This window comes from Rissa tridactyla, chromosome 4 (genome assembly GCF_028500815.1).
Source record: "Rissa tridactyla isolate bRisTri1 chromosome 4, bRisTri1.patW.cur.20221130, whole genome shotgun sequence".
In the NCBI taxonomy this organism is placed as follows: Eukaryota; Metazoa; Chordata; class Aves; order Charadriiformes; family Laridae; genus Rissa; species Rissa tridactyla.
Genome location: NC_071469.1, coordinates 58,221,882 through 58,364,594, shown reverse-complemented (window position 1 = coordinate 58,364,594; position 142,713 = coordinate 58,221,882). Strand labels below are relative to the sequence as shown.

General features: G+C 46.8%; 4 protein-coding genes and 1 long non-coding RNA gene across 8 annotated transcripts in view; 1 reads left to right on the top strand and 4 right to left on the bottom strand.

Moving 5' to 3' along the window:
• The window catches only part of EML1 (EMAP like 1), a 131,779-nt gene extending 96,666 nt beyond the window's left edge, over positions 1-35,113 (bottom strand). For 2 of the 4 annotated variants that reach the window (XM_054198290.1, XM_054198291.1), the window contains exons 1-2: positions 34,977-35,073; positions 11,293-11,592 (exon numbers count right to left, since the gene is read on the bottom strand). In XM_054198290.1, coding sequence (XP_054054265.1) covers positions 11,293-11,419 — 127 coding nt within the window. In that variant the 5' untranslated portion in view covers positions 11,420-11,592; positions 34,977-35,073. Of the gene's footprint in view, positions 1-11,292; positions 11,593-34,976 lie in introns of all 4 variants that reach the window. The other 2 variants (XM_054198287.1, XM_054198292.1) reach the window with 2 other exon arrangements.
• Positions 34,528-35,733, top strand: LOC128908333 (uncharacterized). Its single transcript, XR_008465907.1, has 2 exons — positions 34,528-34,953; positions 35,550-35,733. It is a non-coding gene; the product is annotated as an uncharacterized LOC128908333 (long non-coding RNA).
• Positions 35,734-72,190: 36,457 nt separating this feature from the next.
• On the bottom strand, positions 72,191-83,506 carry LOC128908627 (extracellular tyrosine-protein kinase PKDCC-like). The gene is made up of 9 exons (XM_054199278.1): positions 83,488-83,506; positions 82,235-82,407; positions 79,678-80,049; positions 79,355-79,477; positions 76,961-77,232; positions 75,747-75,826; positions 75,548-75,652; positions 73,675-73,851; positions 72,191-72,294 (listed from the first exon to the last, which is right to left on the bottom strand). Exons 1-9 carry the CDS (start codon positions 83,504-83,506, stop codon positions 72,191-72,193), a joined length of 1,425 nt encoding a protein of 474 aa, XP_054055253.1.
• A 3,096-nt stretch (positions 83,507-86,602) lies between these two features.
• On the bottom strand, positions 86,603-102,188 carry LOC128909490 (cholesterol 24-hydroxylase). Its single transcript, XM_054201223.1, has 15 exons — positions 102,006-102,188; positions 98,526-98,603; positions 98,151-98,232; positions 97,531-97,604; positions 96,762-96,848; positions 95,952-96,090; positions 95,251-95,361; positions 94,311-94,467; positions 93,898-93,960; positions 92,714-92,786; positions 92,195-92,279; positions 90,237-90,347; positions 89,897-89,985; positions 89,031-89,097; positions 86,603-88,164 (listed from the first exon to the last, which is right to left on the bottom strand). Exons 1-15 carry the CDS (start codon positions 102,179-102,181, stop codon positions 88,003-88,005), a joined length of 1,554 nt encoding a protein of 517 aa, XP_054057198.1. The 5' UTR covers positions 102,182-102,188; the 3' UTR covers positions 86,603-88,002.
• Positions 102,189-113,812: 11,624 nt separating this feature from the next.
• Positions 113,813-135,767, bottom strand: HHIPL1 (HHIP like 1). The gene is made up of 9 exons (XM_054199790.1): positions 135,492-135,767; positions 129,420-130,066; positions 127,028-127,171; positions 125,939-126,267; positions 124,024-124,150; positions 123,175-123,320; positions 120,121-120,202; positions 117,782-117,864; positions 113,813-115,287 (listed from the first exon to the last, which is right to left on the bottom strand). Exons 1-9 carry the CDS (start codon positions 135,765-135,767, stop codon positions 114,683-114,685), a joined length of 2,439 nt encoding a protein of 812 aa, XP_054055765.1. The 3' UTR covers positions 113,813-114,682.
• Positions 135,768-142,713: the final 6,946 nt, after the last annotated feature.

Below are 142,713 nucleotides of genomic sequence, written 5' to 3'. Positions count from 1 at the left end.
CTGACCCCGTTATACCTGTTCCAACAGGTGTAAGACTGCTCAGGTAATTATACCTAAAAAGTGACTCAAAATGAAAAGATGTATGAAATACAATTCTGCATAGTTTTGTCCTTACTCCCATTATAGTCCACATTTTCATTAGTGGCTGGAAAAGGGAGCAGAAGACATACTTAGTAAATGTGCAGGTCACGTCTTGGGAGCTCTGCAAGTTGATAAACAGATTAAAATTTAAAAAAAAAATATCTTGGCAGCTGGAAGGAACTTTCTGCAAGAGAAAATGAGGACCAGTATAAGGGACTACATTTAGATAGGAATTACCTGCCGGAAGGTGGGTAATAACTGGTTAGGAAATAGCTCGGCCAAGGGTAGCACACGAACCAAACATTGAGTCAGCTTTGTCATGCAGAGTGGAAAAGGCAGGCAGCATACTGGGATGGATAAATAATCCTGAAAATGTATGAAGAAATCCTTCGGCCCTATTCAGCATCGATAACACCTCAGTTGGAGCACTAAGTCCAGTTTAAATGGCGTTTAAATTGTATCAAGGAAGACTCTCATTGAGACACTAAAATAAGACAGTAAAATAAGTAATCCTTCCAACTTTCAGGGCAGTAAAGCACTGGAATATGTTGCCTGGGGAAGTTGCAGAGCATCCATGGAACGGCTCTAAAATCGTTTTAGACAAATATATATTGATGTGATATAGCTGGTCCTGCCTTGGGGCAGACTGACTAGATGAACTCTTAAGGTCTTTTCCAGCCTAGGTTTCCTGAGATCCACCTCACTGAGTTATTGTCCAGCTTTCTGGGGAAAGTAGCTGCAGGCCCACTTCCATGGTGTTTTGTTGTTGTTCTTCTCACGTGAGGTTCACGCGTAATTGGCTGGAGTGCCTCAAATAATCCCACTTTACTTACAAAATCTCTCTCAGTTGCTATCAAGCTGAAATAATATAAATTAGGCTATTGCTCTGTTTTTCTGTTTTGAAGAGATCAAATCTTTCCACCATTTAATTCATTGGCAATATATTCCTACCACCCCCAAGAGCAGCTGGTGAAAAAAAACAGTTTAGTTAATTTTACTAGAAAATAAAGTTGATATACAAAAAAATCAAGTCACTTTTCTGAGCACTCATGTGTACGGTGCTACTATTCTGGGGTCTAGTGATGGAGAATCGGGCTTTCTTCTCACTGTCACTAGTGTGTGTCGGGTCAGGTGAACACCAAGCAATCACACTCCACTACTGCTCGTTAGAAAATGAGCTGACGCCGCTTTCCCTCTTAGGAGAGGACACAAAGCAGAGCCAAAACTTGGCAAAACACCACTATCACTGTTGCAGTAGTGAAATGCTGAAAGCCTGAGCAGGCATTTGGACTGAGGTGTCCTCACCGTCTGCTTCCAAAACAATACGTGGGATGTCTGGGATTTCATTTTTCTACTCTGTTCCCTTCTTTGGATTCCCTCCTATAACGCTCATATGGGTGAGATGATGAAGTAAAAAGGCTGTTCACACTGACTGCAGTATTTTCTTTCAGCTGAAAGCGTGTAATTGCAGTTTGGCAGGCAGACACGCACACCTACGGGAAGGAGAGCGCTCTCTGGGTTTGGTGCTCCTGAGCATCTGTAACCGGCACATCTGAAAATATTTTAAAGTGAGCTCAGCCTGTATTTGTCTTCATAACACAAAGTACTGCTAGGGACAGAATCGAATGTTTGGGTGTGTTTATATTATTCCCTTTTATAAGATGAATGGCATTTACGCCTCTTTTCTCTGCATTCACAGACACCTCCACATAAAGGCATTCTGTACAAACCTTCCTCCCTTTCCCTCATAAAAGAATGACAACCTAATATGATTTATTTCTTTGCGGCACAGTCTCCTAAACAGGCTTTGAAAATGATCATTAACCTTGAAGGCTGGACCATCTATTTTCTGGACTTGCCCTTCACAGTGCTAACAAAAGTAATTTCTACAAAAGAAATTTGACTTCTACGTTATCTAAGATACACATTTAAATTCATAAAATACATTAGTCTTTTCTATATTCCAGAGCCTAAACTGCAAAGTTTAAAATGTTATCTTCACACTTACGAAACTCAGGTTTGCCATTCTGCTGAAGTGTAACAGTGTGACATTTGAGAAAGCTGTGACATTTGGCTCTGTGTCCAACAGAGGGAGGTGTTCGGAGACACGGATTTGGTCCAAACTCTTTCGAAGTTTAAGGAATTCAGCTGAAGGGGAGGGTGTGTGGGGGGAGCACACATAAATGCAAGTGGGCAACACGTATTTTACTATTGCAATTCAATTCATTTAACTGCTCTGTGAGAATTCCAGTGTGGAGTCACTGCTTACTTAACGAGCCAGACCGACTCAGAGGATTTTGGATTAGAACAACCGGGATGATTTGGTGGGAGGACTTTTAGATCAGACAGGTGACGATATCGTCTCTGTGTCAAAAAGGAACTATGATTCTCTTAAAAATAAAAAAGCACTGTTCTGTTCATACCACCTGATTGATGTAAGACAAACTCAAGCAGAGGTCCAGTCTCGTTGGCAATTTGGGTTCAGTTTGAAGTTACTCGGCTGTGCCTTCCTCGCAGGCAGTCACTATGGCGATGGGAAAATATTGTGAGGTATAGGAATGATGGGAATATGACTCAGTGAGTACAGAAAAAGGAATGTTCAAAAACATAACTCCCAGGAGGCACGGAGTACACTTTTCAAAAAGGCACATGAATCGAGGATGAGAATCATAGAATCATAGAATGGTTTGGGTTAGAAGGGACCCTAAAGATGATCTAGTTCCAGCCCCCCTGCCATGGGGTACAATCTGGTACTGCTTTGCACCAGTATGTTCATTGGGGGACACGGTTAATAAACAATGAGCCATAGTGCTGCATATTTTCAGTCTCTCTATTATCAGCGGGAAACAGAAGCCGGCAGTGAAGGAAACAGCAGCACTCTGCCCTGCTCATTCCAGCCCCCACAGGACCGCCATGGGGCTGGAGCTGGGTTTATCAGTAAGGGGCATGTTTGGACAGACTCGGTCAAGTCGGTGTGTGACTTCCATGGCCTTTCCAAGTGGAAAGGCTTCTCCTTTCACTTGCAAAGCCACAGAGGCTTGTGGAAACCTCTGTATGAAGATGCCCTTCTCTGCTGACCCTCGTCCTGTTGAATTGGGATTTGGCCCAAATACAAAGGAAGTAGCCCAAGGCAAGAGCCAGCCCACAGGGAGACTCTATAGATCCCTATAGAAGATCACACGAAGAAGAACTACCAGGATAACCCAGACCTGTGCTCTGCCTGGCCCAGTATTAGATGGGCCTCAGCGTGCCACAAAAAAGGAGTTTCTAAAATAGCTTGCCCTCAAGAGAATTTTTTCCACAGTTTTGCTATTTAGTCCCAGAAAGCATGAAAATATATATATATATATATTTCATAAAATCATGGAATCATAGAATGGTTCGGGTTGGAAGGAACATTAAAGATCATCCAGTTCCAACCCCCTGCCGTGGGCAGGGACACCTCCCACCAGACCAGGCTGCTCAAAGCCCCGTCCAGCCTGGCCTTGAACACTTCCAAGGATGGGGCAGCCACAACCTCCCTGGGCAACCTGTGCCAGTGTGTCATCACGCTCAGAGTAAAGAATTTCTTCCTAATAGCTAATCTAAATCTCCCCTCATTCAGTTTAAAACCATTGCCCCTCGTCCTGTTGCTACGCTCCCTGATAAAAAGTCCCTCCCCATCTCTCCTATAGGGCCCCTTTAAGTACTGGTAGGTTACTATAACATCTCCCTGGAGCCTTCTCTTCTCCAGGCTGAATAACCCCAACTCTCTCTATATATAATATATATATATATATAAATATATATATATTCCTTGTTTAAAAAATTAAAATCTACCTCATGCAGCTAATGATGGTTGCATGGCCTGTGTCAGTGCTAGTCATTCTCTGAACCATTTATGCTTTTGGCCTCAGTGGTACTCTGACGTAGTGAGTTCCCCAGATTGATTATGCATTGTGCAAAGGCTTTTCTTTTAATAAAATTTATGTTCTACCTTTTACTTTGCTTAATGTCTCTTTATCCTTGAACTCTGAGAAGTGCCAGGTCAACTACTCTAGCTTGCTTTTTTTTTTCTGTATCCCTCTCAAGCTTCCCCTTCAATTTACTCAGATTCTTCAATCGTTTCTGCCCTGAAGGAGGAGAGAGCTTCGTTCCCTGTGGGTTTCTGGGACCTGTGGAGTTTGAGGGCTGTTGCCAAGCTTCCCCTCCTGACCTGCAAGCCGCTGCTTCTTCAGGAGAAATTCCGTGAGCTGAAGCAGTCTGCTGCGCCCTTTGATCCTGCTCCCCTGAGCTTTATTCTAGGAGGTACAACTGAGCCCTGAGGCATCAACATGATTATACTGCCTTCTTTTACCTTAAAAATACTGGCCACCAGTATTGTTGCTCAGCAACGTGAAACTGTGTATCACTGCTGGCTTCATTAAACTTTAAAAATATTTTTCCTCGCCAACTCAAATAAATAATTGACGATGATTTCAGTGTATATTTAGCATGTCCATTGGAATTCCAGTAAGTAGGTAAAACAGCTTTTATATATCTAGAATTAAGAAGAAATACCTAATACTGGGTGTAAAATAAAATGAATAGCTGAAAAAATACTTGCACTTACAAAGCAATTTGTAAATCGCTGAAAGAAGCTGTACCAAATAAATGTCAAAATGCTATATTATTCCTTTACTGAACACACTGCACCTTCTTTTTTGCAAAGATCGTTAAATCTTAATGTATGGTTTCCTACTAGAAAAGACTACAACGACTGATCCTTTAACTTCTTTATTATACATATATTTGCTAATATAGGCAATTGAAGACATTACATATGCATAAATGGAGGAGAACAGATTTCAACATACATATTTTCTGGTTGAGTAATAATGCCTGGGGTTATTAAAAATAATGGGTTGTAAAACTCAAGTGTACTTTTCGTCAACTAACTGATGGATTGCTTGTTATTCACCTCTAGCATGGGTCCCAGCTAAAATAAATTGCTGCAATCCTTATCAGCAGATTCTTTTCTATTATCCGCGTGAAGTCCCAGTTTTATCTAATTGGTGGCATTACCAGAACATTTTTCTGCAAATATAGAAGCCTCTTGGTAAATGCAATTGCTACTTTAATCCATGAGAGGCGCATTTAGATGCGTATCTGTGAGCAGGACAGAGAGAACCTGAGCTAGGGGGCTCTGGCGGTCTCCGGTCTAAATGACTGCCAAAATAAACATGAGTGGAGATAGAGGGATTAATCCCGTAATCCTTACTTAAGCAAAATTCCTGCTATCTTCAGCGAGATTCTCGCTGGGCAACAGCTGTAGAAATTGGCCTAAACTAAGCAGAAATGGGAAAGGCCAAATTCTGCCTCTGGGTGTGCACATGTGACTTGTGTAAAACCTACAGTGTGACACCCCGGGCCTGGGATAATCAGCACATAAATTCCCATCAAGCTCTACAGTGCCAAGACGTTAACGGGTATAAATACCAGGCACGTCCATACCCCCATAGGGAAATACTTCTATCCAAGAAGAATTATCCAAGAAGAACTGAGAAGAGGGAAAACAAGTGCAAACTGAAACTAATACTCAGAAATAAAAAGCTCATTTTATTAAAAAGTGTCTTCCATTTTAACCAGCCTGAGGGGTGTTTGCTGTATTTGCCTCCACTGAACTCAGAGTTATTGCCCCCATTTTCCAGCTGGGATGGAAAACCAACATGCAAAGTTAAGTGATTTTCCACAGACCACACAGCAAGTGATTAGTATCATGGGGACAAATTAATCTTGGGTGTAAATCCATAAAGATTAATGGAGCTCTAACAGGGATTAATTTGGCCCATCATCTCTAAGGATAGCAAAACCAATTAGGTGATGTCATTAATCTTCTGGATAGCACAGGACTGTTTCTTAAACAATATGCAAAGAAAGGCAATAGAAAAGGAATGACCAAAGGATCCACTAAAACAGATTAACTGGCCATTCTTTGGCAGAGGATTCACAGCAGGAGCCTCAAATAGTGACAACAGCCCCGATGTGCCCTCGGGCTCCCACCCCAACTAAGGCACTCTACTGCAATCATTTATTTGAGGATTGAAGCTTCGGCCCAGGTTTCAGTCACTGATTAGGTTTAAGTCTTTTCTTAAGGCAAAAAATCAAATGGAATCAGATGTATTTATTATGGCCCTGGGATCTTCAAATCTTTGGAAAACGCGAAGTGGTTAATGTCGTATGGAAAGTAGCACTTGGACGATTCATAAATTTCAAAACTTCCACTTTTGGCCTGGCAAAATGTGAACTATCCCATTAGAAATAAGTCTATGAGAAGGAAGTATTGCAAAATCTGTATAACTGACATGTTCTGAGATTTGCAAAAAAACATTTCCTTATTCATTGGTTGGGACAATATGAAATTTCCCGTTTTAAATATTGAAGATGTTCCTGATGCTTACAAAACTGTCCCACAGCAGAAGATGATCTTTCTTCCATTTGCCTCAGAAATTTTATTTTAAAGAGAAGTTAAATTAGACAGAAAGTTTTTTGTTAAAGGGTAATGACCAGCTATAACAAATTCATACAAAGCAGAGATGAACAGAACGATGAAAACTATGGCTTCCAGACCATGGTTGACAGAATTTATGGAAAAAGAACATCTGTGTCATTGGCAAGGACTAGTGTGAGGACATTCAATAGGAGATAGTGAATTTGTGCCCCAAAATTGTGTGCATTACCTAATAGGCCTGGTAAAAATGTTCCACTGGGATTTTGAAAGCAAAACTTGGCAACAGTGAGATCATTAAAACCCTGCTGCATAGAAGCCCTCATTCAAAATGCTATAATATGTAGCGAGGTTTTCATAGTTATTAGGAGAGAAAATATTCTAGCTGTAATAGGGATCTTCCCATCAATAGTTCTGCCAGAATAAGAGTTTCATGGCTAAGATTTCATAATCGGTGAAATGACTTAAAACTCCTTTCATGAGGATGTTTTTGGACAAATTAAAACCTCTTTCCTCGTTTTATATAATGTAGGAGTTCAAATAAGGTGACATGCTCAGGCTGAGAGTACGGCTCCATTCAGGAGGGAGGACGTCATGATGCTCCCTTGTACTGCGGTAGGGAAGCAAGGCTTTGCGGGACAGGGCTTTCCGGCTTCTTTCCCACCCCAGTTCACCGGGCACTTTTGAGGAATGTAATGACACACTCTCAAGTCCATCTACGAACAAAGGATGCTAAAAAAAGACATGGAGTAAGCACCTAATCAGAATATGAAAGAAACTTGAATTCTGGCAGGGTGAGTTGAGTATAGAAGATGGCTGGGATGGACACGTTTCTGAGTCAGTGACGATCCTATGTCAGCAGTTCGGAGTAGTAGGTACTTCTAAATGCCGATGCTCATAAGCCTAGAAATTGCAATGTGGAAATTTCATCATCCGAAAATAGTAAATAAATGTACCAGGGAGTGTTCCTACATAGTATCATCTATATTTTAGAAGGGCAATGAAAACAACAGGAAATGTGCTTAAGGAAAAGCTGTCAAAGTAGGCCCATAATATGTAAAAAGATAAAAGAACGTCCACTTTAATGTCTTCCTTTGACAGATGGATCTAAGGAAATATTCTGAAAAATGCCTCAACACAAGCTTATGTTTCCAGAAGGCCTTTCAGACTGTAAAATGAAAATGCTTCTGTCTCACTGTTTGTTTCTGACAGCCATATTCAGTGATTATTAGAAGAAAAAGCAATGAAAATATACTTTTTTTCATAAATTGCTATTATATTGAACATTATAATTTCTAGGCAAAAAGAAAATTCTGACTATAGTGTTTCAGTAGACTAGCTCGCTTAATACTAGTTTTCCTTTTAAAAACCAGACCAGCTTTGTCATTAGTGATAGGGGAGATGGGTAATGACCATGTCACCATTTATCCAGCCTTTCTAATGCGCAAGTACACCTGCAGCACAGCATTGCAAGCGCAAGGCTATGTAACACCAGACAGTAAATGTCAAACTGTGCAAAAGCTATGCAAAACAAGTGCAGTAAATGGAAACCAGTTCCTGCTTTCAGCTCAGGCACGACCAAGGTAGGAACTGGGTGCAGGTACCTTATCTCATCTTCTGCAGCTAACGTTTGTTGTAGAAACCATATAGCAACCAACACAGCATCACAGATATTAGCTCCATGCAAATAAACTTATATTAAAAGTGGCATTTAGTGTTCAGGAGGAAAAATCAATCCTTTAGTGCTCTAATGAACACCACAGTAAAAATACCTGACATTCAAATCCCAGTCGTTTCATAAAAAATAACTCCCCACAAACAATTACAACCTGTCTAGTTCATATTTCTTTGTTGCCCTACTTAAAACACGTGTGTCAGAAATAATTTATGAAGGGTGATAGATGCATATTCATAGTAATTACTGCTTCACAAGTCCAGCTGCAGTAAAGCTGAAAGATCTTGGAGAATAACTGTAAGAAAAGTAGTGATGGCATCTGCTTCAAGGCGCTGTGGAGCACAGCGAAGCCCAGACTTTGTCCTGTAAACACTCTATTAACTGTTTTCTGATCATCTGATTGGTACAGTGACTCCTGATTTTGTTAGCAATTAGCACAGGTTCTGTTTTAAGAACAGAGTAACGAGCATCTCAAAATGCATGTATTTATGGAAGAACCTTTTATGTTCTAGTTTGGATATATTTGATGCTATTCAGAGGTTTACTGGGTTCTTTTTTCCAGACTGCAAACACAATAATGGAAACATTTATTCATTGGCTTGCATACACATTTAGTGCTATGTATGGATTGTGGACACAAGCGAAAAAGTTGGCTTTCATCACCAGAGATATGTCATCTTACACTCGGAGTAAGAGAACAGACTCCATGTAATTACGTGAAATCTTCACAGTCATTTTCACATATCCATTTTACTTCATATTTACACCAAATTAGCAGCAAATTAACTCCTCGCCATGTCCTTGCTGAGAAGCGAGAGCTTCAGCTGTGGTGGCAGCTTGCCCTCTTCAGAGCTACCAACTCAATCACTTGCTGCCATCCCACAGTGCTCAGCGACACCCCGAAGAACATAAAAAACTCATTTCTACCAGCAAGCACCCCTTAAAATGTTTTGGAAGACGATACCAGTCTGCAGCAGATGCTACAGGTGCCATCTCCCTGGGAAAAGTACCACCTTGAGCCCTGTTTCAGAGGGAACACAGGTGCAGCATGGCATGTCCAAGGGGACTAAAAGGGTCCCTCTCCCAGACAACAGAATATAGGTGCCCCGGCAAGGCAAGCCGGACACAGTCCCCTTTGCCCCGACCGCACAGCTGTCAAGGGGTTAAATACGAAGGCGAGACAGACCAAGGTCTGACGTACATCCCACAGAGTGTCCTGAGAGCATGAGCAGCTGGTTAATCTGATTAAAGGAGATGGAAAAACATCTTGAGGATGTCATGGCCGGAGGGAGAAGATCAGCACGCAGTAAAAGCCGGAGAAGTACCCGGGCGCATGCGTGGTTCAGTGTCAATGCCAGAACACGTGCAGGAGGCAACCCAGCATGATTATTCCCTGCACAACTTCATGGTACCCACCAAAAGCCACCGTCCCCGCCTCCCCCGAGTCCCCGGCACTCTGGGCATACCCTTCCTGCACCTGCTGGGCAATGTGAACTCCAATGGTATGATTAAAAGTAGCAGCATTTATCCACATCTACCTATCTTATCTCTTTATTTTGAACAAAGAAGAACCCATGAGGATGGATTTTGAGAATGAATGAGGATGGATTCCGCATTCAATCTATTATAGACTGCAGACAATACATGACCTAGGATCTTCCCAAAGATTTTTGTTTGAAAGAAAAAATATCTGCTCTTCCCCAAACCCTGGCATTCAACCTCCCAGCGGATAGTTTCAGATAGCTTCAGAGATCTCACTGGACTTCTGTCTTTCAATAGCTCCTGGATGTCTGACACAGCCCTACGCCTGCCTTGTGCCGGGATGAAGTGCCTTGGCTCCTCAATGGATCTCCTCCATCATCCGTGTCCACGAGCCTATTCCACAAAAGCAAGCATTACTCTGAACAAAGCAGCCGGCTCCAAAAGCATCTTTCTACCCGGGCTGTCTCAGCTGCTCACCGTTAATGAGTCACAAGCTATGGAATACAGCCATGGGGCTGTCGGAAGGGTTCTTGAGCCTGCTCTCGCTGTGCAGAGCCCAGGATTGACACACGCACAATTCAGATAAAGCCATTGGGTGCTGTGATGCTAATTGCCGGACTTGGGCAGCTTTGTGGGATGGAGGGCTGGGGAGGAAGGGCTGTTCGCGTTGGGGGCGTACAGCAATCCCCAACAGCAACCCCCAGGCTGACACCTGCAGCCCACAAGGGCACCGCCATCTGCAAACTGCACTCCCCGCACCCTGCTACGGGAGAGATGGTACTCCTGGGGCTGGGGAGAAATGCAACACATTCTTCTCTTTTTAATCTGGTTTTGGGGTGCGCTGCCAAGCTGTACAATGCAGGGGAAAAAGACTATACAGCTAGTTAATCTACATAGATTAGACTCCACATGAATTCCAATCCCGGATTTTCTTGGCCAGGTCTCAAGATGGGGATTACTTTTGTTAGCTAATGAGTAACATAAAAAGATCTACAAGTCTACTACTTAAGAAAACTAAATATATTTAAAATCAGTTGTTTTGATTGCTTGTTTTTTTCCTTGGAGACTGAAGGTACAGTTATGTATAATCTCAAACTAGTAAGTAACAAATCCTTTCTCATTAATGTAATTTAAATGATTAATGGCATTACAGCTTGCTTTAGATGTGTAGTCCTTTTTTTACTGCCACCTGTTTACTTTCCAGACTGCACTGAAGGAAAAGGAAAGCTATTTTCTGTTCTAAACTCACACTAAAGCACCCACCATGAACAGGTAATACTTAAAAAGAAACAACTCTATGAGGTCTTCAGAGCTCAGCACTGAGTCAGAAGGATTTTTCTTGCTGTAGTAAGGTATTTAAAATCAAACAAATCAGACAAAACAGACGCTACCAACAGTTTCATATCCAGACCACAGAAAACATCATTGCAGTAACGCTCTCTACTTACTACTTAACATCGAGCCACCGTCACACTTAAGGAAAATTAATTGCTTTGTAGATGGAGTTAAAATCCCAGCTGTTATGAAATGCATGGTAATCCTTATGTCCACGGCAATGTGGAATTAAGTAATGGAAGAAAGGAGTGACCTGCACAGAACTCTGGTGCTCCACTGTGGTCTGCCTGGGATGGTTCCTCAGGGATGGACTTCATGTTCCTCAGTGATGCCCCCGGAGCAGCTGGTGGGTTATGTCCGGGACTCAGAGGGCTCTGCATGAGAGGCAGCTGGGTGCCTTTTCTTCTTTTTGTTTATGTGAAGGTTACAATGGCAGCAGACAGCAATGCATAGACACTAAATTAATTAAGCTGTTTTTAAGCCACAGCATTAAGGTGATGTCATAAGAACCCGCTTAGGATGGCAAGGTCGCTGGAAAGGGAGAGTACACCTCCTACAAGAAAAGAATTTGTAATTTGAAGGGCTTCTGTTGGATGCCTTGTGTGGACTTGTCAAACTGCTTGTTTTTCACACCTGGCACCACCTGGTGAAGTGCTTTTTCTGTCTGTTGAAATATCCAAGATCATCTCTGATTTAAACAGGAGAGCTGATCCACCTGCCCCAGCTGTGAGCAACACATATTACGTACTTAGGAATGCATAAATTAGATATATTTGGAAACACACAGCACTGGGAAAATATTTTGATGCAAGAGAGCACGGTTGATATAATTTATGCCAGACTGAATTTGTGTTTGCATACAAGCGTGCTCAGATAGGCACATGTTGGCAACCAGAAATCTGTTCAGCTTTCCACTTGCATTGCCATGGTACTGCATTGCCATTTTGCATTGACAGCTTATGCTGTACAACTGAGCCTAAGATTTTTTTTCTCTATTTCCCAAGTAACTAGTTTCATAAAAATCCAGAACAGCAACGATTGGGTTTAAGTCTTTTCACAGCCTTACACACACACAAGTAAATTAGGGTGACTCTAACAGAAGAAATAAAGCAGGTGCTGATGCATTGCAAGCTCTTAATGATGCTATTGCTTCACCCTGAAATATTTCTACCAGGAAATGTTGAGCATCTGAACTGTAGCCATAATCCTCTCACACAGAAGCCTTTTCTACAGCTCCTAGAGAGTAAGTACAAGCCTGTGTCTTCAGCATTAATGGAATCAGCTGAAGTGAGTAATGCTTTGTGTATCCTAAGGCTGTGATCCTATAAACGTGGTAAAAAGATGGCAGTGTTGTTTTTTCTAAGCAGTCAGTCCCACACGAGGTGAAGTGAGTCAGAGCATCCGAGATGGATGGGCAGCTCTCAGAAAGGAGCTTTTGTTCCTCGTCTCCAGTCTCTGACAGTCACAGGGAAATCGCCTCTACCACCTACCTACTAGCATCAGCATCACTAGGGCTGTTTGTGTGAGAAACACTTATGAATATAAGCAAAGGTCACACAAGGAGACTCTTAAATCAGGTTTGTTTTTTTAAAAAAAAAGCTTAAAATGACCACACTGATGACCCACCACTGCCTCCCATAAGGAAAAGTTAGAGGACTGCTAGAGACACAGATGGGGATGAATTTGTCACCGAGAGCTTTACAGTAGCAGCTATTTATCCTTGTCCGCAGTATTCATACAAATGTCTGAAGAGAAACATTTCTATTCACTACGTGGCAGTCTCCTACCCTTTCTTTTCCTGATAGCTGTTACTTGTAATTGCAGCAAGAATAATATCCTGAGGGCTTTATGCTGATCTGCTGGATTTGAACATCAGCCTCTCAATTTACAGCATCCATAGCCCCCACCGCCAGAGGAGTACACACCGCTCCTGCCGCCCAATCAACCCTTATGAAACAAGCTTAGACCTGCGTCAATTTTACCACCGATTTCAGACAAGGAATTGAATGTAAAATCCACCCAGTAATCCTGCAAACCCAGAAGGCAGATGAAATAGCTCCGTTCACTCTCGATGCCACAGGGGCATGTTTTGCCCTGATTTGCGGGTGATCCAGGCAGCGAGCCGTATGGGCTCTGAATCTGGGCAGCCCGTGCCAAAGAGCAGATGCGCACCCTTTAAGCATTCCGTCGTGTAGCATCGCAGTGTTTCTGCAGGCTCGGAGGTTGTGTACTAGCTTTGCTTCAACAGTGCGGAAAAGCACTTTCCATTCAAAGTGAATAGCCATCAAAGTAATAGAGAAAAATGTTTAGTGCTGTCAATGGAGACATCTTTGCTTTTTTTTTAAAGATGCGTTAATGGAATGCCCTGCCACAAATCATAAGGGTTTTGCAGCCCGTTACTTCCAAATGGTGAATATAATGATAAAAACAAACATTTTGTTACCGCCTGGTTTCCATTATTGGGCTAAATTATTGGATTAAATCATGATCCCCAGAGCTGAAGTCAAAGGATTTTGCCCAGAGCAACAATTAAGATATCAGAAGACGCGATCGATCTCCCTGATCCCTGCAGGGGGGCTGAAGGGAAGCATGAGAGCAGGGGGTGGCAGCACAAAGGGTGCCTGAGCACCCTTGTTCTACCCATCACATGAGGACCTATGTCGGGAGAATGAACTACTTCCACATGGACACACACACCCACCCCTACATATACATATATATATGTCTGCGGGCCCTGCTGGTGCACAGCCAAGCCGAGATGAGCATTGCACATCCATACAAGGAAGCCCAGCATTGCTCCGTATGGATTTTTAGTGGCTCCTATGCAGTGCTTCGCAGTTTTCTCGAGGTAAAAGGCAAAAGAATTGTAGGCACTGCTGCTAAAAATAGCCAGTTATGCCCTCGATGATTCATTTGTTGGTGGGGAGTACCCATAAGTGCCTCTATCTAAACAGTCTGTTCTCTAGCTCAGTATCTCCTGTGCCAGCTTGTATATGTCTCTCCAGTCTTGCTGAGTCTGTTTTCCTATGGGTTATATCTTCCTTGGCTAAATATATTAGGACAGTCTATTTATCTCCCTCCATGGCAGCAAGACCCAAGCACGACTTCCTCCCGCTCTAGGAATTTCATAAATAAATCACTGTCTATTATTTCCCCGGGAGCATATAGCCTGACAAAAAAACCCAAAACCAAACACACAAAAAAACCCCAACAAACAAAACCAAGGAATCATCCCTTTCTCAGGTTAGAAACACTGTAACAATCACAGAAACAGGAATATGCCATTAAACTTCAGTGGCTGACCTCTTTGCATTCCTCTGATTTATGCAAGTAATAAATAATTGTGCCGAATGGCTTCTCGAGGTACAGCTAATTCTGTGAGAGAAAGAAGGCGTCCTGTGATTTAACTCCCCATCCCCCAAACATACACTCTTGGGGTGATGGCCAGGATTTAAATCACAGTCCTATAAATTGTTGTGGATTGGGAGAAAATGAAATTGGGCCCTTTGGTGACATCCTTATAGTGCAAGTGACTTTATGAATGTATAACTGAGCTTATTGATAGGCATTTTGAACCTGAAATGGGCTCTGTTTGGGGCTGTGAGATTTTTTATTACCTGTTACAATATCACCATATTTCTGGAACGATGTTTTTTGTAAGCAAGCTCCACCCATCACTAACAACCCTTAGGAAGAATGAAGGAACAAGATGCTTCTTCAGTTGCACTATGGGCTTCTTTATGCCTGCCCCCATGCGAAGGACAGGCGAATCAGAGGTGGTTTAGCTGAGGGAGCAGAGCAACGAGTGTATATGGATGTTACCGACCTGAGTCCCAAATACAGAAGAGCCAAAACCTGCTTTTCCTCCAGAGCATCCCTCCAGCTGGGCACGGCTGAGCCAGGCCTTTCCTGGGATTGAAACCACCACTCGCTACTTGGTGTGCCCATGAATGCCGCCTCCAGAGGGAACAGATGTGGCATGCCATGATCAATGTCTCTTTCCTTCTTTTTTTCTTCTATCTTTCTTTATTTCTTCTAATGGGATCTCATGTTTGATATCTTTTATCTTTTGGTGTGGAGAGTCACTGCTAACTAATAAAATATAGATGGTCATTTTGTGAGGTATTTAAGTTGTAGTAGGATAAGTGGGGAATAATAAATAAATCCTTTGGGTAGTAATACTTAGTTACCCAATATTTAATCTCCTCAGTTTAGACAAGTCATGTAACCAGATTTTAATGTCTTTTTTTATTATTTTTTTTGGTAACAAAATATTATTTTCTTCATACATTCACTGATATTATTTGGCAGTCACCTTTCTTATTTTTCTCTGTAGACACAATCTCTCTTTGTTATGAAATGTCATTACCACTGACGAAGGCAGTGATTTCTTTAGCCAGTCTGCACATAATTCTACATGTCCTTATTGGAGCACAAGAGACACCAGCATATTTGTCTTCCCATTTGTGAAAGTTTCCCCAAGCCCCCAAACACTTTCCCTTCCAAGTGCACTTTCCTGATCCATACTGCACATGCTTAGACTACACACATCACGTTAGCAAGGCGACATCCACAAACTTGTAATTTATCCCTGTTTTTCCTCAAGAGCCAGGCATGCACAGTTCTGCACTCAAAAAGGAAAGCTGCTGTCTCCCAGCAGCCAAAAAGCCCAGCAAGACTCGTGTGCTGTGGCTCCCTCTGAATGAGTAAGCAGCTGAAAATAATACCGCTTACATTTTCTTTGGCAATGGAGGTTATAGATGGTATTTATCCTCCTTTTCAAATTTTCTAACGTTAACTGGAATACAGACTGTAGTTTGTAGTCCTGTAGCTGGCTTCCTTTACGATGGACCAGTTTGGAATAGTGATAAATTAATGAGATATTCTGCTCTCTTCTGCGAAGTAGTGGATTTGCAGCTAGCGTTTCTCTTTTTGTGTAACCTGACCCTGACTTGGTCCCACTCTCAATGCTCCTCACTACCAGGCAAAGCATTAATCTCTAGTCTGTGTCCTAAATCCATTCCGGGAAAGGCAATGGAAGTAGGTACCAATGATATTTTTCAGTTCAACCAGTACACGCCATAGAGATTACATTTTTGCAAGACACAACAGGACAAAGATAGATTTTTCAGTTGGTGATGTTTGGATCAAACGATTTAAAAGCAAAATAATAGATGAGATCTTGAGATTTTAGGAACCTAAGGTCAGTCTTAACAGTAAGTCCAAGATGAACTCCCTCAAACCAATGAAAAGATTTAACAAAGAATGAGACAGACTCAGAGTGACTATTTCCAGATGGGACTGTAAACTACCTCCAGGGATCTTGCAACGGATAATTTCTGCTTGTAGCAATGACACATAGGGCTATTTAATGGCCTTCGGGGGTTCATGCTTATTCAGTGGTGAGCACTTGGAGTACATCTCCTGCAAGAGACACGCTGGGACTGGTTTCCAAGTGGCGGAGTAGCAGGCTGTCCCACAGGAGGGCATTAGGAGAAAGGGGCATCAGCTGGGAGAAGAAACAGAGACCCAAGCACTCCAATAGAAAAGAAGAGAGCTAGAAAACAACTGTGAATTGGGCCCCTAAATCTGGATTATTAATAGCTGGAGAATGGGTCTCCTTTAAACAGGGGCCTTTATTGCCCAACTCCCCAAAATGAACTCCCTAAACTCTGATCTCTGAACCTCATGTGACAGTTTTGATGTTTACAGTAAATGAAAAATCGTTTTTTCTGATTGCTGCTCCACATGTCTGGCACTTCTGCAGTAAGCTCTTTGCAAATAAAGAAGATAATGATTGGATGCATTTTTATATAATTTTTAGTGAATAAGTGAGCTTCCTGGGCACCTTTGTTTCCAGAAAAAGAAAAAAAAAACAACTCTAACAGCCTCGTAAAAGTTGGACTTTTTTCCAGCTGTCCTCAAACAGTGCAGGCTAGCAGGCAGGGCAGAAGGAGCATTAACGCCCAGCACAACCAAGAAGCCAAGTAGGGCTGGAGCTTGGCAGAGGACCGGCAGTCTTTCCCCTGCGCAGCCACACGGCACCGCTAGGGAAAAGTTTCAGGTCTGTCCTGGAGGGTCTTGTACCATTTTCTACGCCACTTCCTAAATGCTTCTCCACACCATCTGGTCACAGCATCCCACCTGGGTTAGTGAGGATGCCCTCTGTTAGAGGATTTGCATCCTCTCAGGAAGCTGTAGGATAAGCATCGGTGCTTATCTGCTCAGCAATGTCAGCACTTGGGCATTGGTGGGTACACACAGAAGTGACAAGTTGGGTTGAAAAGTCTTAGCTGACACTTCTGTTGTTGGAGCTCCAGCGCTCACAACAGGATTTGAGACTCAGGTAACCTAAACCTTTGCTCCTTCCTAGGAACCCAAGCTCTCTGTGAGCCTGGAGTGGTTTAGCAGCCTGTGATTCACTCAAGAACCATGAAAGACCTCAGAGGCTAAATTCCAGCCATCCTGTGAGATCCAGGTTGGGACACGGGCCAGCTGGGCCACCCTGTGCAGGTCTAAGTATCTCTAAAAATGGGGCTCTGTCCTTACTCAGGGATACCTCCCTTCCATTTCACATATTTTCTAGCAGAGTGAGGGCTCAAAAAGGCCCAAACAAAACCAAAGTAAGGATTGGATTCATTAACTATTAATATTATTCATTACTGGTATTTCTACAGTAGCCTTTGCATGCATGAAACTTCAGTACAAATGAAAATATCTCCCTCCTTCATGTATCTCACAAGTTCATTTATATGCAATGTAGCTTGTCAAGAGATGGCAAACAAAAGACCTGGGAGGAAGAGGATTTACTCTGAATAAGCCGATAGCTACAAATGATTCTGAATCATATCAGAATTAAGTGACTTAGTGCCACTAATGCCACTGGCACTGCTGCTAGCCTTGACTCTGGTGAGGGGCTTAATCTAAGAGGCTCTTTTGATTTCTCAGAGGCTCCTAATGGTTAATTTTCTATTCCTTTTCCTTTTTTTTTATTTCTCCTTCTTTAGGACTTGTCAGACAGAAAGCCTGATGTGTGAAAGGATCTAATCTAGGCTATGCTTAGGTTAAGACAGGCAGGAGATGGAGGAACAAAAGAGGAGCAGGACAGAAAAAATATCTTGCCGTTTGGTTGATCCACTAATATTTGCTAATTGCAATAAATATGATAGAGCACAGAACCTTCTAATGAGCTTATATAAAGCATTTTAATGGAACGCTGTCAGGTTAAACATTGTGTTTAAAAATATAAATGTCCTTAATAATTCCAGATTAAACAAGAATGAAGTTTGAATACCCAATTAATTTTTTCCCCCTTTGTGCCAGGGTCTGAACTGTATTTCACACACCTCAGCCACCGAAAACAGATGGGGCTTTATTCTGCTGCTTTCAGGCCGGAGCACACCTACACCATCAGAGGGAGGAGATGAAATGGGGCCACATCATGCCCTGGCTTGCCAGGCTGTTGGGCAGCTCTTGTTAGCTTTGGCCCAGCCTTGGGCTCCTCAGATGGTAGTGCTGAGGCTTGCACAAGGATTTCCCCCAAGGATGGCAACTCTGGGGCTTGCATGATGGTTTACTCCCCCAGCATGGCAGCTCTGGGGATGGCAGGTGGGTTTTCATCCAAGCACAGCAGCTCTGGGGCTTGCAAGAGGTTTCCCCCCAAGGACGGCAGCTCTGGGGCTTGTATGGTGGTTTTCTCCCCCAGCATGACAGCTCTGGGGCTGGCAGGAGGGTTTCCCCCCAGGGATGGATGCTCTGGGGCTTGCACGATGGTTTTCTCCCCCAGCGTGACAGCTCCGGGGCTGGCAGGAGGGTTTCCCCCCAGCTTGGCAACTCTGGGGTTTGCATGATGGTTTTCTCCCCTTGCATGACAGCTCTGGGGATGACAAGAGGGTTTTCATCCAAGGACAGCAGCTCTGGGGCTTGCAGGAGAGTTTCCCCCCAAGGACGGCAGCTCTGGGGCTTGCAGGAGGTTTTCCCTCCAGCATGTCAGCTCTGGGGCTTGCGTGATGGTTTTCTCCCCCAGCATGACAGCTCTGGAGCTTGCAGGAGAGCTTCCCCCTAAGGATGGCAGCTCTGGGGCTTGCAGGAGGTTTTTCCCTGGGTGCTGCTCTATGAAATGGGGCCATTGCAGCTCCACCAGGACCAGCCTGGGGGTCCTCACACGGCACCAAATCACACTGTACAGCTTCATTTTCTTGTTTTAGCGCATGACTTAAAAGTTTCCATGTTTAGATTACAGGCCTTTCAGAGCAGAGTTTAAATCCAGAGCAGTGACTATGTTGAGTTTAACCGAAACTGAAGGAAAGAGCCTGTGGAAACTTCTTCACAAAGAAGTTTTGTAAATAGTGGTTTGATACTATGGTGATGGGTCCTTAGAACTGTCGACTCCATTTTTCTTTCTATTCAATCCCTTAGTTCTCTTCCAAACATGCAGATCTTAGTCCTGTCCTACACGGCAGGGTTGATTGTGCACTTTTATGCACTGAACAAGTGCCAAGGAAATCATAGTTGGAGAATAGCGATGCTGGATCTACTTCCCAGCCGAGCCTCTCACAGAAACTGTGGGAAGGGGCCAAATGCATCTGCCCGCCTTGGTATCTCCAGGGGCTTCTGGATGTACCCATTTGCCCTGGGTCTTGGTAAACCACAAAGGATGGTCCAAATCTGAGAAGGATGAGAGTGCACCAGGTCTTGCCCAAACAAGAAACTCCATTCACAGACTGAAGGGCTCGGGTATGTTGCCACGTGGAAGCAACGCCAAGGACGTGCTTGAGGTCATGTCCTCTGCTGTTCACATCATCTGCCTGCTGGAGTCCGCCTTGGTGCTGGCCCTGGAACCCTGCAGCCCACCTCCCCATGGGGGCAAGCCCTAGGATGTCCCCGCTGCTGCCTGATGGAAGAGGAGCTGGACCACGCTGGCAGCCTGCACTTGGTCTGTGGATTACAGGGTGTCTGATCTTAAAATCCCCTGGGCTTCAGGCCACGATCACCACGAGTCTCTTCTGGGAGGTGCAGCCTCTCTCTAGCATTTGAAGCATCCGAGTGTATCTATTCCCGCTTAACCGCAAAGACACTGCAGAAAATTTAGTGGCGTTCTGCATTCTCTATCTAGCAAATTCTCTTCTCCCAGGTGGAAAGATCCTCTGCTTCTTTTATACTGAAGAAGGAGAGAAAATAAATGCTTCCGAATAACCCACAATCTGGGTGACTTCAACAGAAGCAGGAACAAGCACTTAAGAGTGTGATAGAAGGATTACTGTCGCCACATATCATTATCTGGGGGAGGACAAGCTTGACGCGCTGGAAGCTTTGTAAACATCTCAGGCTACTTAGGGAATCTGCAACACAAGCCGAGATGTTTGAAAATGTATTTTTCCTAAATCATGCATTTCCCAGCTGAGTATGGACAAATTCGGGTCTGGAACAAGTCCAGTGAGCATGATGAACTACCACTAGGGAAGAGCAGAGGTAATTTTGTGTAACCCCCTCCCTCCCAGAATGATGCAATACCTCTTAAATTTGGTGGGAGAAAAACAAAAAAACAAGCCTGTGCAATATAATAAGGACAAAAGTTTGTTCTGATTCCCTCAGCCTTGAAGCCAGCTGGGCGCAAGTCTGTGTTCGTTATATGCTGCAGTCTCGTGGCCCAGCAGATTGAGCGATTGTGTTTTCTGTTTACTTCTTTTTCCAATCTCTTCCGTAAGCCAAAGATAAAGCCAGTACAGCTCCGGCTGTACTTTTGAACCCATGTTTAAATGGGGTAGAAATAAATCTTAATGAGATTGTCCAGCCCTATTACCTTAAGTAGTATACCTCAAATGAACCCTGCTAAAGGCTGTAATTCCCTTCTGAGAGTTCAGGGACATGAGGAAGTGGCTCGTATTTCACTATTGTGGTTTGGGTGATTACCAGATACTTGGTAAAATTCCACCTTTATTGCATAAGAATTGGAGAAACCCGCCTTGATTTAAGACGTGAAAAGAGTAGAAGATGCATTCCTCTAATAAGCACAAAGAAATTTCTCCTAATCTTCACACCAAGCAGAAAACTACTTTTTACTTCACCAGTGTTCACATGCAAAAACTTTAGTCCCATAAATTCTTATTATTGATATTTTGATGATTTCTATTCCACTTCTGGATAAAACCAAGGTGTTTTCACAGGACTTGCTGCTGGGCAGAGCGAGGAAGGCAGCAGCAGATGGGTAGGACTGCAAGGAGAAAGGAAGGGCCGGAGAGATCTCAGACGGGTGTCTCCGGGGAGCACCGCACTGCGGCAGGGACACCACTTATTTAGCATCTCTTGAGAACCACAAATGCAGTTGAAGAGAGGTGCTTTTTTAGAAGTACTTGCCTAAGGTACTGTATTGTTGGGGGATATGGCGGGCCCGTAGACCCCTTGACAGAAGAGATAGAGCAGTGTATCCATAAGAAGGCCACAAGTTGCGTCATATAAGGACAATGTAACAAAAAGGAGGAGGAAGAAGATCGCTTCAGAGAACAAGGAGAGTTAGGCTGTGAGAAAGCCAGATTTTGAGCGATGCAAACAGGATTTCAATAACCAGTCGTATTGTAGCTATGAGCGTGTGTGCTATGTAACCTAACCAATTGAAAGCGTAGAAAGAACGCGTGAACACAGCGTGAACAAAAGATTAGATATATAAGAAAGCCAAGTTTGTAATAAAGAGAGAGCTTAACTTAACTCTTCAAGGAAAGTCTTGTCGTTTGCCCGTCCCGACTGAAACGACACTATATAAGAAAGGAAGGGGTGGCCCTAAGTCTTTGGACACCTGCAGCAGCGTCCTTCAGAGCACAGGGCACATGCCCTTCACACTAAGGAGCAAGAAGAAATCCATCTTCCTAGCCCCAGCCCACTTGACTGTGCAGTAAATGGGTTTTTTAGATCACATTGTGCCCACAGCAGTCAACGGGTAACCCACAAAATGAAGGTGCAGAGGACAAATCTCTCCTCCTTGTCTAAATTTAGCGGAAAAGCCTTGGAAATACAGAGAAGGCAGCCAAGCAGCAGCAGCAGCCAGAGAATTTAGACAAGGAAGATAACTCAGTTCTGCTAAGTGGCTTTTGGGAAATAATAGAAGCATAAATAAGAATCTAATAACCTTTTACTGAACTAGAGTTAACCTCCAGCTCTGGGCAGAAACCTAGGACTATCCATGACCATAAACCGAGCTCAGTGAAGAATTAGGCTTCCTACTAATTTTTTGCCCCTTTTATAGATGTCTGATACCTGATCAGCACACAGAAATCTGGGCACTTAAGGATCTCCGCAGGCCCATCAGATGCTATTAACTGTTGAGAGGAGAGGTCTGGGACTTATTGCTAGTAATTAATGAGTGATTTGTCACAGAGGAACAAGACCAAACCTGGAGAACCTGTACCAGAGGATTCCTGCCCAGCTTTGTTCACTCCTTGGTGTTCTCCAGGCAGCCGACTAGTGAACAGGCTGGCCTGTGGCAAGGCCGTGCATCGAGTAGTGGAAAGTAAGTTTGATCTCCCTGTGCTGGCTCCTCACTCCAAACAACTCCTTTCGCATTCTTTCCTGAGAAGGCAGGCGCTCCGGGTGGCAAAGACACAGCTGTTTGTGTGGGCTCTGCATGGACTCACGCTCCTTGTCTTGCCCTTCACGTCAGCTCATTAAGTTGTCCAGTTGCTTCCAGTTCTCCTCTCTCCTTGAAGGCAGCTTAATTAACGAGGCAGATAGATTGTCAATTGAGCAATTGCCTCGGAACAAGGAAATCTTTAGAGATTTGGCACCATTATCTAGGATAACCCAGCTGCTGAACTTCATTAGGAAAAGGAAGCAACTGCTAAATGTGCACTCAGCTTTGAGGCACGTTTCTGCAGGAGAATGCAAAAGCGATGTAGGAAAACTGAGTATTTTCTAAGCCTGTATCTCCCCCTTGGACAGAACGGAGATGTTTGGCTCCTGGCTACACCTGGCTACCATGGTGTCTCAAGCCATGGAGTAGCGAGTTTTCTCGTGCACCTTGGGGTGCTCCTCTGATTCCTCTCCCCTGCAGGGACACCTGACCTCAGAAGCAAGGGACATGGCACCGGAGCACACGTGCTGCTCCGGGAACTGTCTCCATCCTGCTGAGGTCCAAATGGCAGCATGAAGCAGGGAGATGATCATGCTCAGGGTCTGATGGTCCTTCTGTATCCCCAGGGCCCAAAACCGTGCTGAAGCCTCATGTGGGTGGGTTATGTTTGGATTGATCTGAGCAGTGAGGCTCCTGCAGTAGGGAGGGGAGACTCATCATGCCTCAACAAAAATGTGCCATCTGGACACTTTTCAGTGGACATCTCCTTCCAGGGTAGTGGGAGAACAGTGAAGACCTGTTTCCTTACTCCCCCCACTTTATAGGAACACCAGAGTAGGCAGGGAGTAGTAAAGGACTGCAAAAATGCTCTTTAGCTACTTTGTGTGCATGGAGGCTCCCCAAAGATCTGAAGAAACCAAACAATTGTAGGAGAGGAGCTTGCTGAGAAAACAAACACTCCTCCTGTGAAAAACTGCGAGCAGATTGAATGCGTTCCCTGGAGTTTTCCAATTTTTTCATTAAGTGACTCAAAATAAAAACACACAAAAATGTGGTTGGTGTTTAAAAAGGCAGTTTTTGTTAGAGAAATATTATTCTCCAGCCTACACATGTGAGTACTGTGTGTCTCAGCCTGCTGTATCTGTTCCAGTCACTGCACGTTCTCTCGCACTTTCCCACATGATGCTTCTCCCTATGCCTTAGATGTTTAAATATCTGACCAAAACATCTTTGAAAAAAAATCTTCACTCTCCAGTGACATAAGACTCCCCATATGTTGCTGACTGGGTGAAAACAGACAGTGCATAGACATTTTGACAACCCCCAGAAACTCATGACCCGAGAAACCTGGCTTTAGAAAAAAAATATTAAATCTTATGAGGGTCATGATAAACATCAAAGAGTTGGCAACACTAAGACATATCAAACAGTTTAGGTGAAATTTCCCAGAGAAATTGCTTCCATTTCATCAATGTGCTGTCTGTTTTCAAACAGTCATGCCTGAATATACCATTTGGAATTTATGATAGATGCAGAAAAGAATAGTTTCCTTCTCAACGGCAACCACATGCGGTCCATATGCCTGCAGCACAAACGGGTTGCAATCTCATGCCTAAGTCAGATGGGTGTGAGAAGGACAGCTAACTGTAGTGACAGGATGAACCTAGGGTAGCCTCTGGTCTGGGGTAGAAGATCTGTAGAAAATGACAAATTTAGTGTCCAGCTGTAGAAAATGACAGATTTAGTGTCCCAGGGACAAGAGCTGCCTGTATCAGAGGTGCTCGTGTGCGAGGGTGTCGATGCTGCAGAGTATCTCCAAACAATTGGTAGAGTATCAAGTTGTTATTATTATAACAAGTATACTTATTGCTAGAGGTCTAGTTATGAGGTTTCAGAGATTTTGTATTTTATGACATGTGTTTCCAATAAGCTCTTTATCATAACATTCAGCTTCACCTGTTGGAGATATTGAACATGGTAAAGAACGCAATTCCAGGAAGATCAAGGATGATTTCAGGACAAGTCAGCTTGGAAAGTATTACCAGGACCTGGACTACACCTATGCCTCAGCTGCAAAGCAGCTCTCAAAGGGAGAAGAGTTGGTCCACAGAGCAACTGTGGAAACCAAGCTTTTCACAAACGGTCACTGATGGCACATTCCTCATCCCTTTGTACTGGACCAGAGACCATGGATCTGATTTACAGACATGCCCAAGGCTCACAGCTGCCAACAAAGCTTGAACATACGAAATACAGTGCTGTGCTGGTGCTCTGAAAGAAGAGCTCCTCAGCATCTCCGATTAGACACCCATATTGGTGGGAACTGGTTTTGGCTTAATCTCAATGTGCCTCGGTCCCTCATATACAAACTCTGAATAATACCACACACATGGCTGTGACTTATTGCTAAGTCATATCTAGCAACGTTTCAGCAGGGGAAATACGAAACATTCACTGAGTTTTAATTAGGTACAAATATAAATACGTTTCTCTGAGCAATCGTGCTGGGATGAAGTATGACTAATGCACAGTGCTTCCCACGCACCACGAGAGTGCTTGCTAGTGAGGGCTCACCCAGCAAACCTCACCGGCCACACAGCACAGGGCTCAGGCTGTCTGTCTGAAGAAGAAGAACCGGGCTGACCCAGCCGCAGTCTGCACCTATGGGTCAGGTGGATAAAGGTATTTCTGAGATTTTAGGAGTCATGATCCAAGTTCATTGGAGTGAATGGAAACCCTCCTCTTGACTCCAAGGGGTCTGGATCAGGCTCCTAAAGCTCTTCCATCCGAGATACACCAATTACAAGTTTAAAATGAAGTTAGGTCCTTCTTAATCCCTCTGATACAATCAAGCACAACCTGAGACCCTCAGTTTGCCGCCACCTGTGTAGATTTTTGAGTAGCTGTGGAAAACACTTAGGTGTTCAGATGTTGCACACAGGTGTTTTTGTGTGCTTTTACTTCTCCATTGCATCAGCAAGGCCTCTTTAGGCAAGTTGTCTTGCTACAGGAGTTTTGACCCAACCCTGGCTTCAGGCTGGAGACCCCTTGCCAGGGTAGCTGGCTGCCTGCTGGGGTTTAACACATTTTACGACACATGGAGCTGCTGAAGTGCAGGGTCATTCTCTCATCAGAGCTTCTGGGGAGAAGCAGGAGTGACAATGCCCATCAGAGTAAACTTAAAGAGCTGGTACTCACACAAACACGCCCCAGCCAACAGCCCTGGATCTCCTCTCCCACTGCTGGTTGCTGTATCCCACTGCACAGCAAGGATTTTACCAGTTTCACAGTAGTTTTATTAGTCACTGGGAAGTGTTCTGGATGCGCTGTGTCATTGAGGTGTACTGGCAAAGCCATAGCATATCCTGCAGCTCCACAAAGAGCACATCACAAAGGACAAGCGTGCATGCATGCTGTGTAGGCAGACAGTAAGTATATTTATCTACAAAATAGGTGAAAAGCACACGAAATGCCAAGTTTGGCAAGAAGTGCCTATGGATTGGTGAGGGGATTTTGGACCTAAACCTTTCAAATAACTCTCCAAAACTCCTCATTTCATGCCCTCACACTAGCTGGTGGGGGTAAAAGCCTTTGCTCTCCCAAGGAGCACTGAGGTGATGGAAACACGAGCCACGCAAACGGTGCTGAGAGCGGTGATGGGGTGCTGGGGCGTTCCTGCCCGGGCGGTGGGGAGGAGCTGTCTGAGATGAACGAGCCATTGGCACCTCTCTGAAAACGCTCGCTGTTATCTGCGATGGAGACAACATTGGATGTTCCTAAATCTTCTTGGAATTTGTTGTGACTCCTTGAGGATCACAGCCAATTTACTGAGCCCAGTTCAGAGTCATCAGATCAAGGGCTTCCAGAGACAGGCTTTTCCTCCAAAAACAATTTCTGTGATTGACAGACTGTGTGCAGAACCAAAGCACAGCTCTGACCAGCCCCCACGTGCCACGCTGGCTCAACGGTGACTCCAGCTGCTCCATGAAACCCAGGACTCCTTTGGGGAACTGATCCTGGGCACTATCAACAGGTCCATGCCCAGTGGTTGGCCTTTTTCAGGAGCCCATTTGTCTGCCCCACAGTCCCTATCCCACAAGGAAGAAAGCATCTGGGGGATCTTGCCAGTCTTTTAGGTGAAATTTAGAGGTTTGAGATCTAAGGGAATCCTAAATGCTACGAATTTAGCTGTGGAAACCATTAGTGCGTGGTGAGGGAGCTGATCACAGACAGCAGGGAAAGAAATGACAGGGAGAGAGAAGCAGGTCAGTGAGAGACTGGGCACTCACCAGGTTAGCGGGAGGGCAAACTGGGCATTTAGTTTGGAGTCTGAATGGCAAAATAAGGGAAGGGTGCCCCACCCTCCAAATTACTGCCTGTAAAACAGGTCTGTAGCAAGAGAGGGCTCCAGACAGCAAGAAGTAAATGTTAAATGCAATTATGGCTTCTAAATGCCGATGGCTTAACACAGACTATGTTGGAGATGCTGCAGATGTTGTGAGGCATGGAGGAGAGGAGGAGAAAAAAAACACATCAGTTGTTTTTTGCATGCCTTAAGGTACTGTAAACATCATGCAATAAGACTGTTCAGAAATGTGCTGTAGAGCCCGCGCAAGCGCCCTTGGGACAAACTAGAGTTTTCAAGTATTTCTACAGATCAGATTTCTACAGATTTCTAGAGATTTCTACAGCAAAATCCTCCTGGAGGGAGGAGGAGCACTTGGGAACTATGTAGCATCTTCTGCATTTCCTTAACTAGACCCTTAACCAATATCCCACCTGCAAACTTTTGTGCCAACTTCAAATGCCTCTAACGACCGCCTGAAAGCCCTCTGCTTCAACACTCCCCGTCAAAAAGAAAAAAAAAAAAGAAAAGGGAAAAAAAAAAAGAAAATATATCATCTCTTATACCCCCAGGTATGATTTCAGCACATTTCTGCAAACTTAGATTTCTGAAAAAAGGGTGTTAATGTCTCTGCTAGCTCAAATATTCCCAACTTGGAGCCCCAGTAGCACACACACACACATTTTCCTCTAGAAAGGCAGGGCACAGGCGCAGCCCCTGCCTGCCAGCCAAGTATTTAGCCCGGTCCACAGAAGGACACCTCACCTGCTACACCTCAAATGCAGAGGCTGAAAATGGAGCCCAATCCTGTACCTTTGCTCAGGACACTCCAGGAACACAGTCAGCTCCCACCTAACTACCACCGAGCCCCAGGGACAGGACACCCATGTCCTGTTGCTCCCACGCTGCCTGCAGTAAATCCCCAAAATGAAGCCTGTGGACTCTCACAGGACACACATCACTCAACGGCACCAAGCCTAGCCCACCCAAATCACGCGTTGTCCCCTGCCATGCTGCTGCAGCCAGCAGAGGAGCGGCCGGCTGGGCTTACTCCTAAGCAAAGCGTCGGAGGTGAAAAGGGTAATTGACAGCAGAGTTTGTATTTTTCTTATTTCCAGAGGTTGCAAACTTTGAACCTAGTTTTAAGAAATAACTTTATGAGTAGCAGATGGGGGTTGTACTACACTGGAACAGGTTGCCCAGGGAAGCTGTGAATGCCCCATCCCTGGAAGTGTTCAGGGCCAGGCTGGATGGGGCTTTGAGCAACCTGATCTAGTGGGAGGTGTCCCTGCCCATGGCAGGGGGCTTGGAACTGGATAATCTTTAAGGTCCCTTTTAACCTAAACCATTCTATGGTTCTATGATGCTGTGTACGGGTACGCTACATTTGGCTGAGCTGGGATAAACTCCTGTTGAGAACAAGCTTGGCTGCAAGAGGGAGCAGCTTCTTTCCTCTTTGCTTCTGATGACAAAGAACCAGCTTTGCCATCTGTGGCATTTTACACAAGTGCAAATGCAGAGTTGCTCCAAGCCCTCCAGCTCTCTCCCTTTCCCAGCACTGAAGCTGCGTGGATTTGGGAGGCCTCAGATGTTTCCCAAACGGAAAAGCACTTTTTCCCCCAGGGTGGATGAGACGAGACTACAGAGTTTCTGTGAGTTGTTCATTAGTTACAAACCCTGTTAAATAACATAGAGTTCTCATTGCTGTGCAAAAATTAGCTATTAGTGCTTAATACTACTGTGATGGTGATCGTCCCCCCGTCCTCAGCACTGGTGAGGCCCCACCTCGAATGCTGTGTTCAGTTTTGGGCCTCTCACTACAAGAAAGACATTGAGGTGCTGGAGCATGTCTGGAGAAGGGCAACGAAGCTGGTGAGGGGTCTGGAGCACAAGTCTTATGAGGAGCGGCTGAGGGAGCTGGGGGTGTTGATCCTGGAGAAAAGGAGGCTGAGGGGAGACCTTATCGCTCTCTACACCTGAAAGGGTGTAGAGAGGTGGAGGTCTGTCTCTTCTCCCAAGTAATAGGCAATAGAACAAGAGGAAATGGCCTCAAGTTGCACCAGGGAAGGTTTAGGATGGATATTAGGAAAAATTTCTTCACTGAAAGGGTTGTCAAGCATTGGAAAAGGGTGCCCAGGGAAGTGGCTGAGTTACAATGCCTAGAGGTATTTAAAAGATGGGTAGATATGGTGCTCAGGGACATGGCTCAGTGCTGGACTTGGCATTGCTAGGTTAGTGGTTGGACTCAATGATCTTAAAGGTCTTTTCCAACCCAAATGATTCTATGATTCTGTATAGATCTTGAGAAGCCAGGGAGCCTGGAGGGAAAGGGCAGAAGCCAGTGAGGATTTTCTCCCCATTCCCTCACGCCCGAGGAGCAGAGGACGGGCTTCCAGCCTGGGTGAGCATGGCAAAGAGCTCCTGGGAAAAGAGGGGAGAGCAGGAGGGAGCCACGCAGGCTGCAGGAAATCCCCTGGGCTTTCAGCCAAACCAGATGACACAGCTTCATGGACAGGATGCGCTGCTACGGAAAGTCGCGTGCAGAGAGATGATGTCTTCCCCAGTGAGCCTGGATCGATCCGTGGCTGAAGCAAAAGAACAACCTACTAAATGGGGTAAATGCTGGCATTTGGAAATGCTTCTTTCTTGAGGATTTACACTGATCGTCAGACATTTTTACCTTCTCTCTTTAAAATGTTTGTCTCAGCCATGTCCATTGCAGCTGCAGAGCATCTTTAAATGACTTGGCTGTGGAACGTAGCAAGTTAGCCAAGAGCAAGGCTGGACTTGTAGACCTTCGGATGAAGTCCCTAGACAGGCTTCAGGCATTCCACAGTGGCACCTAGCTCCAGAGACCTGAGTGCGGCTGCACCGCTTCAGTGACGGTGCTGTAGCGATACCCATTCACAGTCTCTCCTCATTGGGGATTCACCCCTTTCTTTCCCAAAGCTGAAAGATTTATATGTGAGGTTTTCTTGTCTCTAAGGGCACTGCCTGCAAGATTGCTCATGCTTCAGTGTGCAAAGTTAGGTCTGCAGGTGTGGGAGCCCCAGCACCCCACCTCACCTTCCCCCGGCCAGGGGATATTCCTGGGGAGCTCTGAGTGTGCAAACCATTGCTGGTGGGTTTAGTGGGCTCGGGAGCTGTTGTTCATCCTGCAGACTGCTCTCTTGAGGTGCTTAAGACATGCCATTGCCTTTCTAACCTCCAGCAGATAGCTGGGTTGCTATGCTGAAAAAAACCTTGCCACTTCCCTGCTTACCCCAGAGCACTAAAGGCAGTCTGTCCAGCAATTCTGCCACGTGATTTCAACACGTTCCCTTTTCCTTAGGGTCTCCCCCTGCAAACAGTAGTGTTCAGTGGGACCACTCACATGGCAACATCAATGTCTGAGTCAAGACCTTTTATCTAAGGTTTAGACTGCAAAGCAGAACTGGTCCTCCAGCCCTCAGGGGGCCACAGATTTATCTGCAAGAATCTAGACGTTATTTACCAAATAGAATAGAATCACAGAATAGTTTGGATTGGAAAGGACCTTTAAAGGACATCCAGTCTAACTCCCCTGCAATGAGCAGGGACATCTTCAGCTAGAGCAGGTTGCTCAGAGCCCCGTCCAACCTGACCTGGAATGTTTCCAGGGATGGGGCATCTCCCACCTCTCTGGGCAACCTGGGCCAGTGTTTCACCACCCTCAGTGTAGAAAGTTTCTTCCTTCTATCTAGTCTAAATCTGCCTTCTTTCAGTTTAAAGCTGTTACCCCTTGTCCTATCGCAACAGGGCCTGCTAAAAAGTCTGTCCCCATCTTTCCTGTAGGCCCTCTTCAGGTACTGGAAGGCTGCAATAAGGTCTCCCTGGAGCCTTCTGTTCTCCAGGCTGAACAACCCCAACTCTCTCAGCCTGTCCTCACAGCAGAGGTGCTCCAACCCTCTCATCATTTTGAGGCCCTCCTCTGGACCCACTCCAACAGGTCCGTGTCCTTCTTATGTTGGGGACTCCACAGCTGGACACAGCACTCCAGGAGGGGTCTCACCAGAGGGGAGCAGAGGGGCAGAATCACCTCCCTCGTCCTGCTGGCCACGAAGGTCTGATAAAGGGTTAATTTAAAGCATAGTCCTATTCTAAGTACGTGCGAGTGGGGCAATTTTATTTGACAGGAGTTCTGCTCGTGCATGTGCTGAGTCATTTCCAATGATTTTTTGTTACAAAAATGTATTTTTGCCGTATTTTATTCCCAGCAGCTGTTTAGAGCCAGCCCAGCGTGGGAGATGGAGGTCTCGCTCCCTGTCAGCCTCCCTGGCTGAGCTAAGCAGGCTCCCCATGACAGTGCAGAATTTGTGTTGCATTTCAGGAAATCTAAATTCCTGTAGGTTTCTGGGGTATCCTGATTCGGAAAACACCAATTTAAGCAAATTGGCTCCAGTCTGTCTTAAAGACATGTTTGAAATGTGTAATTTTAGCTTTGAAAGGAAGTATTTAGCTAAAGAGTCAGGAACGTATTTCAGATGAAAGGTCTTGTTTCCTCCTCAATTGAAATGAGGCCAATAAAAGTTTGGGAGGAATTTTAAGGAAATTCAGTTAGATTCGCTTGCCGCCTGCTGCAGAACAAGCTACATCAATTCTGTTTCTTCCCTTCTTAGCCCTGTTGTAGTAAATAACAGAGAAAATATGTACTTATGAGATTCCCAGCGTCTGAATAGCTACTCCCTCTTCAGCAATATAATCTTCATTTATTATGGCTGAACACCTTGTATGATTGCCGCAGTGATGTTATCCACAAAAAGTCACCCGTGCTGTTCAAAGTCAGTCTGTGGCTGAGATAAGCAATAAGAAAATAAGGAAACAGGCACTTTAAGAACCTTTGCGTGACTTCAGAGGTTTTTCTGAAGTCAAAAGGATTGTGTTAAGAACCAGAAGCATCGTGACTCATATATTCCTAGTCAAAATGCTGGGTGCATGAAAAGCTGTCCAGTCGTAGGGAGACCGAACTGCATCTGCTTACAACAGAAAAATAATACACACAAGAGGAAGCACTTAAATAATTGATGTGCTTTCCTTTTATCTGCATGTAGGAATGACAGGAAATCTATGTAGCTGGCGCTAATGGACAGCATCGGTACATCAATAATTGCTAATGAGAAAGAAATAGTAGTGCATTTGTCCTGAAGTGACTGCTCTTTCTTTCTTCTCAATCTCCCCGTGTTACAACAGGAAATTAATAGTGTAAATTTTAGAATTCCGTTCACTAACAGATGATTTTGATAGCGACGCTTTCAAGTGCCTTTTTTGGTATGAATTCAGTCCAAAATGACTGTCCACTCACTTACATTTAATCTGCAGCCTGACATCTTGGATCCTTTTTTTAATGTCGTCTGTGCTACATTCAAACAACAAAATAAAACTTTGTTTGCATCACATGTTTAATTTTCCATTCCACGCCAGCAAAAGGGAGCAGCCACACTGGCGCTGGACATAAAACAGACATTTAAAAACACACAATGCTTTCATCCTGAAAAATTGCATAACCGTTTCCAGCGTAGAAGCAGGATACCCTTCACTGAATAAAGCTTCTTGATGAAAAATTATTGGTATATCAACCCATTCATACGCAGCTATTTAATTCAAAGATGGTATTCAGCCGTTCCCTCCGAGTTGCTTGTCCGAGCAAACAATTACGCAGCTGTTCTTGCTACATTCCTGCGTAGGCTGAAAGCAGGCTAAAAATCCTGGCATTAATTTGCTGGAACTACAAACTGCAGTCCTCCAGGTTGTTCAGGAGGTGGTTTGCAAAAAAAGGTTGGTGAAGCAATACATGCGCTTGACGCTACTATTGTGCTTTGGCTAAACTTATTTATAGCTGCGTGCGTGCGTATGGACGGCCGCATGCAGACGTCTGCAGGGTTTGGGTTCTAAGCAGGGCCCTGGCTTCTAGCCACATTGCGGTGCTAATGATACCTGTCACCGCAACAACTTTTTGCAGCTTTAGTATCCGGCCACATTCAAAACAAAGGATTTTAAAAAGGCGATGCCAGCCTTACTGTCCTCATTGGACTCATCAAAGGGGCACTTCTGCTCTGGTGGACACTAATGATCATTTTAGAAAGTTTGATGCAGATGTTTTGCAACCCTGTGCATGGAGTTTTTCCTGCTTAAGTTTTAAAGTCTGAACTAGGTACTAAAAGAGCAATAACTGCAAAGAGAATTATTTGATTTCCAAACACCTTGGCGCGAAGAGCAAGCTGCCAGCAACCAGTTCACTAAAATTGCTTAATAACTGCGCAGGAGTCCCACGATTTCTATCTCCAGCACTGGCTTTGAGTGTATTTATATATGTGTACGTGCAGGCACACATCCACACATATGTGAAGCAGTGGCTGGAGGGGTTGTTTGTGGCCGGTGTGGGGCAGAGCCAGGGGAGGCAGGGAGAGCCCTCCTGCCCGGGAGCTGGGCTGGAAGCAGGGCCAGCTCCGGCTGGGGGACACGGGAGGATTATTGAGGGGAACAGAGAGAAACGACCCTTTCCTCTGCGTGTGCTGGCACATTTCCCATCCACGGCCACATCTACACATCACTTTATCTTTACTTTTCATCCCTGCCCGTAACAAACTGCTTCCTTCCCTCAAATCACGCATCTCCGGACGCTTTTCTGGAGGCAACCTCCTAGGTCCTCTCAGCAGCGAAGGTAATTGAGATATCAGTAACTCCTGCACACAACATGCCATGCACACTCAATATCAGTTTCACCATTCATATCAGATGCCAGCTAAATACTGCCACTGTCACCCTGAAATATCCCACCCTCAACTCAGAGTGCTTAACAAGCAAACTGAGGTCGGGCCCTTCGAACCAAAGCCTGAAAAAGGGGAGCTTTGCTGGTGATCAGAGCAGCCCTTTGGGAAGGGAAGCAGGGAATATTCCTCTTCGTCTCTCCTCTCTTTAGACAAGGACAGCAATGGCACAGGGGATTGCGCATAGTGCAGTTTGCTCTGCACCATATACATAATTTATGTTTTTCCACTCTGGTTTTGAGTGTGCGTTTTTGGGCTTGGGGTTGTTTTTGTAAAATGGAAGCAGATAGAGGAGGGGGAAAAAAAAAAAAGGCACTGCAGCAGCAGCTTTCTCCTTCTCCAGCCCCACTTTTTAGCTCAGATCCTCACCGCTGACACATGGCCTTTGTAGGCCGGTGAAACAGGAGTGCTACACAATATGTGTATGTATATATATGTATATACACATATGTGAAAAGATAAATGCTTGCCATGACGAAAGGAAAAAAGAAAAAAAAAAGGTGTTTTCAACGGTCCATCTCTTTATTAGTAAAATGCCTTGGCAGGGAATTACTCTAACATTTTGACAAGAGTTTCCTTTTGTGCAGACAATCTAGTGAGTGTTTACGGTTCCTATAGAAGTTAAAAAAAAACAGCTGAGCAACATGCTTCTTGCTGGCGTGCTCTCCTGCTCGGTGAAGTTTGACATATACAGCCATAAGCGCTAGCAAAGGACCCCTTTCCAGATATAGGCAAAACATGTGAGGCACTTACTTTGAAAATAAAGTACATTTCTATTTCCTTTCAGCAAACAAACCTTCCGCATTACATTTATCTGCCCTTGCTGCGTCCGTTACCGTCTGGGAAGGTTTATCAAGGCATGAGCAGGACACGTACACAGCGCGCCGGGTCCTGGAGGACCCATCCCCAGAAACTCTCCTTCGTGAGCTCAAGAGGATGCACATCGATACCATCACCTCTCTGGCCACAGATGCTTCAGACCATCTGCCTGAATTACCGAACCCTTCCTCCTATCCAGCCCCTGGTGCCTTTAGAGAAAATCCAGGCGTTACCACCCGCGCCAGCCCTCCACCACGGACTCGCGAGGAACCGCACCAGGATCCGCAGCACACGCAGGGAGTTTCTCCTCTCCCTGCGGCGGCTCCGGCTCCCTTCGAAAGCAAGCAGCTTCGCGTGTGACTTTGCAATCTGAGAATGTGAACTAGCCGGCAGGACAGCGGGGTAAATATAAATCTGGCTCTTACCCACAGGCAGTCCCTCGCAGTCTGACATCGTGCGAGAAGTCCTCCTCACCGGGGGGCTTAAGGAAAACCACAGCGGGAAGGCAAACACGGGTCCTTCTGCTTGCAAAAGCACGGGGTGGGGGGGTGGGGGGGGAAATATCTAACAATTTACAGCCACCCTGCTCTTACACTGTACATCTACCCACCCAGGGAGCTGTAGCAACAGTCCCGTCCCTGCCTTCTCATTATGGGATGTAAAGATAAGAATGTGCTTTTGTGCCAAAAGAGTGTGCTATTGGTGGATAAATTTGTTGTCATCCCTCCCCTTCGCAGAGTTTCCTCTTTAATGTCACAGAGGCACATTACCCTGTCGGAAAGGCCATCGAATATTTATGAAACGGCTTTTAAGAGCTAAGCTGCAAATCCGCGCTGGAGAACTGGGCTAATTGCCGTGCGGTGGGGTTGGTGGTGGGAGCTGCGCTGCTGGGGTGCTCCTGCTGCCCTGGGTCGGGGGGGGGCGGGGGGCAATGGGGGGCAGGTGGTGGGCTGGGGGACACGCTCTGACATCTTGCTCTGTGCCTTCTCCGTCTGCAGGTTAAATAAGTGTCCGAGCAGAAATACTCGCTGCTGAAGAGAGGGCAGGAGCCAGGATGTATCTATTTAAGGGGGAAAGAGAAGAAAACCAGCTCTTCTGTTTATACTACAATATCTGAGAAATAGTTTCTGTGACACTGTTACGAAAGGCTGTTTCATGGTATATAATATTACTGTGAGTGCAGATTTCTCTGTAACTTCATGACTTTTACTTGCTTAGAATACGCCTTTTTAACGCTGCTTTAGTGAAGCATTTTGTGGCTGCTCCTACCACTTATTTTTTTAATCCTTGGAAATGTTTATGTGGGATTTGCTTGGTATGAGCTTTCCAGACCGGTCTAGTCAGTAGACAGTACCCCTGTACACTCGTGTGTTCGTTAGGCACCTTAACGAAGTGCAAGGGAAGGCTCTGGCAGCATTTGTGCCATGGTAGGCTGGGCAGGGAGGTGTGCGGGACATGGTGGGTGCCCTCAGCACGCGGGGGGGTTGGTTTGCTGCCCCTTTTTCTCCCAGGAACAGTCAGGGACAGTCTGGGCTTTATCTGACACAGATCTTTAGTGTCTGAGCCCTTCACAAATGTCCGGGTTTTGGACCTGGAGCTGGTGCGAGGGCTGGGAGGAGAGGGAGGCTCCACTGCGGGGCTCTGGGAAGTGCTTCTAGACCCTGTGGCCCAACACGGCCCTTTGGGAAAACGAGCTGCCGGAGCCCCAGGGACACCTTTTTTCAAAATGTCTTGAAAAAAGCCTTCGTTTACATGAAGTATACCAGGAACCCAGTGAAAAATTCAGTCTGGTTTTACTTAGGCACTTCAGCCTAAGGACCCCAAGGCTGACTCTGCTGGTGCTACCTGCTTGCTCTCTGAAGAGAAGCCTTTTAATACCCTGCTGGTTACCCAGCAGCGTAGCTAGTCGTGGATTTGATTCAAGATGTCAGGCCAGTGACTAAGAAGCTAAAATAGCTGCAGATGTAGAGAGTTACATGTTCCTGAAGCCATCCTTCAAGTCACCGGCACGGGGTCGGATGAGCGGGGCTGGGGGTGTCCCAGGGCTGCTGGGGTCTGCCGGCACGAATATCTGTTGGCATCACTGTGGCAGGGACAGCCTTTGTCAGTGGCTGTCTCTAGGTCTGCTTGTGCAGCAGCATGGGGATATTCACTGGTGTAAGGCTCACCTGGGTGGTGGCTCTGGGGACAAACAGAGCTCAGGCCGTGCTCTTCATCAAAGCGGCTGTACAAGGAGAAGAAGCGCAGGGCACTGTGCTCACGCCCTCCATCCCACTACCACCCACAGTCTCGAGGCGTGGTCTCTAGCTATTCTAGAAGATAGGGAAGATGTGGAGATGTCTGCTTTTAATCTCACTACACCTCTGGGAAGGGAAGAAGGCCTAAATCAGACCGGAGGACTTTTCTTCCAGTGCTATTTCACTGCAGAAACATATTGCTCCAACATGTGTGAACCGAAGCTTTCTTAGCTCAACCCTGTGCAAACGCAGGCTCCCGGTGCTGCAAGCATTTACGTGCCAATTTAACTTCAAGCCCCGCTGAAGTTCCTGGAACTACTCGCAGTTATAAAGTTAAACAGATGCGTAAGTATTTGCAGGATCAAGGGCTCACCGTTCTTACTTGTATTCATGGGGCAAACAGCTGCAGACGATTTTGAAGTTACCTCTCACAGCTGTGTGCCGGTGCTCTTCTGCTGAAGGTTAGAGCCCTCCAGCAGAGCTGGACAAGTGCCTGCAGTGAAGGCACGCCAAATCACAGCCTGGTGTCTTAGTTCTAACTCATCTTCAAGAGCTATTTAAGAAATCTATGCCTCAGTCAGCACCGTCACATCGTCCTTGGCCAAGTCAAGGGGTCAACATCTTCTGGAAGAGGGACAGAGAAGCCAGCGCAGAAGATTGAGGGTGGAGGATAAATGCGTCTTAAACTACTGCAGCAAAGTTGGCAATAGCTTGTCTGCCAGAGCCATTATTAGGATTTGGCCTTGAGAGAGCTCTTCAGTGAAACACTAAAGCATGAAGTTATCCACGGGGTCAAAAGTTGGACAAATCAAACCTAATTCTTACAATGATAATCACAAACATCTCCCTTTGACGAGGACTGCTCCAATTTAAAAATTAACTTTGATCCCTGGATACTTTAGTTATAGTTTTTGAGAGGTTATAACACTTTTTTTTCTTTTTTTCTGAGTAAAACTGAGCATTTCTTTTAACTTCCCCTGTTTCTCAGCCTGAAGAGAGCCATGCTTGCTCATGGAGAAAGGCCAAGCCTGGAAAATTTAAGTCTGAAAGGAGAAAGTTTGGGGAATTTATGAATAAGCCTGGTGTCTGTCACGGCAAAAGCCAAACATTGAACTAAACAATAAAAGGTGAGAAGTAAAGCACATATTATTTTAGGAGGTATTAAGCGAATGTGGGAAGTGTGCTAAATATCTGTCAATAAATCCTCTTGCTTGGGCTTTCCAAGAAACCTGAAGGATGCAACACACAGTGAAAACCGGTCATGAATCCATCTGCTTCGGACTACTACTGACAGATAGTCCTCTGCATAAAATCCATGGCAAATACCAGGAGTGGGATGGTAAATGTAATTCATGGAAGGGAGTCACTGAAGTATTTCCTAAAGAAGGTTTGCTCAAACTGATTTGGTCTCCTGTGGGAGACAGTTGCATTGCCCTGATGCATCTTGAAATACTTAAGCCCTTGCTAGAGTGGCCGTGCCCCTCTCTGGAACTTTCCAGGAAGAAATATAACTGTCTTGTTTGCTGTTTATGCCACAAATCCTGCAGATAACCCAGAGTCTGGACTGTGCAAAGGGCTTTTGAGATACTAAGAACCTGGAGCTGAGCTGATCTGCCTGGGGAAAGATGACACAGTTGGGGAAACCTGGGTTTCACCTACAACAGTCCGAGCACACAGACACCTTAGTGCCTGAATACTGTCACCTACGTGAGTGAGACATGTAGCAGGACTTAGTTTCTAACCTAGATGTTTACACATCCCATTATGCTCCTGACCTAAGTGCCTAAACCCCTTGGAAAATCTGGTCTTTAAGATTTTGAGTCCCATGGCCGGGGCGGGGGGGGATGGTTGTGGTGGTGTCGTAATTTTCCCCACAACCTGACGGGCTCAGCCATCTGACCGTGCAAAGAGCCAGATCCTCCCGACAGCTCCCATCTGGGCCAGGGCTTTTGCTGTTGCTGGCTCACCTCTCACTCAGCCACGGATGCAGCCAGTCTCCTCCAAACCTGGTAGGAAAAGCAGGGAGCTGCGCTCCTCACCGTGGGATCACGGGCCCTGGTGGACGTTACTGATGGAAGGGCTTTGCTAAGCTCATCACTGCCATAGGAGCGCGGACAAATTGTTTCCCTTCCCTCTGCCTTTCTCTCTCCTGGCAGAGGGAAATCATGAGAAGCGAGAATGATTTCTTTAGCTAGCCGAGTCAGATCTGATGATTAAATCTGCAATTTTCCGTGAGATGATTGAAGCAAGCGCCTTACTGCCCGCTTCGGCAGGCATTTATATCATCTCCCATCAGCACGATTTCCACGCAGTTTAAATAGAGAATGGCTGAAATGCGCTTCTCCCTTCTAATTTATGCAAATTCCCTTGGGATTTTTCCTGCCGCGTGAAGAGATTTCTGCCTGTTGGGTACGGGAGGATTCGCAGCCTGGGCAGGGGGAGGGGAGGGATAGGGAGGGCGAGGAGAGAAACTGCAGGCTGATATAAGCAGGCTGGCATCAGGATGTGGGTGACCTTCTCTCAGAGCACTGAGGAGCCCAAAACACAGTCCTGCAGGCTGGGACAGTCCTGGGCCAGACCCCATGCTTGGATGAGTGAAATATTCCCGCCAGCACAGACAGATAAGCTGAATATATTGAGAAGTTGCTTTAGGTATTTTGCTCCCACTGCTGCGTTTCCCTAGGAGTCAGGGTTAGGGGTTTGTTATCAAAGACTGTTTTTCCTCCTTTGAATTGCCCTGCGGCTGGCAGGGAGAGCATGGCCCTTTCTGTCCTGTAGTGTAAGGGGTAAAATTAATTGAATTGTACCCAGATAAGACCAGAACAGGGCCATGAAGATGATGAGAGGGCTGGAGCACCTCTGCTGTGAGGACAGGCTGAGAGAGTTGGGGTTGTTCAGCCTGGAGAAGAGAAGGCTCCAGGGAGACCTTATTGCGGCCTTCCAGTACTTAAAGGGGAACTACAGGAAAGATGGGGAGAGACTCTTTATCAGGAATTGTAGTGATAGGATGAGGGGTAACAGTTTTAGACTGAAAGAGTGGAGATTTAGATGAGATATTAGGAAGAAATTCTTTACTGTGAGGCTGCTGAGACACTGGCACAGGTTGCACAGGGAAGTTGTGGATGTCCCATCCCTGGAAGTGTTCAAGGCCAGGCTGGATGGGGCTTTGAGCAGCCTGGTCTAGTGGGAGGTGTCCCTGCCCATGGCAGGGGGGTTGGAACTAGATGATCTTTAAGGTCCCTTCCAACCCGAACCATTCTATGATTCTATAATAAAGTGCAGAGGTACAAGAGGGGATCACGCTGGCCAGCCACCACCCACCCCACTGCTGGCCCCGCATCTCCTGAAACACTGGCACGGCCTCGGTGCGGTCGTGGCCATACCTATGGGACCAGCGGGCCAAATCCAGGGTCTGTGGGATGCTGTGCCATGTGCACATGTGCCAGAGAAATGACTCCAGATGGGCCTGAACCTCCGCAAGGCAATCCGCAGTTTCCTCAGGTTCCCCTGGGGAAAGCAACCAGGCTTGGACTAGAAGTCAAGCACCCAGCAAGTCCCAATAATTGGGGTTTTATTTCGTTATTGTTTTCCGGCACATTCTGCTCACATTTTGACTTGATGGATGGGGTGAGCAATAACGCAATCGCAAGAGAAGCTGATGCACTGACAGGATCTCACGCGGGTGCATCCAGTGAAGGGAAAGCGAAAAGGCAAGATGCAGCTGACAGCGAAAGCAGTCCTCTGGAAACGACAAATGCAAAAGTGATAGCAACTCCCCAGAATAACTAGGTATATCATCATTTTGCATGAATCTGTATTTTTTAAAATTTTATTAAGATTTTCACTAGTAACAACTGAATCTGAGCTTCGTATTCGAGAAAGGAAACGTCTCCATCATGTCCTCTGGTGTCACACCAGAGAGAAGATTAGAAGATTAACTATGTCAGGTGACACCAGTCCAACGGCAGGGAAAATAATTTTGCACATTCAAAGAGAAAATGGAGGAGAAATTCCAGCTATCTCCAAGAAATGTGAACCTTACCAGTGATAATTGCTGGCTTGCAGAGAAAACATTTTATGCAAATGTGCAGATATACAGTAAATAAAATAAGAAGATCAAAGACTTGGAAGGGGGTTTGTCTTAAAGAAGAAATGAGTGGATAGTCTGAATCTCGGTGGCATTTTAGTCTCATCTAATTTATACGTGCCTACATTCTCTGGGGAGGTGTTATGAAAGGCCGTTGAAATTATGATGTAGGAAATCAAAAAACTACATCCGAAAGACAAATTGGCATCTGAGCTGTCGCAGTCATTGCTGGCAATGTCTCCTGACCCATAGGGTACCAAAACGAGCCTGCCCTAGAGCTCAAGTGAAATGCCTCTACGCAAGGATGGAGAGAAGATGAGCACGACAGTGTCAGCCCAGCTTTCGACATCTGCTGATAAACTCAGATGGCCCTTTGCTGGCAGGAATCACCCAGTACAAGGGCACTGGGGCTGAAGCTGTTTTCCCATCAATAAGTGGTAGATTCTCATGCACAGCTGCAATTAGTGTTAACGTGAGTTCCCTCTGCAAATGTTCCAGGTGTTACTGACTAGTCTCCCAGTGAACACAAAAAGCCTGGAAAAATTATGTGATTCAATCAGATCTTGCCGCTTCTGGTTTTAATGTTTTTATTCCTGTTTATTTCAGTGGGGTTAAGACTGAGTCTTGCACAGCTGAGTGTAGCTGCATTTGCTCTGCACAGATCTGGTGGAAAAAAAGTGTGTCGAGCCCTGAGTGTAAATATTACGGTATCAAGTGGTGGGTTTGAGGAGAAGGTGAGAGTTTTGCAAACCTGATTTGACAGCTGCAAAAATAACACTGAGGCAAACAGATGGTCTCCGCAATGAAGGAAGTCTTGAAAAGATTCACAAATTAATGAGCTCTGCCAGGTTTTTAGTGGTTCCTACCAAAATTCCTATAAATCAGCCTAACTGGGCAGGGAGGTGGAGATGAGAGGAATCAATAACTTCCCTAGACAGCTTGTATACCCAAGGTTAGCTGACAAAGGCTTCAGAGCTGGAAAATCCCAAGAGGAATTATGTAGGCTCAGTATTGTCCTTTTGGAAGGCAAAAGCCACAGCGTCTGTCATGTACTATCAGTGCTCTGGGGACTAATTGCAGCCCTCCGTGATCAAGGATATTGGTTTGGTGATAAAGGAAGGTGAGGTGTCAGTCACTCTGAATTATTGGCTCATCCTGGGAACACTGAAATGTGTTTTGAGGGAGTGAAAGCGTCTTCCTTCCACAACAGGTCAGAGGGAGACCACACCTTCACCTACCTTCAGTCTTTATTAAAACCCGGCCCAGATAGCAAATCGCCATCGCAGAATATTTACAACAGCCAAACCTTCAAATAAATGACATCTCATTTCCATTCTCATTTCCAAGGCTTTCTCCCTGCTCAGTGCTATGTCAAGCATAGCAAGATGCTTTCACCAAGCTGAAAATATAACATTAAAATTTTTACTGGCCAAGGTTAGCCATAACAGGTAACCAAAAGATCAGGGTTTCATACCAAACTTGGAACAGGAGCAAACTCTGCTTTTGGGAATGACCAGCAGCAGAAAGAGAGCACCAGAGAGATCTGATAATCCTCCAGCTGATCTTCTCTACCAAAGCAACTGCTGTCTCCACAACGCTGAGTGAAGGTCTGCCGTGCTTGGAGACAGAATTAATTAAGGAATTGCTAATGGAATCAGAGCTGAACAGCGGGGGAAATTATTCATCAGGGTATCTGTGAAGTTTGTAACGTGGTGCACTTTACAATCCACTTTCATTTGCTTCTTTGCAAACATTCGTCACTGGTGTTTGACAGCGGGAATGATCTGGGAGGAGTTTTCATTCTTAGTCGTTTGGAGCCGCCTCCGTTTTACAATAAACACGGTCACAATTAACGGAAGCGGTGACCTTGTTGGCAATTTCTGCAAAGAGGACAAGACTCCTTGGGAATAGCAAATAAAGCAGATTATTACCACGTACGTGACCTCTGTAAGTCACAATGGGGGTGAGGCATGTCACTGGGGAAAAAGTAAAGCTCGCTTGTGACCACTTTCATAGCACATAAGTAGTATTTCCAAGCAGTTTTCATTGAAAATACGGTTGGATTTGGTTTAGGTTCTCGGATATTGATGTTTTTCACTACACGTGCCTCCAGCTGCCTCAAGGAGAAATTCAAGACCGCCTTGGTGTGGTTAGAGTCTCAGCTGCAGGGGTGGGAAGCCTGGGCACAGCGGGGACCACAGCACCTCGGTGCCGAGCCAGGCAGTGCGGGGTGATGGGCACTCGGAGCCCCGGGGGGATCGAAGTCCCCCCCTGCCAGCACAGAGAGCAGGAAATCCTGGAAGGGGGAGAAGTCACTTTCCTAGGGTCACCCTGTGAGTCCTGGGCAGGGGAGCCTGGTCCCTGCTCCACAGCGGGCAAGGGGCAAACACAATTCCCTAAATCAGGCTGTCAAATTGGAGTGCTGCTCGCAAACAGGAAAGTCTCAATAAAGCTGATTTGCTTATTGTTATAAAAAAAAAGGAAGAGAGGAAAATAAAAGTCTGTGTTTCCATTCAATGATCATGAAAAACCTGAGAAACTTTATTTTTCTTTCTTATTAAAAGTCTCAATGAATGGAAAAAATATTTTTGTGTCGCAGGCTGATGGTGCTCCTGGCACTGATGGGCTTTTGGTTAGGAAGAGCTGCTGCAGGAGTGCTGGAAAAGGGGCTTTAAGTCTGTGACACCCTTTCACTTGAGCAAAACCGCTGCCTCAGTGTACTGAAGTGATGGAGCTGGTCCAGGAGAGCCCTTTGTACACTCACCAGCCTGCCTGCGCTGGCTGCATTGCCACAGACCTTTGTGACTTCCTTGGTGTCCACCTGGCCAGGGTTGTTCTCTGGTGAGCTGCGGTCACTTCTGCCACTGAAACATCTTACAACCATTCTCAAGATACTCAATAGTCGGGCAGCAAATGCTCCTTTCAATAGAGGAGCAAGCGTCCCAGCCTGCCTGCGCAGCTGGAGGCATTCAGGAAGCACAAATAAAAAGTTTCATGCTTTGAAATTGTAGGGATAAGCTTCCTCACAATTTCCTAATTTGATGCGTGAAGCTGCTTCTTCCTTTTCACTCTCCAGTTCTCGCCCAGGGTAATGTGGGGAATGGGTTTCTCCTGCTGCCGTTTCTGCACCCAGGCATCGAACCCTCACTGGAGCGGAGCATTTCGGGAAATCCCGGCATTTTCACATGCAGTTTAACACACACAAAAGGTCCCATCTCAGGGCAGAGCCAGGGTTGCTGCTGCCTCTCGACATCCCCCAGGGCTGCCTCTTGCAGTTCTCAGGGATGCCTTGTCCACACTGTGCCTTCCCTCTCCTTCGGCACAAACCCAAGGCAGTGGTCCTGCCATATCCTGCACCCGTTCCTCAGCTATCGCTTTATTAATCCGCAGAAATGACGTGAATTAGTCGTTGCAGGTGAACGCTTGCCTCTGAAACTCCGGGATACAGCTAAACAACAGGGCCTGCAGGTAAAAGCATCGTGCAGAGCAGAGTCAGGTGTGCTGAAGTGCCATCCCTGGGCCACTACTGCAGCAGCTAATGTGAACTCATCAGGGACCCTGCCATTCTTCAAGTACAGTATCAGTGTATAGTTAGTCACATTTTATCACAAAATTATACTTAAAAGTTACAAAACCTTATTAACGAGGAGATGTTAAACTTGCATGGAACAGACGAGAGAAGCCCAAAGGCTGAAGAGCTCAAAATTAAACCACCATTGATTTTTTTTTTCTTTTAATTTAGAAAGCAGTAGAAGCCAAAGAGAAATCTGTCTCGCAGCGGGGCCCACATCTAAGGAAATTCCACGTATGGTCAAATGTCAAGTTGTTTCTTTTGCAAAGGGCAATGAGGCAATTGTATTTCCATTTGGAGAGAAGTTTTTTCCTTCGAGACGAGTTTTTCAGTGGGGGAAGGGGCGGGAGAGAAAGCAAAGTACTTTCGTTTCAGCATACATGTGTTCAGAAACCCGTCTGCTCTTTTTTAAAAGGTTATGGCTCCTTTCCCCACTCCTCCCCGTGGGCACAGCCTGGCCAGCCACCCTGTCACTGCCCATCCTCCCTTCCTAAGGTCTCCCTCCTTCTTCTGGGAGGCTCCTTGGATTAAAGGGAGCCCTTGGAAAGGCACACACTGTTCACACTGAAATAACTGAGGCTGCCATCCACCTATCTACAGGCAGAATTTGGCCTGCCGCTTTCTTGCCAAGTTAATGTTCCTTTTCATAGAATCATAGAATTGTTTAGGTTGGAAGGGACCTTTCAGATCATGGAGTCCAACCATCAGCTTAACACTGACAAAACCCACCACTAAACCATCTCCCTAAGCACCACGTCTACCCATCTTTTACAAGTGACTATACCACCACTTTCCTTGGCAAGCTATTCCAATGTTTGATAACCCTTTCAGTGTAGAAATTTTTCCTAATATCCAGCCTAAACCTCCCCTGGTGCAACTTGAGGCCATTTCCTCTTGTCCTATCACTTGTTACTTGGGAGAAGAGACTGATCCCCACCTCGCTACAACCTCCTTTCAGGGAGTTGCGGAGAGCGATAGGGTCTCCCCTCTGCCTCTTTTTATTGCTGTTTCCTCATGAAAATTTATTACCACACTCCCTTAGGTAATAAATCCTCAACCCACTGGCTAGTCCCAAGCAATGGTGAGGTCTGAAAGGCGTTGAAGTTCCTGCAGTTCCCAGAAAATATGTAGGACTTGGCCAAAGGGGAGAGGTAGGATTAGTTTAACGCTGCCTGACTAGAGACAGAGACTAGGCAGCCGGTGTGCATAGCGAGGCCGGACATGAGCACACACAGAGCCCCAAAGCTGGCCCACGTGTGCCACCTCAATCCCTGCCAGTGACACGATCGGGGTTACGGGGACGTAGGATGAAGGTGGGGATCCGAAAGGGAAAGCCGGGGTGTCAGGCAGTACCGCAGCAGGGGCTGCTGGAGCGGCGGAGGGAGGCTGCTGTAGTGTGGTGGGGATGCTATAGATAACTTGGGGGGAAAATGGGCATCGCTGCAGCTAGAAAAAGAAGGAGAACAAAACATTCACATCAAGCCAGCGTTGGGCAGCGTGGGTCTGGTGCTCTCCCCGCAGGCAGCCTGCCCAGGGCCTGCTGCCCACCCGCTCCCTGCACCCAGCAGGGCTGTGCTCGGCCTCAAACCCTCCCTATAGGGCTCAGCCCTTCCAGGAGGAAGCTGAAAACACACCTCTCTGTTTCTGGAAGTCACCTTTGTTGCCTTCACCTTCCTCCCTGACCTTCCTGCCTCCACCACCCACCCCACCACGCTGCTCAGAGGCGGGAGGTGCAGCTTTCCCAGCTGCAAATCCTCCTCCCTGGCCATTTCATGGCTTTGCCAGGTCCCCACCGGCCTCACTGGAGAGCCCCCAGCTCTCCTGGGTCTCCTTTCCATTTCCCCCGCTCGCTGCTATTTTTTGCTCGGCGGTATTCAGGGGAGGAATGCAGCCTGTCCCGGGGAAAGGGCTGCTGCCGCCGGGACTCGGCGGGCTAAGTTTAGTTCCTGGCCCTGCCAGGGATCGCCTCCGTGACACCAATCGAAAGATTAAATTTCTCCCTGCCTCAGTTTCCCTCTGCGGATAGCAAAGTTTCCCTTTGTAAGCCGTCTGGGGCAGGAGCTGCTTTATGCCGCTTGTTCGCACTGTGCTAATGGCTGGAGCTCCTGTCCCGGCCGAGGTCTCAGTGAACTTCTATAATTAGTACACTCGCATTGTGTTTTCATTAAAGGTCTTGTTATGCTTTTGATATGAAACACAAAAATACTAGTTGGTGCTGAATTATAATTCTTCACGTTAAGCCTTTTTATTTCACATGGAGCTCCATTTAAATTGTCATTCCCCAACAAATAAAATGAGTCTGGGATTGCTTTCGCAGTTCTAGCTACTGATGTGAGTGCCGATGTGGCCACAGACAGTCTGTTGGTCTTCCTTCCCGCAGGTTCCCCAGGAAGAAGTCAACTTTTGGAGATGTAACCAGAGCTACCATCAGTGTTTTGGGAATGAAATGACAACAGTCTATGAGCAACAAGAAAATAAAACTTGCTACGCACAAGCTGAAGATTTGGCTTGATGCTGTCTCTTTAAAAAATTGCTCCAACAATACATGAAAAAGCAAACCCCTTCTACCACATACATATTTCATCTGCACCTTGGAACTGTAATTAATGGCACAGGAGGCTTCGTTTGACAAGCTGTCCTCAGGGCAGACTTTTTACTTCTATCTACATCAACAGCACTCGTTGCTACTGTTTCCCCTTGGCAAAACTCCTCCTCCACTTCACCCCGCTCCTTAGCAGGGAGGCCAGCAGATGTGGGGCTGATCCACGTTTCTCTCGCCGTTGATGAATACTTCCCTTAGATACAATGGGACTAAAGAGAATAATTTTTCAAAGATGGAAGGAGATGCACTGGGACACGCACAGCGGGAGGTGAAGAGAAAACTCCTGTTTGTAAAGCCTGCCTGCTGTGTGAAATCGCCAACGCTAATTCAAACTGAATGCGATCGAAATTAAACACCATGGGCCAAATTAGTCCCCGGTGCGGCACCAGTAACCCAAAAGCAGGTGATGTGATTTCACTGAACTTAGGCCAGGAGTGAATTTGACCCACAGCATTACGTGGCATCTAACAGTATGGCCAGGAAACCCGAAATACATCACACACACCTGAACGCGGGTGTTCTGGTTGCGGCTGCAGCTCGTTGTTAGCTCTTGAGCCCTTGGCATCCCCCATAAATAATTCTGGTGGTCTTTTACCTCCATCCTTTTCATAAGATGATGGTCATTTACCTTCAACTTTATGAAAAGGTTACAGAGGCTCTCCGAAAATGCGAGGAGCAATGAAGCAATTGAGTTTAGGTACCTACTAAATGTTGGATAAGCTGTATTTTTTTCTAACCAATTGGGAAAAAAAAACAAAAAGCAAAAAAACCAACCAACCAAACAAACAACAAAAACCAAAGAAAACCCAAAACCAAAAGAAAACAAAACAAAAACCAAAGCCAAAAGAAAATAACACAAAAACCAAAACAACAAAAAAAAGAAAAAAAGTGGTAACCTTTATGCAAGGTCTGCCTGATGTAACACACGCTCATACGATGTGTAGTGAATCCATCACAAAACAAATCACCTTGCAGCAGGGAGGAGATGCACAGACATCAGTGCCGGGAAGAAGCGAAGTGATGTGAACCATAGGATCCCAAAGGCTTTCAGACATCGCGTTATGGATATTAAGCTACGAGCAAGAAAAGAATTTAGGTTTCGCTCCTTCCTTGGGCTTTGTAGCATGTAAAAGCTGAGGCTGCCGAGCCCCTTTTCTCTGTCCAAGGGTTTCTCTGTGCCAGCAGCCCTCAGCAGGGACACGTGCCGTGGTGGCAGGGACCGTTCCCAGCCTGTTTGCAGGCTCTGCTCCAGCTCATCCAGGGGCCAGGCAGCCCCTGCGCCAGCAGCTCTGAAGTCTGTGGGAGCTTTGCCATCAGCTCTCAGGGCACCAGGGCAATACCCAGTAGCAGGTAATACGTACAGCTTCGTTATAGACCTTGCACATGCCCCTGCGCCCTTTTAATGCCCAAAAGTAGAATTGCGTGGTTGGTGTTCTGGCTCTAAGGTTTACCCTGCTGATCATCTGCGTTTGCTCTGTGTTGAACCATTTCATCTGGAATCCGGCAATAGCTGACACCGCTAGCTCTTCTTAGCAGTGATCCAGATGTATAAAATCTCAGAGGTGGGATGGCTCTGCAAACTCAATCTATTGGGTGAGGTTTTATAAAACCACAGCCAAAACCTTGGCTTTTTGTCTGGCTCTGCTTCTAGATTGCATCTGGATTTAATTTGGCTTTTGGATCTTCCAAACAAGGATTTCATTCATTTGGGTAATTTATCTACAGCTTGTTATCCACTACCTACATCTCTCTTGCTATATAACATAATACTGCAAAATACTGCTTCATGCTTCTATTTACAGCCCTAGAAATAGTCCTTTTATGAGTAGCATCATTGAATTGATCAGTATTAGGTGTTGCAAGATTGGCAATACACAAGAATGAGGGAAAACCATCAAAACCTTGAGACTCTTATAGACACTTGATGTTTCCAAAATGTCTCCCAAAACACAGGCACTAATACAACTCTATGGTGAGGTGGCACGGCTTATTAAATCGGTGGTGAAGAACACCTAATGGAGACAGACACATCAATATTGCACATGGAGGTCTTAGGGGACAGAGAAACAAGACAACAGAAACCCATGATTTCAGGACAGAAGCTGCAAGGACTAACAGAATCGTCATTCTCCTGGTTGATCACATGCTGGCGAGAAGGGAAGATGTAGGAAAATAATGAACTGGAGGCAGCTGCAAGCTATAAATGTATAAAACCAGTGGGTGCTGGCTCTGGTGAGCCCAGAGATGCTGGCCTTGCAGCTGGAGAGGCATGCGTGTCCCTTGCATGGTGCACAGAGGGAAAGAGGCCCCTTGGACTGGGCTGGAGCCTGGAGCGAGCCCAGGTGCTGCCATGGCCTTCCCAGGGTTGGCACCATGGAGTGATTTAGGTGCTGCATTTGCTTCTGGGCAGACTGGAGGTGCTCATACCCTGAAGCATGCTGCCTGCTGGAGGGAGCTGGAAAGGAGACCCAGCCGAACCAGGTCCTTTTGTTGGGACTGGCCTGTCGGAAGGCGAGTTATTCCTTTGCAACCATGCAGTAGGATCTGAGCATCTCTGTGAATGCAGTGTCACACGTGAAGTTGCCACAGCCTTGCGAGGATGAAGTGGGAGAGGGAGGGCAAGGACGCACCTTCCTGCCCTGTGCGACCTTCTGGAGGACATTCACTGTTCAGCCCAACAGTGCTGCAACATGGGCTGCCAAAATGGCAGGACAAGAGCTGGATCCGCTCTTCTGGTGGGTGCCGGTGGATCTGGTGACAGGGCTCAGTTGTCTCCATGTGGGGACTGGGTTCCTCCCCCTGTCCCCCTCCTCCTCACTGCGCTCACCCCACCTGCAGCACATGCCACCACGCACTCCTGCTCCGTCCCTCTGTCACAGCACTGGAAAAGAAGAACAGCAATGTCGGTGTGATTAAAGCTAATGAGCTGCTGATTAGCACTGGAGAACACAACGGAAAACATTTCATTTCAATTGCCTTTCTTGTTGAGTTAATTAAAATAAAACACAAAGCTTCTCAGCTGTATTACCATGCCTGCTTGGCTCAAAGCACTTCCACTGAACAGGTTTGCAATTAATATTTGTGTTGGCTTCCACCTGGCATTAGCATAACAAAAGAGACTAATAGCACCTTTCAGATGATTCCCAGTGAGGCAGCTGCTGTTTGGACCAGCACGGATGGTGCTTGGGCTGTAGGGAAGGTGCAACTCAGCCCTTCTGCCAAAGCCCAAGACTTGAAGCAATGCTAAGGGGAAATGTCCACTGGCCACCTGCTCTATGGTATTTATGCTGAGCTTTATACAGTGCTTTAATATCTGTCAGCTGCTTAACGAGATTTTGTTCAGGAGGTCAGTGAAAACTTTGGCTGTGGCATTAGGGAGAGCATTTTTGACGCCAGACTGATGCTTCGGGAAGTTCAGGGTCATGTTTTAGCCTGAGAGCAGCACCGCAATCAGCAAGGCCGTGAAAGCAGAAACAAATACTCGTATTTTTTAGATGTGCCGTTTCCCCGTGTATGCTCCGGGTTTCTAAAGCGCTCCTAAAGCCCGTGGATGTATATGACTGCCCTCTCCTGGGAGATGATGGAGTTGCTAGTGCATTCTTCCAGCCAGCTGGACCTTAGACCTACAGAAATTACCCTTTTCACTATTTTAGCGTTATACCACGTATATCATACATATATAACACACATATATAATGTATATACTATTTATATAACACATAAATATAATCTATATGCTATGTTTATAATATACACAGGCATACATATATATGAGCCAAGGGCACGTAGACCTGAATTTCCTTCAATTCTAAGTGCATCGTTATAATTGATTTACCTCTTCTTCATGCAGTAGTTTATAAATATACCTGCTTTTTTTTTTGGCTACCAGTATTATCCTCTTACTGGACTTACTGAAAAGCATTTTAGGAACCGGTGCAGGTACACCCATCGCTAAGCTACATTCCCTCTCTCCCCTGTATGTTAAGCGTAGCAATGACTGTACTGAGTTTAAATGAAGGATACACATTGATTTCTTGTGCTTTTGCAAACCGCCACCTATTTTTTTTAGCAGTTTCAGCACAGAGCATAAATAAAATTTGACTGTCTGTAAAGAATTAAGTGATTAATACGGGGGGGGGTTAACCAAAACCAAATTTAATGTTTTGGTAAATGCAAATTGAGTGGAGAAAATTGTATTACTTTCTGTATAAATTCACTTTTGAAGGATTCCTTACAGCCAGGTGGTAACAGATCACCAAGAGCAGCAAAGTTTCATACTGTTATTACAAAGTGTTATTGATTTGTGTGGATATGAGCTTTTCTTCTGGGCAACTCAGAAAGCTCCCATCCAGAATTTTCTATCTACCAAGGCAGATTTCAAGTGCAGCCTGTAGCACAGAGCTCCATCCTGGCTGAAGTGGCTGCCTGGGCTGTAGGAACCTCCCCCAGCAGAGACTCAGTGGGGGCTGCCGCAGCTCAGCATCCCGCTCGCCGGTCACCGATGCTGCACTGGCCGCCGCGACCATTGCTGGGGTCTGCAATACAGTGTCAAGGAATAGATGTAACCACTTCCCACCTTCGAACAGGCCTGGAATCGAGTGATGGAGGAGCCAGAGTAAAGCACCGCTTGCTTACCCATAGCCGCCGAGCAGAAAGGTCGGGTTTATGCCTCAGCTCACAATGTCTGGCCTCATTTTGCCTACCCCACGAAAACGTCTGCCGTCGCTAATTAGTCTCCTGTGTGGGAAAGAGGATGTGTAGTTAATCATTTAAGAAGCTCATTAGGTTTGCCCCATATTCACTATTACATTTTCTGAGGTCTTTATGCGTCTGTGAGTGTCTTACAACACGCCTTGCAAACAGGTTGGCATCTCTCAATAACGCTGGGGGAAGTAATAAAACTAATCAAATTCATTATCCCTCCTTTACATTGGTATTATTTCATTAATTTTAACAGCCTCCCTTGACATATGCAGGTATAAAGGAATTCCAGACACCTGCTTTGCTATTTCTGGAAGCTGATTTCAATCCAGAAAGGTCAAAAAAGCATCCGTGCGTTTATTCAAATATTCTTTTTTTTTTTCCACCCTTCCAAAATTATTTTACAGTAATTAATTTTAAGACATTTTTACTGAAGGAAGAACCTAAAGAACCTTAAAGGTTTGCTTTAATAGAACAGGAGTGGCATGTTTTAAAATTCATACCAGCGAGCATTTAATTCAATGAGAATTAGGGGCCTGGCTGCGTCTTAGGTTTACGCATGGTTATAAAAAATTGGCGTCGATACTAGGGGGACTACCACAAGGTCAAATTCACTAGAAAAGGCAGGGAGGAGCTGCGATGCTGGCATCAGTCATTCCCTGTTAATGGAGGAAGGGATGCTGCAACCCATGGGATGAAACAGGGGATGCAGCCCTTTCCCCTGCTTCCACGCACTCCGTGGCTGTGCCGGCAAAGTGTGGGTTGATGGTGTGAACATCGGTGAGTCAGGCCACCACGGTCGCGCTCTGAGAGCCTGGTGGATGTGTTACTTAGGCCTTCTCCCTATTTTAGTCATCCTCACAGAAAAAAACCCAAAACAACTCCCCACTGTATGGAAATGTTCTAAGTGGAATATTTTAAGCAAAGGAGCCTGTGTAATGGTGTCGGCTCGTGGGGTCACATCAGGGATGGCTGGTCAGGGTAACAGGGGAGCAATTGCCATAGTCACCCATGCTGATGGCCAGCTTTTCCCCCTGCAGGCCCAGAAAGACTGAAAAACAACCCATGCCCTACCAAACTGGTGAAAAGCCAGTGCTAAGTGACAAACACGCTGGGTCATTCAAGTCCCTTGCCAAATCAGGCTGATCTTCTATGCAGATGCAGATGGTCATCAAAAAACCAGCATTCTGCTGTGGGTGTGAGGAGCTGCTCTCCAAAGAGATGCTGGAGCGAGAAGGAAATGGAGCAGTCGCCTCTTCTGGGCAATATCACCGGAATCAGCAGGGAAAAAAGTGAACAACAGGTAGAAATGCACAGCAAGAGCGAAACAGGAGAGCAGACAGATGTAAGCTCCGTTAGCTCATTAAGGGTGGAGATGTTGGCCTGCTGGGAAATTATTGTCCACTTTGTGTCTTGATATTGGAAAGAAATTAACTAAAAGAGCCAAGGCAGTTTTAGCACTTGAGCTACTTAATTATGCCTTTTAAAGTTGTCTTTGAAGCCACAGAGCAAAGGATGAATGAAATGCTCTCTGAAGGTCCTTATTAGTCATTCCCTTCTCTGATGGCAATAATAATTACATCTTCCTACATCGGAAGGAGTGTTCCTAGCGAATCCCTGTACTCCTTGATAGCATTTCCAGCAGGGCAGGCTGAGATAATGATGTTGGTAATTAGAGCTCCGGCTGCAGGGCACAGGAGCCCCTGAGGTCAGCCATGAACCTCCCTCCTGGCCAGAGCATCCCAGCCTCATCTCTAGAGGCTTAAGCCAGATGTGAAAATCCTGGGATTGAGAAAAAGTCCAGCTCAAATGGTTTGACTCCTGCTCCTCTGTGTGTGGACTCCAAGGGAATTTCCTTCCTTATTGGTGGCCGCAGGCAGAAGAGCAAATGAGACCTTTGTTAAATTTTAACCACTAGAAAACGTCATTATCATCCTTCAGTCTATCCTCCTGCGTAACATGCTGCGTGACCTACAACACGCTAATTCTGAATATCCTGACTCTGTTAAACCTTGAAACCTCTCTAGTCATGGCCCACAGCTGAAAAAAAAAAAACCACAGACCCATAAAAAGGCAGTGGTGTCTCAGCGGCACTTTTGTGCCACTGACGTTTCATCTAGCATTTGGCAAAGCAAAGCTGCCCGGAACCTGCATCCCGCGAGCACCTGCAGATGTGGCAGCAGCAGCTCTGGCGAGGCAGCGCGCAGGCAGTGGCAGACTGCAATGGGATTTTCCCTGGCAGCACCTGACACGGGCATGAATAATGAAGGGGACTCATTAATCGTTTCCAGAACTGCTGTTCCTGTGGATTCATCGGTATTGGAGACTCACGCTGAAGTCTTTCTCTTTTGATCCCACTGAGCACTTGTCTTTCGTGCTCGGCAAGGTCACGCTGTCCCTAGGATGGGGAAAGTCTCATCGGGAAGAGGGAGGAGGTTTTGCAGCCCACACTTCAGGCACTTTGCCATCCCTGCCCTAGCCCGCAAATCACAGCTTTGGTCTGAGTACAGACTGGCCGTGAACACAAAGGGATGCACACTTTTCAAATAACAGAAGGAAATGTGAAAGGAAGTAAAAAAAAAACCAATACAAACAAACAAACAAAAAAACCCAGCCAAAAAATAAAACATGTTTAAAGCATGTTTAAAAATGCAAAAAATGCCACTGTCCCTCCATCCATCACCTCTCAGTGATCTGTTTCCTCAGTGCACCCCTCTCTACTGCCCTCGCAGCACCCCATCTCCCTTCCTCTCTCCATCACCCACCCATCTTCTCCACCCCCAGGGCAGGACAGAACTCCCCAGGCCCCGCAGGACCCCCCAGCTCTGCCTCAGCCCTCTTTCACGCTGCCCTGGCCTGTCCTGGGGCCCAGACCGGCTGCCTGTGCTACCCCAGCAACCCTTCCTGCTCTGCCTGCCTCCCCTGCCTGCTCTGCCTGTGCTGCCCTGCTTGCCTGCCCTGCCGTCTCTGATGGTACTTGTGGATGAAAAGCTGGACATGACCCAGCAATGTGCTCTCGCAGCCCTGAAAGCCAACCATGTCCTGGGCTACATGAAAAGAAGTGTGGCCAGCCAGTCAAGGGAGGTGATTCTCCCCTCTACTCCGCTCTGGTGAGACCCCACCTGGAGTACTGTGTCCAGTTCTGGAGCCTCCAGTACAAGAAGGACGTGGACTTGTTGGACCAAGTCCAGAGGAGGACCATGAAGATGATGAGAGGGCTGGAGCACCTCTGCTGTGAGGACAGGCTGAGAGAGTTGGGGTTGTTCAGCCTGGAGAACAGAAGGCTCTGGGGTGACCTTATAGCACCTTCCAGCACCTAAAGGGGACCTTCAGGAAAGATGGGGACAAATTTTTTAGCAGGGCCTGTTGCAAGAGGACAAGGGGTAACGGTTTTAAACTAAAAGAGGGAATATTTAGACTAGATAGAAGGAAGAAATTCTTTACACTGAGGGTGGTGAAACACTGGCCCAGGTTGCCCAGACAGGTGGGAGATGCCCCATCCCCGGAAACATTCCAGGTCAGGTTGGAGGGGGCTCTGAGCAACCTGCTCTAGCTGAAGATGTCCCTGCTCATGGCAGGGGGGTTCGACTACATGGCCTTTAAAGGTCCCTTCCCACCCAAACCACCCCGCGATGCTGCGCTGAGGGCTGTGCTCCGCCTGCACCGGCCGCTGCCGGCCACAGGAGGGGATCGCTGCCGCACGCAGCTCCTCGGCACGGCGGGGACGGCGCCCAAAGCCCTTCGCCGCCGTGGGGACACGGCCGGAGGCTGCGGCTGCGCCCCCCGGACCCCCCCGGGAAGGGCGATGCAGCGGAGAGGGGGATGCGGACCCCCCCTCCCCGAACCGTGATAGCACATCGGTAAGGGTCCTAACAGCTTAATCATGTGTAAATGATTTTAATAAATGCAGGGAACCCGCCGCTATTATTCCGAGCAAGAGGAGTGTGTGTAATCAGATCAGCGGTGTGTGTCATACATAGCATGAGACTATTAGCGAGTTAAATGTTTCAGATGCCCAAACACACAGCAAAGTCAATCACAGCGTCTAGAGCTTGCTGTGTTCGTGATAACTCATGCAGGACAGGGGAAGGGAAAATGTGCTGTGATTTCATGCTCCCGGAGCACTTAGCCAGCTAAGACTCCTCCGTAGTATCTAAAAACAAAAAAAAATGTTTCATCATTATGTAAATAAAGATGTTTGTCCTTTTTTTGGTAGGCATTTCTAGATGCTTGACTTCCATCTATGGTTTTCCATCCATAGTTCATGCTCAGGCGTAGTGTTTCTGCTCTGATTACTGCCCGATTGTAGGCACACGTTTTTCAGTAGCCTAAACAAAGGTTGGGAACCACCGCTTCAAGGCAAATATTGGGCTGGATCCGAAGCTTACTGAAGTCAACGAGACCCCCAGTGGGGTTTTCAATCAGACCTATCATTAATTCCCTAATGAAGTTAGCCATTTATCTTTATTAGATGGACTCTTCAATGAATTGATTTAATCTGGAAGACTTCTCCTCCGTGGCAGATTTTCAGAGCCCCACACAATCCTACCTCCGCAAGGAGCCCAGCCTGCCCTCTGCCAAGCGTGCTCCGCTTCCCAAGGAGCTAATCAGCTGGCCCATCTCCTCTCAATCAATAAGCATTTATTCTAATTGAAACCGACATCGACTGGATACCGACCAGGAATGGGAAATGCTCTACAAATAACGTCTATGAACCGGAGCCCGAGCGCAGGCGGTGGCAGGACTGTCAATGGGAGCGTTAATGGCGGGGGGGGGGGGGGGCATGCCACCCAGCACTCTGTCACTCTCCCGATGCCCTATTTACAGCTCTCACCAGGGAGCTCCCTGTCTCACTTTGATGATGAATTAATTTCCTCTGACGGATCAACCTCCCAGTCCCCCATTGCAACACCTTGCAGAACGCATTGCCTAACGAGAATCACTCATTAACATATAAATCATGATGTACTGCTTTTTGGCACTCCAGGCAAAACAATGGGCTGAGCGCTCCCCCCTCATCTCGCTTTTCCCTGGAGGGAAAACTTTCATTGATTGCTAAATGGAAGGTGGAAATCATTTAATTGTATGACTCCTCTGATGTGCTACTGCTTAGATTTTAAGTAAGCATATGACTTCCCCAGCGTGTATGTTGTCTTCTTATTTTATTGCAGGATGAGATATGATTCTCCTCTACCATAACCAGTTACGTTACATGTTCAAGTGTTATAATTTACCAACAATACCAGGGTCTTCTGAATATCCCACCTGCATTGAGGATAAAGCCTAAATTAACAGATAAGGTGCAAGACCAGAAATCTGTCATATCTGTCCAATCTTTTGTAGATGGATCTGTTTTCCCTGTGCCACAGGGGATATGCCCAAGCTGCCCAGATACGAGATGGCTCCGAGTCAGGAGCTGAGCAGCCACCGCTAGCACTGCTCTGTGCTGAAGTTAATAAACACTTTTTATAGTCAGTCTGGGAAACACCAGCAAAAACATCTTCAGGCATTTAGTGCTTTTTATCTAGCTCTGCAACAAACTTGGTGGGTGACGGTAGGTGGCTGCCTCAGTTTTTCTGCCTGGGTAGACAAGTTAGGATCACATGAACTAGTAAATTTTCGGTTCCTAGTACTTCACTCACTATAGTGATTAAAAAAAGTGCCACAAACTTCCCCCTTTTCTCCTTGGTTGGGCTACGCGACAACTCATTTCTGATTCCGGATATTTATATGGGTATGCCATGGCCTGCTAGTGATGTGGCAGCTGTGTCTGCCAAATCTGAATTGAAAACAAGGATAGGAAGCACCACTTTGTCCAATGAATCAGATGAGGCTAATCTTGGTGAGAGAAACACGTTGTAGTTCCACCTCAGGCCTTAATAACACGGCCAGGCAATGGGCCATGCTGGCGTTGGTCCAGCCATTGAGCACTGGGAGCCTGTGGTGCAGTCCCCTTGGAGCATCCCCTTCCTCCACTGGAGCTGCAGCAGAGACACGGTGTGCAGGAGCCTGCAAACCCAGCATCAGCATACCTGAAGAAGTAATGAGCACTAAGAGTTAGTTCACTTTGGTGAACAGCAAGGAAATGTGTTGACCAAACAGGCTTAACCCATCGCACATGCTCCTCTGACTTCCACACCAGTGGCACAGCCCACGTAATCTGTCCTTCCCAGCACTCACAGGGAAGCCTGTCCTGTGGCCTCTCCCGTTCCCCGGCACGTCTGGTCGATGAATCAAACTTCCATATGGTGCATTTGGCATGCGGACCCTGTCTGGAGAGCACAGCAGATGGTCTTTGAGGAAGAAGATGTGGTTGCTTCCCACAATACCTCATCCCAGACAGGGCAGCAGAAAGTCTGTGAGTGTCCGCTTTCCATTTCTGCGTACACTTTTGACTGGAGTCTCCGTGGTTTCAGGGAAGCTGCAGAGAGGGACCTCACATACCTGAAATATTCACCTAACCCAGTGCCTGAGGCCAAGACGAGAAGCATTTCCGAGAGTCTGACCAGCCTGGGGTGGATCTACGACAGCAATTCCCATCACGTGCATTTGGCCAGCAACAGGCCACCCCCTGAGCCCAGCTTCTCCCCAGAGCATCACCAGCGCTGCCCTCTCCCTGCCTCTCCTGCCTCCTCCCACCCCAGCTCCTGCTCCACAGCAGCTCTTCCTCCACACGCAGCCTTCCTCCAACACCGTCCTACCTGTGCTCCTCAGGCTGAGGATAAATGCAGTTAAACCAGCACAGGTAACATCTTCTTTTCTTCTCCCTGTTCCAGGTAACTTTCTAATTTCACAGTAAAATCTGCTGAGAATTTATTTTTTTTGCCAGTTTTAACAAGGATAATAAGAACAGTTTCGCTGTTGCAAATCTTTTTGCTGTCCTACCTTCTGTCAACGCCAGGCAGCAGCTTACTTTGCCTGCCTTTAAATTAAACGCTAAATGCAGCCTCTGAAGTTAAACATGCACAAACCGGCCAACCCTCCCTTCCACCTTCTGTTTACCATCCATTTGTTATGGAAGGCAGGACTTAAAGCAGGGATACACTTTTTTTTTCCTTGTTTTGTGTTTACATTAGCCAGATTGGTATCAGTTTAATTAAATCAGCTTTAGATCAGTTCGTAGCCAGCGCTGTTTTCCTTGTGTAGACACCAGCAGAGCACGGAGCCAGAGTAGCTCCATCCAGCTCTGCCGTGGTGGGGCTGAGCTAGCGGGCAAGGAGGGACCCCGCAGCGATGCACCGGGGTCATTGCCTCGCCAACCCTGCCGGAAGAAGCCTTTGGAAATTCCAGCAAGTCTTCTTGGAAGTTGTCCTAAGAGTTGTCTTTTGTTAACATGAAGGAAATGTTAAGATCTTTCGTCACCACTGAAAGGAAGCCTGGTGCCATTACTGCAAGGTGGGCAGTAAAATCGGAATAGCTTGTTTGCTGAGGCATACACGGCAAGTTCTTCCTAAACCCTGGAGCTTTTTTGCAATACCTGCATCAACAACACCCATTTCTCTCACTTGTTTTCAGTTTTACAGCTTTTTTTGCGGTGCTGTACACTTACTAGCTGGGTCTTAGCTGGTGCACCAGCATTAGTCCGCAGCTGTCCTGGCATCACCCGGAGACTTAGTCCTCCCTTTTTTTTGTTCCTTTTGTTTTTCAGAAAATACTAGAAGGACCTGGAATACTGCCTGTTTTAACTGCTGAATATTTCCTTCACGATTTTTAGCTGTGGGCTTGAATCATGGCCATGGATTCTCTTCCGCTGACTCAAATGAGGGGAAGAATTCATCTCTGGGTGATCAAAATGATTTATACCCGTCACGCATTTATCCCTTTAAAATTTACTGCGTGTCACACAGACCCAAATTGCAAATGTCTTGCGAGGAAATTAATTCCATTGTGGGTGACTTTGAGCACGCCAGGTCTCCGGGGAGCCTTAGCTGCCCTCAGCCCTGGGACCAGCTTTCAGAAGAAGCCTCATGGTGACAAAGCTGCCCACAAGCCACCACCAGCAGAGGTGACCAAGGCGGGGAACAAGTCGAAAGGAGTCTTATAATCGTGGAAGACGTATGCCTGGCTCTTTCCACCAAGCACAAGGACTTGCAGAGAACACAGTTCTTCTCAGAAGAAAGCTCTCGGCAACACGGAGCAATGCAGTAGCTGGTGCAGGAAGCCTCCAAGGCCACGTGGGACCTCCTCCGGGTCCTCACCGAGGACATTGCGTGACAGCCCCTTCCCCAACAGCCATCACTTCAGCCTGGCAGAGCCCCTGCACAGCTGGGGAAGCTGAGGAAGAGCGTGTCTGACTTTGCTGCTGCTCTGAGAGAGCAGATTGTTGCCATCAGTAACCAGGCCGTGAGTCAATACAGAAAAGATGCACGCAACCTCTTAGAGCTGGGGTCACGCAAAATATTTAGCACTTCCATCATCCTGGCTTTCCTCACCATGCTTTCAAAATACAAGTTAATGGGTCTGCGCAATCCCTTTGTGCAGTATTCTATCTAGTGATTCGGGGTTTTCTGAGGCTGAGCGCTTTACTAGCACTCACCTGGATAGCGCAAGCTGCGGTTACACAATAGTTACGCATCCCCAACCGGGTGTTTCATCCACTGTGCTTTCCCAGTCCCTCCTGCAAGCCTGGTTGCTGGCATTGATGCTTATCTGACCACGGGGTAAGTCAGCTTAGGAAACTAAACTGGAAGAAAACTGACCTGGCAAAAAAAGAGAATTGTTTTCTGCTAGGTAAGCTCCAGCGCTGGCTCGTTGCAGGGTCAGGGAGACAGGAGTGCCCCTCAGGGCTTGGAGGAGGTTTCTTCATTTGGGGAGAGGGGGACTGTGCCAGCGCTGACCGAAGTCATTTTAAAATGATGTGGCAGAGCAGGCTCTGTTGCCCCACCGTATAAAGGCACAACTAGACACAGGAGTCCAGGCATGGATGACGAAATGGAGCATCCCACATGTTAAATTTGACATCTTCCCTGAAATCCCTTGTAGAAGAGAGCTTGTGTGTGCACTTGTGTTCTTCACATTGTGTTTGCAAATAGGTTGTCTGGGAAGGTTGTGGAGTCTCTCTCCTTGGAGGTATTCAAAAACCATCTAGACACAGTCCTTTACAACCAGCTGTAGCTGGCCCTGGTTGAGCAGGGAGGGTGGAGAAGATGACTGCCAGAGGTCCCTTCCAACCACAGCCATTCTGTGACTCTCTGATTCTGTGTTCAAGTCCCATCAAACATAGTTCAGAAGGAGCTGTAAGCACAGGAGCCTCAGGCTGGAAGGCCCCAGCCACCGGGATGGAGAGCCAGAGTGCACTTTCTTAATTAACGTGAGTCAGCCTCAGCCTGCCCTGGTGATGGATGGAAAAGCAGGTTTTGTGGAGCTCCCTCGTTCTCAGCCATGTTCTCACTGCCTGCCTGGCCTCCTGACCACACTCATGCAACCACATGTTCCACTTCAGGCAGGTCCCCTGACTTAACACTAATATATTTTTCAGGTTAGTGTCTGGCTCTCCAATGCCTGTTGATCTGGCTGGCTGTGAAGCAGCTCTGCTGTCAGGGATGGGGCAAGGAAAGCGGTGGGAAAGCTCTTCCAGAAACACAGATTCGCGTTTGCTTTAGTAGATCATGAAACCACATGGGCAACGGTGCTGGACCATGGTGCCCTGAGCCACCCCTGCCACAGCTCTGCCCTTCTTCCTGTCCTTGCCATGTCCTCCTGCCCCTTCTCTGGCCTTTCTTTGCTAATAAATGCTAACTCCTCAGCAACCTCCCCCCTCCTCTGACACTTTTCTGGCCGTTTTTTTTTCTCGCAAACCTTGCATACTTATTTTCATTTCTTTCTTTGGGAAGTTTGCTGCCATTTTAGTGGGTAAAATTGGTTTTCCAGGTAGCGGGAGCTCAAGGAACCTGGCAGAAGCATGGCAGCGGGGGCAGGGAGGGAGATGGTGAGACCTTCTGGCAGGGTGAGATGCTGCTTTGGCTTGGCAGAGCCAGAGTCAGACACTCCTGTTTGTTCTCACTCTCTGATTTAATTATTTGTGTTCTTTCCTGAATTTTCCTGATAAAAATGGAGGGTTTTAAAAGGGTACTGCACTTGTAAATGAAATCATATATATTTTTTTCCCAGTCACTGGACCAATCCATTTAACAGCTCACTAGCCTAAACGGAAAGCTATGATATGGCTGGAGCGTGGGTAAACAGTGAGTTGACAGCAGGGCTGAGATGCAAATCTATAGATAACGTTTGACTTCAGGGGAGCCGGTTGCAGGGGAGAAGCTCTCAGAAGTCCTAACACCCGGCTGTACCTCAGGAGCAACCCTGGAGGAGTGGAGAGAAGAGCCGGAGGGCTGAAAGGCATCCCCTTTCCATCCCTGTCCTCCTGTTTAAATGCAAACAAATGCCAAGAACAGAAAACAGAGAATTATTAAAATATATATATATATACACACATTTATATTCCTGCCGTTTCCCGCATGCGATTCATCCTCTTTTCCACTACCAGAGAATATATTAGTGAGAGTGGGCTCATAATACAGAGGCATCTGGCTGGGACTAGAAAGAGCAGCATGCTTATGCATTATTAATGCTTTAAAAAAAAACAGGCTTCCGTGGCCTGACTGTATATATTGGATCAGCGTGGAATGGCCTTTATAGGGTAATTAGCACTGATAACTGGCCCATTTTGCTTATCTTTTGCAATAGAGTAATCTCCAGGAAGAAGCATGTTTATTTGTCCGACAGCAAAAGAGATTATGATTTGAAAGAGGTTTTAATGAGCAGTTAGTGCCCAGCGCTACTTTATTCTTAAATGAGAGAACGTGATCTGGGAAGCAGTGCAGGGCAAGCATAATAGGGAAAATGCAAATCTCCACCTTAGCAAACCTGTAATCATGTACCGGGTCTTTAGAGATCCGTGGTTATCCAGGAAAAAAAGCAGTGCTGCAGCAGCATTGCCAGTGAAAGAGGAGACATCTGAGGGGAATACAAAATTATAGGGGGGCTTCCTATGGCATAACTTTAGCTTTTTTTTAACTGGTTTGTGTTTTGACAAATATAATATGACATAAGAAGGCTAAAACCCCAAAACCAGCACAGTAAGGCAGGGGACCGTGGGGGCTGCCCAGGTATGAGACATAATAATCAGGTTTATCTTCCCGATTCATCTCCCATTGATTTATCCATTGGAAGGTGGTTAAATCAGCAAGAAACTGGAGGAGGCCCTAATCTTGGGAAGACAGAGCTACACTCATTCCTGCGCTGCTCCTTTTCAAAGGATGAAGTGACTCCGTGAGTATCTAGCTCATAAATCAGGGGGGTGAGGAGACAGCCCGGCTCCCCTCTGCTGAGCCTCTGACATGAAGACCTCAGCTCAGCCAAAGGCTCGAGTCACGTTTCCCGCAGCACACGGAGCGCACCAGCCGTATCTCTTAGATTACACCGCTGAGGATTGGCAGCAGGCTCCTGGAGCAGGATTCATTTCGCATGTCTGTGTCGGAACTGGTCACCCTGGGCGGCTTCTATAATCAATAGGTGCTCTGAGGGTGTAATACATCCTGCGCAGCAGCAGGTACTAACAGAGGTCAAACGCATTGCCCTGTCGATTACAAAGGGAGCCCAGACTGCTGCCTCTGCTGTAGCCGCCCATGAAGCCCTGGCTGGGACCTCATCCCTGTGGCCGAGGTGGCCGGGTACGGCGTCCCACATGCAGGTGGCTTGGCACACTGCCACATGGGGCTATGGCTGGTTTGCTGCCGAGAACTGTGGAGAACTCCATAACAGAGGTGGCAGTGCCCTGGGGCACGGCGTGGTGGCACCAGAGCAAATGTCCCTGGCCAAGCAGGCTCATGGGATCACCACGGTGGGCTGCTCCAGAGCCCAGGCACACGCGGTGCCTTGAGGCAGGGTGTTTCTTTAGGGAACTTGCTATCTGGGTGTACAGGTAGTCAATCTGTATTCCGAGGCCTCTTGAAATCCCAGCTGAAACCGGGGCCCTGCTGAAACAATAGGAGAACATGCGTGAAGTAGGATTTCTTGACCAGGTTGCAGTAAGGTGCACCCTTCCAGTGCAAATTGCCACCTGGCCTGGTTAAGAAACAGCCTCCTCCGGAGGTGACAAATGCATGAGCTCCCATCTGCCATGCACAGTCGAGGTGGCAGGGAGCTGCTGTGCTCCTCCGAGGGATGTTCAGGAGTGTGGTGACTCCAGCCTGGCTGGGTCTGGGCTGGGATGGCTGTGCAGACACCCACTCCCTCCCAGGAACATCTTGGGTAGCCATGCCACCCTCTGCGGTGGTGCTAAAAAACAGCCAAAAATTTGCCTTTTGGAGAGACATGTCTTTCTGGAAAGCCACAAAACGGCAATAAAACAAGTTAGGCAGAAGCCTGCCACTTTTCAAGCCCCTGGGCATGGTGCAGCTTGGCAGTGGCTGCCAGGCAGAGCCAGGCAGCAGCAGCCACCGCGTGGAGCCCCGGGACAGTGGAGAGGCTCAGGGAGGGCACAAGACCCTGCCGTAGCTGCGGGAAGCGTTGAGGCAAAACACCCCACGGCGCGAGATTCACACCCAGTGTGTGAGACTTGACAGGTCTGTCACTTTGCAGAGCCAGGCTCTGTCCTCTGGCGAACGCGGGTGACAAAAGGACAGATGCTGCCAGGCTGCTTGGGCTTGCTGTGGCTGCAACAGCAACAACACTCGGCTCAAAACCCAGCAGCTCTGGAAGAGGAATCCCATTTCTTTGTCCTGCCTGCAGGACCTGCAGCTGTCCCCCAAAACGCACGGGAACATCTGTGTTTCTCAACGATACTTCCCGTCCCAAGGGAAAGGAGAAGGCCCAGAGATGCTGTTTTTGCCACACAGTTTTTAAACAAGTTAGCACGTCTCTGGTTGGGGGAGTCTGAATATTTAGGGCCACGCTTCTGAAGAGTTTGAGTCCCCCTCTCACCTGGTCCCACCTGCCTCCTCCCCCCCTCTTCAGAGCCCTCTTTTTCCCAGAGCGGGGAGGGAAAGCAGTTTGCTTTGGCAAACAGCTCGCTATGAAAACGATGAATTCAAGAGCACGTGGAGCTTGTGGTTGAAAAGAAACCGTCTGATCAGCAGAACTCTTCTCCCTCAGCTTGTAAGGGCAGATTCAGTCTCCAGGCCAAGCTGCCATGTGGTTATAAAATAGAAGCAGGCCTTGTAAGAAGCGATCTAACTTTCTTCAATTGTCTGTGCATCTTTAATCATGCTCACCACTTAAAAAGCAGCAGAGCTGGCAGCTGATAATTAGGCTGAGCCTGCAGCAGCATGGCCAGTGGCCAGATCACATGGCTCCTTTCATCTGCATATTTATGCATTTAAAGGAGAGGAAAACTTTCATAACATTTTAATAACTGAGTTCTTCTGAATCCATAAATCCAGTCCTCCGGGCTTAGCCTACACTCTCCTTCTGATCTTACAGAAGTGGAAGAGGGTGGGGTGTTTTGTTTTTCTCCCCATTCTTTCCCTGTGCATGAACGTGCAAAGCCCATACTCTCAAGTTCAAGGTCCTCTGGAGGATGGGAGGGTCAGGTGAGGTAAAACTGCACTTCTAAGGATGAAGGTACAACTTTGATTTGGTTCCTGGCATGGGAACAATTCCCTTTTCCCAAGATAGCTCATCTACAGACTGGCAGGGGCTGAAGCTCCTTTGCTAAACAATGGCTCCAGACAAAGAATCTGTGATATCTGTGTTTGAAACAGAAGCTACAATGCATGTTGGCCGTTGCACTTAGCAAATCACTGTCAGCTCTAGGACGGCAATGCTTCAGACCATGGGCTGGAAGATGTCAAAACGCGGGAAGCTGGTCCCTGTCTGGGTCTGTGGCTGCTGGAGCTCTGCCTCCATGCACGCTGCCAGAGGCTGCGAGGGGTGGGCAGCCTCCCTCCACACAGAGCCTCCAACCTCCTCCCGTGGGCAGATGCAGCCTGGCAGTGCCCACACGGCTCTGCACCAACCACCGGCCACCAGCCACCACCTTATCTCCTGATGGGGCAGTGTCAGGGTGATGCTGTGAGGGGCTGTGACAAGGGGGATGCCACCTCCATCTCCCCATCTCCCCTGCCTATGGATGGCAGCTTCTTTGACAGTCTTGGTGACATCCTTTGCAGTGAGGCTTTGCAGACCATCCTCCCTCTCCCTGGCAGCATCCCCCGGCATGTGCACGGGGGCTTTTCCATTAGCGCTGAATGACATCCGCTATCAGCAGGGGAACAGAGAAGGTGAGGATGAGAGCCTAATCCTCACGCTCCCGTGTTATCTTAGGAAGATGGAGGAAGCACTGGTCAAATAACACGTCCCTGATTTCTTTCAAAGATGAAGCCCTTGGTTAAAATAAAATAAAAAACACTTAATGAATACAGTCCTTAAACGCTATTACTTTTTTTTAAAAAAAAAAAAAAAAAAGAAAAGTTAACTATTCTGTGCTGGAAGAAGTTTCCACCTAAGATTCCCTGAGTGGAGCAAAGAATATTTTGATGATTTATAAAGGTCTCGGTAGCGGCTTTAATCATTGTTACCATATAGCAAGCGAACAAACAAGCCAATAGCAATGATTAGGCCATTTCCAGAGCATGTCTTGAACTGGTCTTTAGCTGTGCCAGTAAAACTTCGGGGTTTGACATTGCTGTAGAGTAGGAGTGAGTTCAGGCTGGCGCAGCTGCTTTGTTTCAGAGGTAAGGTTAGTGATCGCAGCCATGTAACAATAGTTCTGCTAGACAAAATGAAATAGTCAAGCCCTGAAAAATGCAAACCATGGTATTAACTTCACTGGGAGGGACAGTGAATTGTTTCTTGTGTGTTTAAAGAACCAGAAGAAACAAACAAGGGTAAGATTAATTAGGAGGAGGAGGAGTTCACAACTCCCTCTCCAAACGAATGAGGAAAGGCACTGGGTGAGACACAGCAGCAACGCTGCGATGTTTCTTGGCATTTTCCACCTGAGATCTGAGAGAATTTCCTTTGCGCCCAAGTGTCCCCAAGACATTCATAAGCTGCTCTGGCTTCCCAATGTGCTGATTAACTTGTGTCCCCAGGTTTCATTATCAAGCTTTTAATCTAAGCCCAAACTCTCTGATCTGTCATCTGAAGCAGCAAGGGAATTCGCAGCAGGGTTTTTCCCAGCAGAGGAAAACAATTCACTTGCTGAAGACATTATGTGGGAGATATAACTTACAGATACAGGAATTTGGAAATTTGTGTGTTTATTTTGTATCTTTGGGGGGTGGCTGATGTTTTGCTTCATTTTGAGGCTGGATCTTACATTTCCAGTACTGTAAGTAGGGCAACCGACTTCAGCCAAAAACTCCAGGAGAGACTCCCATTGATTTTGACGGGGTTTGGGGATAAATACTGATAAACATAACATAATGTAGGAATTTGCATTTTCTTAAGCCTCGTCTAGACTCGGATTTGGAAGGTGAGATGCACCATGTGAACAGCACAGTGGAGTTAAGGCGCCGTGGTTTTACAGCACAGCTTTACCCCTCGTTGTTTGCGGGAGGAGATTCTGACATTGCATTTAGCGTTTGCTAATCTAGAAATCATGGGTGGTAAATGGCAAGAGAGGTTACGCATCAAAAGCAGGCTGATCTTGAGGTTACACCTTTCAGACGTGGCCTCCTGCTACAGGCAGGACTATTTTGCCTCTGACGGTGTAGAATTTAGGGCTCCCCGGTCCCACCAGTGTGTCGGCTGAGAGGGTGAGAGGCTGTGGGGACGTGTGTGATGGTTGAGGGGATGGGTCTACAAGGAGTAGGTGGGCTGGGATGGCGCCTGGGGAGTGTGTGTGGGGGGGGTGAGTAAATGACAGGAGGGCGAGACCCGAGCACGCAGCAGTCAGGTATAGATTTGGGGGTGAGGGGGAATAGTGGTTGTGGTGGTCGGGAGTGGGTGCGGATAGGGCAGTTGTGGGAGTGGGTGCAGCGCAGGGACAGAACTTAGTGCCTAGAAAGGCCAAGCGTATATTTCTTAAAAAGCCTTCAGCATCTCGGTCTCCTCCAAATCTGTGTTGAGAAGTCTTCCCTACCGGTAAACCCAGTACTTTTGTCACCTGGGCTGGCCAGCCGGGAGGGCTGAGGGTCCAAAGGCCCCAGAGCACAAGCCGTTGCCTGGAGCTCTCACACAGAGCCAGGAGCTGAATTACAAGCAGAGGAGTTTGGTGCCGTTCCCTCCGGCTATCCCCGCTCCTTGCTGCACCCAGACCTGTTTGGTGTAGTTTGATACATTACCCAAAAGCTATCATTCAGGGCAAATCCACCATCCTGGGCTAAGCACATGCTATGGAGGAGGCAAAGGGGCTCATGGTTACCTCTCACCACCATCATCTCCACACCATTGGTGGTGGTACATTTTTGGTGGTACACTGGGACAATGGAACCAAGGAGAAAGATTGCCGCAGCTGCTCTAGTCAGGGAGGAAGATTCACTCTGAAGTCCTACCCAAGCCATCGTGCTGGGATGATCGTGATTCTGGATACTGGACTTACACTTCACTAATTCCTCAAACTGGACCCCAAACCAGCTCTTTTCAACACAGTAGGACCAAAGTGCTCTGACTTCTAGCCACAAACACCAGTGCTTGGCACAGAAATTTATAGGAGACCTTGCAGAAATTAATGTTAACTCAGACGTGCGATTTGGGCCTACGCTGCCTCTGATCAACTTTTTTATCAAATTTTTATCAAGTGTTCCAAACCAACTTGAAAGTTTGTCTTTGAATGCTGCTTAGAGTGTGACTGAAGTTTGCAAAATATGTCATGTAAGAATAGAGGCATGACTTTCCTTGTTATTTCAGCCTTGTCGGATGCACCAGGAGTTGCTTTTTCTTTACTGGGCTCTGTCCCCCTCGCTCCGCTCCACAATCCGTCATGAAGTCACCAGTCACGTAACGCTTGCGCAAACATACCCAACGTGAGTCATGCGGCATCTGTTGCTATTTATTAAACTGTGGTTTATATCTTTGGAGTACACGGTATTATCCTTTGTGGATGTGGCTTCATCTCTGTTATTACAATATGGAATTAATTAAGAATATTAAAGTTTGTGTTTAAAAAAAAATGATGTTCCGAACTTTTATCTATGGAGGCAACGTTTTCATATCCATTCTCTCCTAATGGCAGCATCCTTTGGGAAGATGTGATAGACACATTTAGGTAAATATTATTCCTCCAGCACACATGGTTTCCATTGCAATCTATCCCCTGCTGTTTCCTTCCAAGCACTTTCCTCTGTTACATATTCCACAATGGTGGCTGAAATACTGATCAGTGATAGCAGAGACAAATTGACTCCAGCAACTGGGAGTTTTAAGGGCAACAAATGTTTATATCTGAGTTTTGCGTGTACCGTAGTTACTGAAATACAGTTTTTAGGTGTGCGCTGAAATTTTCTCTGGCATTGAAAGTCTCAGGCTGCTTGAGGCAGTTATAATTTAATAAAAGGACAGAACGAATAAAGGCTGAACAAGTGAGATGGGACGTAAAGATAGTGCACTACAAACCAGGCGCATGGGCCCAAAAGCTGTAGAGAAGATGCCTGCTCCCGTAGGCTCACCTCCAGGTTGTGGGCAGCCTGGATGCTCCACACAGAAGCTGCACCTGAACCGCTCTGAGCTGTCTGAGGCTTAGGGGTCCCAAGCTGCCCGCCGCAGGCTAGCAGAGAATTAATTCTACATGCTTTCAAAGTGGCACGGGCATTGGAAAAGGATTCTTAGCAGATGGCAACAGCAAGAAGCTGGGAAAAAGCAGGGTGGTAACCACTTTTTCCGGTGACTGCGTTTCTTCAAACGCATGTCAAACCATAACTCTAGATGCAGCGGGGTGATAAAACTTTTTCTCTCACTCAGCGTTTGCAGGTGTCACCCCAGATCAGACGGCAGCCAGCAGGCCCACCAGGTGTTACATGCTGTGGGGAGCTGCGCTGAGGTGTGAGGAGAATCAGGGCGTACACTTTTACCAGCATATTTGCAGCATCTTCTGAGTCTCTGGCACATGAACAGAATGGGACACGAATGTGTGCCTGTGCCCTCACTATTTATCCATGCCGGCGTGCTGAATGTGCTCATGGGCTCTAACAGCGCCCCTTCTCATTTGCAGGGGGTGGACTAAATGTCCTACAAAAGCCACTCGCTGTGGCAACACCAGGTGGAGCGTTGGGATTCTTTGAAGCCTGACTTCCCTTTTTATTGATTTATTTTTTTTTAATATTATTATTTGTTAAGCACCATGTGCTCAAAACTTTCCAGGCTGGATGATACGATCCCTGCTCCCAGGCTCTAACCGCAGGTTTGATGCTGGAACCTACCTCTATAGAAGCGACACCTCTGTACCCTGCACCATCTGCTGAGGGGCTGGACCTGGCTGCCTGGCAGGCAATCATACCATGAAAGCTTCACGGAAAAATCGGCAAGGTGGAAGGAGCGTCGCATGATTTTTTTTTTTACCTGGAGAGATTTTTAGGATGGGAAGATTTTTCTCACGCAAACTGGAATCGCTTCAACTTTTGCATCTTCTCGCTGTTTCTTCCTTTCTGCAGTGACCCCGGGCTGGCCCTTGCCCTTGGTCTCGGGAGTGTACTTCTGATTTGTATCTCAGGAGGCCGAGAGATATGGAATAAACTCTCATTACCTCTCACCAATGTAAAGCCCCACACAGCGGATGCCTGAAGCCCTGCTCAGTGGGGTCGATGTAAAACAACAGCGGACCCCTGGCAGGACCTTTCCTTCAACTTCCACAGGACCCACTGTAATGGAGAGAATGGTCTGTGGCTGTCCATTTAAAAAGCCTTGCCTTCACAAAGCCCGCAGCGATGTGGCCATCACTAAGAAGAGCTTTCTTGTTGTGCTAACTAGGAATTCTCATTAATTGATATCACTATCGGAGTCCCTGAGCCTCAGCACGAGCAGCAGGGGTTATAGTGCATGAGAAAGCCCTCATGCAAGGGCATTGCTGTGGGTTAACGGAGTACTAATGAGCTGAAAGGTGAGATCCTGCACTAGGAAACACAGGACCAGACCGTGAAAAACACAGCACAACGCCAGGCCAGAGCTCAGGCACCTTTACTCAGGGGGGTACCCAGGTCCACATGGAAATAGCCACACCATGGTAGGCTACAAGGAGTCAATGGCAACATCCTGAGAGCCATCGTTTCCACCCAGCAGAGTGGGCAATGTGGAAAACTCAAAGCGGCATCGCACAGAGGCTGCAGCCATCGCGGCTCCCCTACACAAGGCCAGGGACCTTCCCTTGTGGGACGGGAGGTCAGCGGTTGTTTGGGCTTTCCCCAACCGTGCTACAGAAGAAGAGGTACCGTATGGTCAGTGCTTCCAGGCACTCTCAGGAGTGATACATCACGTTGACATCTTTTACAGCCTGCAATGTTACTAACCCCTACCTCTTTTCCAGAGGCCACAGCTACATTTTTGCAAAGGGCAGATGCAGGAGGCTCTTGAGACCAGACTGTGTCTTCCAAGCCTGTGAGCCTGCAAGTGCAGCCACAAAGCATCCTCCAAGATCTAAGTGTCCAAGAGACCTGGGTGCATTCGTACGCTGCTGAGCACACTCACAGGTTGTGCTCAGGAATGGGTGATGATACTAGGTGAGCTGAAGGTGGGGAACACTCGCATTTGTTCTTTTGGTTGTAGTAAAGACTTAAGACAAAGAGAAAAACTTTTCACAGCATGCTTAGAATAAACATATTCTTTATCATACAGAGTAACGCCTTATATATAAATAATTTGAACGACTCGCTCTTTCATGGAAAGTAACAGAGAAAAACCTTCAAGGTTGATACATGGGAGCTGGCATTACAAATCACATAGCATCAAACCCAAATCCTGCATCCAAACATCCAGACATTTGGTTCCAGAGTTGACCTATACACCACCTCCCTCCCCTGCCCTGGAAAGACCTGAATCAGGACCCTCCTTGGAAGAACACCCCCATCATCAACCTCTGATTATGGACTCCAACCCTGCAACCTTGATCCACCGCTGAAATCCAGTCCTTTAGATTTGGAGTGGTATGAAATCCTGGTCGGCAGCTGCAGAAGGAGCCATTGCCTTCTCCAAGGTGCGTTATCCATAGATTTTTGGAGGTGACTGAACTAACGAAGCCTACCCAAGCCAGATCCCTTGCAGCTATTTCTATTTCTTGGCTGACAAGCTGGTTACCGAAGCAGCAAGGCTAGGCATTGCACAGTCTAGCGACATTTGACTAAAACTGGGAGCATTTATGCAGAACAGCAGTGTGGGAACAGATAAAGAAGCTAGCGGGGCTGCAATGAGAAATCTGAGCTTTGATCAAGGAGACAGCAGCACTTGACTCCGAGCTGGCAGAGAGAACCCATCCCAAAGCAAAATAAAATATGTAATTCTTTTCAGCAGACGAAATTCTCCCCAGTGGTTTGTTCCTCCCAGGACCATACTATGTGATCTCATTGTCTTTAAAGTCTTTTCCCTGAGGAAGCCGATCGTTTAATATAGACTACGGCATTAGCATCCGGTATTAAATCAGTCAGGCTACTCTGAAATGAGGCGAGCGGGCGTCCTGGAAAGGAAATAAAAATACAAGTTTAATAGAGGAGACGGGTTCACCTTGACCCATGCTATTTATTGCAAAAGACTAGGGACATACTGCTCGCTCACCAGAGGGTCACTCCGCCCTGCCATAGATGTGTTTTACACTCCCAGTAAATTCCAGATGCTCACTGAGTGCACACAAGGAACGCACAACTGGGCCCCGGAGGCTTTTACGTCTTGCTTTGCTTTACAGGGTTGCCCTAAGAGAGAATAGCACGTTCCCACAGCTCTCATTAATCCAAACGGCAAAGTTAGGCACTGGCATTTAGCAACTTTGGCTGCAAAAATGCGTTGTAAAAACGCGAGGAAGAAAAACGTCAGGAAGGGAAACATTACGAGACCACAGGCACGGTGCAGGATGGCAGGAATCCGCATCCGACCTGCAGAAAGGGTCTTCTGTCCCGAGCGCTGCTGCTTCTGCATCCCCACCGCTGTTTTAAGCGGGGTTCCTTCCAGCCAGGAACTAAGAGCCGCCCAGCGAGGAAGCCAGATGTGATGCATTAGGCATCACACAATCCACGGCTGGTGTGGAACCGGCTCCAAGAGATTTATGTTGCATCAAGTGTAAGCGCTCTTATGTCACTAGTTAGCCACATGCCAATGGCACACGAACCCATGGAAAAGCTGCGGGTTTGGTAGTTTGGGGCTTTTTTTTTTTAAATGTCATGCGAGCCAGGAAGACATGATTCTTCAGCACCATTGTGAATGAAAACACTCATTTACCTCATTTAGTGTTGCACTTTATAAGTAACAATTTAGCCCACGATTGAAGTGTCAGCTGAATGAGGTAATTTATAATAATTCTGAAAACACGCTAACTGTAAGAGGCTATAATCAGAGCTAATTATAGGGACATTTTGGAAATCCATTGGTTTGGGGCTTTAGTTTTGATAAAGGGGATAACAACTTGTGAGCTGTGATTCTTTTAATTATAGCAATAGTAACCACCTTCTTTTACATAGCTTCTTTCATCTCTAAAAGCCCCATGGCTTTTTGCAAACCATACGTACCACAGGAACTGTCTAGCCTAACACCAAAGCAAAGCCATCTCTGCATGAAACAAAGTAACTGTTTAACAATATACACCTAGCAGTCCTGTGCTAAATTTGTAGAGGAAAGGAACTTGCAGAAGGAGAATATAATTTCCCTTGCGTGTCTTAGCAAATATTCAGGGGATCCTTGGATATCCACTGCAGCAGCCATCTGATCTTGAGAATAGGGAAGGCGGCTTTTATATGCGCCCGTAGACTCAAGACACTATGGAGGAGGGCAGCAGCATCATCCCCGCTCGTGACCAAGGAAGCAGGGACCACGTGGCAGCATCCTGTTGCATGTGCCCAGGGCTCACCTGTCCATGTCCTCTGCTGGGTGATGATAAAACTCTGACACTGGGATTGGGAGTTACAAATTGCGGCAGCTTCCTCGGCGCTGTGGACGGAGAGCAGGCATCCCAGGTGGCTGTAGGAGGGCCAGCACTTGTAGTCTTCTCCTTCCACTGTTCGGAAGCCCTTTAGGGAGATGTAGTCTGGGAACAGAAAGAGGGTGTTTAGGGAAACTCTTTAAGTGCACTTTCAGAGACTAGTCACATTATACACTTAGCATGTTGCACTTCAGTGAAACTCATAGAATGGTTTAGGTTGGAAAGGACCTTAAAGATCATCTAGTTCCAAGCCCCCTGCCATGAGCAGGGACACCTCCCACCAGGTAAGGGTGCTCAAAGCCCCATCCAGCCTGGCCTTGAACATCTCCAGGGATGGGGCATCCACGACCCTGGGAAACCTGTTCCAGTGTCTCAGCACTGGAAAGGAAATGTGATAGTGACAGATTGAACTGACCTGCTTAGATGGAGTGGGTGGAGCTGCAAAGTTAAAAGAAAGACAAATTCTTTTGGTTGTGCTATGGAGCACAGGACAGCAATTCACCCATGGATACAAGAGCTCTCAAGGGTGAAGGCACAGGGGAGTGACTGCAGGGGCAGGTGAGAAGGGGAGGCTGCAGCGCAGACCCACTGACCCTTCGCTTCTTCTCTGGAGAAGCCAACCTCACAACGGCCTCTCCTACACCTCAGCCCCAACAGCAGAACCAGCTCTTCACAGATCCTGTGATCTGTGACACACCGATGACCTGCGAGCACTGAGCTACGTTGGGCACACACTGACCCACCCACCATGGTGCCACCCAGAGGTACAGGAGATTTAGGAACGCCAGTGGGCAAAAGGAAGGCCAGATCCTGCTCCACTTGGATACAAAAGACCTGACAAACCTGAGCAGGTGATGTTCAGGCTATTCTTCATTGACTGCTAAGAGTCCCTCCCCACCTTCCCACACCACTAGGATGGTGATCATTTTGGCACATTGCTACTGGGACAGTTGCAAAGCCATCAGGTAGGTGGTGTTGGAAAACACCAGTAATTCCTGTTAAAGCTGCTGGTCCTTCAGTGCAAATGACTGAATATTTTTGTTCTTTCACAAGTTCCAGTTCTTTCATAAGTAAAGAGATTTCCTTCTGCAAGCCACCATGACCACACCACCATCTCAAGTGAAGGCTCAGGAAAATGTAAGCCTCAGTGACCACTCGACTTTTGAAGCCTTCTTTTTGATTAGCCTCATCTCTACCATCAAACGGGTCCTTTTCAGAGGAGTGCACCTCACAAAGGCTCATTTATCCATCCACAGGTCCAATAGGATGGTCTTCAGAAAAAAGAAATTTAGAGGGCACCAAGGCCCCAACTACTGTGTCTCATTCATGCTGGTGTAGTCACCTCCCCGCAGTATGTTCCCACAACAACCTGTGCTCAGCAGGCAGAAGCCACCAAGTGAAACAAGAATTTCAGCATCAGCTTGGAAAACTGACCTATTGGTCCACAGGAGAAGACAACCCCGAAGAGAGAGAGGAGACGCTCAGTTTGCTACTCTGGTCTGGTTGCTTAAGCTATCCCAAATATACTCACTTGAAACACTGATGCACGTTATGAGAAGAGTATTTAGAAGCAGCATGAACATATGTCCATATGTAGGCCAGATTGTCGGCTTTGCAAAACAATGCCATCATGCATAGCTCCCATGAAAAAACAACAAAAGGCTGCTCAAAAAAAGATACTTTTGGTGCTTTTCCTAGTGACTATACACTGCCTGAATGTATGTGAGATCAGAATTTGACCAGTTACCAAGTTTCTTGCTCCCTCCAGTAGTTGTTACTTAAAGCATTCAAAATCATGTACCTTTTAAAAGAAGAGGCCTTTTCTGCAGATAGAGCCCAGACTTGTACAGGTGTAAAACCTTTTCAAAAGCTTTCAGGGTTTCATTTATTCCATATCGTAAATCACCTACATTTAAAGAAAAAGATGACAAAGACGAGTAATTCCATGAAATACCATTTAGAGACTCCTAATAAAGAAGTTTATGAATATTAGCTGGTACCTGTTGCATTCAGAATATCGCTTAAAAAGGGCTGCAAAGCTGGTGGCGCAGAGTGTGGCAAAAGATAAGTGAAAAAATACCTGCAAAAAATCCCACAGGCTGATTAGAATACAGTTGCTTAATTTCCCTAGTGATTAAGTTGTCTACATTTTTCCATGACTCGAATATCCATACACAACTAGTAAGTCTGCTTTGGTTATGAAGCCACATTTGAGCACTTCGTTGGCATCTCTCAGTCCGCTCTTGTGAGCTGGGCTGAAAGCCTGGTCCTTCAGCGCAGCACGTGGCCAGGCGCTGGGTGAAATCTGCCTTGGAAAGGCTCATGCAACGGAGCTTTCCCTCGTTCCCTGGGGCCGTTTTTGGGCACTAAGCAATGCATTTCCCATCAAAAGAAAAAAAAAAAAAGACCTATATGAAAGACTCATGCAAGACCTCTCCCTTGCCCTGAGAAGGTCTGGCATTCTTGTTACCCCTGGAAAGGCAGGACCGCTCATTCCCTGAACCTTCTAGAAAACTCCTGTTCTACAAGAGAAAAGTGCGTTACTGCGAGGCTACAATAATCTGTGCAGAGGTTTGCTCTTTAACACCAAGTCCTGCAAATTCAGGCTCTGTTACGAAGTCCTTCTGCGCAAAAGTCCAGCTGCCAAGATTTCCACCAGTTCATGACCCACCAAGCATCAACGGTGAGTGGAAGTCATCGTTTTCAGCTGCTGGCCCACACAAAGTGCCGCAGGAGTCTCAGCCCCTGGCCCCTTACCTGTTTCATCGCTCTTCCATGGGTGCCCATAGGGAGACTCGGAGTTCAAGGGAAGAGTGAGCTAGCCTGTTCCCAACAACGGGGCTCGAAGCTGGTGGGCTCTGGCGGGGAGCCTGCGCTGCCACATGGCTTGCAGCAAACACAGCCCGTGGATGTCAGGTGCCAGGGCTTGTTTGGCAAACACTAAATTCGCAGGTGCAACCTTTGGGGCAAGTTTCTAGAGGGCGTTGGGGAAAGGGAGCAGCAGAAGAAAGATGCCTTCACTCCCACCACACAACAACTACATTTTCCTGCCTTATAAGGAAAATAAACGTGCTTCAAAGTGATCCTTAACTATCCTTCAACAGAGGTGAGGAGGGAATCACTGCATGGAAGAAATGCGGGATGCTAGAGGATATGTGGCAGTGTGTGAGCTCAACCACACCAGATTTCTGCCCCCCCATCTCGCTGGACGTACCGATACGCATTGAAAAGATTCTTCTTTTCATTTATTCCTTTGCATTTCCCAACTGCAGAGCATTGGAGAGGGAAGCTTTTCGTAGGGAAGTCGAGTGTGCAGTCATTATCTTCCTTGCATGACAGTTCCTCAGTGCTGGCATCATCCATGTCTGTCACTTTTAGGTTTCCATCCACCATAACAAACTGCCTCGGCTGGAAATCCAAGAGGGCTATTGAACCCAGGGGGGAATGTGCCAAGTAAAACAGCAGTTTCACAAGGCTCAGGCAAATCTGAGAAAGAGAAGATGAATATGCATGGGGAAAAATAGATGAAAAACAGCTATTAAATTGGAAGGAGAACAAAGGGGAGGGCATTCAGTGACATTAAAGGCAAAAAAAAAAGCATATAATGCTTAAAAGGTAATTATATGTATGCTACAAAATTTATTATCAACATTGCCACAGGATTTGCCTGGTAAGTAGTTTAGCAACATTTTTTAAAAACGTTCATACACAAAAAGAGACATTTGCAATTAGAGGAACTAGAGGAGAAAGCTGGAAAGAAAACAATAGCAGCCTTCATGTTTCAGGAGCTATATTGATTTGCTAGCTGAAATCAGAAGGGTTTTTTCCCACTCTGGCATAGAATTAATACATTCCCCTCCCTTCCCCCATGCTGCTCCCTACAGACTGGGGCTCCATGGTCATTAATACCAGATTCATGCCTTGCTGCATCACTCAGCAGTATGAATTTGGGCACACAATCGTGCTTCTGAAGAATTAGCCCAAGCATGCAACGCACTTATTGCCAGCTTCTTTTGCTTTTTATGTCAACTTTCTGGCCACAGGGAAAGGTCAGACAATACCTGCCCCAGCAGAAGGCTCCGTAAATGACTTTCAAACAAACCAGAGCTAGAAGAGTGCATTTATACTGCACCCATCACTTTATTCCAGTAGCTTTTTGCAGCAGTTTGCATTCAGTATCGGGAGCCCTGGCATCAGCCGAACTGTATTGCCCGGTAGCTGTGCCAGGCAGACCCACGCCAGCCCTCGCTGCCTCCGATAGCGATCTGTGCAGGCGCGAGGGTTTGTTCGCTTGGAACAGCTCACACAATTGCTCCTATCTGATGTGGCTCATCAGAGGGGAATCCCATCCGTTTAGACGCCCTAATTAGGAAACAGGACTAGGCAGTGCCGGTGTAAGTTCCGCCTGTATCAGTGTCTTCAACAGTCAAAAGATTATTAAAATCTTAATACCATCGTACCAGACCTCACCACCAGCTAATCCAGCATCATGGGTTTCTAGCACTACAGGGACTTGGGCACATTCGAGAAGATGAGGTGCTGGGAAAGGTATGTCGAAGGCAGTATGGAACAGTTTGTAAGCAAAAGTGGAACTCCACAGGCCAAAAGAAATTACTCTGGAAGCTCTGACGCTATTTTAACTTCATTAGTGAAGCAATCATAAGAATCCCAGCTTCACATCCCGCAGCTGAGCGAGCACAGTTGCCACACTGGCTTGGATGGCAAGGATCCTTTTCAACATTGCGGACTGCATGCAGGCAGGGATTTTATTTTGGGACTTTCGTCGTGTTTCTATTTTGCCCAAAGCATTTCTTATTGACATTAAGGTACCCACGCTTCTACTTGATCCTCTCTTTCCTCCTGGGAACCAAACAACTAGTAGTGAACGCCCAGCTGAGACCTTAAGGCAAACTGTAATACAAGCTATAACCAAAATACGTGCCATGTCATAAGTCATTTGTGTTCCTGGGGAGCTGAAGAGTCCCTGCGCGGGGCATGCTTAGGAGACAAGGCAGCTCTCACTAACAGGGATGCGATCCTAGCACCTACAGTGGGAGGGAAGTAATTTAGTAGCATTTGTAGTACAGCAATACCTAAAGGGCTAAGATCAGAAACATTCATACAAGCACATGGTGAGAGACAGGCTGCTCAGCTTGCTGCCTAAAATAGATAATGCACTGAAAACAACAGACTTGCAGCGCGGCAGGGTGGCTTTCCCCAGTCAGACCCAGCCTGCTGAGGGGCCTCGCTAGGAAAACCCCTCCGTGGAGTGGAACAATACAGAGGGAGAACTAGAAATATACTGTAATGACGGGTATTAAACACCACTCCAGCCCTGAGCAAGATTTTGTGGCCATTTCCTCCCAGAAGTAGCTCTCTTAACACCGCTTTAAAGAGAAGGGATAGAACGGCAAGACACCAGGCTCGGGCTATTTTAATGGGACTTAAAAGGAGTAAAAGCAAACTGATTTAAGCACAATTTGCGGGACCAAACAGAGTGTCAGCACGACAATCCCGTTTGCCTCAGCAGTCACCACCGGCTCTTTGCATTTACCCAGTTTGCGGTCTAAAAGCGACTGATAAAACTCCCTTTGTTTTGTTTTCTTACTTTAAATCTCTCCTCCCAGGGGGTCTGCAGAAGCTGAATCATCTCCAGGGGGGATCCCAGCTCCAGCATAGCTGTGACCCGTATTTCAGCATCTCCGCTATTATCATAGCATTGACCGTGCAGCTGCCGGGGAGGGAAGGAGCGATTGTCAGAGCGATGCCAGCAGGTCCGGGACGCCCGGGGACAGCGAGGGGCAACACCGGGGGGGATCCGCGGAAGATCCACACAGCGCCGGTACGGAGGAAAACCCGCACAACCCCCTTCCCCCCGAAAGCTCTCCGCACCGAGGGACCGCATCCCGCCGCCCCCGCTCCCCGCCGTACCTGCACGATGCCGGGATGCTGCAGGCGCTGCAGCAGCCTCACCTCCTTCAGCAGCTTGTAGGCGGCCAGGCGGCGGCACCCCGCCGGCTCCCGGTACCGCTCCACGCACTGCCGCACCTCCCGCCCCGACCCGTGCACCGACTTGAGGGCCACCGCCCCGCCGCCCGCCAGCGCCGCCCGGGCCACCACCTTGGTGAAGCCCCAGCCCAGCAGGCTGACGCCGGTCGCCAGCCTCAGGTCGCCGCAGCCCAGCCCGCCCGTCGCCTCCCCGCCGCCGCCCGCCGCCAAGCGCCGCAGGTCGCGCCGCCTCTGCCGCAGCTCCTCCCGCAAACCCGGCGGCAGCGGGAGCGGCGGCGGCGGCGGGGAGCCCGGCTGCCCCTCACCGCCGCGACCGGCCAGCAGGGCCAGCAGGGCCAGCAGCAGGGCCAGCAGGGCCACCGCGCTCAGCCGGGCGCCCCGCCGCGCCCGCCCCGCCGCCGCCGCCGCCGCCGCCGCCATGGGGAGCGGGGCTGCGCCGCCGCGGGCTCCGGCCGCTCTGCCGCTCCCGCTCCGCGGAGACGGGAAGGCGAACCGCGCAGAGGGGGCGGGACGGGCGGGCGGCCTCCCCCGGACCCCCTCCACCCACCCACCCCCCAACCCCGCCCGAGCGTCCCGGAGACGAAGCGGGGCTGGGAGGGGTGTCCCCGGGTGGGATGCGGAGGTGCCGGGAGCGAGCGGTGCGTCTCCTCCCAGCCCTCCCACGGGGGCTGTTCCCAGCAAAACACGGGGATTTCACGGGCGGGAATTTCGTCAGTCCTCCGAAAGGTAGCGCAGAATGCCGCCGAGGGAGGTGAAACGGCTTAAAAGTAGTAAGAACTGAGATACCCCGTTATGGTTTGAGGAACCCACATCAATTTATTGTGACAATTATCCTGCCACTCGATGACTCCTCCCCACCCGGGAAGGGGGATTAGGAAAAAACAAGGAAACCCGAGTGTCAAAATATAAACAGATTTAATAGAATAAGACTAGGAAATTAACATTAATAACACTAAAGAACCCATATTGATCCCGATATCAATATAAAATACACAAGGATTATACTCAGCAAATTATATCCGTAGGAAGCTGTGCATCCCAGCAGTTGACAACAGACGTGGGACACTGTGAGTGCTATGGCTTTGGGAGGAAGGGAAGGGCTCAGGGGCCCAGCAGCGGGGCAAGAAGTTCTCAGGATCACAGCCATCAAAGAAGAGAAAGAACTCCTAAGGAAACTTTCTAATTTATATTGAATGTGATGTTCGTGGTATGAAATAATCCTTTTGGCAGCTTGGATGAAGTGCCTGGGTCTCGCCTCTCCCCATCCGAACACCTGGAGAGCTCAAAAACACCGAGACCTTGAAACCTGCATACCGTACCTGGCTATAAAGTAATTATTTTGACAAATTCAGACGCTAGAGTCTTCTAAAAGTGCAGTTTTACCAGGCGTTAGAAGAGTCATTACTGAAAAGTAAAATTACTGAAAGAGGAATTAGTCCCGTGTCGCTCAAACCAGGACCCCGCACCTTTGAAAGGTCTCGGCCTGCGGGATGGAGATTTTCAGAGATTACAGCAAGGCAGCTATGATGACCGGTGATCCCCAAGACTATTTTAATAGAAATAGTGAATATAAGCGATCGCTTAGAAATATCTTCCTTCCCAAAAGCCTGCAGGAAGTTTCCCCTCCGCTTCTTGTCGGTTCAACGTCACTGGAGCAGCCTGTGAGAGAGGCTGCGAGCAGCAGCACTGCCGCGGAGCACAGCAGGAAAAATGAACCCTCAATTCATCAGGACGTTTCATAGAATCATAGAATCGTCTGGGTTGGAAGGGACTTTTAAGGTCATCTAGTCCAACCATCGATTTCCAGATGACAGAGTTTGGGGAGGGAAGGCAGACCCTGTGGTCTGCCGATACATAAAATAAAGTAGAAAATCGCAGGCTGCCTGTGCTTATCCGTGCACGTACAGGCTAGAGGCTGATCCCAGAACAGCTCTTTCGGTAGTTGAATTTCCTTTGTTGCTTTTTAACCTTAATAGCTCTTTAATTACTGTCCTTATTTTCAAATCAAGTATACGTCTGTGTCATATTAATGAATATTCATTGTCACCGGAGAGCTATTAAATGCATTTTCACCTGTGTTTCCAAGGGAATAGATGCCAGCTGAGTGTAGTATTATCTAATTTCAGTCTGTCCTCAGCACCGTAATAATATCAAGACCTATTAGAGAGGACTCACAGATACATGAAAATAATAATGATCGATTATTTATTTGCTTTATAGTAGCACTTACGGATTCCTGCCAAGATCATGGCTCTGCTGGGCAAGGCTTCTTGCAGACAACAGCACAAGAGGTGACCTCGCCTGATCGAGCTGACACCTTACATGGGGGACACTGCAAAGGGCTGCAGCAAGGAGTTAGCAGAGGAAGAGGTGGCCATTTGAGTGTCCTTTAGTTCCTTGGAGGATTTGTGCAAACAAAAGGAAGGGAGGAGGGAAGAGATGGAAGGTGAGGGCGAGTGAGACAAGGATCAACCCTTACCAGCAGAGCTGAAAACAGCCCGAGGAGCTGGACTCTTCCCTGATGCTTGGCACCAGTATCCCCTGCTAGGATCCTCAGGCTGGATCCAGCATAATCTCTTGCTGGATGCTGCTGGTGCTTCGGGCACTGGAGATGCTCCAGTATCTGCTTGTAGCTTACAGTGCTGTTATCTTCTGAGGAAATGGAGTGAGAGCGAAGCTAATTGAGTAAAGTCCCTTTGAAAATTGAGATGTAGTTCTTTAATATTTTTACAATGGATCTGTACTGGAGGAACAACTTGTCCTGCACTGGTCCACTGAGGACGCTGGCACATGGTAAAGAGTCCAAGACCCTCAGCTAGACCTCTGTGTGGGGGCACTATAGATAGGAAGCAAATCCTATAGATGGACCAAAGGAGAAGGACAAGGACAGCTGGAGCATAAGGCATCAGTGTGGTGATGTTTCCAGAGCAAAAGAGAGGAGCATTGCTGAGAGAAGGAGGGCACAGAACTAAAGGGAAAGGATCAGAGGGAGAAGTTCCGTATTGGAACTAAATGGCCTACCATAACTAGGGTTGGCCTACCAGTACAGACTGGGTCTAAAGAAGAACAGTCTTCAGAGCAGTACAGACGCGAAAAGTTAAAGTGCCAGGTACGTTCCTAGGTCACTGGCACTTGATCTTCCCCGTAGTCACATTGTTAGCCCCTGGCCACTAGCACTCTCCTGACAGTTCTGCGTATCATCTGGGAGTCAAGATGAGCCAGACACCATTCCTGATACACAGGTTGCACATGACCACCATATTGTGAAGGATAAGAGAGCTCAATAGACACAGCTGTTCTGTGCCAGTCCACCTCAGTGCCAGGGAAAGGTCTGGGCATATTTCCTTTGTTAATATAGATGTCACCTAAGTGTTTTGAAGAGAGAGGGGGAAACAGTACCAGTCCTTGAGAAGAGCTGGATGTCCTGCTCCTGAGCACTATCTCACTCCCAGGAGCTCTGGGGACCTGTGCTGGCTGAACCAGAAGGAGGATCAGAAGGTGATTTGTTCTGAGGGTACAAAACCAAGTTCAGAGCAGAGCTCGTGTGTATTGTAGGCCCTGGGAGCGAGAAAAGAAGGGCTGAACACAGAGAGAGAAAACTCGGTCAGGGAGGAGTCTAGCTGCTCACCACAGTGGAAGGCAGATAGCTTTGACTGTGTCCACCCTAGAGCCTGCCGGGATAGCGGAGCAGGACAAGGCCAGGAGACGCTGCAGGGCTTGGAAGGGAAATACCTGAGTGAGTAGTTCCCATTTTGTTAAACACCCGTCACTATCAATTCAGAGACAGATGAAAAATACTTGCTACCTTGCATGGACCCACGTGGGCCCCACGCATGGGCACACGTGGGCATGGTGAGCAGGGCAGGGCTTGCCACCAGACATGTCACATGGAGAGATCTTGTGTGAGAAGGGAAGGCATTGTAGAAAGTTTTCTGAGCTTGCTAGCTTTGGCCTCTTTATGTACTTTTATTTTCTATTTCCTTCTGAGCCTCCTGACTCGCAGTACCTGCAGTTGAGAGGCCGTGAGTCTACGGCAAGAAACTGAACTCACAGGGAGTAAAACAGAGTAAAGGGCCCTTCAGCTTCAGCATCACCTGGGTGCAGCCTCCAAACCTTACCACGAGGAAGACAAGCAGTGATTAACTATAAATAATGTCATCAAGCATCCTGCAGAGCAGACCAAAGCACTGGCATGGGCAGCAAGGTGGAGAAACCTTAAAATGATCCTACTGAGATGCTGCCAGGATCGCAGTGTCCCACTGGGGGCAGTTCCCCCACCCCGTTGGTGCCTCCCTTGTCCCTGATATCACTGAAGGAGTGAAGAGCATTCCCATTGCCTCAGTGAGGAAATGTTATTCCTTGTCTAAAAGTGCTTCTTTTGTCCCCAAGTCCAGAAGAACACAAGATGTTGCAATTTGTGGGAAAATTGAGAGGAGGTGCAACAGCCCTGCTGGACCCAGCACAGCCCATCCCATCCCATTCCATCCCATCTCTCTCTTGTAACACAGCAGAAGGAAGTTTCTGCCTGACCTAAGAGCGTCGGGTTTTCTGAAGATACGGTGATTAAATGTGCTGCACACGCCTAGCACAGCACTTTAAAGCTGCTGTGGTAAAGAACACAACTAGGAGCTGGCCATGGCTGGATAAATGGATAAATGAGCCTGAAAGGGAACGAAATATCCTGATCCCTGCTCTGCATACCTGGCTCCCGCAATAAAGGACAGTATCTTATACTTTCTTATCTACATCTATTCCGCCAGAGGCTATAGATGGAGCAGAAGGTTGTCCACCGTTCAGAAAACATCAGGCTGTGCTATAATTGCACTGGCTGTGATTGAATCTTGTGCTTCTGAGCTTCTCCTGGCTTCCTGCAAGGGCTAGGATGATATTCTTCTCATGCAAACTTGCGGTGATTTTTCCCACTTTCCTCCTGGAACTAGCGCTTCTCCCTGGAAATGTGAATTTGTACATGAGGTGTAGATGTGCTCCAGACTAGCTGGGGGTGAGAAAGGGTCTCCGTCTCCCATGCCAGCGGTGAAGAGGTTTGCCATCCTCTGAAAGACAGAGGCTTTTCCGGGTGTATGTCCCCTGACTGGTTCCCTCCTGTCCCAAGAGGTCTAGGCAGCAGCATTTTCCCTGTTTCTAGTCTATGACACTGATATAAAAGGGATAAGATCAAGCTCTTGGGTTAGCATAAAAAACGTGGGGAGAAATCCTGGGGGAAAGTCCTGGGCATCAATCCAGAAGAGGGAGGCAAAGAGTTTATAGGTCTGGGAAGGGAATCAAAGAAACGTGCAGGAGCCATCCGTCAGAACAGAAAGAAAACTCAGACACCTCTGATAAAGACTTGGGAGTGAGCGTTGTCACCAGTGCCCTCAACCTTTGGGGTCAGCTGCTTACCTTGACTCCTGCCAGCTGAGCTTCTGGCTGCCTCCAAAGAGTTCCTGTCCCCCTGCAAGTGGACATCTGAGGAGGGTGAAAGTGAGAGGAGCTGCTGGAGGGCAGGCTCCTACCTGCAGGGTGCAGGGGCTGGAGCCATCCTGAGCAGCCTGGCTTTGCAGTTCCACGTCAACTGAGAAACCCTTTTGCATCCAGCCTCCAGGCACGCCACATGGGGCTGCGCTGGGCCCTGCCTGGGGGGGCACACAGGGAAAAAACACACCACCAGCCTTTTCCAGATTTTTCTTTGCTTTGCCCAAGAGCCAGGAACAAGATAAGAAGAAAAGGAACTGCTCCTACAAGCAGCTGGGAAGAACATTGGGAAGGGGAGACAGACCTTGCTCTGCTTTTTTGCTTCACCGGCCACTGTCCCTAGCAGAGTGCTTGGTGCAGATAATGACTGCTTGCCCAGAAGTGAAATAACATGTTTCTGTTCCCCAGAATAAGGAAAAATTGCCCTTCTCTGCTGTCCATGAAAGCTGCAGCCCCCAGCTTCTTCATACCCTCTGGCAGCCATAGCTGGGTCTGCCTGGGCACTTGTGGCCCGAAGCTGCTCAACAGGGTTTGGCAGAGCCTGTGCCAGCACCCAGCTGGCATGCAGTGTCCCAGGGAGCAGCTTTCCTGTACTTGCTCCTTTTTTTTTTGGCGGACAAGGGATCATCTCCTGGCTAGGGGTGCAGGACGAAACAGCGAGAGCACTGCAGAGTGCTTGCGCAAATCACAGGGCATCATCTACTCCTGCTGTAGGATGCGCTGGAGGAGCCCAGGACGGGTTGTCTCCTAAGAGAAGGAGCTGTCAAGGCTGAGGAGCGCTGATCCTGTTGGGTGCATCGACAAGGAGAGCTTGCCATCTGCTGGAAAGTGATCAGCATTGACAGGCGACAGTCTGGCAAGAGCTCTTGGGTGTAAGAACAGGAGAAAGGCCTGTGCCGGCAGCCCCTGGAGAGCTGGATGGCATTTGGCCTCGCAGAGAGCAGGAAGAGCATCCTCTGAGGGAAGGAAGCACTGATCTCAGGCAAATGAGGTATGACAGAAGTCGTTGCAGGGTTTTACCATGCTCCCACCTTCCTTGAGCCCTCCTTGGAGGTGCCCGTCCCCGTTGCAGAGGTAGCAGAAGGGAATACACATTTGTTCGACTAATGCATCTCAACTCATTCATTAGTAGGGCAGGGCAGAGAGATGGCGTCTCGCATCTTCACAGCTTGGATCACCAGTGCGTCTGTTGGGCTGTCTGCGTGCTGCTCACAGCTTTCCCCACCACTGCTGAAATTCTTCCCTCCCCTTGACATATGCCCAGGCTTCAGCTTTTTGTTACACCACCAGCACATCCGGCATCCTGCTTCCAACCACATCAGCTCCCAGGAACACATGACCAGCAGGAGAGTCCTCAGTTTTCCCAATCAGATTTTATTAACATCTAGGAGGATATAAGCAGATCTCCAGCACAAGGGATTAACAAGCTGGTCTACCAATAGATGGACAAAACCTTCCCTAGCAATACTAGTATCGGTACCTCTGGGTATAAGTCGTATTAATACACGGTATAGCTTTGTTTATGTTATCAAAAGCCACATAAACCTTACTGGCCTGTTATCCCACTGCTGCACTCAGTGAGATGGTGCACAACAGTAGCAGAACCTGGGAAAGCTTGGGGACGTTCCTCTCCTGGTGCGGAAACCACCACGGGAACTTGACAGCGTACAGACCAGGCTTTTGCCATTTTAATTCAAAAAGGTAAGAAATAACAGCGGCAGCACCAATTGCCTTCAATTCCTTGTATTTCAGGGCCCAAACTCATATTAAGTATCCACCTATTTCCAGAAGGTGGCATTTTCACATGATCATTTTTTCCCTAGCAGAGCCAGGCCGCAAGCCTGCACACAGCCAGCAATTTTGTCACAGCTGCAGAAAAAGGGGGTGCAGGACCTTCTCCTGCTTCTGGCCCAAGTTGCACAGATGTTTCTTCAGCAGCAATATCATTTTAAGGGGCACTTGGTTCCAGAGCACTTACTTTGAACCCTTCTGGACCTACTAGACCACCTGGTTCAAGTGTTCATGTAGCTTTGAGATAAGCCAGACAGGGACAATGAACCAGGTAAAAACGAACCCAGCGAGACTCCCTCAAAAGAACAGTGTCTCAGGAGAATGAGGACAGGCTGTGGGGAGGGGTAGGAGGAAGCAGGAGAGCTGCTTTGTACAGCATGGGTTGGCAATCTGGACTCTGAAAAATACTGGAAGAAAAGCAGGGACAGACTGAAGAAAAATGAGGCAGAAGCAACGGGAAAGTAGAGGCCACAGCCTCTGATTTCAGATTGCTCCTGTCAATTGTTCTTCTCATTTAGAGGAAGGATGGGAAAATCGCTTTGACCAAGAGAATAGCTCTAAACTTCTCTTCCTGAGTTCAGCCCAAACCTTGAGCTCTATGAAGTTCCACAAACAAGGGCTTACTTAGACCACGTTGTGTTGTAAGTTAAGTTAGTGGAAACTACCAGCTGGGATCTGAGTTCAGGTTTGTGGGGAGCTCTGGGGATACTCCAGTGAAAGGATGTTCTTTTCCATGTCTGGTCAGACCAAACAGTCCCCCAGGAAAATAACAGGCTTTGCAATTCCAGGTGCGCTTCTAGATCGAAGATGCTAAAACATCTCTCCTAAGGTTTTCTTCAGTAAATGATGAGGAAGGCTAGGAAAAAAATACAGTCTAGTAATCCTCTAAAGGGGCCTGCAAAATCTAGCCTTTGATTAGTGTGAAGATCTTCAAAATCAGAAGAAACGCTACGGCTACCATATCGTGCTCCCATCCCTGAGTAGTCACGCCTGGCAGGCTCTTGCAAGGCTCCTTGGCTTTAATTTACATATTACTCCATCTAGTGGCCTAAAGGTTCCAGCCTCCACAAGTTCAAAACTCTGCCCTGGTACCAGCTGGAACTCAAACCTCTGCAGCAGTTTTGCCATCACCACTTTTGCCTCCATCTGTTAAGAAAAAAGCAAACTTACCGTCAGTGACAGTGACAGCAAATCCAGCTTGGACTGCAGCTGCTTCAAGTCAGTGTATTACATCATGCTGCTTTGTTCATATAGAGATTTAAAACTTAAATGTTACTCTTAATGCAGCTGACTGAGTTTGGGCAGGAAGAACAGAGTCGCCTGGGGCCTTCTGGATTGGAAGGTAACTGACAGACACAAAGATCTGCCCCCATGTTTATGCCAACCCCATTTTGGAAATTCGAGGTAAAACCAAGCACTTTGATGTGAAGATTTTGAGCACTGGTGCTTAGATGAGCTCAACCACACATCCAAAGAGCTGGCCTCCTACTGTCCTTCTGAAATGTTCTTTGCCGTGCTCAGGTAATCACATACTTCATTAAATTTTTCTCCCACCCATGCATCCTCCTCCTCACCTTGTCCTGGCTCGTGCCCTTCTGCCAGCTGATGTTTTTCCTGCCTTGATTCTGGCAGCTGCAGCCACAGGATGGTCCCTAAGAGCCCCTGCACCCTCTCTGTGTGTCTGACCTCAGTTGGCAAAGGGATGTTTGACTGAGATTCCCTTCAAGGGGTTTGGATTCAAGCAGGGTGACCCAGGACAGTTCAGAGGGACAGCAGCCTGCTGTCCCCTCCCTTGCTGCATGCGGGCACAGGTGACAGGGGACCAGCTCGGTACATGTGCTCACATAATAGCATTTGAGAGACCTGCCCTGTTGTGGGGATCTTCTCTCTAGAGGAAAGAGGATCAGCGCACCACCAAGTGTGGCCTTTGGTCCCCCCCCACCAGCCACGGCCAGCATACCCTGAGCTGGCCCAGTGCTTGCTACGCAGCATCGTTCCAGGCCTTTGCTTACCTGTGCAAACACCTGCCCGATGCAGGATCGGGGTCCCAGAGAGAACGGAAAATAGCAGTAATACGGCCTGCAAAGAAAAATGTTCAAATCTGTCATTCTGACAGCTTGGTTGTAAAGAAACATGCAAGTATTTCATCGCAGCAGCAAGGAAATGGTCTAAATACCGTCTCACCTAGCTGACTTATTAAGACAACCTCCAAATTAACATTTTTTTGCTTCAGAGCAGCAATACAGCTCTGCATCAAGTTTCCTTGTCATCTCCGCTTACTATTTGGCTCAGCTTACAAAGCTGTTGTGATGCGTGCAAACCTTGTTTCAAAGCTGAATGTCAAGCATACTCTAAATGCTCTCCAGCCCATCACGGGGACGTAACGATCCACCCACTTACTGCTCCTTTGGGCAGCTCTGAACCATGTGAGTGAGGGGGCGTTTGGCTCAGGAGACCAAACTTCAGCTTAGGTTGCCTGCCCGCATGGCTGAACAGCATCTTCTGTCCCTCAGCCCCTTGTCCCCTCTCTAATGTGGAGACAATTCAAGCATCCTGGGGCCAGGGCTGCCCCACATTAAATGTCTGTATTGCATTAAGGCAATTCAACCTGGTTTTGGTGTAAACCTTGTTTTTATACCTCAATAAAAACATTAAGTAACATTAGCATTGGGGTTTTTTTGTAAGGTATCACATGGTATAAAGAACTTCTGAACAGAAGCTGCACACTATTGCTCTCTATTTGCATTTGCGTAAGGCTTTAGTGTTACCCATATTGTAATGGAAAAATAGTTTTATTCTACTTTCTTCCCCTTGAAATCTCTTCCTGTAACGGTTCCTTATTACATTTTTAATAACCTGAGAGTAAAAAGAAACTCACTTAGGTGCATCTTTGCTAAATCGGTCTGGATTGAAAGTGAGCGGATCCTTGAAATACCTTTCCATCCTTCCCATTATATAAGTGCTGAACTGTCAAGAAAGAGTTTATTTGCGTTAGTCAGGAGCAGCGCACTAAAAATGCCTCTTTGCTGTCACGGGTACAAAGTCATAACTGCCTTCCACTCCCCAGGCAGAAACAATCCAGAGCCCCGATTAATATCCCAGTTTTGGCCAAAATTTCAGAAAGGCCAGTAGAAATACGCCCAGGGAGGATTTTGGCCCTCTGATACACTTGGATCGACTGCAGCAGCTAAAAGCTGCTGCTGGTGGATGGGACTCACAACGAGCGTCGTGTTTGCAGGAATTCTGATGCCATCGACAACACGCTCCTTCTCTATCCAGCGTAACGTCCCCGCGACAGGTGGGTACAGCCGCAGTGATTCCTTCAAAACCTGTGTCAGCAAAATGCACAAAAGGTCAGTAGATTAATACAGCATAGGAAGCAGAAATAAATTTAATTACTTCCCTATGGCCTTTCACTTTGGCTAAATGTGAGCTTTTGACTTGTGGAACAGATGCTGGTAGAACATATGCTTTGGACTCCTGTGGGCAAAATATAAGGTTAAATCAGTTCCTTCAGGGCTGGTTCTTTCTTACAACTGGTAAAATACAGAGAAAAAGAAACAAAAACCACAAGAGATATCATGCATTGAACTGATCTAACACCTCAAGTCAGGTCAACAACTAAGTGAAAAAAAATCACTGGGAAGCAAATTCAAAGGGAATATCTAAGAGTGAAGTCTCAGGCCCCCGATGAGCTGTTCTTGGCACCAGCTGCCACAAGGATAGGTGGTTGCTCCCACCTCCTTCCCACTCTCAGCACTGCACTCCCGCTTCTGCCTTTGTCCTGCTTCTGCTGCTCAGGGAGTTGACCCAGGTCAGAGCACCAAAATGACAAAAACCAACCTGGCAAAGGAAAATGAATAGGGAACAGTGAGGAAAAAAAATGGAACAAGACCACTTCTTTTGGTGGCAGTGAGCTGTAAGAATGGCTTATTTCATCAAAGTGAAACCTAATTAACAGTGCATATTAGCATCGCAATGCAAATGCAATTAACGCTGTGTATGCACAAGTGGATTAATGAAAAAGAAGCATGGACAAAAGGATTCAGAATTGCCTGAGCGACAGGAGTCCCATGGTCTCTGATACACCAGTGATGGACTGGCTTTGACCAAGGGTGATTGTGATTTTGGTTGCACAGATCCAAATTTGTTCTGTTAAATAAACGGTCTGCTTTGAGAGGCTCTCATGTGATCTGTCTTAAAACTGAAAAGCTTAGATACTTCGTCCTAATTGGAGTAGTATAATTGCACGGTGTTTGGAGAAGCCTAAGGAAACCTGCTGATTTCTGTAATCACGCAGAGATGCCTTTTCCTCAAAAGAAATACATCTTTGAAATCTATCTGCTCTCAAAGCACAGTGATTTGTGGGATGGGATATGGCAAAGGGTAAAACACCATCACCCACCTTGACAGGGCAGCTTAAGAGAAGAGTGATCATGGCAGACTACTAAAATCACAGGGAATTTAAGCAGGGAGAATAGCTGCCAGGACTGTGCTTCAGCCTCTCTTGAGGGCTACTGGTGTACCCCATCTTGTTAAAAGGATACACAACACAAATGCTGGCGAGTAGCCAAGCCCCGGCTTTGCAGTTCATTAACAACCTCTTTTAGGACCAAACCTTTTTTTTTTATTCCCTCCTGAGTGACTGAAGAGGGTTTCAAGACTGAATAATAAAAAACTGAAATAGCCATTATTTTTGGATGTCTTCAAATCCTGCTGAGTTTATGGCACATGGTGAGATCATAGCTGGAAATGCTTTAACAATAGTCAAACAAAAATAGAGTTGTGAGTTTGGGAAGCGCCTGGGACTCACGCACAGGTTGGGCTTGAAGTTGCAAACCCTTCTTAAAACACAGTTATGGTTTCAGCTTAAACACGTAGGGATTAAGCAACTCCACTCTAGCTCCCAGCTTGGTAATAATTAAAGAAAGCAATGAAGGAATCATATGGGATTTTGGAAAGAAATTTGAGGAGCATCCTTCCCAACAAGGCTGGGCTGCTGCAAATGGTTCACAGTACCTGCTTCCCGAGTCTCTGGGGACAAACACTGTCAGGATCAAATATTGGCACCGCTCTTAAAATTTTAAAAGTGTGGGGCTCCTCTTTGCAGTCCCATGAGATGTCAGGAGTGCTACCAAACGGCTCTGGCTGGTATTTCACCTTACTCCTACAGTACCTGCGATAAGTACGTGAGTTTGCCAAGATCCTCATAGTCAATGTCTCTCTTGGCTCCGAGAACTTCATCCACTTCGGCCTGAACCCTGCAGTTAAATTAAAAAAATCTTAGTTGCAGATGCCAATTTCTTGCTAGGCACGTTGACAAATTACACTTTTTTACTTTCCAGGCACTTAGTTGGACTTTGACTCCCAACCTCAGGCAAAATGCCGACTGATTCCCAGCCAGCCTGCCTGAACTTGTACCAGGATGCAGCAATGTGCGTACAGTGCAGCTGAATCAGGCAGGACTCAGGACCAGCTTTGTACAAAGGCTTTGAAAAAAATCACTTAGATGGAATTGAAGTTAATTCAACTTAAGCTTTTTAAAATTTTAAATATATTGGGACTACAAAACTGCTTATTTTGTAAGGGAGGCTAGCATTTATCGGGAATTGATCCTAACTTTTAAATAATCCTTATAACTAAGTCCGCCTCGAAATTAACAGCTAGCTGGGTTTGCAAATTGGAGCGCATGTACCTTTCCAGTATTTCAGGATGCTGAGCCAGTGCCATTACTGTAAACGACAACTGATTGGCAGTGGTTTCATGACCTAATGACACAAAAAATTGGTTTAAAGGTTAGTATGAAATAATAACACGATACAAAGATGGTCGACTAGTGTGATTATGAACAGGAAACTTCAAACGTCAGGCCCCAAATGTTTTATTTCAAGTATGCTAGAAATTAAAGGAAATACTAAAAGGGATGTAAAGTCTACGTAAGGAGCTTTCAAGAACGACAAGGACAAGGCATAGCTGGTAAAGATACAAGCCATCTTGCTGAACTCAAAGCTGCAGTGGCTGCATACGGCACCTACTGGTTATGAGTTCCCTGACAGAAAGACCAGTGAGGTTCAGTATTTGCCTTGTCATATTATGGGACATACAGTTCTGCAAAGAAGCAAGGATTTACTAGTTTTAAAGGAAAACAAAGCTTCTAACCAGCTTTCTTTGAAATGTCTGCTTTATATGGGTAGTTTTCATTTTTTCATGGGTAGGCATATGTTTTACCTCGAAACACTACAGAAAACAGACTTCTGCAAAGATGTGTTTGTTGCAATAACGTCTTTCTTGTCAAAGAACAGTGTCTTGACCTCACCTTCTTAGGAACCTAAATCCTGACTTGCAAGATTGATCTTTCTATGTTGTTTACCTCATGTATCATCTTGGCCCTTGATTTTTCTGACAGGCTTGACAGTGCCCTCTCCTACCAACTGTTGACTACGCTCTTAAGGCAAGAACAGCATTTAATTCTGTAGATGAGGTGAAGACACGTGGATTATGTTAAAGATGCTTTAAATGGGGTTTGGCAGGATCTGGGAGGAAGGGCCAGAACCCCGTGAGGAACAGCCCTGCACCCCAGCAAGCAGTGCTGCCCTCTGCACCACAAGTTGGGAACCACTGGCCTGGCATTATTTGCTGTGTTGCTATGACTGAAGGAGGACAATATATAACTTGCCTACGAGAAAGCCAAGAGTTCTCTTCAGACCGCGCCCAGCTGGTCCTATGCCAGTGTAATACTGCCCGCTTCCAACCAAGTGACCCCTTGGTTACAGCAGCATCACACGGAGCGAACCAGGACATTAATCATGTCCCCACAGATGGCCCGAAAATGTACAGCTTCCCACATGACATATCCAAAATATTAAAATAGCTACCAACCTGCAACAAAGAAAGTGATAAAGTTATCCAGAATGTTTTCATCATCTCTAGTTTCCTCCAGAGCTGTCAAGAGAGAAAAGCAAACAGGATTAGAAGACGTTCCCATGCCCCAGCTGTAACAGCCAGAATGCATTGCCCTATTTTGCATATTTTGTCTGAGGTGGCATCGGCAGGGGACACTGAGTGGGCAACTCAGTGGTGACTTGCAACCAATAATTTGATCCAACACAAAGAAACGGGGAATTTTCAAAGCAACAGAGATTTTTCAAAGCAACTCTCACTATATTCAGTGTGAAAAAACCCTCCTGAAGACACTAGAGGATCAAAGCTCAGATTACCAAAATAAGCCTCCCCAAATCTCATGGCAAAACATGCAACAGATGAATTAATTCCAACAGCAAAGTGTCCCCTACCATCTCCTTTCAGTATCTGTGTAAGAATATCCAGCGTGGCTTCCTTCCCATTCTGGATGTCCTCTCTCCTCTGGTCAATGCACTCCTTCGCCACACGCCGCAGCAGCCTCACACTCTCCCTGACCTCCTTTACCAGCTTCTGTTTCCCTGGCATGTACTGAATACAGAATTTCTTTAGTCATTTTATTCCTTTTGCCAGTAAAAAATATTACCAAGTTATATTTTTCAAGCGAGCACCTTGTTTTCTGCTAAATGACACTTGTCACAAAAACATCTCTTCTCCATGGAACAAAGTAAATGTCCCCAAGGCCAAGGGTTTGGGCTGAAATGAGAAATACTCCAATCTGGGCATGCCCAATCCGGGCTTGTCAGAGCTGATGTTTTGAGCACTGTGAGCAAAATTCCTCACTTCTCCATGGAGAGAAACTGCAGCATGTGATACAGAATCTCACCTCTGAGCCCAAAAAGGAAAACAGAAGCTCTAAAAGCCTGAACTACAACTTTCATGAGAAACTGTGGAATGATTTTTAACTTAAATATTTCAGATTACATCCATAATTTCCTAGTATATGAATTTTTGTAGAAAATACCATTTTTTTATGTCAAGAAAGTTCAAATTTCTTCCACCTTGAGTGAAGGCTGCCATCTTTTTGGAAAAAATGGCAAAAATTTCAATTTTTGCAGTGAAAGTGTAAAACCATACGAGAAGAAGACAGAAGCATGAGGGAAGAGAAGGCAGAAAGACAGAAAGGAAGCACTAGATGTTAACGTTAATTTTGCAAGTGTTTTAAAGCACTAATGAATGCACAATGGAGAGAAAGAGTTACTGATGACCCTTTCCTTGTTGTACATGGACGTTGCACAGCTCCGTCCCACTCGGCAGGAGCAGGGCCTCCAGCTGGACGCAAGGAGAGAGGACTGAAGAGAGGAGCATACAGACCTTGAGGAAGGGGATGCGCGCCTTTGTCATTCCCTCCAAAACCATGCGCACAGCATGCGGTAAAGGCATCTGGTCATCGCTCAGTGCATTTAATTCCAAGCCAAAGGCTACCTGAGTAGTGGGAGAGAAAAAGACAACTTGCTGCATCCTCCTGGCTCCCTGGGGCTGGGGTGAAAGGGCAGGACAGCCTCACACTGCATTTTCCCCTAAAAACACCTCAGGCTAGATCCTGCCTTGCAGGAGGCTGAGAGGGAAGGGTAATATCTACATTATGCTTCCTCCTTATTCAGGGAGATTAATAATTTACTATTACACTCCATTCATCCCAAACTGTTTTGCATAGAGAAGAGAAAAGCCAGCATAAGGCAGACTTTGTGCTGATGTATAATGGTAATAACACAACATTCACAAGTGAACGAGCACTGGTGTGACCTTTTTTGGCACAGAAGGGTGGAGGTATGAGACTGTAAGGGCTTTTGCGAAGGGTCCCCATCCTGCAGGCCACACTGTACAAACCCTTCCCTAAGTGTCCCTTCCTATGGCTCAGCCTGAATGGAAGTGGCACAATTAGTCTTCTGGCACTGCTGGGTAAAGGTCTTGCTCCCTGGTTGCAGCTCCTGATCCCGTCCTGCTGCCGGTACCCGTTACTTCCATTCCTTCCTGCCAGTCGCAGAGGAAACAAGAAAGCGGACAGCTGGTACCTTTCCAATGATATCCATAGTCACCCGGTTCATCATGTTCAGCATGCTAAACTCTGTTTTTCCATCTGCCTTTTCCTCTAGCTTCTCCATCAGCTCCTCTGCTTTTTCATTAAAAGTTTCCATCAGACCAATCAGGTAGCTGAACGATTAATAAAAATGAGTGATGGGGCTCTGGAAAGGAGATCTTTGCTGATGATTTGCATCATTATTTTCCACTGAAAATCATAAAAGATTTTTGCTTTTTAATTCTTAGTAAATTTGCCTGAATACTTTAAAAAGCAAACAGACAAAATGAGCTAAATTCTTCTTATAGCAGCCCTGCTCTCTTCTGCCACGTAAACAATGGCTGTCATGGCAAAGGGCTTTGGCCTGTGCATGCCGAGGCAAATGGACTTTACCTTCAGACCCTAAACACAATGCACTGAGGCACACAGAAGCAAACCAGACCAACCCCCTACTCGTCAACCATGCTGTATCTCCCCTAGTGAATCACTCAGGCAGGTGAATGATGAGGCTTGCCCACTTCAAATCCTTCCGACAGGATAAGGCAGCCATCACCACACTCCTGGATACACAACCCTGGGACCTTTCTGCCATCGCTGAGCGCATATGGGTGCCACTCCCCCATGGGAAGTCTGGTCAAATTATACTTGTGATGGAAACGGTGTATTGGACTCTAACTAAAATGTGATTTTGGTACTACATGGGTTTTTTCTCTTTCTAAATATCAAATAATGAATCAATGACAGGCAGAATAATAAAAATACAGTAGAAATAACAGCTAGATCATCCCAGAGATATTTGCCTTACCTTCGGCTGAAAGCTGGATCCATTATCCTCCGCTGCTTGTGCCAATGCTCATGGTCACAAACAGTTACCAAGCCATTTCCTAGAAACCTAGCATTTAGAAAAACAAGGAAAAGAACAGTTTTCAGGAAGGGAGCCAGCTGAACCCTGTGTAGTCACAAAGATAACTCTTCCACATCTCCCTTCTTGTATTTCTCCTATGTGCAGGGAGTACTGTGCTGCTTTGAGTACGCAGTCGTTGCATCATTGTGGACGACTGAACTGCAGATATGTTTTGCCTGGTAGGTATGGACTGCTGAGTCCAATAAGATGCTGGTTCATTACAGCTGTTATGCAAATAATTAATATAGTAACGGGATTATTACATTTTTAAAAGCTTCAGGCTAACAGAGAAAAATCCCCTTTTTTGTTATTGAACTTAAGAGCTGGAAACTCCCATGCATTAAGGAATAATTCAGTGCTCTAAAATCTAAGTGAGAAGCTTGATGATGGTCTTGAGCAAACTTTTCTGAGACTAACTGAACACCCACAGGGGGAAAAAACCAATATGATCAAGGTAAAAAAAAAAAAATCCAACATAACCTCCTCCCTGACTGGGGAGACATTTGACTTGACACATAATTTAGTAGGTACATGTTGCTTACGTATGTCTGGAATTAGTTATTAATCCCAACACTAAGGTAAATGGTCTGAGTTAAAGTGTCATGCCTGTGATGTTATTTATGTTTCAATTATTTTCAAATCACAATGGCTTCAGATAGGTTCCGCCTACCTCTCACCAAATATGTTGAAGATACGACCATACACCAGTGGATCCTTTGGGTACTGTGGTGACATCAAGAACTCCTAAAATCAAATCACAGGTCAGTGAATACTGAGTGCAATTCATTTCCCAGACAAAACATAAAAAGCCACTCACACTCTTTTCCTCCTGTAGCAATAGTCTGAAGACGACATGAATTATTTGGTGTGCCCCGATTCCCCAGTTCCTGTGCTGCTAGTTTGTTTTGCATGCCTCTAGCACTTTTTGCCCAGTGACCCGAAATCTCACTCTGTGGTTATTGCAAAGATTAGAGGAAGAAATTCAGTCCCTTGTGCCTCGCTTATTTGAGATATTAAGCTCTTGCAGAGAGTCTGCTTTTCAGAAATGGCGGGTGCTTGCTCTGTCTGCTGTCTAAATAAAGGTAACAAAGTAAATCAACGGATCAAGAAAGACAATAAATCAGGACAGCCTGCAGAGCAGAGCACCTCACCCTCCTAACCCAGCCAAAGCCACCCTCACTGCAAGTACAGACTGGCTGCACCGCACTGCCCTGAACATCAGGCACCAGCTCTCTCCTTCTGAAGGGATGCACCAATCCCCACTGTTGATTCAGCTTTATTTTGCAGTACCTTCACTCCTTCAGGAGTCAGAATCATTACTGAGACTCTGTGAAAGGCATTAAGCCGTACAATGGGTCCATACTTCTCTGCCCTACAAGAAAAGAAGGAGGAAAAAAAAAAAAACAAAAGAGAGAATTACGGTACAAACCACCAACATTAAACAGTTCAGACCTAATAACCTCAAAGGACCAAAGCAGCATGTACTGGGAACTACTGCAGTCTTCAGCGAGTAAAGCCACTAAGAGAAAGATCAATGCTCTCTCTCTAGCTCCTCTACTGACTTTCTGAATGATGCTAAATATGTAATTCAGGGCCTCTGTACCTTGATTTCCCAATCTGTGCTACAGGGCTACTATTCAACGTTACTGATGTGTCTCAACTTACCACTGCAGGAAGAGATCATGCATAAACTCCTGTTTCTTCATCATTCTCCACAAGATCGGTAGATGTCCTAATAAAAAGCTGCAAAAAATTAAGGTTAAGAGTGTTATGAGGATGCCAATACAGGGTTTTGTATGGATTGGAACCTGTGTTCAGGGTCAGGCTGGTGCACTCGCGCAGCCAGGAAGACCAGCGCAGAGACACAGGACAAGGTCTTTTTTGCTGCTGTATTATAGGAGATGTTTGGGTCTGGGTAGGAGCTCCCAGCAAACTGCTTTGCTCTTTGCCCAGCTGACTGAATCTCTGCTGCAACTATGACATTTCTGCACGTGCAACAGACATTTGCATTAAATATTCTTTAATACATGCTCAGATCAGATAAGCGCAACTTCAGTTCTGTCAATGGAGTCAAACTGAGTAAAATTAGGAATGGTCTCCTGTCTAAAGCCATGTCACCTCAAATGCTGGAAAAAAGAGGGTAACCTAGAAGGATAATCACTGGATTACCACATCCACTGCAGAAATATATAAAAAGGGTTAACTCTTCAAATACAATAGCCATATTGAAAAGTTAGAGATCAATTCCTTCCTTTGGCTGTGAGAGCGAATTCCCACCGGCTTTGCACACATCTGAAGGAAGATTTGGCCAAGCTCCTCTCTAAATGAAGCAAGCTGTGCTTAAGATCTGTTTTCCATTTGAGGGACAGCCAGCCATGCTATCATCCTTTGCAGTATAAACAAGCTATAGGGGAAAAACAGGCTCTTATTTTATTTCTGTTGGAACCAGGAGGTGCTTAAAATAACAAGCAGTCTACAAAGTTACCCAACCTCTACAGAAACTTTTAATCCTTCACTTATTTGACTCGTCCATTGTAACCGGACACCAAAAAGATGTGAAAGCCGCAAATATGACAGAAAAATCCTTCATTAACTAAAGCTCTGGAAAACCCTCTCTCTGCAGTGCATGAAGCAAAGTCCCACTCACGGTTCCCCTTGTGTGACACATGAATCCTCAGAAATACTTTTCATTCCCTGTCCCATTACTACCCAATTAAGTCAGGTGTTACAATAGGACTAAAACTTTCATCTGCTAATGAGAAGTCCCCATTACTTACTGCATGCCATGAAAAAAACTAAGCAAGGGCTTGGTTTGGGATATATAACTATGTGACACTATCATCTGAAAACATATGTTTGCAAAAAAATCCTTTTGCCCATTTCTTGCTATTAAATCTTTAATATGAAGCAAACCTTTGAAGAGACGAGCTTCTCTCTTCACAGGCGAGCCATTCATGCAGTAAAAACAACACAAAGCCACTAGGACTCACTTTTCCAGCCTGTCCTGCACAAGTCTCCTTTGGAGATGTGCTGTGCTAGTTCTGATAAAATATATCAGCCCAGAAAACCAAGGGCATTAACATAATCTTCTCATCATCCAGCTGTAAGACCTTAGACACAGTCCGAGGTTTTGCTAAGATCCTTTTGAACTCCATCCTAAACAAAGGCTTTCTTAAGCTTTTATCAAAGGGAAAGAGCTAAGGGCAAAGGGAAAGTCACACATCTGGGAGGGAATACCACCTTGAAACTATACAGGCTGTGGGCTGCCTGGCTGGGGAGCAGATCTGCTGACCACAGCCTGGGGGCTGGTCCAAGTGGGCAGCAAGCTGGACACAAGACAGCCTTTGCTTCTGGTGCTGCTCTTCTCTAGTTTGCCAGATACAGTCTCAGCTGAGAAGTGTTTAGATTTGGATGAATCCCATTTCAGAGTAATGTAGGTTGGCAAGGACCTCTGGAGGCCACTGGTCCAGTCCCCTGCTCCAGGCCAGTCAATGCCAGAGCTGTTACATGGCTCAGGGCCTCACTCAGTCACTTGTGCCAGCGTTCACGTGCCCTCATGATGAAGGTGTTTTGCCTTACACCTAGTTGGGATTTCCCTTGAGGCAACTTGTACCTATTGCTCTTTGTCCTTCATTTTGCAACTCCAAGGACAGTCTGGTTCCATCTTCTCATAACCATCCATTCGTAGCTGAGAACAACGAGTGGATCCCCTCTGCCCTTCAGTGGCTGCTTCTCCATGCAAAGCAAGCCCAGCTCTCAGCCTCTCAGGCGACCTGGCTGCCCTCCACTGGACTTGCCTCAGTTTTTCAATATCTCTCTTGTACTGGGGAGACCACCACCACACACAGCTCCTGGCTTTACTTTTTGTTTTGTTTTGATAAATGACTTTTCAGAGCTGGAGGTATTTGATTTTCCTTACCTTGGACATTTAGGAGTGCAAGTGTTTGTGCAACAGGAACTGAAATGGGGGGTTTGGGCTGTCCCTGGCAATTTATACTTTGGAAAAGCTATCAAGCAGGCTCACATGACATACAAGCTTCCACCTAGACATAAGAGTACTAGAAACCTTCCTACCAGTACTAGAAACCTTCCCGGGAAGGATCCTACGCTGATCACCAACATCAAGCCTCAAACCCTGGAGAAGGGACAGAAAAGCAGCAACAGGGTTCCTCGAGCTGCCATTACTCTAGGGTGTTACTTCACACCTTGAAATGAACCTAAAGACAAGCAGGTTCAGGTATGACAGGATCCATCCTCTCTCTAATCCTAGTATCTGACCCTGATTACACAAATAAATAGGCTGAAACTCAGAATTATGGAGCCAAGCGTGGTGTCCCTGTAGGACTGTTTGGTTAGGAGAGTGCTGGTGTGGTGTCTCTTCCAGTGGCATGTTACAGACGGCATGTGCACCCAAAGCTGAGGCCCAATGGGAAGCCCCCACTCTCCTGCAAGACCCGTGTCTCCTTGTGACAGCACTGCCATTTGCCTTGCTGGCAGCCTTCTCACTGCCCTTTATCACTTATGACATTATATTTTGTTTTGGCAGAAACCAAACACCTAGCTCACGAGGGAGAACAGGGAAGGTGCCTGATGGAGTGCCTCCTGGGGCTGTGCGGGGACGGCAGCCTGTGCTGGCCCAGCGCATAAAGGCCCTCCTGCACGGCTGGTGCTGCCGGCTGCATCCCTTCGGTGTCGTAAGCGAACTCACAGCCCACTTGGGCAACTCTAAACCGCTCGTTTCATGCTGCTGTGGCCACCCGGAGCGACCATCCCGCCCCGCCAGCCCAAGCCAGCCAGGCAGTGATCAGGGATCCCCGGCAATGCCAGATGGTGCCAGCCCTCCCCGGGAAGCAAGTGGATATATGTGCGCTGTCCCTGATTTCCTCCACTTTCCCCTTGCCCACACCAGCAAGGTCCTGGCCCGTCCCCAAAGGTCGCCCTGGAGCGTTTCATCTTCTGCTCTGACATTTTCTCCTGGCCCCAGGCTGGCAGCGAGAGCAGCCGGGGCGCAAGGTCCACCGCTTCGCCCGGCCACCATAACGGGCGTCGGGGCTGAATGGTGGGAACGGCCCTGCCGAGGCCTGAGAACCCCAGCCCGGGTCCCACCTCCTCGCCCCGGCCCGCCCTGCCCTGCCCGCCCCTCACCTCTCCCGCGGGGGGCCGGGGATGTGGTCGTACTCGGCGTGGACGCATTTCAGGTAGCAGCAAAACAGGCCGAAGGCCAGCAGGGCGAGGGCCAGCAGGAGCCCCGCCGCGGCCCACAACCCCTCCATCGCCCGCCGGCGGCCGCCTGACAGCACCGCCCCTTCCCCAGGCGGCATGGGCGGATCGGGAGAGTCCCCGGCTGCCGAAGGGGCCAGGCCGGGCCGGCGCAATCCCCGGCTGCGGGGCGGGCTGCAGGCGGGGCCGGCGCCATTAAAGGGCCCGGCGGCAGCGAGACTAGCTGGGGGTGAGGTGCGTGTGGGTGGTTGAGTTTGGGGCTCGGCTGTGGGTCCGAGTACACCCACATGGGATGGCTGCCTGGCAGAAGGGACCTTTAAAGGCCATCTAGTCCAGTTCCCCTGCCATGAGCAGGGACATCTTCAGCTAGAGCAGGTTGCTCAGAGCCCCCTCCAACCTGACCTGGAATGTTTCCAGGGATGGGGCATCTCCCACCTCTCTGGACAACCTGGGCCAGTGTTTCACCATCCTCAGTGTAGAAAGTTTCTTCCTTCTATCTAGTCTAAATCTGCCTTCTTTCAGTTTAAAGCTGTTACCCCCTGTCCTATCGCAACAGGCCCTGCTAAAAAGTTTATCCCCATCTTTCCTGTAGGCCCCCTGTAAGTACTGGAAGGCCACAATAAGGTCTCCCTGGAGCCTTCTCTTCTCCAGGCTGAACAACCCCAACTCTCTCAGCCTGTCCTCACAGCAGAGGTGCTCCAACCCTCTCATCATTTTTGAGGCCCTCCTCTGGACCCACTCCAACAGGTCCGTGTCCTTCTTATGTTGGGGACTCCACAGCTGGACACAGCACTCCAGGAGGGGTCTCACCAGAGGGGAGCAGAGGGGCAGAATCACCTCCCTCGACCTGCTGGCCACGCTTCTTCTGAGGCAGCCCAGGGGGTGGTTTGCTGCCTGGGCTGTGAGCTCACATTGTCAGCTCATGTCCAGCTTTCCATCCACCAGTACCCCCAAGTCCTTCTCCTCAGGGCTGCTCTCAATCCCTTCATCCCCCACCATGTATTGATACTGGGGGTTGCCCTGACCCATGTGCAAGAGCCTGCACTTGGCCTTGTTGAACCTCATGAGGTTCGCACAGGCCCACTTCTTGAGCCTGTCCAGATCCCTCTGGATGGCATCCCATCCCTCAGGTGTGTCAACTGCACCACTCAGCTTGGTGTCATCAAACGTAGATATATAGATATATATGTGTGTTTGTGCGTGTGCATATACTTGCTTTCCTGCGTGGAGGTGAGGAGGTCAGGAAGGGTGCTGCACCTTCGTGTGTTTGTTTACAGATGTGTTTTAAGTAAGATTCATTACTGAAGGCTCTTAGACAAACTAAGCCACCACAGGACAAGGAAGGCAGAGGCTCTTAGTTGACTTTCAACTGTTTAAAATACAAGGGAAAGGGAATATACTGTTGATGCCTGTAGGAATCAAGAGATGAGGATTTTCAGAGCAGTCTGCTTTGGGCCCTGTGTTACACAGCGTACTCATTCATCATCCAGACATGGGAATGAAGAGACGATACAGTTTTATTCAAAATAGGCGATCTAAAGCTGACTGCCACAAATTGCATAAGAATCACAGGACACAAGGGACCAAGCCATAAACCAGTGGAAATTAATTTCTGATAAATGAAAAGTAATGCATGGGGAAAGGTAAACTATGTATATACATTCAACCCAGTGATACATATTCAGTGCTGGCACCTGTTCAGGAAACATAAACTTAATTCTCAGTACAGATCAAAGAAGCAAGCAGAGCACTGGCAGTGATTAGAAATGGGAGAGTGAGCAAAACAAGATGCCTGACCGTGTTAGTATGTAGGGTACTCTATAAATCTAGAGCACACCCACTGTGTACAAATACCACACGTGCTCTTCATCTCAGCTCAGCAGAGGTGTAGTACTAGAGTCAGAAGAGATTAGGCATCCAAACTGGAAAAAGGATGACTGAGGGATGTTATGACAGGGGTCTGGAAAATAGTCAGTGGTTTGCAGATGAATAGAGACAAGATAAGCATTGCTTCGTATAATTCAAGAATAAAGAGGCACCCACTGAAATGAACCGGCAGCAGGTATAAAAGAGGAAGGGATTTTTCACAACAAATTGTTAAATGGAGGAACTCATTGCAACAGGCTGTTGTGGAGGTTAACGAATAAATCAGCTTATGAGAAGCCAGGGAAAGTGATCGGGGATGGATCCAGGAGCCGTTACTGGTCTCAGCAGGAGCTCTGCGCTCTGGGGATACCTGGGAGGAATGGCAGGTAGACCCCCTGAATGGCTCAAGCTCTGAGGATACACAAACCTCCCACTGCATCCTCTTTATCCCTGCAACGATCCCCACAGTCTCCTGTACCCTCCCCTTCTTCCTTCCTCCTCTGAGACCTGCTGCCTGCACCTGAAGCCCATTCCCATGCTGCAGCCCCTGCCAGCTGGGTTCCATGCCCAGTCCATGCCTTCGAAGGTTGCCCACCTTGCATGCCGGGTGGCAGACACCCCTCTCCACCATCCCCATGCTTCTGACTGCAGCAGGAGAAGGAGAAGCAGGACACCCTGCTGCCCTTTAAAGAAAAGCAGCACACCACTTGCCTGTCAGGCTTTCACAGGGCAACTCCATTCACGCACTATTTCTCCATACAAGCTTTACTCAACCGGCTGGAGACAGGATACTAAACTACCTGGATTTTTATCATGTCTGTGTTGCTGCCTGTGGGTTGCTGATATTTCCCAGCACCATATGAGGCTGCTGCAGGAATTTTTGTCCTCACCATTTCCAATGGGGTGCCTTCCCCCTGCTCCCCTCCCACGGCAGCTCCCATATGGCCATGCCTCTCCACAGCAGGAGGGAGAGGATGTAACTCACGGCACCCCCCGTTTTTGTCCATCTGATGCAGCAAGCATATGCCAGACACCTCCAAGAGTCAGCTCACTTCAATTTCCAAATGGAAGCAATGACTGTGCTAAAAGGCTACAATCTGCAGGTTTTCCTTGATTTTCTTGTGCCATTCCTGCTTGCGTTGGAGACTAGCAGATCAGAGAGAGCAGTGAAAGGCTACCAAAAAAACAACAGCACATGCTGGTGCAAGGTGAGAGATTTTTATCCCTATTTCATTTTTGTTTCAAACTGTAAATAATTTCAAATGGGCTGTTAGTGACAGAGGGAGTCAATGGTGAAGGGGAATGTAAGGAGCACCTGTAGCAACTGGGACTCTATGTGTTTGTTATGCTGCTTTCCTGTGCCCGTGTATCCGTTACTAGCGTCTTACAGGCTTAACACCTACTGGCCATCTTCAACTAAACTTGCCATGGAAACACAGATCACAAAATGCTTGAAAACCTGGCAGATGAAAGGAATTGCACTGGCTTTGTAGTGTGAGCTAGGCTAAAGAAAGGTTTGGTACTGCAGACCTTAGAGGATGACAGGGATTTTTTTTTAAGTTGCCAGGAATCGGCACCTCTCCCAGCAGGCATGGCCAAAGCCTGCCTGTGTTTGGGTTTCTCGGCCTGGGCAGGGCAGGAGTTGGGTGCCATCAGCCCAGGAGGTCCCTGGGGAGGCAGAAAGACCAGAGACGACTCATAAAACTGTGGAAGCCTGTCAGGAGCTCCTGGGCTTTTCCTTTTGGGTGGCCACCATTCTGAGCTGAGAAGAAGAAGGACACCCAAGGTGCCCTATGAGAACAAATACACCTGATCACTTCATCCATGGACTTCCAGGGCTGCTCCACCAGGCACGCGTGGTGGCCAGCGTCGCTTTTCTGGCTTCACATTGCATTGCAGAAAGGTTTGGTGGTAATGCCACAGTACGACCTCAGAGAAACACTGACTCATGATAACAGTCAAATGGTACAAAATATTAGAGACTGAGGTCTCCAGCTGTCAGTACACAATGGAGAAAAAAATTTTTAAAAATATTGTTTGGCTTTCTGTTAACATTTAATCTTAACATTGATTTTTCTTGAACTGGTAGTTTCTTCTTTGGCGTGAAATAATTGCAACAACCCTGGAATGATTTTCCCCTCAGTTTTCAGTACACAGATTTTCACACAGATTTTTTTTTTTAATCTGGAAACTACATTGATGTTATATTCTCAATATTATCTAACTAGTGTTTCTATTTATCTTAATTGAAAGTAGATTTTTTTGCCTCTTAAAGTTGGGGTTTTATAACCTCTTGTTTTCAGAAACATTTGGTGGGGCAATATATATCACAATCCCATGATATGAATACCAATCACTGGGAAAGGTAAAGCTAATCACAAAAATAGCATTATCCAGAGAAGGTGCTTAAAAACTAAAGGTAACTAATGCAGTCGTGCCTTTAAAACCACTCAATGAACTTCCTGAAGAAACATTGATTTTCTGAGTTTCATCAATGTTTTTTTCAACATACTTCGAGAAGGAATCATAACTATCTGTAAGGTGTTCTTTCATTTGAAATCATTCTCAGAATAATTCCTGTGGAAAATTCCTACTTGTGCCTTGTTTGTGAACAGCTCACAGGGAGGTGATAAAATATTTGGCATTTTATACATTTTGATGGGATAGAGAGATGCAATATAGTTCTGATCCTTGTCTAGAACAGGCAAGCTCTCAGAATAAAGCTTCTCATGCAGATGTAATTCTGCAGATTGCAGAAATTGCCTTACATTTCAGGCTTTAAAGATAAGCTTTAATAAAACCTTTTGTTTGTATTCTAACAAGCTTTAATAACAGCTTTTGTTTGCATTGTGACGTGTTTCTATACCCTTGAGCGAAGGACATGATACCAAAGGACTGCGCTGTCATGTTCATCATCTGCCTGGGAGCCACCCACTGCACTAAGGAGGAAGGAGTGCAGGCTTGGGCGCGCTGAACTTCCCCGTCTGTCACCTTTCTGCTGGGGACTGAACTGCCATCGCGTGGACATTTTACCAACTTGCACATTCCCATAAACACAAAAAGCAAAGACCTGGGAGACGAACAGAAGAGCAGAAAGCTGGGAACCATTAGTTGGTGCGAAGTTACAGGCTGAATTTGAAAAATTGATGTGACATAAGGTTAGTCCAAACTCGTGCTCTATTTTGCGTGACTTTTCTTAGCTATTTAGGTTTGAAAATATTTACTGCTCTCTCTTGAGAGGTCCAGCAATGCACAGGCTGTGAGGACAGCAAGGAGAAGGCACAGCATACGCATCTCTTGTGCTGGGAAATGCCTCCTCCAGCACACGGTTAGCCAGAGGGCTGGGTGTCCGGGGCAGTCTGAATTCACCAATAAAATAAATTTCTAAATAGCGAGCTTTTAATTTTGTTAACTGTCTCCATCTTTTGTGTGCTACTGGTTAAGTGCAGGTGGTGATTAAATTAGTACCTTTCCTGGAGAATTTACAGCCTAAAACCTCAACCCTCTGCCTAAGCGTCCATATGGAACTAGTCGGGGTCTGGGGCTACACAGGCACTGCACTTCATCCATCTCCAGCAGAAATGCAAACTTCAGGACTGTTTTTTTACTAGGCCTATCCTCCTTTCCTAGGCAGAAACAGTGTCCAGGTGGAATATGAGGATTTCGGTCCTTCTGCCCGTCTCTGGAGGAATCCCACAGGAAGCACCGCCGAGGCACTCATCCGTGAAGTCTTGAGGATTTTGCCGTGTCCGAGACATGGGGTTCCTAATGCACGCGGTCATGCAGACATTATGCAGGGATGCAGATTTTTCTACACAGGCTGTGAAACATCTGAATGTTTTGTTTAACTGAAGGGAAATAATATTCATTGTGTCTGTACACACTGTGCCTTCACCTTCCTCCATTTGATCGTGTCACATAGTCCCTGTATTGTTGCAGACAACCATTTGCTTTTAATAGTGCAAAAGATAAAGTTCTCTGCTCCAGTGATTGGAAAATTCTGGACAGAAAATGTATATTCTCAAGCTTTCTAGTTGTATGGTTATAGCTCTGCTTACTATTGAATCTACCATAGCCTGAGAGTTCAGATAGATTCATATTTTGTGTATCTTTGAACCCAAGACACGAACGCCGCGATGCCAGCAGCCATCTGGCTCAGAGTAACACCAGTGAGGAATATAACCAGATTTCAAAATATTCAGTGAAGTGCACCTCCAAAACCCACCTTCTTCTTCTGATGGCCAAGTAAGAATATCTGATTTCCCTGTGGGTTTTTTCCTATTATTATGACAGACAATGTGAAAAGTAGTGAGGCAGATGACCTTATTTGGAGTAAGACCATGCAGAATTTTTAACCAAATATAGGAGAGACATTTACCTTAATCTGCGTCCCCTTAAACAGTCAGCGATTACTTCTCTGTTACTAGTCATTTGCTGTGCGCTTTGTTGCTGTGTGCTTACGGTTATGTTCATTCATGCACCAGCTCAAAGGAAAAAAATAAAATGCATACTTTAATGCAAACATTTGTTTTTTTTATTATATAAAACAATTTGCAGTATTATAACTAATACTACAAAATGTGGACTTAAATTGTGTTACCAGCACAATTCAATACGTGACCCTATTTTAAATTCAGTTATTAATAAAATTAAAAGAAAAATGTTACTTCTGTTCAAAAGTAAGTACATACCTTTCCTCAGCATATGTATACATATATATATGGATATAAAATGTAAAGCAATAGGCTAATTCTGCTGTTATTTTATCAATGTAAATAATAATTAAATCCAGCCAAGCCAAAGCTAGCGAGGGCAGTTATGATGTTTCTGGAAACAGAAAATGATCATTATTTTAAACTAATTATCAAGGAACAGGAAACTGAAAAGTGGCATCAAGTTAGTAGCAAAAATCTGATCTTCTGTCTGACGCTGGGAAAATCAGCTCCCCGAGCGCAGTCTCCCAAGTCACAAAACCTGCTGGGGAAGGCCAGAGCGTCTTCATCGCTGAGCTAGCAGCAGCTGCGGCTGAGCCAGGCTGGAGGACATCTCCAGCCACCAGGACTGTGTGATGAGACTGCACAATGGCATGCTGTGGCATGTCACGAGCTGTGGCATGTCATAAGCTGCGGCACGCAGGAAGAGGCAGATGGAAAGCTGAAGTGAGATCTTTCTTCTGTGATAAGTTTTGGAGGATAATCTCCTTTCTCACTCTTCTTCCAAAATAAAATCTAGAGTGATGCAAGATCTTCGCAACCTCCCTATGCAGAACTGCAGATGCCCTGGAAGGCCTTCATATTTCAGGACTTCCCTCATCATCCTGTGCGTGGCACGAGCCTTTGGGACTATGGCTCTCAAAACAGCCTCTACTGCTTCCTCCAGAAGCTCTTCTTCTCTCCAAGGTATCTGTATCATACTGGAAAGCTGGGCACAGCACAAATGGTCTAAAATCTTGGTTTAAAGAATTGCTACATGCATAGGAATGAAATACCTTGCAGTCTGCAAGTCATCTGGCATTTCCCTAAAACCACAATACACCGTACACAGTAAAAGTAAAGGGGAAAAAAGAGTGAGCAGTCCAACTTTTTGATCAGCTCCAAAGAGACTTTTGTTTCTATATCATCCAGAAAAGAAATTATCAAAAGGCCTACGTGGTCTTGCAATGGGAAGGTCAGACCTTTAGAAAAATCAGCCACCTTGGGTTAATACTTCACAAAGGCTTCGTATACACTAGCAAATCAAAGTCATTCCTTGGTTATCAGGTCAACCAGTGCTGACTTCTGACCTAGCCCAGGGTGATCTGGGAGGGTGCAGGAGGGTGCAGAGCAGCCAGGGCTGCTCTGAAGATATAACAGCACAGTTCATGCCCTTCCAGTGCCAGGAGCCAGGAAATGTTTCCTGGTGCCCCGTCATTTACCAGGAAAAAAAAAAAATCCTTCATGTGGGGGTACTGACAACCAAATGTGTTCCATTCTTTTCTGGCTTGGGGGCATCACGGCCTGACTGGATCAGGATAAAGCCTTCTGCTGTTTCATTCAGCAGGGGGGTGTGGAAATAAGGTCCCCCATGGGCAGCACTGGACGTTGGTACCTTTCAAGGCTATAAGAGCCACCTGGCTCAAGCTCGACATGCACTGCTGTACTGTTGTCTCCTGTCTGCGCCTGGCAAACGTGGACAGGAAAACTCTCAGAAAAAGTAACTCCTCGTGACGGATGAGCTGACCTCAAAACCAGAACTTTTGCCACAGATTAAGCAACACTGGATAAGGCATCAACCATACCTTTGCAAAACAAAATCTACAGTGGGCTTAGTTGTTACTTACCCAACACTGTCAAATACAGACCTTTGCAGTGATTTTCACACGGAGTTGGTTGTCACCCAGCTTATATATACTGAGGTCCATAAAGACTGGAAGAAAAAAGCTGATCCTTCTCAATCAATAAGATTTTCCAGCATGCAGTGGGCAAGTAATTGGCAAGATGGTTAATAATAATGAAAACAGCCCCAGGATTTAGTCATTGCCAACAGCCAGTGCCCCTGAGGAACAAGCTACTTGATGTCAGTGCTTACAGCTGGCTGAACACTAAAGAATATTTTTTTCTTTAAAAATAGCATCCCTATTTACCACATTATTGTTAAGGAATGATTGCCGTTTCCATCGTAGCGGCTTTTCTGACTACACTAAAACATTGCTCAAGGCAGCTCTATAGCTGCACATGTGCCCTGGAGTAAAGGCTAGGCATGAAAACCTTGAGAAAGTCATGTACAAGGCAGCAAGGTATTGACGCACGTCAGATGGGTTTGAGGCCTTATTCATTCAACAGAGGAAAGCTATGAATTCTTAAAACTTAAATTTTGAACGCAGTTATCAGTTATCAAATGACGCTTACACCTCTTTTCATATAATAAAATGTGTGCTTGTGTCTGAAAGTACCTAAGGGGGCCGATGCATCTCACATGCCAAGCTGACCTTTTAAAGAGGTCTATCGGCATTTTTCAGAGAGGAAATCAGGCTTGGGTATTGATGTGTTGTGACTGGTTTTCTCCTCTGCACTTCTGAGTTTCTACGTTGATCATAACCAAACAGTGGTGGTCTGAGCTCACGCACAGCAGGACTGATTCCTACTGGGGATCCCCCCATACAACCATATCAACGCTAACAGGTTAAAGAAGAGGCAGGCTCTGCTCGGTGCATTCCTGGAGGTGTTTTGCTGGGTTTGGGATGTGGGGCAGCGCTGCACAAGCAGCTCCTTGGGCCATGCTGAGGCCCAACACATAGATGAGAGGTTGGGCAGAGGCTGGTAGGGGAGATGAAGGCAGGAGAAACACCATAGCAGCATGTGAAGTTGGGCCCCCAGGCTCATCTCACACACAGTGCCACTGCCGAGCTTTCTGAACTTGAGTCATGGCTCCGGTGTTATTTAATTATAGGCTGCTGTGCTTAGTAATGTGATATATGTGCCTCATGCTATTCATACCCTGCAACCTGACACAGAGAATCTGGGTAGAGCCCAAGCTCCACCCACGTGAGGGATGTCCTCTTGGCGGTGTTCCTTCCAGGGCTCCGCACCCAGAAGGGTTTTGCCAGCATTTGAGCAAGCATCCCCGCTGCGACACCTAAACTATTTCACTGTCTCTCCATTGCTTTGGCAGCAAGTGCTGAAGTTTTTTTCCCACATATTTGTGGGAGACTTTATTGGATGCCTTGGAAAGAACATGGTAAGATCAAATGATTTTGGCCTGAAGATAATGTCTATACCACAGACTGCAGCACAACATGGCGGTGCTCGGGCTGGCTATTGGGTACCAACAATGTAAGTGAAAAAAACCCCGAGCTCCACACAGAGCTACTTTGCCTTGGAGGCAGAGAAAAAGAGGTAGCAAGGCTGGGTCTGCACTTCCCTTAGAGATATGCTGGGTCCTCCATGTGATACACCTGTGCTAACATAAGGAAAGAAAAAATGTGTAAGGAAAAATGCAGATGTTGCAGCCTCAGTCACAGAGGTGAATCAGGAGAGAAGGCAATAAACCATGTTGCTACTAGACAAAAGTCTGGGACAGCCACATAACACAGGGAGAAGAGCAGCTGCACTGGGGTAACCAGCATTATTCCAGGCTATTTTAAGACCTTTATCCTGAATCAGCATCCAGGTGATACACTGGCACGTTCAAATGTAGTAGCAGGGCTTATCGGTTTATCTAAAGCTCAATTTGTGTGACATCCTGCTCTATAAATGCATTTTTGAATTAAGAAAAATGCTATCAATAAGAATCCTATTAAACAGCAAATGACGTATCAGGTATTTAAATATAGGTGTACTTCTGTGCTTTGAACAGTACAGCCTCGTTATTTAAACACCAGGGAACTGGACTGACAAATACCAGGATTTAGTACAGATATGTTTTAAGCTTGGAAGGGACCACGATGGTCAGAAGTATCTTCCTAGCATCATAAGAGCGTACTGAGCTGGCAGGCACAGACACGCATACCTATCCACGAGTTTTGAGCAGGCACGCTTTTCCCACTCAGTGTAGGCTGGGAGAAAGAATAAAGGGGGAAAAAAAACTTATTTGCAAGTCTTGTCTCTTCCTCTGCTGATAAATATTCCCCCTGTGAAGGCGGTGGCACCGCTGTAATGCTGGCAGCAAACACCAGGGGTGTACGGCTCCGTGTTTGCCATCAGCCGAGCCATGGCACAGCTCGCCCTTACTGATGGCTGCTCCTGTGGGCTAGGTTCCATATGCCTTTAGCTGTCACCAGAGACCGCCTGCCACCGAGTGCCTGCCGGCTGGGGGCTGGTGGCAGTCACCACCAGCAATATGCAAGATGTAGGTGGCCTTGGCTTATGCTCAGGAGGTTCAAATGGGCTCAAGCAGCGTAGGGTAACCAAGAGTGAAATTAGAAAAAGAATACTTAAGTTCCTGGAAAATGATGGTGAAATTCCTGTCTAGCTGTATGGCAGACATCCTTGAATCATCTCCGTTCCTTTAAAGTAACTTTGGTTATACAGGCCTTTTTCCTACCCAGAAGTTTTCAAGCATAACTATGACCAAGATTCTCCTTGCAATCTCACAGCTAGAGCTAGCTGCAGTTTGGCTAAAGAGCCAAAAGAAGCGGAAGAGGAATTTGGAAGAAGATAGATTATATCTCTGCTTTCCCTTTTCTTCCAGCCCTCTGGTCCCATCAGCTCCACAGTTGCCAACTCTTTTAACACAAGAATTTACAAAGGACTCTCTTGTTCCCTGACTGTTTTTATGTGCCTGAAGTGAATTTCTGCTCTTTAAACAAACGCATTTGCACCTTCACTGCAATGGGAAAAGCTTAATGACACCCTGGATCCTGATGGCATTTGTAGGTTTTCCAATGAAATAAGAGTAGTGTTTTGCAAAAGGCACTTTAAATGTCTGTTCTTCCCTTTATACTTAATAAGGACTAGGGAAATAGTGCTGTTTTTCTGATCATCTGTTTTTGTATAGTCATGGTATTCTTTAACATCAGAAAGTATTTAATGGGTACATCAGAAAGTTCAGAAAAAATATTTAAAACAAATTCATTTACTCTATACATCAATGCTTTAGGCTTAAGAGGACACTGTCAACTTGAAATTGGGGAATTAAATATCCACAGTAAGAGCTTTAGGTACAAGGTTTTGCTTGTGAACTTTTCTGGATCCACTAGTCATTTTACATTTGTTTCATTTTGTCTTTCTTATGTTCTTGTGTGAGCAGCAAGATAAAACCTACGCTGAGTCCAAAAAATAACCGGGCAAAATACTATCAAAGGCAGAGACCACAAAGGAGAACATGTGTCTCCAATCAGCACTCAGGTGAAAAACACATTTCAGACAAAATTAATTCTGTGGGTTTTTTTAATATCCTTTAAAAAGGGGTAAATATTACAAGATTATTGCCCTGGTACATTACCTCTTGTCTAGTCATTCACACCTGTGAAAACGGAGTGCAGAAACATACGGCTTCACGATGTTTGGGAAAGCGGAGAAACTTGTACAAAGTATCTTCCGGGTTAAACCGAATAATGATCCCGTTCATGTAAAAGAGGCCAAATTTTCTTTTCGCTTAGATTAGTGCAAACTGCAGAAGTATTCCCCAGGCGGTACGCTCCAACTTTTTCTAATTTACCTGACTGTTGCTTAGACACAGCTATCTTTGAGAACCTATAGGCTTATACCAATACAAAGCATTACAGAAGAATAATTTTCCTTTAAACTAGTGCATGGAAAGTTAACCAGAAATTCTGCTTTTGCGTTCAGCAAAGAAAGGCACAGATTTGTCCATAGTTAGAAACCATCACTGCAGGTGGTAAAGCAAGCCATACAACACAAACACTTCCATGAGGAAGAGTGAAACATGGTCATTTGGGAATTTATTTTTTGTCAAAACGTTGTGAAGCATGGCTGAGGAACGTTGTATTTCAAAAGATGAAAGGCAACAGGATGCATCCTTTCTTCTAATCTACAGTTGCTGATGTTTGGGGTTTTCTTCTTATAAAAAAAACCCATACAAACCCAGTTTCTGCCCACGACATACTTGCATCACTGCTTCATTTTACTTTTTCTTTGCCTCCAGTGCAGATGGATGGGGAGGAACATGAAGAAAACAGAAAGATCCCTTCGAACAGACGCAGCATCCTCAAAGCAGAGCTCACTCTCCTCAATACTGGCACTGGTTTAGAGGGTTGGGCAAGAAGGTGACATGCTCCGAGTCCCTCAGCCACTCTGTCACCAGTCTGCCACCTCCTCCCGGCTGCACACCACGCCGGCATCCTCCTCGTGGGAGCAGTTGTGCGTGCCAACGTCGGCGTGGTCACACTCCAGCAGCGTCTTCTCCTGCCCGGAGCACTGGACATCGTCCAGGAGAATGCGAAGGGAGGTCCCTTCCCCAAATTCTGCCTTCTTGCTGGCCCGCACCACGTAGGGGAAGCCCAGCTGGCGGCACACCACGGCGGCGGCAGGCGAGCTCCAGCCATCGTCGCACACTGTGCCCCACTCACCGTCAATGTAAATCTCTACCCGGCCCCAGCTCCGGCCACGGCCCCGCTTCTCCATCAGCCGTACGGCGCCGTTTCGCAGCGGCGGGGCCGTGCTGGGGGGTTTCTTCTTCCTGCGCTGCCCTCTCCTCTCTCCTCCCTTCCTGGGCTTGTGGGCCCTGCCGCTCGGTGCCGCCGTGGTGTGCATCCTGCTTCGGTTCCCCGGTGGCGGCGGGGCTTGGTCCACCCAATCCACAGCCGGCACGCGGGAGGTGTCAGGGTCTCGCCTGCCTCCCTGCGGGACCTCAGTCGTGGCCTTCAGCCGGGGACGCGGCGTTGGTGTTTTCACAATAAGCTCTGTTGGGGGAAAAAACCCAGAAAAACCATGAGTCTGTCACTCTACGGACACAACTTAAAGACAACTATATGAAACCAGTGATGATTTTTGACTTATTTAACTCATTTCTTGGAATTTGCTTACTTGATCCTGTTGAGAAGTGACAACGCTCTCGGTGAGCCAATATTTCCTCAGCGAAAAATGAGGCCGCTTTTAGTTAGCAGAGAGGACTGCAGGGCTTAATGCCAACCAGTAAGCCTCTCCCTAGAAGGAAACTCCAACTTTTGCCAAGTTGATTGCCAAAACCTCAGCCTGGCCGTTAAAGGGTGGGCACTGGAGTTTCACGGAGAGAAGAGGAGTTCCCCACCATACCCTTCTCCCCTGCTGAAAGCATTTTAAAGACAGGCACTATTTCTGCTCTTCTCTTCATTACTAATGATTGGATCGTTACCAGATGGAGAGCGCTGAGTGCCGGCCTCCCCACTGGGCCAGATGCTTTATTCAGAGGAGCTGAAATCAGGAACATTCAAAATCAATTCTCTTTGGCAACTGGAATGTGCAAAAGGAACGGAGTTGCCAGGACAACGCATAAAACAGGATTTGGGGTTGGGTTTTTTGCTTCCTTATGAAAAAAAATAAAAGAGCCTTGAACTCTGAAGAGCTGAAAATTCAAAAAACTGTCACAGTTTCCAGGCACTACTGGACTTGCTTATTCACATGTGCTCTATTTTTAGCTTAAAAATAAGTTTTAGCTTGTCAGAAGGAAGCAATTTAGAATTAGAATAATAATCTACTGAGCTGGGATGGTGTCACATACATTTGCAAAGACATCACAACTGTTTGAATTATATCCTAGATTTATCCATTCTCATTCATCATTCGCTTTGTAGTACAGAGACGACAAAAAACATGACTGTTTTATTTCTGCTTAATTTCTATTGCTCCCCAAAGACAAACCCATGCAGAGGTCCAGTTTTTCCAAATAACGCACTTTGGAGAGGAAATGTATTTGTTGTGTGAAAATATCTCCCTTCTTTGGAAGCTGAGGTTCCGAAGGCAAGACAGAAATGTGAAAGCCTTACCTGGGTGCACCTCAGTTGCTGGAGCCTGATCTGGCAAAGCACTTAAAAATCCTGGAACTCATATAATGCTATGTAGGACTGCGTGAAAGTTAATGGTCACTTGGGAGTGCTTTTCACCTCCCCGAATCAAGTTGTCATTATATATTACTAAGCTACACATCCTGTTTGCAAGCTTCTGAATCAAAATCTTCATGCCTGGTTTTCACCTACACATGAATTTAGTTCTTGAGACACTTAGCAGAATCTGTCCCACTGTTTTTAAGTTTTATTTTATGATGCAAACTACCTTGCAAACAAACCCAAAAGATTTAGGTGCATGTGTAGTTTAAAAATCTGAAATTTGGATTTGCATAGAGAATAATGCATACCCAGAAACAGAGACAAAGCTGGCTGAACACAAAACAAGTTAATAATATTCGGTAAATGCGTGCACAGCTTGCAAAGGAGAATGTTTCTGAAGATGTGCTGAGTGCTCAGGCATGCCAACAGGTAATAATTAGCCTTAGGCCTTGTTCCACCTTAAAGACTCAGTCTTGCAAGGTGCTGAGTGCCCTCGTTCCTCCCTGAAGTCAAAGCTGTAGGAACTGTCAATGACTCAGATGGCAGAATTTAAATAAAAGTGTTCTGACGTGAGAGATCCTACTGTAGTATTAACTTCATGACAAAGTTGTTAGAGTACTGTTTAGGTACTTACACGTGTAAACAAAATGCACAGGGGAAAAGAAAGGTGATGCTGCCTAGTCTGATTTTGAGATCCTAATAGCATGTTTAGGGGGTTGCATTTAACATAAATAGTAGTTGGCTTGCTGCAGATTCAGCATCATCACTGACTACTCGAGCTTTAGCAGTACAATACTTCATTCAGTATGAAGCAATCAAAAAGCCCTGGAGGGTTTGGATAAGCCAAAAGTTCACCTGAATGGCGGATTCTTTCGGGAGTGCTTTCTCATCCCATATTCTCTCACTTAACAACTAAGAATGACTCAGCCCTCACCTTGCTCAATGAGCTATTTCCCAACCCTTTAGCCATCACATCCTTCAGCTCCTGAAGCGCTCCTCACTACCTGAAGGCACTGCAAAAAATCACTTACCACTGAAAAGCACCATTGAGCACAGGCTCTCAGTCCAGGAACAGTTACAGGGAAACCAAGTTGATGGTAATGAAACGGGTACGATATAGCATGGAAAAGGGGCAATGTACAGGGGCAGAAACTACAGAGAAGATTTCACACTGCCAGGAGAGGGGAAAACCTTCTGCCTTACTTGAACCAACTCTTCAGATCCAAAACAGATGGTAAGAATTACTTTTGAGGATACTCTGAAGAGTGAAGTTCTGGGTGGTCTCCACGCAGAGAGAGATAGTGCGAGCCTGGAGTTTATATCTACTGCCAGATAACATGCACCAATAATAAAAGGCAGCAGTGACACTTACTCTCCTTTGGCACAAACTGGATGCGTTTGCTTTTTACTTTCACTGGCGACGGCTCAACTCGGCATTTTCCTGGTGGTGCTCGCCTGCGAAAAAAGGGACACACACAGTGCACAATTAATTCCTTTCCCCTGGCATCGTCAGCCTTCACTTCGCATTGTCCTTCAATGAATGTAATGCTCGTTGGGAAAAAAATGACTGTTTAAATGATTCAAGAAATATCTTACAGTAGAAAACATAGTAGAAAACATAATTAAACAATCACATATCTCCATTGATCAAAGTCCAAATATTCACATGGCAGTGGAGCCCTCTGGCTCTGTTTTCACTTGCCATTGCTGAATCCATTAAGGAAATAAAACATTGGCAGGTTCAAGCATTACAGAAAGAGATTAATCAAACCGAAAACAAAAATCACAAAACTAGACAGTGTATGTCAAACACCTGAAATAAAGGTCATGTGTATGCAAGTTTTCAGGCTGTCTTCAGAGGAGCAAAATAACACACTATTATTTGTACATAAAGCCCAAACAAAAGACTAACCACTACAAAAGTAGTACCAAAAATGCATTATTTTCAAAAAGAGCTCTAAGTGTCTCCTACAGAGGCTTCCTCTTAGTATGATGCATTATTTTGCCACGAATTTGTTTGCCATGGAAGTATATCTCACTTCTGAGAAGTTATATCCAGTTCGTCATCACTTTTTCCTATGCTGGCTGGCTCGTGAACCTGCAGCCGCCTTCAGAGGTTTTTCAAACTGGTTCAAAAATGCATGATGTTTGCATTTGGAGGGTATATTACTCCTTTGTAATTAGGACTGTTTGCATTTGCATTTCTGTGGAAGGCAAAAAGCTCCCCTCTCAACTATTGCCACCGGGACCTTCCCTACTTTTATGAATTTTCCTATGAGTTCTTTCTTATTCATATTGCTGTACTCAACACACTAAAGGAACTTCTTTTTAAACTTAAACTTAAGACTTTCTTTTGACTTCTGCTTGCTTTATTTTTGCAAAGGTTGCGTAATACCCGCCTCTTAATACACAGTTTACAGGAACTCTTCCTCTGTGTTAGATAATGGAAAATGGTCCTGACAGAGGAGAGTTGGAGGAAAACACGTGGCAGCTCTCGGGGCTGTTTAACTTTGGGGTCTGGTTCCAACACAAAACTAAGAAGTAGTTTGGTTTAAAATGCTCAGCTAGCTAAAGCTGTATATTTAATCCATTTAAAGAAAAAAAATAAAAGCTATGAAAGTCTCACTCTGCATGTCTGGCTGAAAGTATTTTGGTGTTTATCCAATAATAGTAATGCTTAAAAAACAGGAAGATGGAAAAAACAGCTATAAGTCTTCCCATAAAACACAGCTATTCCCTGCCTCACCCAGTCTGAAGATACGTGCACGTGGGATCCAGAAGGTGTAACAATGGTTTTAGTTCCTTGTCCAAGCCATTTTCCTCTTTAAAACACTAAAAAACAATGTACTTTTTGCCATTCATTTCTGCTTTGCCCAAGAAAGGGCAGGTTACGCTGGGTCAGCTTCGGCTACAGCTGCCTGGGCACAGCAGATGCAGCCAGCTACAAGGGATGGAGAGGAGCTGGGGATAAACACCTTGAGAAAAACTGCCTCCTCCTGGGCAGGAATCTAAAGAAACTTTGCCTAAGAAAGACAAGCCACCCATAAAATACTCCTTAAGCTTTCAGGAACAAACCTGAAACTTGTTCAGCCTGGAGAAGAGAAGGCTCCAGGGAGACCTTATAGCCCCTTCCAGTACCTGAAGGGGGCCTACAGGAGAGATGGGGAGGGACTCTTTATCAGGGAGTGTAATGATAGGACAAGGGGTAACGGTTTCGAATTGAAAGGGGAGAGATTTAGATTAGATATTAGGAAGAAATTCTGTACTCTGAGGGTGGTGAGACACTGGAACAGGTTGCCCAGGGAAGCTGTGGATGTCCCATTCCTGGAGGTGTTCAAGGCCAGGATGGAGGAGGCTTTGAGCATCCTGGTCTAGTGGGAGGTGTCCCTGCCCATGGCAGGGGGTTGGAATGAGATGATCTTTAAGGTCCCTTCCAACCCAAACCATTCTATGATTCTATGAAACCTCCCAAGCCACGTAACACCAACAGGCACCATAACAAACAAGCTGTTGGTCACCAGGCAGCGTAGACTCTGATGACTGTGGGATCAAAGCAGACCCACAGCGGGTTGCTCCAGCCATTCCTTGATGAAGCTCCACAGAAGGGCTCAGCATGGGAGAAGAGCTAGTTTGTCAGTCAGCATCATTCATCACATCAACACGTGGACACACTGCACCACACTTAGGCTTTGCCACAAGAACATCTCATACCTAGAGGTGTCCACCACTTTGTACACCACTCCATGGGGAGCCGTGGCGCTTGGTACGCCGGTAGACATGAAGTAAAGTTCCCCTAGGGAAAAAAAAAAACAAACACAGCCATGAAAATTCTCCAAGGCGCTTCTGTTCTGTACAGTACAAGGGCAGTAACTCTGTGTCACAGGTCTGAGGGCAACAGGAGACCTGGGACCTGGAGATCGAGCTACTGGAAGAAACAAGGCAGGTTTGTATTTGGGTTTGTAGTGAGAGTTCAACTGCAGTCCAGTGGCATAAAATACCACTTAGTGAGTAGGAGCTTCTACATATTGTCAGGAAATATTATTTTGACAAACTTCCACTGCATGTTCAGCTGCCCAAACTTCAGCTGCCATCTCAGTATGACCTGTGTCCTTTCACTTCACTGACACAGAACAGTCAAACCCTGAATTCCCTTTGTCGAAACAAAATGAAAGGGAATTCTCTTCACACTGTCTTCTGCTCTTTTGGATGAAGCACTCCTTTGGGGTGAATTACAGAACACGATTTTGCTGTTGCTTTCTCTAGCCCACTCACAAAGCGAGATGTGCCTCATGAGAAAGGCATCTGGTTTGTCACAGCTCGGTCAGGTCACATGGGTAGGGCTCGACCTTCAGCCAAACATTTTCCATCACCGTTTACTTGACGTATTTTCTCTTAACTGCATTTCCATCCCTCTCTCTGTTGTGCAGGGGAGGCTGGGATAAGCAGTCCCTCCAGCGCTCTCCTTTCTCTTTTGCCAGCTCAAGTGCTTGAGCGGTGCAATGGAAAGTGTTGGAGAGAAAAAATAAATTTGCAATATTTCAAAAAAAAAGAAAGAAAGAAAAAGAGGCCACGGAGACTTGCTTAGTGAGTAAGGCAGATTCCTTTGGGCATCCTATAGAAAGGGGGGGAGGAAGGGGAGAGGTCAGAGGGAGCAAAGGAAGATGTGGGCAGTCAGTGGCTGCTGAGCCTCCCTCCTCCTCCCTGCTCCCCTGTGCTGCCACAGCCCGAGCTCCTCTGGATGCTCCCAGGGCAGAAACCAGCCACCCCTGGCCTTTTTTATTCCTTTTTTCTGGCGGGCTCCATTAACCACAGGCCAGATTCAGCCTTGGTCCAAACCAGGGATGGGAAACAGCTGGCACTGCTGTGTGGTCATGGGTGCTTCACATCCCACCCCTCTTTCCCAGAAATCAGCAGGCAGAACTGTGAATGCCTGCTGGCGGGGAAGCACACAGGCTGTGTCACACGGGCGCCCCACTGTGCCTGGGGTGTCCCCCGTACATCAGCTGCCATGGAAGGGGGCTGATGGCTTTGTAACAGCTGTGCCATGAGCCAAAAATGTCGGTGTCCCCGCCACATAAACACACTCACCGCACCAGCCTGATTAACATTCATCAGAGCAACAACCCCAAAAAACTTTTCTTTCCGTGAAGGAAAGCTTCTTAAAATAAACCGTGTGATAAACTTGTAAAAAATGAGATTCCCAGCACAGCAAAAAGGTGCAAGAGAAGAGTGTGCGCTGCAGATAAAGAAAACTCACCAAACTGCTATCAATGGATTTCTTTCCGTTATAATAAAACAAACACAAGGCAATTTCCACCCAGCTCTATTATACTGTGCAAAGTGTCTGTGAAAGGCACGGGGCAGAAGAGCAGCGGCGTTTCACCCCCCTCAGCTTTGCACAGACCCTGCCCAGAGCCACAGGACCAGGGAGATGGTGCTCGCCAGGGCCATGAGCAAGGGCTGCGATGAAAACAGCTTGGTACTGCACTAAGCAGCCCTCTGCCTGGGCATAAAGCCGATTTAAACTACGCTATTCTGATTTTAGGGTAAGATATCCTTCTCACCGCAGCACTGCGAAACAGCTCTACCTTCCATGGACGTTAACCATTAAAGAAAATGGATTTTAACTGCAAAAACAGATAAAATTCCCAAGTCAAACTTTCAAGCTAATACTCGATTTGGATGATTTGCATTTACGTGATAAAATTTGCATGTATGTGATACGCAATGCACACACGCGACATCCACAGCCGACCTAATCTGCAGGAAAAGCGGACATTTAAAAACTGGGGCATTCTGGAAGCGGCTGCTTGTGACCACGAGCCAGGACACAAACACAAACTCCTGCATTGCCGAGTCACACACGAGGCTGCTCGGCAATGGGATTAAACATCGCATGGGCCACCCTCTCCCCATCCCCATCCCCATCCAGGGGCTGCAGGCTCTGCAATTAACCCATACCCTTGTATGAACAAAGGAAGCGACCACCAGCTTTCACCCTGGGAGTCTCTATTTCCTCCTTTTCAAATCGCAGCAGTTCCCTCCTAGAAAGCAAAATGTCTCCAGTCTTAAAAACACAGCCAGGCAAAGCTCCACAGAGACTGCATCCTTATGCAAGGCAAAATCCCAGCTGGCACTAAGAAAACATGGACTTAAGCAGCCTCTTGCCAATGCCTCACTCGAGACATAGCGTAGGGCTTTCATTCTGCTTCACCCCAAGAGGTACACATATTCCAGGCCAGGCTGAGTCGGTTCATAATTACTGTTGACTACATCTATTTTCCTGTATCCATTAATAACGTCAACACCCTTCTTGACTAGCCAAGAACACAGACTTGCTCTCACTTGGGTATGGGCTTCTCAGCGCCTCAGGGCCTGCATTCCCCATGCCATGGCACAGTGAAGGAGGAGGTTTCTCTTCTAAGCTGTGCTTCACTGTGTGTCCCCCCCGCTGTCCCCCATCCCTCCGGAGTGCAGAAGCGTGGGCAGCAGCACACATGGCACTCCCAGGCTCAGTCCCGCAGGGAACTGCCTACCCTATTCCCGCCTGCAGGCACTGTGTGGCACGCCGGCCTCAAAATCAGGCTTGTAATTTTGGTTTGATACGTGGGAGATGCTGGGAATCTCACCCACTGCCAGACAGGTGCTCTGCCTCCCCCCACCTGCTGCCTCCCAGGAGCCCTCTCTGACCTGTTCCCGGGTCTTTTACTCCAAAGAGAAACCGCAAGGACACCATTCAGCGCCATTGCAAAGTTGAAAGATTACCTGCTTCATCTTCAGCAAAGGAGATGATGTATTGATAATAGTTATTGATAAGCCCAGGGAACATGCACGTTTGTCCCGATCCCATGCAGATTTCACTGTATTGCCATTCTCCGGTAGCGCGATCCTCCTTCAAAGACATCAAGCGCCTGCAAGGCAAAAGAACACTTGCATTACGCAACCAAGAAGATGATTTATTAACATTAATCGAGACACTTGAAAGGATGTTTAGTGCTTCCTACCTGCATTAGCTACTATAGGAACTGTAGCTCCTCCAAGAAATGAAAGACTGTTAATATTAAAACAGATATATTATACACCCCTGCAACACCTTGTCTTTCAGGGCAACACAAGCATGAGAAAAAATTCTGTGGGAGGGTTTAAGGGATGTCAGACTGAGGGGGACCTTGGGGAAAATAAGGCAGCCTCACGCCTGCCTCGTCACAGGTTTGCAGCAGACTCACTGCTGGACAGTATTATGTTTTTCCTTTCTTTCTGGAAACATTGCATCAGAGCAATTTTATTTTTTTTTTAGGATGCATTCAAATGCTTTTTTATACCACTTCCAGGGCTTTAAATCAACATCGTATCATTGCCCCTTTATTTTTATCGGCATGATGTGAATTAGCAACACAGAGGGCTGCTGGAATGCAAAGATCCTGCATTCCTGCACAGCACCATGGGATAAAGGTTATGCAGAAGGTGCCACGTGAGCCCCCTGTAAGGAGCAATCAGGCTTTGGGCAGTGTTTGCAACCAGCAGCCCCCCCTCAGCTGCCAGACTGCAGGAGCACTCACCGGCGGGCGCCGTAGCACTGGGTCCTACTGGGGGTCCAGGTAACTGTTCACTTACCCACTCATAAAATCACCAAATATGTACAGGCCATTCAAGTTTGGAGACTCGCAGCCCCGATAGACGTAGCCTCCCGTAACAGACTTCCCCATTTTGTGTGGATACGCATAAATTGGAAGCACATCATCTGTAGGGGAGAAAAGATCTGTGACTTGCCTTTTTTTTTAACACTTGCCATGGAAGAGCTGCTTATCTAGATAGTTCTGAGACTAGCACTGTACAGTCAGGTTTGCCTGAGCATCTTCTAATTGAATGAAGTGCCAACGGAGTCATATTTAGTTTGGTTTTTCACCTTTTCAGGGAGCCCTTCACCTCACCCCAGCTCTGCGAGTGCCGCTTCTGGCCCATTCCTACACAGCCGGGCTGGTTTTGCTATGGATTTGCAGGTTACTCCTAAGAGTCACTGCATCCATGCAGGAGATGTTGGCCCGACGCAGCTTTGTTTCGGTGGTGAAAGCGGAAAAAAAAAAAAGAGACGGATTAACTCCAGACTGCAGGCACCAATGAAAAGCTATGTCAGATGTCAGCCCAGATAGCTTCTCTGTTTCTCTGAGACAGGGGAGCTTAACCTGAAAGGGCCATCAAATATTTATGGGACGGCACAGGCAAGACGTAGTTCTGGCACATTCATTGTAAAATGCAAGTTAAAACACAAGACAGAACCAAAACAGAGGGAAATGCCCTTATTTTGAGGGTCTCTATTGGAGGCTTCCTCCCCTTTCTTTTGCAGCTCTTGGGTTAGAGGTATCTCCTCCTGGTATCCACCCCTTCCTCTTCCTCACAGCCTTTCTCCCTACCTGTGTAGCAGATCCCTCAAGCAGCAAAGCCAGCAGCTCCGCCAGCAAGGAACTCGCACCGAGGGCATTTCATCTAAAGCAGCCGTTTTCTACACTTCAGCTGCACTTACCATTGAAAAAGGGGCTGTGACATTTCACTGTTCTAACCAAAGGGTCTCCAAAGGCATCAGAAATTGTTCTGAATCCCCGGAGACCTCAGCAAAGCGCTTGCCAGGAATGCTCACGCAGGTGCTGTCGTACAGGAGAGCGCTAAACGGGCTCTCTGACAACTGCTTCAGCAAAGGGGGTGCGAAAAAACTGCTGCCTGCTCTCCAAAGTTTATAAAAAACACTTAATCGCTACCACTGTGCTTGTAGCTAAGTTAATAAAAGGAAGGAAGCTAAGCTAAGTTAATAAAAGGAAGGAAGTTAAACAACAACACATAGCACATAGAAGAGAAAAAAGATCAGAATTTCAGCTAGTGCAAATCAGTGCCAGCCCACTGCCCCCCTGGATCTCTGGGGAGATGCTCTGGAACAAGATGTGGTCCGCCTAAGAGCTCGCAACGCAACACACTGTAATTTAGCCAGCCAGCAAATACTCTCAATCCAGGTTTGAAAAGTTTAAAAAAAATAAAAATACTAAGGGTTTTGATTTTGGCATAACTAAAAGAAACAAAAATACACTGCACATTCATCTACCTGGAAAGCAGGCAGTCTGCACATAGGTTGGCCAGCTTATACAATATGTTTCCTTCTCTTTTTTAAATAAGGATGCTACTTGTGAGTTATGGAGAAAAATACAATGGCTCCATATCTTTCTCTGCAGGAAATCTTATTTTACGTGGAAAAGATGAAACTGTCCCCCTAAATCCCAGAATCACCAAGCAATTTGACTAACAATACAGATTGCCTAGAAAAACACCAGCTAGCGTGTTTCATTTACCTAATTCAAAAATGGCAACATTTGGACTTTCAATATTTATCCCCAAGTCAGCTCCCTTCTAGACTGAGACTGCCTAGATTTACATCTCGGAAATGTGTGTTTTCCACCAAGCAGCCAGGCTCTGAAGGCAGGAATTAAAAATGACGGCGCAGAAAACTGCACAGGCAGGTAATTTAGAGAGAACATCTATTTACCCATTGACGAATTGGCGCAAAGCTTTTTATCGTAGCAGCTGAATCCTTCCCTCGCCCTCCAGCCATAATTTTTCCCTTTCTCGACGATGTCGATTTCTTCATATTTATTCTGCCCCACGTCCCCGCAGAAGAGACGCCCTTTCCCTTCCTTGGTTTGAGGCTCTCCCCTGTCGAAAGAGCAGCGCCACATATTCCTCACTCCATAGGCGTAGACTTCGGGGCGAGCCTTGGGGTCATTGAGAAAGGGGTTGTCGGGAGGGATTCGGTACAGAGGGCCCCGGTCGTTGTTGTTCACATCGATCCGCAGCACTTTGCCCAGCAGGGTTGATCTGTATTGGGAGAAAAAAGGACAGAAGGGGAAAAAAAAGAAAAAAAAGAAATAAAACTAGACCTTGGTTAAACATCAGAAAGGTTGCCCAGAGAGGTGGTGGAGGCCCCATCCCTGGAGACATTCAAGGCCAGGCTTGATGAGGCTCTGAGCAACTTGATCTAGTTAAAGGTGTCCCTGCTTACTGCAGGGGGGTTGGACTAGATGACCTTTAAAGGTCCCTTCCAACCCAACACATTCTATGATTTTGGCAAGCCAAGGGTTTAATTCTTTCTGGTTTGGAAAAGACAAGTCTTCCAATATCTCTGAAAAAACCAACCATTTCAAGACCATTTCGTGTGTCCCAGGCCACCAAACAGCCTTCAGGTGGCACTGACTTCCCACCACTAGCTGCCCTGCGGATGCAAGCTGGTGGCTTGGAGCTCCCATAGGGATGGGTCCGCTCTTCCCACGTCATGGAACCCTGCCTTCTACTTGCAGAACACCGTGCTCCGAGCGGACAGCTGGAAGGCTCAGGGAGCCATCGCTGCTCACAGGGAAGAAAGACACACCTTGATAACCTCCCCTCAGAAAACTGGAGTTACACGGGAGGTCTATATATATATACCCACGTGTGTGCACAGGCATCAGTGCGGGTGTTAGGGAAAAAGTAAACCTGAGAGAGAAAATCCACCCCGATTTACCTCCCCCGGTTTCTCTTCTCAACCCAAGGGTGACAGGAGAGGGACACCCGGCGCACACAAGGTTTTAGGGGCTCTCACTTGTTCTGGGCGTTACCAAAGGTCCCGAAAGGATCCCCAGCCATGCCTCCGTCTCCAGTAAATATATAGAGATAGCCATCATCTCCAAAGAGCAGCTGCCCTCCGTTATGGTTGGAAGCGGGTTCTTCTATTTCCAGGATTATCCTGAGCAAAAAAAGGGAGGCGTTACCCACTGCACAAGCCCTACGCAAAAGGCAGAGCAACAACACTCCAAAGTTGCCTTTAACACATGGAAACGGCTACAGATCAGATCTGATGCAAGTCCACGTTACTGAATTTTCCTTAGGCACAGCTGATTTTCTAACCTTAAATAATATTCCAACATATTTCCCAGATTACAGAAACACCACATTGTGTAACAAGGAAAATCTGGGAAATCACATGACAGAATATACTTTTAATTAATTATACTTTTCCTCTGATTCTTTCTTCCTCCTTGTTAAACTTCTTTTTTTATTATTATTGGTTTTATTTTTTTTTTTAAGAAAAGGCATCTCAGCTTAAATCTTACTGTAAACTGCAAGAGAAAGGACTCCAGTCCATCTGTGCATCTGTACCGCACTCGGCACAATCCTGCCAGGCGCATTCAAGGCGAATGCAAAACTTTTCAAACATTAACTAATAGTTAAATTCTTAAAGAGAGAAGAAGCCTTAAATGACAATTACATACACAGGACTTTATGAGCTTTAAGAGGGGTTAAAAGCAGCCCCACCAACAAATTTGCATTTTTACAACGGTTATTCAAAGCAGTACCAACAACCTTTACCTTAATTTTAAAACCTAACTCTTACTTTTATCTGTTTATTTTACGCACCTGGCATCCCTTTCATAGTAAGAAAAGGGTGAAATATATAAAAGTATAACTTTATAGAAAGGTAAAGCCACAAATACGTGCAGTGGATGTTCCCAGGTATAATAATTGAAGTTTATTTCGCTCCAGCTTGAAACAAAGTCCAGATTTCATGCTGACAGCGGCTCTTAATAGCTGCAAAAACCAAATGATAGCAATCACTTACACCACCTCATTTTTTAGCGAGTTTTTTTCCCTTTGGAAAGTACTGATAGTTTGCAATCAGATTGTAAATTGTGGGAAGGAACACAACTACGTGATTATTTCGTCACCTCTGGGATAAGGTGACCCTAAGACTCCACCCTCCTCAACCTCACAAAGAAGATGGAAGAAAACAAAAACACACTGAGCAAAAATCTGCAGACGGACAGACAGACAGACAGATGGCCTCCTGCTAAGGGAATGCAGAGCCCGTGCCGGCCTGAGCTGCCCCTTGGGCAGCAACTCCGGATGAAGTCAGCGGGACCCGTGCCTACACAAGCACGACAGGACCACAATTTTGTTTTCTTAAGCTTTCGCCGCACTAACCATCAGCTGAATGAGCACAGAAAATGTTACAAACATAGAGCCTGAGGATTTTTAAACAAGACAGCTCATGGGCCCCGACATCTGCAGGGTTAAACTCCAGTCTGGCTCTCCTGAGGACCACGTTTCAGTTCCCTGTACCTGTACCGACAGTGCTCATTACACTGAATTGCTCTAATTGCTTTATAAACCAGCATCCCCTTTCTTCCATTAGGCTACGTGCATTTCTGAGCTAGAATCGTCCACTGCTGAGTATTTGGAAAGCCCCTAATATAACCCATGTAAACAAAGCAAAAATCTTAACATTAATTATATTCAAGTGTCTCTTATAACAGTGGTTCTATTACGTCGTTCTGCAACAGGTTATAAATCTATAGACTGATGCCACAAACAAACCTCTTGTCATCTGTCCATAGTAATGTGGATCAACTGCAGGATGAGACTAAAACAATATGAAATTTTCAATCAAAATGCACTCAGTAACAGCACAGTGGTTTGTGTTTTATTTAATTTCATATTAAATGTGTAATATCACAGGGTTGAGCTGTCATTCATATAAAGAAATGTGGGGCCAAATCCATCTCTGGCTTGGTATCTCTGAGTTTTTTTACACTGATTTTGGAAACCTTTGGGTTTGCAATGAATTTCACTCCTGCTTTGCAGACGTCTATTTTAAAGGGTAATCATTACAATAGCAAAAAAAAAAAAAAACGCAAACAAAAAACAAAACCCCAACATACTAACTGTAAATAATGTTTAATCAATGTTCAGTTAAATCTTCTGACATACCAGAACTGAGAAATGTCAGAAGATTCATCCTTGCAGTTCATCCACAGAGGACAGGCATATTCCCTATCTCAATATGCTAGACATGGACTTGGACAAACTTGCCACCACGCTGGAATGCGAGAACAATATTAAGCTTAATAAGCCTCATTCATTAATAGCCTTTAAAAATGCACAAGCTGCCCTTGGAGATCTTAAATACATTTGCCAGAGAAACGTATGTACAATACCTTTCAGAACCATGGTCCAAAGCATTCATGTCAGCAGGAGAAATTCTGAACTCACTGATTCGGATTCTCTCTTCATAACGAACTTCAACTGAATAGTAGACATACACTTTACCATTAAATTTGAATTTAGGATGGAAGACAATACCTAGAAAACCTCTCTCGTCTCCTTCCCAAGGTGAGGTAAGCACGGCTTCGCTGATGTTCAGAAATGGCTTTTCGAGCCTGGATCGATCGGGGAGGTAGGTCCACACCAGGCCAACCTGCTCCGCAATGAAGAACCTGTGGGTACCATCGTTGGCGTGCACCATCGCAACGGGATTGCGCAGCCCGTTGGCGACCTCCACGAGGCAGAGCTGGAGACAGCCCTCTGCGTCGGCGGTCACCAGCCCCAGGTTCTGGTTAAGGTTCTGGTTAGCCAGCAGATGTGGAAAACAGTAGTCTGTGTCCTCCAAGGACAGGTAGCGGCAGAATTTTGCCATGTTATTCTCCAGTGCAATCAACTCTTGGTCTGCAGAGAGATAGCGAAAAATGGAGCGGCATTTTTGCCACACTTGCAAGCAATAGTCTTGGCAAAGTCCCGGTATTGTCCGCACGGGGGTGGAGGGATCCTCGGCGTCGTACAAGTGAGCTGCATATGGGGAACATTCCTAGAGGGAGAGAGAGAAAAAGCCTCAAGCCATTTCTTGGAGCAGATTTGAAACAGCTGAGCAGCAATACTAATTGGAGAAATTTCACCTTAATTACAACATATGTTGTGGTTTATTCTGAAGATACATTAACAGAGGAAAAGATCTGAGAAGTGGGGTTTATCTCAGCATTCACAGAAATTATCTTCAGTATTCCTGGTGAAAGCTGGCTTCCTCATCCTGTTACTCATTTATTCCAACCACGGCGGCAACACAAGAAAACCAGTGATGACATATATCTTGCTACATCGCTCTAGCAGATTGTACTGGGGGAAAAGAGACTTTTCTATCTTGGATGCTCTGACTTTAACTATGAAATAATGAGCAGATTCACCGTAGCGTGGCAGTGAAACTGAGGAGTTAGCTAAGAAGATCCAGGCCTTGCATTTCCAGGCTGAGGAGAAAAGAGGAAAGGTTGGCGGGGTGAAAGCCTGTGACTTCCATACCTCGTCATCTGACAATCCAGACATGCGCCTCAAACACAGATGTGATTTATAGGTTGGAAGGAACGGGATGAGAAAGTGCAGGAGAGGAGAAGGACACCCATCCTTCGTACGGTGCAGTGCACCCAGCCCTAGGATGCTACCACTGCATACACCAGCATTGCTCGGGTCCAACTGCCTTTGCTGGTGGGTATTTGCCTACAGACACTTTATGTACCTGATTAGAAGGGGTGAAATGAACCTCACGGTCATGACACTGGTCACCAAGTCTTGCAGAGGACCCTCAGACTACAGGATTTCAGAGAGTGAGCACCAACTGGCCAAAATCCAGGCAGTGGCTGCAGCACAGCCCTACTTTATGGAAGGTGCAGCCCTGGAAATCTACCTAAGGGCTGAATCGAGTTCACGTAGTTCATTGTATTCTCCACTACAAGAACTCCGACAGGCACATTTTCCTTATGTAAAAAGCCGCTGCAATTCAGTAAATCTGTCTATAAACAACAAACTGAACGAAGTGACTCAGTTCTGCTCTGCAAGGACTTTCCTTGTAATGAACACACACTATTTTCCAGCTGTGATGCATCTTCCCGACAAGCATCTCAAAAGTGCTCTCCAAATAACATAACATGACTCAGTTGAGGCTCAGTTATTTTCACAGGGCAGATAAATAACGAAGCCAAGAAAGGTAGGAAGAGAAACTGTCCTTCTTGAATAAATTCTGCATTTTTTTTTTTAATTCCTAGGTGGCATTTCTTCCAAGGAAAACCAGCTTGGTTAAAAAAGAAAAAAATACAGGGAGCTGTTTCTAAATCTATATAGGATTTATATGTCTATATAAATCTATATAGGATCTATAGGGAGCTATTTCTTAATGCAGATTACAGCACTATTCAATAGATGAAAAGATATAACATCCAAGATACTCAAGTATTTAAATTGGCTGAGAAGTACACACAATATTTAATTTTTATTTTATTTGCCATTACATACCATAATAAACTGAGAGGCCATATAACAGATCGTTAGCGTACAATAAGCTTTCCTCCTGGAATGTCAAACTATTCATTGCAAAATGAAGGTTATTATGCCTTCAAACGAGCAGCGATTAATGTGGTAAAAAGGAGATGGCGTGCGACACGGCGCACCAAAATCTCGGGGCCAGGTTGGGCAGTGGCACTCAGCTCGGTCACGCGAGGTCTGCCAGGGAAAGAAAGAGCCCGAGCATTTGCCGATGGAGTTGTTACAACTGAAAATTTGGCCTCAGAATACAAACTGAAAGGAGGCGGAAAGGGCACGTGAAGGCAGGGCTGGACAGGAGCTCTGTCTGCTGCTGCTCGCGGAGGTTTGACGTTCAGAGAGAGGAAGACCCCGCGCTTGAGCACCCGGGCTGAGCCTGGTTCTCTCAAAGCCTCCTTCAAAGCAGGCAGGGATCTTGGGCATTACAAAGCAGTTTCCTGGCTTCAGCATCAGAACTAAAAATAGCCCAAAGGAACGGTTTCCGCATCCCTTTGCTGCTGCGGGCTGTTCACCCCCGCCTCAGGTGTGGTTGAACAGCAGTTGTGGGTGGCTTCTCCGCTCCTCACCACGGTCCTGGTGGCATACGGCTACTTACAGTGGCATTACGCTGGCGGTGATGTACAGAGATCTATCACCAGACAGTACCCAAGCACGTGTCTAGAGTATTTTCCAGACACATTTAGAATACCTTCCAACTTTTATTCCACAAGAGATGGAGCCTGACACTTGATCCTGAATTTCGCTGCTTCTGAATAAAATGTTGTGGTCCTTCACCCTCTGCATCGTCTTGTCACATTCACTAACTCAAAACACCAGGAAACTACGCTCGCACGCAGCCCAGCATCGCTAATAGAGCTAAATTCTCATTTCCAAATGACACGGTCTGTTCATTCATTTTCAACTATGATGTGGTCCAAAGTCCAAGGAAACTACTGGGCAGATGATCAGTAACTTCAGTAGGGCTGGAACAAGCTCGCACCACGAAAACAACTCATCAGAAAACAAAACAAGTAACATTAAGACAAGTTAGCCAAATCCATCCTATCTGTTCCAGGAGTTCCGAGGCAGTTCATTTATCTGAGGAATTGCAACAGTCCGAGCCTGGAAGAACACCCACATCAAACAATGGCTTATTTACTGCTGCTACCAGCCGGGAGGAAGCAACGGGACTCCTCAGGAAAGCGTCTAACTTGCATGTAATCCCTGACATTCCCCATCCCACTCCATCTGGAAACTCAAGCCTTTAAGCAAGCTGTTCTCCGGGAAGCAGAATGAGGCCTCTGCTCTCCCGTGGTTTGGTGTCCTGCATCCCACCCCACAATAATCCACGTCCACGCACGTCCCTGAGACCCGCTGCCCCCATCAAAATACCCCCTAAAGGTGTTGAGGCTGTAGGGCAGCCAGGGGGATGTCCCACCACAGCCCTCTTCTCCTCCATGGCCAAAGGCATCCTTTCAGCCTGCTTCTTGGCAGGGGGGAAACACTATTTTGGGTTTGGGGGATGATGGGCAACACCAAGGGAAGGGTGTTTCTGCTCCTCCACTTGCCCTTCTGCGAGGAACAGATGCAGCACTCCGCAGAAAATCACAAATTAAGAGAAGGTAGGAATCCTCACCACAAGTACAAGCCGAGGCACTTAGCAAAATAATTTGATCACATTTTGAGAGAAATCGCGAATTGTGAGCAGAAAGAGACATGAGCGTGCTAAATAAGTCACCAAAATCCACTTATTAATTCAGGTCTAGGATATAAATTGTATCTATAATGAATGAATGGAAGCAGAGCGTTCCGGAGTGCTTGGAATGCCTGAACTTCCATTGCGTGCCTGTGTGGCCAGAGGCGGCAGTTTGTAGCCACGTCTGGGCTGGTGCTGCACTGAGCTCATCAGAACATCTCAGTGAATCATTTTTTCCCCCACATTGAAATATTTTGCTGCTTCTGAACAAATTTTCGATGGTTGGGTTTCTGATGGGCACAGGAGACTCACTTATCGCTTCCAGAGGCAGAAGGAGCGCTTAGCAGGCACTGCTAACTGGTTTCCCATCTGCAACTGGACTTTTGGACACCGCTTGGTTCGGGAATATATTCAAAGGGTTTTTTGTTTTCTTTGCTCTCAGTACAACGCAAGATGAAATAAAAGTCAAACCTCTAGAAGGTGTTGTGGAAGAGGGTTGTCTTTCTTTTCACGCTTTCAGGAACACAAGAGGTACCCTGCAAAACGCTAAGAGCAGGATTTCTGCAGAGCCACTTTGATCCCCCCTGAGCGCAGCAGACGAGACTCCGCTGTCGGAATTAATTTAAGATTTACACTCGCACAGCACAGAGCTGACACTGCTCTGTCTCAGGGGCATTTTCGTACATACGAGGCCACCGCTGATGACAGGGTCAGACGCTTGGTTCCGCGCAGACTGTGATCAATCCTGTTACCGTATCTGGCCACAGAGCATCCACCTAGAGTGGAAATTTCCCCCCGTGCAGGATGGCCACCACAGAGGTTTCCCAGCCACATCCTCAGGTATTGCTCTGCACCCGTCATCAGGACTGTGAGCACCTGGCACATGCTAAAAGCATCTCAGGATGCTGTAACCCAGTACAAAAAAAACACCTGATCCCATGAGTTGGGCGTAACAAGAGGCATGTCTGGTGCAGGCAGGTCCCCTCCTGGGTGTCTTCACCAGGTCCAAGGATCCAACCCTGGCAGGGTGAGGGGAGTCTGCAATTTTAACTGCCCACACACCTATCTCGGAGCACTGTTGCTCATAAATTAAAGCAGGGCAACATGCCTATTCCTCTTTCAAACACCTGCCAGAGGCAGAAAACTCGCTGGGAAAACGTGTGGTGGAGAGTCGCTCCTCACAGTGCCTGGGAGCACATGTCTAGGCTGCGGCACTAATCCCTGATGCACCCATACGTGGGCCAATGCACCCCTGCCTGGGCCCAGGCACTAACACTGTGGCTGATGCATCTGTGGGGGGGTCCACATACCCCTGTTTGGGCCGGGCACTAACGCCACGGCTCACACCCACCTGGGTTGTCCAAAGCCCCTGCGCTGACGCAGCCCTGCAGGGGTGGATGCAGTCACTCCTGGGCTGATGTGCCCATGCGATGGCTCATGCACCCCTGTGAGGTCCCAAGTACCAGTGCCTGGACCACTGCCCCCCCCAAGGACCAATGCACCCACGCCTGGGCTGGAGCATCCATACCCAGGCTTGATGAAGCCCTGCATGGCTGGATGCACCCACACCTGGGCCAAAGCACCGTGACGGGGCTGAAGCACCCATGCCTGGGCCAGAGCACCCTGCGTGGCCACAGCACTGTGCAGGGGCTGAATCCCCCTGTGCGGCTGATGCCCCCTGCGCAGCTGATGCCCCCTGCGCCATGAAAGCTCCCTGTGTGTCTGATGCCCTCTGTGCAGCTGATGCCCCCTGTGTGGCTGATGCCCCCTGCACAGTGAAAGCCCCTTGTGTGGCTGCAGCCCCCTGTATGACTGATGCCCCCTGCGCAGTGAAAGCTCCCTGTGCAGTGGAAGCCCCCTGTGTAGCAGGAGCCCCCTGCATGGCTGAAGCCCCCTGTGCAGCTGATGCCTTCTGTGTGGAGGACGTCCCCTGTGCAGCTGATGTTCCCTGTGTGGCCAAAGACCCCTGTCTGGCTGAACCCCTCTGTGCAGCCAAAGCCTCCTGCGCGGCTGCAGCCCCCAGTGTGGCTGATGCCCCCTGGGCGGAGGAAGCCCCCTGTCCAGCCAAAGACCCCTGTGCAGCCGAAGCCCCCTGCGTGGCCGAAGCCACCCTTGTGGCTGATGCCTCCTGTGTGGCCGAAGCCCCTTATGCGGCCGAAGCCCCCTGTGCAGCGGGACCCCCCGCCCAGCAGAACCCCCGGCACCCCTGCGGCACCCGGGCCGCGGGGCGCGGCGGCCGGCGCCGCCTCACCTGGCAGAGCAGGTCCTGCAGGTGTCCGGCGCAGGCGGCGTAGGCGTCCGCGTCCAGGCGGGCGCTGAGGCGGTAGAAGCGCTGGAGCAGGGCGCGGTCCCGCCGCGGGTCGCAGCAGCCGAAGTCGGTGTAGCGGCGGCAGAAGGCCAGGCCCCGCGGCGGCCGGAACGGCGGCTTGAAGTCCAGGCACTGCGGGTGAGGCCGGGCCGGCCCCGGGGCCAGCGCCGCCGCCAGCAGCAGCGCCAGCGCCGCCCGCGCCCCGCGCAAACCCCGCATGGCGCGCAGGAGGGCGGCCGCACCGCGCTGCGCCGCTCCCCGCGGCGGCGGCGGCGGCGGCGGTCGGAGGAGCGGGCTGCCGGCGGCGCGGAGGCTCGGCCGGCCCCGCCGCCCCGCTCCCCCCCGGCCCCGGGCGCGGAGAGCGGCCGCCCCGAGGTGGTGTCCCCGCCGCCCCGAGGTGTCCCCGCCGCGCCGGACGGGCGGCCGCGGGCGACGGGCGCCGGCTCGGCAGTGCTGGGGGACGCGGCTTCCTTCGCTACAGCCTTACGGTGTTGGTTTTGGAATGGCGTTTTTTGGTCTGGTTCCCCCCCCGAGACCGCAACCCCGCAGGTGCCTGGCTGCGCAGTCAGGGCAGGGTGTCGTAGTGGACCAGTTAACACTGGGCTATGTCATACTGGGAACAAGTTCTTAGACTGACTCCTCAAGTGTTGACTGCTGGGCTGGGTCGTTGAATCTTTTGTATGACCAAAATATGACAGCTAATAGCACTCTGAGTTTATGCGGCCAACGGACATATTTATAACCAAGAAAACAGCTTCGGTACAACTAGTGCTTCTACGTCCTTTGGCACCCGTTTGCAGTGTCATCCCGGGGTGAGACTCTGAAGAGATTCAGCTAATAGCAGACTGAGTTTATACAGCTGATGGACATATTAGAGGAGACTCCAGGGAGACCTTATAGCAGCTTTCCAGTATCTGAAGGGGGCCTACAAGAAAGCTGGAGAGGGACTTTTTACAAGGGCATGTAGTGATAGGACGAAGGGTGATGACTTCAAACTGGAAGAGGGTACAGTTAGATTAGGTACCAGGAAGAAATTCCTTACTGTGAGGGTGGTGAGGCACTGGAACAGGCTGCCCAGGGAAATTGTGGATGTCCCGTCCCTGGAAGTGTTCGAGACTAGGCTGGATGGGGCTTTGAGCAGCCTGGTCTGGTGGGAGGTGTCCCTGCCCATGGCAGGGGGGTTGGAACTAGATGATCTTTAAGGTCCCTTCCAACCCAAACCGTTCTATGATTTTATGATTCTATTTATAACGAAGAAAGCTTAGCTTTGGTACAACTAGTGCTTCTATGTGCTTTGGCATCCTTTGGCAGTCTCATCCTAGGACGAGATTTTGATTAGATTCAGCTAATAGCACTCCGAGTTTGTACAGCCGACAGACATATTTATTACCAAGAAAACAGCTTCAGTATGACTAGTGCTTCTGTGCCCTTTGGCATCCTTTTGCGATCTCTTCCTGGGGTGAGATTCTGATTAGACTCCGCTTTGAGGCTGGAGAGGAGAGGTCTGGTGTAGTCGTTACACCGTGTGGCCCTAGATAGCCCAGGAGACATATTGCCCCTTATGAAGATACTCCTCCTGTTCAGAAGGGTGCTCCCTCCGTGCTCTCCAGGTACTCCCTGCCCAAACAAAATAAAATTGCTGATGATACTTTCCTTACCTTAAAGTGCTTCACGTCAGGAAAGTATTTACTCCAAATGCTGGTTTTTTTGCACATCGTATATCATATGTGATATGATATCGGCTAGTAAGATTGAGTCCCAAGTAGACGGCATTTTTTTTTGCTGTTAAACGCAGCTAGCCACAGTGTATTATGTATTTCATTATTAACATGCAGAGTGCCCATAAAAGACAAAGAATGTAGAGTTCATGCTGATATGCTATTTTTGACTCCTGCTTTGAGACCAAGGAACTGCTGTACAGTGCATATGGACTGTAAAATCACTGCGTGGCTTGGAACATCCTGTCAGGAGACCATATGTGTTACAGCATTTAATACGAGTTTGTTTTCCTCTCCATATGCTTATGTAACTGCTGCTAAGGTCACTAAAAACTTTGCGTATGAGTAGACAACCAGAATACCTGATGATCTCACTTGAGAATTCTCTGCCCTTTTGTTTTTGGTCCTTTAAAACCACTGTTTTTGTGGATGACCTTGGTAAGACCATCGGAAAGCACACGCTCTAGCTGCTGCCCCTGAAAACTTCGCATGCCATGCAAAAAAACCCCGAGTATGCAGTTATGCAATTCCATATTGGTGTAAAAAGAACCAATGTAAATGCACATCCCTATTCATCCCATTTAACGCATTATTCCTGTGGTTGCCACTGGCTGTCATCTCAGTGTTTGGGATGTTTTTTAACTATTATTAATTAACACCACAATGCTTAATATACAAAGAATGGACCACAGTAACCAAACATACTCTGTGATGATGAGATTTATCCTATAGCCTCTTGATTTGCTATTACAGCTCTTGATGAGTTTGGCATCCATGCAATGTTTTAGAAATGAAAGGAAAATTAAACGCTGCACATATTTTGCAGTGAGTCGTAGAACAAGAACTACAGATCTGATCGGCTCATCACTGCAAAATGGCATAAAATATACCTCGGTGTGCATTTACGATATGTGCCCCCAGGCCAGAACTCCCAGGGTTTTGCTCGTTCAGGCAGGGCAATTTTTTGGTCCCCCCTCGGGCTGGGGACTGCGCAGCGATTCCTGGGCAAGGCGCTGCTGAAACGGAGATGGTAGCTGCCCCGGCTTCCATAAGGAGACAATTCTGCCAAGGATGGCTTATTTTACATCTTCTTGTCCGCTGTATTTTGAGGCTTCCCAGGCCACGGGTAGGAGCTCATGGGCTGCCTTTGAGGGATCTGTGCTGTGGTGAGTAGGAGCACACAGCTCTGGTTTTTTTCTTTCCAGCTCTGCCTGGAAACTTAATTTACTCTATTCACAAGTTCCTATTTTTTTGCCTGGATTCTCCCATTCATAAAACGAGGATAGTCCGTGCTCACCCACATCATGGCAATCTTTCAACGTGTAGTTTATTGGTATTTTTAATCACTGCTTTGTTAGTCTCTGCCGAGTCTTTGAGTTCTCTGCCGAGCCAGCGCTAGAAACTAAGCTCAGGAGGGGAAATGTTGCCCTTGACCTGACGTGCTAAATTTGAAGTTGCCCTTGTTGCTGCCTGAGGGAAATAACATGCATCTGTGGAGCAATTACAGCACGGGGATGAGGTTTGATTTGGGCAGTATTCACCAAGATCACGTTGTAGTTCGGGATCTTGCCACTCAGGAGGTTTTGTATTAAAATGACTCATTTTTAATTTGGATAATTTCAACATTCATCCTTGTGGTTAATGACCTAAATCAATCAATTGAATATTTTGCGCTGTATATCAGTTGTTGAAGATTGGTTTCGTTTTTTTCTTATTAAAATACTGGATTGCTCCTATTCCCACCAAAGTCCACAGGAGTTTTACTGGTTGACTTCAATTAATTCTTAGAATCAGTATTTGTATCGATGGATGAAATTGAAGTCACCAGGTATGAAAATGCAGTATTTGCTTGCAAACAACACATTAGCGCACAAAAAGCACACATTTAAAAGAAACCCAATCATTTTGGGGTATCAAGCCTGAAATACTTAGAAACAGTTAAAGGAACTGATAGTTGCAGATACTCTGCAGCTCAAAAAGGCAGTTTTATTTCCCTCAAGCTGAGCAATATTCGGATTTTTTTCCACTCTTTCTGCATATGTTGGAATTCGTTAGTGTTCATGGGACAGAGGGAATGGGGGCACGTTGATTTGAAATGTCATCAAATCGCATTTGATCAAACGACCAATGTCTGGCTCCATCCTTAAGTGGAGTTTAATGCTCTAAGCTTTAATAGCCAAAGGACACGCTGCTCATACCCATGCCGAATGTGAGCACCATCCCTTAAAACTTAACAGTCAGGAAGTAAATACAGGGCTATAACTCTTTGTAGGGGAAATTAGGCTTTGCTTTCTTATTACGGATCTGATCGTGAAGCCCTTCTGTTCCTCATTTGTCTTCTAAGTGTTTTGTTTTCCTTACTGGCAGAGTTACTGAGGACAGATTATTGTTATGAGAACAAGAGAAAGATGTGCGTGTGCATGCTCATTCACACAGCTTTTAGCATTCTACACCAACAATAAATAAAATATATGAAGTCTTTGGAAAGATGCAGGAATAGTTTTACAGCACAGTCAAAACCAAATGGGTGTCTTCTCATTTAAGATGGTTTTGTCAAGGAACGCACAGATGCGCTGAGCGGTAGCTGAAGTCCCACTGGCCGCGACAGGCCCTACCGACATAGTTTGATGTTAAGGAAGCGTTTAATGCAAGAAACCCGAGGAGCCAGCCCAGTGCAGGAGGCATCACGTGCTCTGTGGAGAATACCGTCAGAGGATTCGATAAGCGGAGATCCTGCTGCCTCTAGACATGCTGGGATGACTCAGATGTGGAATGAAATGAGCCGCTGCCGCATCTGAGACCTAATTTCTCCCAGTAAATGGAACCACGCGAGTCCCTCATATCCTTTAATCCTGTTGTGATGAAGCGCCTCCTCCTGCTTCAGCTGTACCCTCTGGTGCACGTCCCCGGGCTCCGTGTCATGTGTCACAGCAAATGTTTGTCCAGAGCACGAGGGCAGCCCCGCAGACGGTGTAAATCAGCAGAGCTCAGCCTTAGCCTTGCATATGATATCCGGGATGCCCATATAGGTGCCCTGCTGCTAAATGCTTTTCCCCTCCTTCTCACGCTTGTTTTATACACAGGCAGGATGTAAATGTCGGGGTTTTACAGCAATCAGATAACTCCCTCATTTCTTTTGCTTCACAACTTCCTACCATAGCAATTCTATCACAAGGGCCCTAAAAAGACCATATGGGCAGTAATCATTCCTTATGTGTCGCGCGTACAGAAGAACATGTTTTCTTATCGGCTCACGCAATAGCAGATCATGCAGAAATTATTTTTTTAAAATTACCACTATTTTCCCTGCAGTAACAGCAATACAACAATGAGTAACAACCCTTGGACGGTTTCTGTCTATTTTACAGTACAAGGATCTTTTCCCCTTTTTGGTCACAAGAAAAAATAATAAAGGCATTAAAATGTACGTTTCTTTTCAGAAAGTGTTGTATTGATTTTATGTAACATCTGAATGCTTTGTGTTGTAGATTACATATAACCATATAATTTGTCTGTAACAAGAAATAGACCAAAAGACTTGCTCAGTGAATTGTACAAATGAGCCTTTCCTCATCAGTGATCCAAGGCATAATAAAATACCCTGCTTTTTTAGTCCCCTCTGAGAGGTGAAAAAGCTCGCTTACAGAAGCAAGTATATTCCATTGAAAGAAATGGTGATTAATCATAGATTGAAAAGGAAAAATCCAGTTTGGATCTGTGCCTTCATCCCAGGAGCATTCAGTCCCATCTCTAGTCTGGAGGGAATAAGGGTTTTTTTTGATTAACAACCACAAAAATGTAACTTTTAAGAACAAAGCTAGCAGCAGCCAATGCTGCCATTACTCCACCCCTCTCGAAGGACAAAGAGCTAATAAACAGGTTGTTTGGATATTTTCTAATAGCTGAAAATAGAAGGCATGGCCAATAAAAGCAAGCTGTAACTCAAAAAATTCTTCGCCAAAGTAGTCAGGTCTTGCAGTAAAAGGGAAGAGGTGCTGGTCTAGAAACAGAGAGGTGGCAAATTTAGTATTTCCGAAACCTTTCTGACTGAGCAACGAGGTACATAACATTGCCAGCTCTACCAAGCCCCCAGACACGTGTTTCATAAAAGACCTGTCTGGGGACCAAACAATCTTTTAGGAAGGAAAAAAAGAGGAAGGAAAAAAAGCAGAAGTTACACCAGGTCCACGTGGACAACTTAGTGGGCTCTCCTCTGGAGGACCGGTGCCACAGAAGCACTGATTATGCATAGCGTAGGAGCCCCAAATCCTGACCCAAATTGGCAGGCAGCTCTGGGGTCGTTATGTCCCTTGCATAACTGCCCCAGTACCAGCAGGCAGCTCGTAACCACCCTGCCACTGGTTTCCAATCAAATCCAGTGTCTTCATGAAATATGCAAGGAACGACATTTTCTGCTAAGGGAATATGCAGATTTTCAGCTTATTTAGAGAAGTATGGCATTTAAAGAAGGCCAAGGGGATCACACTCCTCCATCCGCTGATTTTGTGCCTTTTCTTTCACATTCTCTGGGCAAAGTCAAGAAGAAAAGCCTGTGATGATTTCTTTCCCCAAAGCTGAGGAGGGTTTTGACCCCAGAACTGCTATCTGCCACCGTAGGGTATCATCAAGCGTCTCTCCCAGTAACAGCAGGGGCCACAGTGGTCTGGGGACACTGCAGAGCTGGACTGGCTGGCTTCAGAGGGGCTCGTAGCCTCAGACAAAACCTGCTCTGGGTGCAATAAATGGAAACTTGAGGGGGGTTCTGAACAGGTTCAGCTTGCTTCCCTTTCTGTTGCCTGCTCTGCCCTGCAGACAGGCCTGTAATGGAGCAGCAGTACGGTGGACCGTTAAATTCTCTCATAGCCTAAATCTTGTTAAATTCAGGACGAAAAGCCTTTTACAATGAGTCCCAAGTGGATTGGGGGCCTCCTTCCATTGGTCTCCACACAGGCTCAGTGTCTGACGTGCTTCTGCATCTTTGGCATTCCCACTCTCCGTATTTGCCTTCAGACCAGCAAATCCCCCTCTAAACTCTTATTGACCTAAAGGACCCTAGGTTTTAAAAAAATGGCATTTTCAGACACTTAGAGTTATTTTGCCATAATCAAAAAGACTCATATCTCTGTATATCAGTTATGATTTATGAGTCAACCTGACACAGCTCAAAATGCTAAAAGAGACATGGCAGGCACTTACAAAGCAACGCAGCAATGCAACAGTGACAGCCAAAAAGGCAGGACTGCATCCACAGTCCAAGGCTCAGGTACAAACTCTCGGTGTTGTATAGAATTTTTATTTTTGCAGAGCTTTCGAAGGTCTGTTGGAAAGAACTATAAAGTGAGAGCTGTATTTATTTGATGTTTAATTCATGAGAAATAGTATCTGTTGCTGTAGGAGCACGTGTGTTCAAAGTAGTTTCTGCCTTTGGCTCTTCCCTGGCCTCCCCC

What these genes read in the sequence shown, in the direction of transcription:
- HHIPL1 (XM_054199790.1), bottom strand. Translation starts at nt 135,767, where the DNA reads ATGCGGGGTTTGCGCGGGGCGCGGGCGGCGCTGGCGCTGCTGCTGGCG. An exon ending in TGCAGGACCTGCTCTGCCAG is followed by an intron (nt 130,067 to 135,491) that starts GTGAGGCGGCGC and finishes CTCTCCCTCTAG; the next exon opens with GAATGTTCCCCATATGCAGC. An exon ending in TTTGGTAACGCCCAGAACAA is followed by an intron (nt 126,268 to 127,027) that starts GTGAGAGCCCCT and finishes CTCCCAATACAG; the next exon opens with ATCAACCCTGCTGGGCAAAG.
- LOC128908627 (XM_054199278.1), bottom strand. An exon ending in CCTGGGAGGAGAGATTTAAA is followed by an intron (nt 77,233 to 79,354) that starts GTAAGAAAACAA and finishes TCTCTTTCTCAG; the next exon opens with ATTTGCCTGAGCCTTGTGAA. An exon ending in CGATATTCTGAATGCAACAG is followed by an intron (nt 75,653 to 75,746) that starts GTACCAGCTAAT and finishes CTTTAAATGTAG; the next exon opens with GTGATTTACGATATGGAATA.
- LOC128909490 (XM_054201223.1), bottom strand. Translation starts at nt 102,181, where the DNA reads ATGCCGCCTGGGGAAGGGGCGGTGCTGTCAGGCGGCCGCCGGCGGGCG. An exon ending in CATGATCTCTTCCTGCAGTG is followed by an intron (nt 98,233 to 98,525) that starts GTAAGTTGAGAC and finishes CTTTTCTTGTAG; the next exon opens with GGCAGAGAAGTATGGACCCA. An exon ending in CATCCTGAAATACTGGAAAG is followed by an intron (nt 92,280 to 92,713) that starts GTACATGCGCTC and finishes ATTTAACTGCAG; the next exon opens with GGTTCAGGCCGAAGTGGATG.